Raw genomic sequence first — 144,179 nt, 5'->3', positions numbered from 1 at the left:
TTCTTCTGCATACTGTTCATACAGATCAGAGCATTATACAGTGTGTTGAGGTAAAACTAGAGTCATGGAAAAGTACAGAAACAGTCCCCTCAGCCCATCTAGTCTCTGCTGAACCACTTAAACTTCCTATTCCCATCAACCTGTTCCGGGACAATAGCCCTCCATACCCCTTCCCATCCATGTACTGTACCTATCCAGACTTCTTTTAAATGTTGAAATTGAGCTTGCATCCACCACTTGTGCCTGCAGCTCCTTCAACACTTTCACGACCCTCAGAGTGAATAAGTTTCCCCTCATGTTTCCCTTAAACTTTTCACCTTTCACACTTAACCTATGACCTCTGGTTGTTGTCCCACCCGACCTCAGTGGGGGAAAAAAAACTGCTTGCATTTACCCCAGCTGTACCCCTCATAATTTTGCATATCTCTTATCAAACCTCCTTTCAGTCTTCTATGTTCCAAGGAATAAAGTCCTAACCTATTCAATCTTTTCTTATAGCTCAGGTCCTCCAGACCCGGCAACATCCTTGTAAATTTTCGTTCTACTCCTTCAACCTTATTTTAGATTAGATTATGAAGACATGTAGTCCTCTTTTATTATCATTTAGTAATGCATGCATTAAGAAATGATACATTATTTCCTCCTGTGTGATATCACAAAAACACAGGACAAACCAAGGCTGAAAAAACTGACAAAACCACATAATTATAACATATAGTTACAACAGTGCAACAATACCATAACTTGATGAAGAAGTCCGTGAGCACAGTAAAGTTCAAGGTTCCTCAAATGTCCCACATCTCACGCAGTTGGGAGAGGGAAGAAAAACTCTCCCTGCCATACCCGACCACAATCCGACTCTGAGTCATCCGAAAACTTCAAGCTCTGATCAGCTCTCCAACACCGAGTACCGAGCGCCATCTCTGTCCGAGCGATTTGACCTCTTTCTCAGTCGCCAAAAGCAGGCAAGGCTGGGGATTTTGAGGCTTACCCTCCGAAAGATTCCTGACCACACAGTAACGACAGCAGCGAAGGGGCGTTTCAGAAATTTCTCCAGATGTTTCTCTGTGCTATCACGTCTGTCTCCATCAAATCAGAAATTGTCCACGGCCCCTATTTAATGGATACGACATCATTTTTCACTGGAGAGCTGCACGCTCATCTTTCACATCTTTCCTGTAGGTAGGTGACCAAAACTGCACACAATACCCCAAATTAGGGCTCACCAACATCTTATACAACTTCAACATAACATCCCATCTCCCATACTCAATACTTCAATCAATGAAGGTCAATGTGCAAAAGGCTTTCTTTTTGACACTATCTACCTGTGACGCCACTGTCAATGAATCATGGCCCTGTATCCCCAGATCCCTTTGTTCTACCACACTCCTCCGTGCCCTACTGCTCACTGTGTAAGACCTACTCTGGTCGGTCCTACCAAAGTGCAACACCTCACTCTTGCCTGAATTAAATTCCTTCTGCCATTTTGTCAGTTGATCCAGATTCCGCTACAAGCCATGATAGCCTTCCTTGCTGTCCGCTACACCTCCAATCCCAAGATTTGCTGATCCAGTTAACCACAGATAAAACAGTAATGATGCGGCATAAAACTGTAACTGTAACAGAGGAAGTGCAGAGTAATTAGACAAGTAGACAGGTGCAGGATCATAACAAGGTAGATCGTGAGGTTGACAGTTCATCTTATTGTACTAGGGAACCATTTCGTGCTCTTATAATAGTGAGGTAGAAGCTGTCTTTGAGCCTGCTGGTCTGTACTTTTGGGCTTTTGTATCTCCTGCTTGATGGGAGAGGGGAGAAGAGAGGATGTTTGGGGTGGGTGCGTTCTTTGGTTATGTTAGCTGCCTCCCCCAGGCAGTGCGAAGTGCAGACAGAGGCTGATTTCTGCAGTAGGCTGAGTCTTTCAGGAAGTGAACACACCAAACAGGGGCCGGTTTCAGGCTGGACGAGCCTTGTAGACTCTTGCCTGTCCCATCACGCCTGTGAAGGTGCGAGCCAAGACCGCAGGAGGGATAGAGCTACGTCCTCTTAACCTGCAGATTAATAAGGATAATGGCATGGATCTGTACGTGCATTTATCAAGCTCTTTCTGCAGTGCAACAGCAGTTAGAAAACCAGGAGATAATTTCCTCACCCTGCCACAGGATGACAAATGTGTGAGCACGTTCTATACCCACTACTCATTGACTAGTTAACTCAATTTCTGGAGAAATCTCCACCAAACTTTACAACCCCCTGCTGCGGCAGTGTTATTAATGGATTTTTGATCCAGCCACAAGAATTTATTCCACACTGCAGACAAAGAGGAATAACCCTGCCTTGTTGTCGATATCTGAGCCTGTCTGGACAATGAAGAAAAGCACTCGGTCAAAGAAAATGGTTCCAGTCATCACTAATCGCCCAGTCTCCCTCTGGCACCCCACAGACAGGGAGCAGTACAGGAACAGTCCCTTCAGCCCATCATTTCTGTGCTGACCCTGAGGCCAGGCTAAACTAATCCCTTCTGCCTGCACGTGATCTGTCTCCCTCCATTCCCTGCCTGTTCATATGCCTAACATACTATCATATTAGAAGATTGGCTGTTTATTTGTCAAATGTACTTTGAAACATACAGTGAAAAATCTGGGTCAATGTCCAGTGCAGTCCAAAAAGGTGCTGGGCACAGCCCGCAAGTGATGTCACGCTTTCTGTGCCAATATAGCATGCCCACAATTCACAAGCCCTAACCCCACATGACTTTGGAGTGTAGGAGGAAACTGGAGCACCTGGAGGAAACTCACGCGGTCACAGTTATGTAGACGGGTTTGTAAAGAGAGCTTTTGGCATATTGGCCTTCATAAATCAGAGTATTAAATCCTGAAGTAGGGATCTTATGGTGAAGCTGTATAAAACATTGGAGAGGCTAAACTTAGAGTATAGAAACATAGAAACATAGAAAACCTACAGCGCAATACTGGCCCTTCGGCCCACAAAGCTGTGCCGAACATGTCCTTACCTTAGAAATTACCTAGGGTTACCCATAGCCCTCTATTTTTCTGAGCTCCATGTACCTATCCAGGAGCCTCTTAAAAGACCCTATCATATCCGCCTCCACCACCGTCACCAGCAGCCCATTCCATGCACTCACCCCTCTCTGCGTAGAAAACTTACCCCTGACATCTCCTCCGTACCTACTTCCAAGCACCTTAAAACTGTGCCCTCTTGTGCTAGCCATTTCAGCCCTGGGAAAAAGCCTCTAACTATCCACATGATCAATGCCTCTCATCATCTTATACACCTCTATCAGGTCACCTCTCATCCTCCGTCACTCCAAGGAGAAAAGGCTGAGTTCACTTAACCTATTCTCATAAGAAATGCTCCCCAATCCAGGCAACATCCTTGTAAATCTCCTCTGCACCCTTTCTATAGTTTCCACATCCTTTCTGTAGTGAGGCACAGAACTGAGCACAGTACTCCAAGTGGGGTCTGACCAGGGTCCTACATAGCTGTAACATTACCTCTCGGCTCTTAAACTCAATCCCATGACTGATGAAGGCCAATGCATCATATGCCTTCTTAACCACAGAGTCAACCTGCACAGCAGCTTTGAGTGTCCTATGGACTTGGACACCAAGATCCTTCTGATCTTCCACACGGCCAAGAGTCTTACCATTAATACTATATTCTGCATTCATATTTGACCTACCAAAATGAACCACTTCACACTTATTGTGTGCACTACAGGAAAATTGTCAATAAGATTGAAAGAGTGCAGAGAAAACTTACAAGGATGTTGCATGGACTTGAGGACCTGAATTTTAGAGAAATGTTGAATATCTTTATTCCCTGGAGCACTGGAGAACGAGAAGAGATTTGATAGAGATATTCAAAATTATGAGGGGTATGGATAGGCTTCTTTTCCATTGAGGTTGGGTGAGACTAGAACTAGAGGTCATAGGTTAAGGATGAAAAGTGAAATATTTGAGGTGAACCTGAAGGATAATTTCTTTACTCTATTGCAAATGTGCAACGGGCTGTCAGTGAAAACGGTGGATGTGGGTTCGATTTCAAATTTTAAGAGGAGGTCAGATAGGTAAATGGATGGAAGGGGCATGAAGGGCTATGGTTCACTTGTAGGTTAATGGGACTTGACAGTATACCAGGTGGGAATAAACTAAATAGTTCAAAGGGCCTGTTTTGGTGCTGCAGTCTCTATGACCATGACTCAATAAAAGCATTTCTGACTAGTGAGAAACAAGACAGCTACAATGTGAAGAACAAACCCCTCAAAACAAGAATAACAGCAAGATGATATTTTATATTAATTATCTTCCTTTTTGTAGCCTTCCCTGCTAGTGTGCCACAGAGCTGCTGAGTAACAAAGCGCAAAAACAGGCTTCTCGGCCCAGCAAATCAATGCTGACCAAGTTGCCTGTTTGAGCTAGTCCCATTTGCCTGCATTTGGCCAATATCGCTCTAAACCCTGTAAATATCCAAGTACCTATCTCGAACGTTTCCTCCGGCAACGTTCCATACATTCACTACCTTTGTGTGTCCAGTTCTGATGAAGGGTCTTGGTCTGAAACGTTGACTGTTTATTCCCCTCCATAGACGCTGCCTGACCTGCTGAGTTTCTCCAGCATTTTGTATGTGTGAAAATATGCCCCTTTAAATATTTTCCCTCTCACCTTAAACCCATGTCCTCTAGTTTTGAACAACCCGGGGAAAAAGACCATTCACTTTATCTGCGCACTTCATGATTTTATAGATCTTTGTGAAGTCACCCTTCAGCACACCAAGGGAAATAGTCCCAGCCTATCCAGTCTCTCATAATTCAAGCCCTCTAGTCCTGGCAACATCCTTGTAAACCCTCACTGCATCCTCTCCGGCTTTATGACATCCTCCCAAGGTAGGCAACCACAATTCCACATGGTGGTCCAAGTGTGGTCCCACCTCAGGACTCCCTGAGAGAGTAGCAGGTCTTCAGTCTAATCCTTTATTGGGAAGACCCTTCACATTGCAGTGCTTCCTTGCCTAGAGTTTGAGGCCTGAGTTCCCAAGAGTCTGGAAGGCACGGAATCTCACAGCACAGGAAGAGGACATTTGGCCCATCAGGAACAGGACAGCCAAGAGTAAGATTTGAATGCATCTCCACCCCCCCCCCCCACCCCCAGGTCTTCATCTGTTCACCCCATCTCATTCAAATTTTGATCTCTGGTCCATGGTCACTGGAGCTTAGAAGAATAAAGTGGGGGGTTGGGGAGGGGGGGAATCTCATATACCAAATATTGAAAGGCCGAGATAGAGGGGATGTGGAGAGGATATTTCCAATATTGGGGGAGTCTTGAACCAGAAGATTCAGCCTCAGAATAGAGGGGCTTCTCTTTAGAAGAGAGTCGAGGAGGAATTTCTTAGCCAGAGGGTGGTGAATCTGTGGAATTCATTGCCACAGATGGTCGTGGATTCCAAGCCATTGGGTATGTTTAAAGCGGAGGTTGATGGGTTCTTGAGTAGTAAGGGTGTCAAAGATTATGGGGAGAAGGCAGGAGAATGGGGTTGAAAAGGATAATAAATCAGCCACGATAGAATGGCAAAGCAGACTTGCTGGGCTGGATGGCTTAGTTCTGCTCCTATGTCCTATGTAGGGAACATGTCTGGCAATTAACTGCAGAGAATCCCTGGGCACGGTTCCAATTATTTGCAGGGGAGTTCTCTCATGGAGCTTGTCCATATTTACCCCCTCAATCAACAACCCCCGACTCTCCCACCAAAGCAAGTTATTATCATTTTTCTTTTCCCTTTCCCAGTCCAAGAGCCACTTGGGACAGAGAGAGAGAACATTCTGGATGGAGTCCAAAGTCTAATGGCTGAAAGATTTAAAGCGCTTCCTTGTCGAACTAGCGATCCATTTAACTAGACACAGCTAGGAGGCGATTTAACTGTGTTTGAAATATTCTGTTGCTCTGACATGGGCAATAAAACACACCCCTGTGTGATCTGCCACGTGTCTGGCAACTTAGGTCAACGTTCCAATTGGGCATGTTTGCAGAGGAAACGACCGTAAAACATAGGAGAAGATTTAGGTCACTGGGCTCATTGAGTCTCCTCTACCATTCGATCATGGCTGATTTATTTTCCCTCTCAATGCCATTCTCCTGTCTTCTCCCTGTAACCTTTAAAGATTAAAGATCGCTTTATTTGTCCCGCGTAAATCAAAACATTAAAACAGTGCAGCGAAATGCATTGTTTGCGCCAACCAGCAACGCATTCCGGGGATTGTGCTGCGGAAAGCCTGCATGTGTCAGTACATTTCTGGCACCAACACAGCATGCCCAGAACTTGGTAACCTTAACTCGTATGTCTTTAGAATGTGACAGGAAACCGGAGCACCCGGAGAAAACCCACACGGTCATGGAAAAGAACATACAAACTCCTTACAGAGAATGGTGGGAGTTGAACCCTAATCTTCTGGTCACTGGCTCTGTAAAGCATTACGCTAACCACGCTTCTACCATACCACCCCCTTGTCCTCAATGGATTGCTTGCCCAGTGATGTAACCACCACTCTACCACATCCAAAGTAGACCCACTCAATCACAAAAGATTGAGGAGGAAGGAAGGTGAGCTTTGATTGTCTTCGAGAGTCTAAAAGATGCCTGCACCCGCCTTATCTGGGTTAAGTTTGGACATAAGGTCCTGACTAGGGCTGCATCAGAATCAGATTTATTACTACTGACATATGTTGTGAAATTTGTTGTTTTGTAGCAGCATTACAATGCAATGCATAAAAGTTACTATAATTTGCAATAAGAATTTATTAAAAAAATAAATAGTACAAATCGAGAGCAAAACAATCAGGTGGTGTTCATGGGTTCATGGACTGTTTGGAAATCTGATGGCAGAGGGTTAATGTTGAGTGTGTGTCTTCAGGCTCCTGTAGGTCCTCCCTGATGGTAGTAATGAGAAGAGAGCATTTCCCATATGATTAGATTATGAGAACACTCAGTGCTCATTTATTGTCATTTAGAAATGCATGCACGCATTAAGAAATGATATAATGTTCCTCCAGAGTGATATCACAGAAAAACAGGACAAACCAAAGACTAACACTGACAGAACCACATAATTATAACATATAGTTACAGCAGTGCAAAGCACTACCATAATTTGATGAAGAACAAACCATGGGCACGGTAAATAAAGTCTCAAAAGTCCCTGAATCGATCGACTTCCGAGTCCCTGATAGCAGGTGGCAAAGGGAGAAACTCCCTACCATAAACCTCCACAGGCACTGTCAACTTGCCGATGCCTTGGAAGCACCCGACAACAGCCAACACTGAGTCCGTCCGCCCGAAAACTTCGAGCCTCCGACCAGCCCCTCCGATACAGCCTCCCGAGCGCCATCCTCTGCCGAGCACCTTTGACCTTGCCCGGCCGCTGAAACAAGCAAAGCTGAGGATTCGGGGCCTTCTCCTCCGGAGATTCTGGTTACCACACAGTAGCAGCGGCAGCAAAGCGGGCATTTCAGAAGTTTTCCAGATGTTCCTCTGTACTCTCATGTCTGTCACCATCAAATCAGAATTGTGCACGGTCCCCTACTTGACAAATAACAGACATCACCACCGAAGTGGCCGCACGCACTGCGTCGCGCCGCCATCTTCTCCTCCTCCTCCCCTATGATGAGGGTCCTTCCTGAGGCATTGCCTTTTGAAGATGTCCTGGATGGTTGGGTGGGTTTTGCCCGTGATGGAGCTGGCTGACTCTACAACCCTCTGCAGCTTTTCTTGATCCTGTGCATTGACATCTTCATACCAGATGGTATACATCTCCATCAAATGACTCTTCCTTTCTGAACTCCTGTGTTACTTAGATTTTGTACGTTTATTTTGAAAATCATTTTGCTAGAGATCTTGTCACAGAGAGCAGAAAACAAAACAGGTTTCTATTCATACAGATTAGAAACTCAAATCTCTAAGTTAGCAGGAGTTGTAAAATTTAACTAATTTCAGCAGCTTCTAGCAATACGCAGTCTGCTGGAGGAATACAATGGGTTGAACAGTATCCATGCAGGGAAGGGAACTGTCGAAACCTTATGTTGGGACTGTGAGTAGAGAGGGGGGGATGGCCAGCATACAGAGAAAAAGGGGCATAGTGGGAAAGGGTTCTGAGGTGATGGGTAGACTGAGGAGAGGTGTAAGGCGACAGGCAGGTAATGCCTGCTGAGCTGGAATAGGGAAAGAGTGGCAGGTGAATGATGGATGGAAACAGAAACAGAGAGAAAGGAAAGGGGAAAAACAGGTGAAGAAAGGCCAGAATACAACAATTTCAGGTAACTATCCCTTCCTGTTTGGGTCAAAACTGGGAGGTACTGATTTAAGGTCATCTGCCTGTAACATTGACTGTGTTTTTCTCTCTCTACAGATGTTGACTGTTATTCTCTTTAATTTCAGGCTCCACCGGCTGCGATATTCTGCATGGCCCAGTTATGATTTTATCTTCACTTCCTGCTCAGCTGCCCTCTCCCATGTCTCTGTTTCTACAGATTGGCTGTACAAACAAACGTTCAATTCCCTCCGTAAGATAGGGAGGAGAGAGAGGAAGAAGATGGAAAAAGTAAAGGGGACAGAAATGAGGGGTGAGAGGCGAAGTATAGGTGAGTGAGGTGGAGTAGAGGAGAGAAAGTTGAGGCGAAGGTGAGAGAGGCAGAGGGGAGGAGATAGAGTGAAGTGGAGGAAAGAGTTAAAGAAGAGAGAGCTGGAGGGGAGGAGAGAGAGAGGTAGAAGGGAGGAGGGAGAATAGAGCGGAGGAAAGTGTTAAAGAGGAGAGAGAGGTGGAGGGGAGGAGAAAGAATGGAGTGGAGGAAAGTGTAAAAGAGGAGAGAGAGATGGAGGAGAGGAAAGAGAGTAGATGGGAGGAGTGAGTTAATGAGGAGTGACAGGTGGAGTGGAGGAGAGAGAGGTAGAGGAGAGGAGATAGTGGAGTGGTGGAAAGTGTTAAAGAGGAGAGAGGTGGAGGGGAGGAGAGAGAGTGGAGGGGAGGAGAAAGAATGAAGGAAAGAGTTGGGTTGGAGAGTGAGAGATGGGGTAGATGGAGAGATGGAACAAGAGTAGGGAGAGAGAGATAAAATTGATTTAGGGAAGAGGGAAATGGAGATGACACAAATGAGGGAGGAGAGAGGAGGAGCTGGGAGGGAGCTAGAGAGGAGATGGAGTTCTGGAGAGTCGAGTCCAGAGACAGCACAGGAGAACTCCACTGCTCTCCTTTATCTGAGATAATGACTAATTAACTAAATGACTTGGAAATATCTTGTTGTCCCTTTGTCATCATTGTGTTTAAATGTGGACTCCTTCACTAGAAGGACTGCAGTGGTTACAGAATAAAGTTCACCAACAACTTCTCGAGGGCGGTGAGGGATGGGTAACAACTGCTGGCATTATTGAAGATGCCCAGGTTCCGAAAAGTGGATTAAAAACCAAATAAGAGGAAGTGTCCCAGTGTGCACTGACTGCTGGTACTCACCTCTGTAAACTAGATTGAACGAGGGGCTGGTTACATTGAAACTGGAGAATAGGACATGACATGCTATTGTTCTCGGAAGACAGGAGGAAGGAAACATGGCAAAGGTTTGAAAGCAAGGATGAAGATACTTACATTAATTTTATCTTCACTTCCTGCTCAGCTGCCCTCTCCCATGTCTCTGTTTCTACAGATTGGCTGTACAAACACACATTCATTCCCCTCCGTAAGATAGGGAGGAGCAAGAGGCAGAATGTGGAGAAAGTAAAGGGGACAGAAATGGGTAGAGAAAGGGAGGGTATATAAGTGGAGGGAGTTGAGAAGGAGAGAGAGTAGAGTAGAGGGGAGAATTAAGGATGAGAGAGTTGAGGTGGAGAGAGGGGATGGGGAGGAGTGAGAAGTGGGGTAGAGGAGAGAGAGTTGGAATGGAGGAGAGAGAAAGGGAGTGGAGGAATGGAGAGTGGAGTGGAGAAATGCAGAGTGGAGTGGAGGAATGGAGAGTGGAGTGGAGAAAAGCAGAGTGGAGTGGAGGAATGGAGAGTGGAGTGCGTGTAGCATTCGGAATAAAGTGAATGAACTCATGGCACAATTACAGATTGGTCGGTATGACGTTGTGGGCATCACTGAGTCGTGGATGAAAGAAAGCCACAGATAGGAGTTTAACATCAAAGGATGTACTTTGTATCGAAAGAACAGGCAGGAAGGCATAGGTGGCGGTGTGGCTCTGTTGGTAAGAGATGGAATTACATCTTTAGAAAGAGGTGACATAAGGTTAGAGAATGTTGAAACTTTGTGGGTGGAGTTAAGAAATTACAAGAGTTAAAAAAAAACATTATGGCCTCCAAGCAGAAGCTAGATGTGGGGTTGAGATTGTAAAGGGAGCTGGAAAAGGCATGTAATAAGGACAATGACACAATTGTAATGGGGACTTCAACATGCAAGGAAATTGGGAAAATCATGTTGGTGCCAGATCACAAAAGAGAGAATTTGTTGAAAGCCTACAAGATGGCTTTTTAGAGCAGCTTGTGCTTGATCCTGCTCGGGGAAAGGCCATCTTACATTGGTTGTTGTGTAATAACCCAGATCTTATTAGGGAGTTAACGTAAAGGAACCGTTAGGAGGCAGTAATCATAATATGATTGAATTCACACTGCAACTTGAGAGGGAGAAGCATAAGTCACATGTATCAGCATTGCAATAGAATGAAGGGAATCATAGAGGCATGGGAGAGGAGTTTGCCCAGCTGGACTGGGGGAGGATACTGGGGGTGATGACGGCAGGACAGAGATAGTTGAAGTTTCTGGGAATAGCAGGGCATAGGGTAAATATCTCCCACAGAGGAAGAAGTTATCAAATGGCAGGGGTAGGCAACCGTGGTTGACAATGGGCTGCATAAAAGCCAAGGAAAGAGCATAAAGGGTAGCAATAGTGAGTGAGAAGTTAGATGACTGGGAAGCTTTTAAAATCCAACAAAAGACAACTAAAAATAGCTATAAGAAGGAAATAGATGAAACATGAGGACAAACTAGCCAATAATATAAAGCAGAATACCAGAAGTTTTTTTTTTCAGTTATATAAAGAGTAAAAGGGAGGTGAGAGTTGATATTAGACCACTGGAAAATGATGCTGGTGAGGTAGTAATGGGGGACAAAGAAATGGCAAATGAACTTAATAGGTACTTTGTATCTGTCATTACTGTGGAAGACGCTAGCAGTGTCAGGACTAACCGAAAGAAGAAATCTTTCAAATCTCTTACTAGCTCTTCTTTCAGTTAGTCCTGACGAAGGGTCTCAGCCCGAAACGTCGACTGTACCTCTTCCTAGAGATGCTGCCTGGCCTGCTGCGTTCACCAGCAACTTTGATGTGTGTGGAGATAATGCTGGGGCTTTACAAGACACTAATCAGGCCGCACTTGGAGTATTGTCAACAGTTTTGGGCCCCATATCTCAGAAAGGATGTGTTGCCATTAGAGAGAGTCCATAGGAGGTTCACGAGAATGATTCCAGGAATGAAGGGGTTAACATATGAGGAGCATTTCGCAGCTTTGGGCCTGTACTCACTGGAATTTAGAAGAATGTGGGGGGGATCTCATTGAAACCTACCGAATGTTTAAAGGATTAGATAAGGTGGATGAGGAGAGGATGTTTTCTATGGTGGGGGTATCCCAAACTTGAGGGCACAGCCTGAAAGTTGAGGGGTGACCCTTTAGAACAGAGATAAGGAGGGATTTTTTTAGACAGAGAGTAGTAAATCTGTGGAATTCTCTACCACAGACTGCAATGGAGGCCAAGTCCGTGCGTATATTTAAGGCAGAAGTTTCCTGATTGGTCAGGACATTTAAAAGACATGGCGAGAAGGCAGGTGTATGGAGTTGAGTGGGATCCGGGATCAGCCGTGATGGATTGGCAGAGCAGACTCAATGGGCTGAATGGCCTAATTCTGCTCCTATGTCTTATGTTGTTTTGGTCTTACATTGTGGCATTGGCTGGAACAGGAGCTGAAGTGGGTCACCAAAGATTGGGGAGGTGCTGAACGGGAGCTGCTGTGGGTCTGCGGAGATTCGACAGCAGTCAGGATTCATTCGAGATGCTTTCAGACAAGTGTAGGTTCCCATGCAACTCAGTGGTGGAGCGACTGCAGTGGAGGAGGCTCTGTGGTACAGGGAGAGGAATATTGTAGTAGCTTGTAACGATCCCATTGACCTTATCAGCTCCCCAGGGATCTGCCCCAGAGAGAAACATTTATTCTCAAAAGTAATGTTTAACCATCTCCTACTGTCAGCCCCGGTCGACATTGACACAGGAGCAGATAAACACAGATGGCAGCCATTCAACCCAATGAATCTATGCTGTCTCCTGGTGGAGTAGTCCCATCAGTCACTCTTTCCCCACTGCTCCACGAATCATCTCCAGGGCTGATCCAAATTCCCTTCCTTCAGGAACATAGAATATTAAACAGTACAGCACCTTACTGGCTCTTCAGCCCATGGTGTTGTGACAGTCCTTTAAACCATTCTAAGATCAAACCAACCCTTCTCTCCACGCAAACACGGGGAAATCTGCAGATGCTGGAATTTCAAGCAACACACATAAAAGTTGCTGGTGAACGCAGCAGGCCAGGCAGCATCTCTAGGAAGAGGTACAGTCGACGTTTCGGGCCGAGACCCTTCGTCAGGACTAACTGAAAGAAGAGCTAGTAAGAGATTTGAAAGTGGGAGGGGGAGGGGGAGGGGGAGATCCAAAATGATAGGAGAAGACAGGAGGGGTAGGGATGGAGCCAAGAGCTGGACAGGTGATTGGCAAAAGGGATATGAGAGGATCATGGGACAGGAGGTCCAGGGAGAAAGAAAGGGGGAGGGGGGGAAAACCCAGAGGATGGGCAAGGGGTATAGTCAGAGGGACAGAGGGAGAAAAAGGAGAGAGAGAGAAAGACTGTGTGAATATAAATAAATAAATAATGGATGGGGTACGAGGGGGAGGTGGGGCATTAGTGGAAGTTAGAGAAGTCAATGTTCATGCCATCAGGTTGGAGGCTACCCAGACAGAATATAAGGTATTGTTCCTCCAACCTGAGTGTGGCTTCATCTTGACAGTAGAGGAGGCCGTGGATAGACATATCAGAATGGGAATGGGACGTGGAATTAAAATGTGTGGCCACTGGGAGATCCTGCTTTCTCTGGCAGACAGAGCGTAGGTGTTCAGCGAATCGATCTCCCAATCTGCCTCAGGTCTCGCCAATATATAGAAGGCCGCATCGGGAGCACCGGACGCAGTATATCACCCCAGCCAACTCACAGGTGAAGTGTCGCCTCACCTGGAAGGACTGTCTGGGGCCCTGAATGGTGGTGAGAGAGGAAGTGTAAGGGCATGTGTAGCACTTGTTCCGCTTACAAGAATAAGTGCCAGGAGGGCCCGGTGGGGAGGGATGGGGGGGACAAATAGACAAGGGAGTCGCATAGGGAGCGATCCCTGCAGAAAGCAGAGGTGGGGGGAGGGAAAGATGTGCTTAGTGGTGGGATCCCGTTGGAGGTGGCGGAAGTTACGGAGAATTATATGTTGGACCCGGAGGCTGGTGGGGTGGTAGGTGAGGACAAGGGGAACCCTATTCCTAGTGGGGTGGCGGAAGGATGGGGTGAGAGCAGATGTGCGTGAAATGGGGGAGATGTGTTTGAGAGCAGAGTTGATGGTTCTCTCCACATTGTCTCCTCCAGTTTTCTTTCATCTGTCTGCCTATCTAAGAGTCTGTTAAATGTCCATAATGTATCTGTCCTCACCATCTCCCCTGGTGGTGCGTTCCTCACACCCACCACTCTCTGTGTGAACAAAATCTATCTCTGATATCCTCTCTATACTTTCCTCCAATCACCTTAACATTATGCTCTCTCATATAGCCGCTGCCGCCCTGGGAAAAAGGCATTGGCTGTCCAATGCTTCTTGATGAGAGGACTTGACAGACTCTTATTTACCCCTGTCTCCACACCAGCCCTGCCCTCTTTGTAAATCACTTCTCTTCACCTCATCCTACCTCCCCCGCTTCTGAATTTTGTGCCCATCACTTAATCTTCATGTCCCCTAGTCCTTGAACTTAAAGCCAATGTGATCTTTTCTGTCTCTGTCAAGCCTCCTCTTAGCCTTCTCTGGCTCAAGGGGACAAACTCCAACTTCTCCAGCCTTACGTCTCCAGAATGGTGGAACCCGTCACACTCCCTTCCCCGGTGGGTCTGAATGTTTCCCGGCAACTCAGGACAGGCAGAATGGAAATGGCCCAGCTCACCACGTTAGAGGCAGCATTTTACCTTCATTCTCCAGTTCCGCTTAGCAGGAGAAAGTCGGTTCTGCCCAATTGTATTGGATCCTCTGGAGGAAGTTGAGTGGAGGGGTGGGTGCGCGAGACTGCACCGAGGGTTGATGCTGGAGGAGCTTGGAGACTGGCCACTTTACAGGACTCACTGAGGCTCTCCCTTCTTTCCTGGAGATGATTGTCAACTCAGATAGAGGTATCGATAAGAACCTGGAAATCCTAAACTGGGTCTTTGGCTGCCAACCCTTCTTTAATGTCACTTGATAACCCACAGTAAAACATTTCTATAAGGATTTCAGTGTTCCAACCACTCTCTACTGCCAAGATCTGGAACTCAACATTGGTGGTCGATGACACTACAGGTACCTTGACGAAATTGGAGGAGTCAGTGGCTGCTGCTTGTCTGCTGACTGGATGGCCTTTCACCCTCTTCACTCCCTGGTGAAGTAGGGTACGTCTTACGACTGGGAGTTCTTTTTCCCCAGAGCGCTGTAGCCCAGGTGAGAGCTCTACCAGAGAGGAGAGAGATGACAAAGGCCACTTTGCAGCAGTCGCAGGAAAACTTGGTGGTTTGCAATTCAAAAGCCAGAGAACACTGGGCAAGAAACCCTCTACATTTCCCTGGATTGCCACCAAATCGCTGGGGCACCAGCAGGTTCAGGGTGAGAACCTTGGAGAACCAGACCAAGATAAACTGGTGTTGCCGGCTGGAGATTCGGGAGTTGGGGTGACATCAGGGGTTTGCTGGCTCAGTTGGATAGTTTCAAACTTCAGAGTGCTCAGGATCTGCCTGAGCATATGATCGTGTCTACCCACCAGGACTTGCTAGCTGGCCAGCACAGATCAGAAACGCCCATTCTCTGCTGGGTCCACGAATGGCTCAGTCTTGATGTAACAAAGCTGGCTGGCAGGCTAGGTCTGAACTGGGATTGTTATGGAGAAGTTCCATATCTTGAAAAAGTGGACTACCAGGAGAGATATAAACCAGGCGGATCCGAGTGCGAGAGAGACCAGATACAAGAATGAGATCGAACTTGCAGATTGGCTGTTAGAGAACACAGCCTAGGATTCAAGAATCACTACACACAAGGTGGGTAAACTGAAGACTGAGCAAAGTCAAACAAACTAGAGGGAACTTTAGTGGACAAACAAAACAAGGCACAGTTGCGCTGATAACTAAAACAAGACACAGTTCAAAACAATCAACCAATAATCAGGGGAGGAGTGTCAGCACCTCGAGGACTCTAGCACCCTAGGTGGTCAGACAGGGCAGCCGAGAGTGAACCAAGGGACAAGTGAAAGTGGGAAATTGGCCAACATCCGTCAGTTTGGTATCAAGCTGAGATTTATGTTGCAAGTTGCTTTTTGTAGCGCTGTGCTTTAATAACCAGATTCTTGATACACTGTTCCAGGTGCCAACAGGGAGGTTGTTCTGAATAATTGGGTTTTGTATTTGTTCTCTCTAACAACCATCAACAAATGCATCATGTCCCACACTGGCCTGATGTCGAAAGAGCGTAATGCTGTGATTCTTTCTTGCCTGACGAGTGAGAGTGCTTGGAAGCTGTGTGGGATATAATGGTTGGGAAGAGTCGATGGCAGAGAGAGTGTTGTGAGGCGTGAGAGGGGATTCATTGGGTGGGGGAGGTCTATAATGGGAGTAAGTTGATGATGCTTCACACCCATTAAGAGTCCGGTAAACTAGACCAGCAGATGGAATTCAACCCAGAAAAGTGTGAAATGATTACTTTGGAAGGTCAAGTTTGAAGGCAGAGTACAGGATTAATTGTAGGATTCTCAGCAGGGTGGAGGAGCAGAGGGATTTTGGGATCTCTCAAACGCAGTGCAAGTTGATATGGTGGTTGAGAAGGCACATGGTGTGTTGGCCTTCATTAGTCAAGGGACTGAGTTCAAGAGCAGCGAGGTCATGTTGCAGCTCTATAAAACTCTGGTGAGGCCACTCTTGAAGTATTGTGTGCAGTTCTGGTCACCTCATTATAGGAAGGATGTTGGAGAGAGAGGGCGTAGAGATTTACCAGGATGCTGGCCAGATGAGGAAAGGACGGGCAAGCTACAGCTTTTCTATTTGGATCAAAGGATGAGAGGTGACTTGATGGTGGTGTTGTAGATAGTGTAGAGGATTGTCAAAGATTGCAGAGAGACATTGATAGGATGCAGAAGTGGGCTGAGAAGTGGCAGATGGCGTTCAACCCAGAGAAGTGTGAGGTGGTACACTTTGGAAGGACAAACTCCAAGGCAGAGTACAAAGTAAATGGCAGGATACTTGGTAGTGTGGAGGAGCAGAGGGATCTCAGGGTACATGTCCACAGATCTCTGAAAGTTGCCTCACAGGTGGATAGGGTAGTTAAGAAAGCTTATGGGGTGTTAGCTTTCACAAGCCGAGGGATAGAGTTTAAGAGTCACGATGTAATGATGCAGCTCTATAAAACTCTGGTTAGGCCACACTTGGAGTACTGTGTCCAGTTCTGGTCACCTCACTATAGGAAAGATGTGGAAGCATTGGAAAGGGTACAGAGGAGATTTACCAGGATGCTGCCTGGTTTAGAAAGTATGCATTATGATCAGAGATTAAGGGAACTAGGGCTTTACTCTTTGGAGAGAAGGAGGATGAGAGGAGACATGATAGGGGTGTACAAGATATTAAGAGGAATAGATAGAGTGGATAGCCAGCGCCTCTTCCCCAGGGCACCACTGCTCAATACAAGAGGACATGGCTTTAAGGTAAGGGGTGGGAAGTTCAAGGGGGATATTAGAGGAAGGTTTTTTACTTAGAGAGTGGTTGGTGCATGGAATGCACTGCCTGAGTCAGTGGTGGAGGCAGATACACTAGTGAAGTTTAAGAGACTACTGGACAGGTATATGGAGGAATCTAAGGTGGGGGCTTATATGGGAGGCAGGGTTTGAGGGTCGGCACAACATTGTGGGCCGAAGGACCTGTACTGTGCTGTACTTTTCTATGTTCTATGTTCTATGATATATGTGTATAAGATGATAAGAGGCATAAATAGTGTGGATAACCAGAGACTTTTCTCCAGGTCAGAAGTGCCTAGTATGAGGGGCAATAATTTTAAGGTGGTTGTAGGAACGCATCGGGGGAATGTCAGAGGTAGTTAATTTTACACAGAAAGAGGTAACTGCATGGAATTTGCTGCCAGGGTGGTGGTTGAGGTAAATACGTACACTAGAGACATTTAAGAGGCTCTTAGATAGGCACAAGGATGATAGAAAAATGGAGGGTTATGAGTGAGTGAAGGATTAGATTGATCTTAGAGAAGGTGAAAAGGTTGGCACAAAATTGTGGGTTGTGCTGTTCTATGCTCTAAACTGCTCAGCTCAAGGACAGCATGATAGCGTAGTATTTAGCATAGTGCTTTACAACACCAGATGTCAGATTCAATTCTCACTGCTGTCCGTAAGGAGGTTTTACATTCTCCCCATAACCACATGGGTTTCTTCTGGATGCTCCGGTTTCCCCCAACACTCTGAAGATGTCCGGGTCAGGGTTGGTAAGCTGTGGGCACGCTATGTTGGTACCAGAAACATGACAACACTTGTGAGCTGCCCCCAGCACATTTCGGATCGTGTCGGCCGTTGACGCAAACGATGCATTTCACTGTATGTGTGACAAATAAAGCTGATCTTTAATTAGGGGTGACCTTATTTGGATAGTTAAGGCGGCACACTAATGCAGAGGTGCAGCTGCCCGCTATCCTCACTTGCTGGAGCTGCAGTGCCGGGTGCCCATAGCGCTGGGTTTATAATTGTGCACACCCATGTGTTGGCCACGATCCTATCGAGTGATAAGTCCCGCTCTTGGGGCTAAATGGCTTCACTTGACCATGTGCTCCTCGGCCATATTCCTCAGCAGACATCAAAGTCAAAATACAAGTTGAGGGTGAGCTTATTGCCATTTGCACAAATACATGTACTGTCAGGTGGGAGACATACTGAGGCATTACAGGTAAATAGCACCAGATAAGCAGCACCACAAGAAAAACATAAATTAAATTCGATTTCTAGGTGGACGTTCAACCCATGAACACTATCTCACTTTTTTCTGTATTTACACTATTTTTAATTTAACTATTTAATACACATATATATATATACTTACTGTAATAGATTTTATTTCTATATTTATCATGTATTGCATTGTCTGGCTGCCAGTAGGTTAACAAATTTTACATTATATGCCAATGATATTAAACACGATTCTGATACTGAAATATAAATTATAGATAATTTTTGCAAGAAAGAACATGGTCAATTTTGGTGCAAAATGATTGAGGGGTTTTTTTTGGAGGGAAGGGAAACAGTTGTTCTTGAACCTGGCTTCTGTACCTCCCACTGAATTTTAGCTGTGAGAAGATGGCTTGTCCTGGATGGTGGGGATCTGTGATGATGGATGTTGCCTTTGTGAGATAGCACCTCCTGCAGATACTACTGTTGGTGGGGAAGGATGTATTGGGCTGAGTCCACTACCCTCCACAGCTTCTCATGTTCCTGCACTTTCCAATTGCATATTGATGTAGTCACCGTACCAACCTATTTATGCATAGCAAACTCCCACTTAAGATCATCAGCAGGTCAAAATTGAAAAGGGTGAAGCATGCAGGACTGAAGGTGCTGTATTTAAACATGTGTAGCATTCGGGATAAGGTGGAAGAACCAGTGGCACAATTAGAAATTTGTCGCCATCACTGAGACATGGTTGAAAGAAAGCCATATTTGGGAGCTTAACATTAAAGGATATATGGTGGTAATGCACTATTAAGCTGGATGCCAACCGCCGTAAAACAAGATACAGACAGACAGACAAAGGATAGACTTTGTATTGAAAGGACAGGCAGGAAGGCATAGGCAGTGGTGTGGCTCTGTTGGTAAGAGATGGAATTACATCTTTAGATTGAGGTGACATAGGGTCAGAGAATATTGAATATTTATGGGTGGAGTTAAGAAACTGCAAGGGTAAAAAAAAGTATTATGGGAATCATTTAGAGGCCTCCAGATAGTAGCTAAGATGTAGGGAAAATGAATCTAATAAGGGTAATGTTACAATTGTAATGGGAGACTTCAATATGTAAGGGAATTGGGAAAATTAGTTTGGTGACATATCACAAGAGAGGGAATTCATTGAATGCCTATGAGATGGCTTTTCAGAGCAGTTTGTCCTGGAGCATACTTGGGGAAGGGCTATCTTAGATTGGGTGCTGCGTAATAGCCTAGATCTTATTAGGGAGCTTAACATAAAGGAACCCTTAGGAGGCAGTGATCATAATTGAATTCATACTGAAATGTGAGAGGGAGAAGCACAAGTCACATTTATCAGTATGGCAGTGGAATAAAGGGAAGTACAGAGGAGAGAGGAGCTTGCCCAAGTGGGTTGGAGGAGAATATTGGCAGGGATGACAGCAGAGCAGAGATAGCTGAAGTTTCTGGGAATAGTTCATAGGGTGCAGGATAGAAATGTCCAACAGAAGAAGTTCTCAAATGGCAGGCATGAGGAATTCTGCAGATGCTGGAAATTCAAGCAACACACATCAAAGTTGCTGGTGAATGCAGCAGGCCAGGCAGCATCTCTAGGAAGCGGTATAGTCGACGTTTCGGGCCGAGACCCTTCGCCAGGACTCAAGGTCCTTTGTCCTGCCGAAGGGTCTCGGGCCGAAACGTCGACTGTACCTCTTCCTAGAGATGCTGCCTGGCCTGCTGCGTTCACCAGCAACTTTGATGTGTGTTGCTCAAATGGCAAGGCTAAGCAACCGTGGCTGACAATGGAAGTTAAGGACCGCATAAAAGCCAAGGAAAGGGTATATAAGGTAGCAAAAGTGAGTGTGAATTTTGATGATTGGGAAGCTTTTAAAATCCAACAAAAGGCAACTAAAAAAGCTATAAGGAGGGAAAAGATGAAATATGAGGGAAAACTAGCCAATAAAATAAAGCAGGATATTAAAAGTTTTTCAGTTACATAGAGAATAAAAGGGATGTGAGAGTTGATATTGGACCATTGGAAAATAATGCTGGTGAGGTAGTAATGGGGAACAAAGAAATGGCACGTGAACAGCTTTCACTGTGGAAGACACTAGCAGTATGCCAGAGGTCCATACGTGTCAGGGAGCAGGAGTGAGTGCCATTGCTATTACCAAGGAAAAAGTGCTAGGCAAACTCAAAGGCCTTTAGGTGAATAAGTCACCTGGACTAGATGGACTACATCCCAGAGTCCTGAGAAAGGTTACTGAAGAGATAACAAATGCATTAGTCATGATATTTCAAGAATCACTTGATTCTGGCATGGTTCTGGAGGAGTGGAAAATTGTAAATGTCACTCCACTCTTTAAGACGGGATGAAGGCAAAAGACAGGAAATTATAAGCCAGTTAGCCTAACCTCAATGGTTGGGAAAGTGTTGGAGTCTATTATTAAGGATGAAGTTTTGGGGTACTTGGAGACCAACATAAGTCAAAGTCAGCATGGTTTATGTAAAGGGAAATCTTGCCTGACAAATCTGCTGGAGCTCTTTGAGGAAGTAACAAGCAGGGTGGACAAAGGAGAGGTAGTGGATGTCATTTTCTTGGATTTTCAGAAGGCATTTGATAAGGTGCCACACATGAGAAAGTGTAACTAGATAAAATCCAATGGCATTACAGGAAAGATACTGACATGGATAGAGGAATGGCTGACAGACAGGAAGCAGTGAGTGGGAATAAAAGGGGCATTTTCTGGTTGGCTGCCGGTAACTAGGGTGTTCCTCAGGGGTCATTACTGGGACTGCTATTTTTCACATTGTTTATCAATGATTTGGATAATGACTTTGTGCCAAAGTTTGTGGATGATACAAAGATAGCTGGCGGGGTAGGCAGTGCTGAGGAAGCTATGTGATTGCAGCAGGACTTAGACAAATTGGAAGAATGGGCAAAAAAGTGGCTGATGGAATACAGCATTGGGTAATGTATGATAATGCATTTTGGTAAAAGGAACAATAGTGCAGACTATTATCTAAATGAGGAGAAGGTTCAAACATCAGAGGTCAGCTTGAGTCTGTGGTAAAGAAGGCAAATGCAATGTTAGCATTTATTTCAAGGGGAATAGAATATAAAAGCAAGGAGATAATGCTGAGGCTTTATAAGACACTAGTCAGGCTACACCTAGAGTATTGTTTACAGTTTTGGGATCTATATCGTAAAAAGGATGTGTTGTCATTGGACAGAGTCCAAAGGAAGTTCTCAAGAATGGTTCCGGGAATGAAGGGGTTAACATATGAGCAGCGTTTGGCAGCTTTGGGCCTGTACTCACCGGAATTTAGAAGAATGCGGGGGGGGGGGGGGATCTCATTGAAACCTACCAAATGTTGAAAGAGCTAGATAAGGTGGATGTGGGGAGGATGTTTCCTATGTTGGGGGTATACAGAACTAGAGGGCACAGGCTCAAAATTGAGGGGTGAACTTTTAGAACAGGGGTAAGGAGGAATTCTTTTAGCCAGAGAGTAGTGAATCTGCGGAATGCTCTGCCACAGACTGCGGAGGAGGCCAAGTCTGTGGGTATATTTAAAGAGGAAGCTGATAGTTTCCTGATCCGTCAGGGCATCAGAGGATATGGCGAGAAGGCAGGTGTATGGGGTTGAGTGGGATCCGGGATCAGCCATGATGGAATGGCAGAGCAGACTCGATGGGCTGAATGGCCTAATTCTGCTCCTATGTCTTACGGTCATCTGTCTCTAGCCTGGACGGAGCATGTTGATCGCCATAGCCCAGCTAGGCTGAAAGGTCTGCTCCTGAGCTGTGTGAGTCGATGACTCTATGTCTGTGGGATTCACTTGTTCCCCCAGTGACGTTCCCCATCACTGACAGGTCCAGCAGGAAGAGTCACAGCTAACATCGGCGACCCAGTTCTTGTGTGGCTGGGGGAGGAGAGCAGTGCAGAACATCAGCGAAGCCGACTTGGAACCGAACCTGAGTGGCGTCCTTCCAAGAAATCCACCCAGAGCGGGACTTCTTCATCCAACAGCTGCCTCTGATTGACTAGGAATCTCTCACCTTCCGAGGCATTTTGAGTTTTGAAATACGCTGAAGGTGAAACTGGATAAGTGTGTAATTTAATTTGCCAAGAAAAATCCAAGTTGGTTAGAGATTATGCTTGGCTGGTCTCCCTGAATTGATGGGATTTACTTGAAGTTGGGGGGGGGGTGGTATGTGTGGGAGCTGAGGGCCGAGGCAGCTCCGCCTTTCATCATTATGTATGTTCTCACTGTTGCGGAGTGACAGCCTGCGAGCTCGACGGAGCACATTGTGCTTTGTTACTTCTCAATCCTTCTGGGAAAAAAATGAAAAAGTAGGAATGTCTAAGCCTATTGAGCGGAGTGAAGAAATATGGCTGGGCACTGGTGACTTTTACATAAAACACCTCCTCACATCCCAGTTCCTGATCCCTCCCTCTGGTCCCCTGCACCGACTGATCTCGCCACAGTTGCGTCTGGAGTCACAGCTCTGGAATGTTGTGATCCCTTCCCTCACTCTCTGCTGGAGACGCAACCTCACTCGTTGTGCTTCAGATCGCCAGGGTTGTGCCCCCTCCGGCAAGGCCGGGTGTCCGTCTTGATCAGATAACACGACTGTGAATCGCTCTGCTGTGTTACAGCGGTAGGAGCTGTCACTGGGTATGCTGTGCGACAAATTCCAGTGGTTTTCTGTCTGGAGGGGGTGCAGTCAGAATGAGCGGGACACTGCCCCTCGTCGAAGGTCGCCGTGTCATGGCTCCGGCTGTGGGAGCTGCGATACTGACCTGTGAGGTCTGAGGGAAGAACGTCCCACTGCGCCGAATTTAGGCTATGGACCGCCCGCCCCCATCACAGACTCTCCCCATCTACTGAACGCTTTCCCACAGCCAACGGATACTCTCCCCTATCACCAGCTCTCCCCTCACCCACTGAATACTCCCCGCAGTGCCAACAGACACTCTCCCCCCACCCGCTGAATACCCCCCCACACTACCCACAGACACTCTCCCCATCACCGACTCTCCCCACCCACCTAATTCCTTCCACAGCCCAGACAGCCTCCCCCATCACCAACTCTCCCCCCACCCTCTGAATACCCCGCACAGCCCACAGACACTCTCCCCCTTCACTGACTCTCCCTGCCCACCAAATTCCCTCCACAACCCATAGACAGCCTCCCCCATCACCAACTCTCCCCCCATCCTGTGAATACCCCCTCCCACAGCCCACAGACACTCTCCCCATCACTGACTCTCCCCACCCACTAAACTCCCTCCCACAGCCCACGGACGATAGGTGGGTGGGACGAGCTGGTGATTGGAGAGAGTGTTTATGGGCTGTGGGCGAGCATTCAGTGGGTGGGGGGAGAGTCAGTGATGGGGGAGAGTGTCCATAGGCTTTGGGAGGGATTCAGTTGGGTGGAGGGTGGGCCTGTTGACAGCAGTGAATGCCCCCACCCACTGAATCCCCTCTGGCAGTCCACGACAGTGTCCCTTATCACCAGCTCTCCCCACCCACAGAATCCCTCCCAAAACCTACGGACACTTCCCCACATCAGTGACCCTTCCTCCTCCCAATGAATACTCTCCCACTGCCCATCAACACTCTCTCCAATCACCAGCTCCCCAACCACTGAATCCCTCCCTCAGCCCATGATCATTGTCTCCCATGACCAGTTCTTCCCCCACCCGCTGTAAACCTTCTCAAAGCCCACAAACACTTGCCCGCATCACTGACGTTCCCCCAACCCAATGAATCCTCCATGGATACTCTGCCCATCGCAGAATCCCTCCATCCATTGATCGCCTCCCATAGTCATAGTCATAGTCATAGTCATACTTTATTGATCCCTGGGGAAATTGGTTTTCATTACAGTTGCTCCATAAATAATTAAATAGTAATATGTAAATTTATGCCAGGAAATAACTCCAGGACCAGCCTATTGGCTTAGGGTGTCTGACCCTCCAAGGGAGGAGTTGTAAAGTTTGATGGCCACAGGCAGGAATGAATTCCTATGACGCTCTGTGTTGCATCTCGGTGGAATAAGTCTTTGGCTGAATGTACTCCTGTGCCCAACCAGTACATTATGTAGTGGATGGGAGACATTGTCCAAGATGGCATGCAACTTGGACAGCATCCTCTCTTCAGACACCACCGTCAGAGAGTCCGGTTCCATCCCCACAACATCACTGGCCTTACGAATGAGTTTGTTGATTCTGTTGGTGTCTGCTACCCTCAGCCTGCTGCCCCAGCACACAACAGCAAACATGATAACACTGGCCACCACAGACTCATAGAACATCCTCAGCATCGTCCAGCAGATGTTAAAGGACCTCAGTCTCCTCAGGAAATAGAGACGGCTCTGACCCTTCTTGTAGACAGCCAATGTCCGTGACATAGTCCATGACACCCTCCTCCATGAGTGATTCCCCCCCACTCACAGTCCATGGATGCTCTCTCCCTTCACCGACTCTCCCTCATCCATCAAATCTGGTGGGAGATGGGGGATGAAGTATGTAGCTGGGAGGTGATAGGCAGGAGAGGTAAAGGGGTGAAGAAGTCGGAATGTGATAGGAAGATAGTGGATGATGGGAGAAAAGGAATGATGAGGGGAACCAGAGTGAGGCGATGGGTAGGTGAGGAGAAGAGCAGCAGTGAGAGGGAAACCAGAAGAGAAAAGGGTGAGGGGATAGAAATCACCAGAGGTTAGAGAAATTGATGTTCACACCATCATGTTGGAGGCTACCCAGACGGAATATGAGGTGTTTCTCCTCCAACCTGAACGTATGTCATAAAACTACCATCCAATTGTTTCACTGTTGCCATTAGTGTGAGTAATGTTTTCTTACAAATAACCATTTAAAAGGCAGTTAGAAAGAATATGGATAAGAAAGGTTTTATTCAGATTTGGACCAAACATTGGCAAATGTCTTCATCTAGCTTAGGTAGGTGTCCTGGTTGTCATGGTTACGGTGGGCCGAGGGGCCTGCTTCTATGCTGCGTAGCCCCATATAAATATGAATAAAGTTAATTTTGAAATAAACTCAAGAACAGAGGTGTGGGCAGATCGATGAAGGGTTCCGGCCCGAAACGTTGACTGATCGTTTCCACGGATGCTGCCTGACCTGCTGAGTTCCTCCGGCGTGTTGTCAGTGTTGCTTTGACCCCAGCATCTGTAGAGTATTTTGTGTGGGCAGATGTCTGGTCACCTTAGTGCAGCAGAATATCAGTTCTATTGAAGTAACAATTTCCCCCTCTATGTGAACAAACACTGTGAACAAATTTCAGGTCAGGCTGCGTTAAATAACTTCACTTCTTGACAACAAAGGAAAGTTTAACTGATAGTGCCTTTGTACAAATAATGATTTTTTTAAAGTCTCTATGAATAACTAACTAAGATCAATACTCACATATCTAGCCCAGCCATGAAGAGGAAAAAGAAACGCATTTTCTAATCCTAAAAGCATTTTGGCAAGATCACAATTCATGAATAATGACAAATTAGGCAGGGTATACAATTTCATATCTGCAATTAATCTTACAGAAAGCTCACTTCTCATCTACCTGCCTTCAGCAAGTCCCTTAACCCCACAAAGCAATCAGTCCCAGTTTTGAAATGTCAATAGGCTCAGCATAGACCATAGAACACAGCACAGCACAGGAACAGGCCCTTCAACTCATTGTGTCTGTGTTGACCATGAGGACAATTGAAATGCAAATCTGCTTGCACATGGTCCATAACTCTCCCTTCCGGAACTGTTCACATACCTTTCTAAATGCCCCTTAAATGTTCCTGTTGTATCTGCCCCCACTCTCATCCCTGACAGCACATTCCAGGCACCCACCTCCCTCGCTGTAATAAACTCAACCCGCTCATCTCTTTTGAACTTTCCCCCGCTCACCTTAAAGCACAAGGCATTTCCAACCAGGAAAAAGGCTGATTATCTATATCACTCATAACTTTATAAATTTCCTCTCAGACTCCGACATTCCAGGGAAACAGGTTTGTCCAACTTCTCTTTATAGCTAGGATGTCTTTCTGCTTTCTGCAGCTCTTCAAGGAGAGAGATTGAAAATTTGGCTGAGGGGTGTCATTACAACAACCTCCCGCTCAATGTCAATAAGACCAAGGAACCGATTGTAGACTTCAAGAAAGGGAGACCAGGTGTCCATGAGCCAGTTTGGAGGATCAGAGCTGGAGAGGGTCAGTAACTTTAAATTCCTGGGTGTCACTATCTCACAGCACCTGCCCTGGACACATCATATAAATGTAATTGTGAAGAAAGCACAACAACACCTCTACTTCCTCAGAAGTCTGCAGAGATTTGGCATGTCATCAAAAACCTTGGCAAACTTCAATAGTTGTGTGGTGGAAAGTGTGCTGACTGGCTGCATTATGACCTGGTATGGGAACGCCAATACCTTTTAGTGGAAAATCCTAGAAAAGGTCGTGGACTCGGCACAGTACAACGAGGGTAAAACCCTCCCAACCACTAAGCACATCTACATGAAATATTGTCGTAGAAAATTGGCATCCATCATCAAAGATCCTCACCACCCAAGCCATGCTCTTTTCTCACTGCTGCCATCAGGAAGAAGGTACAGGTGCTTCAGGACTCGCACCACCAGGTTAAAGAACAGTCACTACCCCTCAATCATCAGACTCTTGAAAAAAGAGGGTAGCTATACTCATTTAAGGAGATTTTTTAATCTTGTTATTTCATGCTCATTATTTATGAATATTTATTTATTATCTGCATTTGCACAGTTTGTTTACAGTTTACAGTTCATGATGTTTACAGTTTACAGATCCCATTTGCAGTTACTGCTCTATAGATGTGCCAAGTGTGCTCGCAGAGAAAGAATCTCAGGGTTGTACGTGGTGACGTGTATATGCTCTGATAATAAATTTTACTTTGAACTTTGAACTTTGAGAACAACACAGCAACAACAACAACAACAATAATAGCAAAACAAGCCCCATCCCTCCACCCCACTCTCATGATCGTAAAACAGATGTTTTCTCAGTACTTCGGTGCATGTGAAAAAAATAAGCCAATTACCAATGACAAGGGCCCGGGGCAGAATGACAGCGGGGTGTCATCTGACAAGGACTGGAAGTCACAGGGTATAAATTGAAGGGGAAGACAATTCAGATGTACAAGAGGAAATCCATTTGTGGGTGGTTGGATCTGCATTCAGTGGCCAGTTTATTAGGTACACCTCTACACCTGCTCGCTGAAGCAGATCTCTAATCAGCCAATCTTGTGACAGCAACTCAATGCATAAAAGCACGCAGGCATGGTCAAGAGGTTCAGTTGTTGTCAGACCAACCATCAGAATGAGGAAGAAATGTGATCTCAGTGACTTTGACTGAGGAATGATTGTTGGCGCCAGACAGGGGTTTTGAGAATCTCCTGGAATTTTCATGCACAACAAACTCTAGAATATGCAGAGAATGGTGCAAAAAACAATAAAGAACAGTCAGCTCTGTAGGTGAAATTGCCTTGTTAGTGAGAGAGGTCAGAGGAGAATAGTCAGACTGGTTCAAGCTGACAGGAAGGCGACAGACACAAAACACTGGAGGAACTCAGCAGGTCAGGCAACGTGTACAGTCAACGTTTTGGGTCGAGACCCTTTGGCAGGACTGGAGAAAAAAAGATGAGGTGTAGATTTAAAAGGTGGGGGAGGGAAGAGATAAAACACCAGATGATAGGTGAAACTGGGAGGGAGAGGGGTGGTAAAGAGCTGGGAAGTTGATTGGTGAAAGAGATAAAGGGCTGGAGAAGGGGGAATCTAATAGGAGGGGTCAGAAGGCCATAGAAGAAAGAAAAGGGGGGAGGAGCACCGGAGGGAGGCGATGGGCAGGCAAGGAGATAAGGTGAGAGAGGGAATAGGGGATGGGGAATGGTGAAGAAGAGGGGGGTCATTACCGGAAGTTCGAGAAGTCGATGTTCATGCCATTGGGTTGGAGGCTACTCAGATGGAATATAAAGTGTTGCTTCTCCAACCTGAGTGTGGCCTCATCGTGACAGCTGAGAAGGCCATGGATTGACATATCGGAATGGGAATGGGAAGTGGAATTAAAATGGGTGGCCACTGGGAGATCCTGCTTCTTCTGGCGGACGGAGCGTAGGTGCTCGGCGAAGCGGTCCCCCAATCGGTGTCGGGTCTCACCGATATACGGGAGGCCATACTGAGAGCACTGGACACAGTATATGACCCCAGCAGACTCACAAGTAAAGTATCGCCTCACCTGGAAGGACAGTTTGGGGCCCTGAATGGTAGTGAGGGAGGAGGTGTAAGGGCAGGGGTAGCACTTGTTCCGCCTCCAAGGATAGGTGCCAGGAGGGAGATCAGTGGGGAGGAACAAGTGGACAAGGGAGTCGCGTAACTCAAATAACCACTCGTTGCAACAGCGCTGTGCGGAACAGCATCTCTGAATGCAGAACCTGTTCAACCTTGAAGCGGATGGGCTACAACAGCAGAAGAATGCATACACTCAGTAGCCACTCTATAAGGTACAGGAGGTACTTGGTGAAGTGGCCACTGAACCAGTCTGCAGGAGTGGCCCATGCAGTTTCCATGATAAATATACAATGGTTTATAAGGCTGCCGAAAATGGGCAGGGGGATAGAATCAGCAAGCTGTACTAGTTAAAAACCAGCATGAACACATCATTGGCAATCTGTCCCTTTAAGTGCCTGCAGCTTCAATGAAAAGTCTGGCTACCGCACATTACAAGTTACGCTGGAACAGAGCCAATGGTTTCCGGTGAAGAAGCAGTTCCTCACTCTGTGACCCAGGAAAATGGCTCAGAGCCCCCTTCTGGAGTCTGATGTCAAGCACTGATAATTTTATTAAAATTCCAGTTACTTGTGATGTGACCCCAGCCACTTGATTAGAGGGTCAAATATCTCATCAGGAGATTCAATTTATATCTATATCATCACTTCCATCTTTAATAAATTACTTACCCGGCAATTCAATACCGGGGCCAAAATTATTGAGATCATTCTCTAGATAAAGTGTTCCACTTTCTTTGCTCCTTGTCCAACAATCAGAATTCACAAGTCCATGATAGAACATAGAACATAGGCATAGAACATAGGACATAGGACATAGGACGCACAACATAAGACATATAACATAGAACACAGAATATTACAGCACATTGCAAGCTCTTCAGTCCACAATGTTGTGCTGACCATTTAGAATTTAGAATTTATTTAAATCTTACATCCATCCCCCAATGTGAGGGAGTAAAAATCTTTGTGTTATGACTGTTGCAATGTACAGACATGTGAATTTATAAACCTAATGGCTTGTAGAAAGAAGCTGTCCCCTAGCCTGTTGGTCCTGGCTTTAATGCTGTGGTACCATTTGCCAGACAGAAGCAGCTGAGACAGTTTATGGTTGGGGTGACTGGTGTCCCCAATGATCTTCCAGGCCCTCTGTCTGCACCTCGATGGACACTTACCTACTCTAAAGATCAGTTTAACCTTTCCCTCCTACATAGCCCTCCATTTTTCTTTCATCCACACGCCTATCTGAATTATCTTAAATGCCCCTAATGGTCAAAGTTCAAAGTAATTATCAAAGTGTGCCCAGTACACCATACACAACCTTGAGATTCATTTTCTTGCAGGCAGCCACAAGACAAAGAAACATGATAGAATCCACTAGAAGACCCACTCCACAAACCGTCAAACATCCAATGCGTGAAACAAGAACAAGTTATAGAAACAATGAAATGCACAAAGCATGAAGCAGAGGATCTCTGAGAGTGAGTCCACAGCCTTGGCGTCAGTACAGCGCTAATGCGAGAGACGGTGGTTGCACAGTCAGTTCAGCACTGAGGCAAAGTAAAGCCTCTTGGAGTAGTCAGCTGACCACCGGTTTGTCCTTCGCCCTTGGCCTCGATGTTTTAATCTTTTTAATCCAGCACAGGGCTTAAATCGGCTGAGTTGGTTAATTTTTCACTCGGGCTCAGGTCTCACTGCTTCAAACTGGTCCACAGTTTTAACTCGGCCTGAAGTCTGCTCCAGTAATGGCTGCCGCGGTTGTTCCTGCGTTATCGAGACTCCAGTTCACCAAATCCTTCCGGACACCACAAGAATGCCAGGTTGTACAGACGATTGAAAGTCATAGCTATCAAAGGGAGATTATAGGCTGTAGATTGCAGTGATTGTAGCCCAGCAAAGTTTATTTAGTAAAATAGTTAGTAGTTTTGTTAGCTACCTGCAAAATGTCACCATGTCTCACTAGTGTCATTTTGGCCATCTGACACCACTACCAATCCTAGCAGCTCATTCCAGTCACCTAGCACTCTCTGTGTAAAAATATACCTCTAATATCCCCCCATATACATTCCTCTAATCACCTTAAAATTATGCTCTCTCTTATTAGCCATTGCCTCCTTGGGCAAAAGTCTCTGGTTATCCACCTGATCTATGCCTTACATCTTGTACACCCCTATCAAGTTACCTCTCATCCTTCTTGGCTCCAAAGAGAAGGAGGATCAGAGGTGACTAGGTAGAGATGATCCCTTCACAGATTGAGATTCCTCAATCACTTCTTTTGGCTGGGGAGTTCTAACTGAGATATTTGCATGATTGTTAGGTGCACGTGAGGTGCCAGTACACTGGATGTGGCAAATGTACCTTTGTTTAAAAGGCAGCAAAGAAAAACCTAGGAACCATCCGCCTGTAAGTCTTACACGTGTAGTATGTAAGTTACTGGAGATGAGTCTGAGGGATAAGACATTCGTGCATCTGGAAAGATAAGGATTGATTGGGAGTCAATGCAGAGATTCTGCAGATGCTTGAAATCTGAGCAACACACACAAAATTTCTGGAGGAACTCATCTACAGAAGGGAATAGACAGATGATGTTTCAGGTCAAGACTCTTCATCAGGACTGGAAAGGAAAGGAGCCGAAGCCAGAGTAAGAAAGTAGGGGGAGGGGAAAGAGTACAATCTGGCAGGTGACAGGTGAGACCAGGTGAGGGGGAAGAGGACTGGAAAATTGCAAAGGTTACTCCACTCTTTAACAAAGGAGGAAGGCAGCAGAAAGGAAATTATAGACCAGTTAGCCTGATCTCAGTGGCTGGGAAGATGTTAAGGATGAGATGATGGAGTACTTTATGACACAGGACAAGATAGTACAAAGTCAGCATGGTTTCCTTCTGGGAAAATCCTGCCTGACAAACTTGATGGAATTCTTTGAGGAGATTAGATAAAGGGGATTGTATATTTGGTTTTCATAAGACCTTTGACAAGGTGCCACACATGAGGCTGCTTACCAAGTTAAGACCCCATGGTTTTACAGGAAAGTTACTAACATGGTTAGAGTATTGGCAGATTGGCAGGAGGAAGGGAATGGGAATAAAAGAATCCTTTTCTGTTTGTCTGCCTGCGACTAATGGTGTTCTGCAGGGGTCGGTGTTGGGACAGCTTCTTTTCATGCTGTATATAAATGATTTAGATGATGGAATAGAAGGCTTTGGTGCCTAGTTTGAAGATGATACAAAGATTGGTGGAGGGGCAGGTAGTGTTGGGGAAACAGGTAGGATGCAGAAGGACTTAAACAGATTTGGAGAATGGGCAAGAAAGTGGCAAATGAAATAAAATGTTGGAAAATGCATGATCATGCACTTTGGTAGTAGAGATAAACATGCGGACTATTTTCCAAATGGGGAGAAAATCCAGGAATCTGTGATTCAGAGAGACTTAGAAGTCCTTGTGCAGAACACCCTGAAGGTTAACTTGCAGGCTGAGTCAGTGGTGAGGAAAGCAAATGCCATGTTAGTATTCATTTCAAGAGGTCTAGAATACAAGAGCAAGGATGTCATGCTGAGGTTTTGTAAGGCACTAGTGAGGCCTCACCTTGAGTATTGTGAATGGTTTTGGGCCCCTCATCTTAGAAAAGATGTGCTGGTATTGGAGAAGGTTCAGAGGAGGTTCACAAGGATGATTCCAGGAATGAAAGGGTTATCATACGAGGAACGTTTGATGGCTCTGGTCTGTATGCACTGGATTTTAGAAGGATGAGGGGGGAGGGATCTCATTGAAACCTTTCAAATGTTGAAAGTCCTAAACACAGTAGATGTGGTAAGGATGTTTCCCATGGTGGGAGAGTCTAGGACAAGAGGGCACAGCCTCAGGATAGAGGGACACCCTTTCAAAACAGAGATGTGGAGAAATTTCTTTAGCCAATGGGTGTGAATTTGTGGGATTTGTTGCCACATGCAGCTGTGGAGGCCAGGTCATTGGGTGTATTTAAGGCAGAGATTGATAGGTTCTTGAGGAGGAGATAGAAAAAAGGATCAGCCATGATTGAATGGCGGAGCAGACTTGATGGGCCAAATAGCCTAATCCTGCTCGTGTGTCTTACTGTCTTATGGAAGAAGGTGTGATGAAATAAGGATCTGGAAGGGGGTAGGTGGAAGAGATAAAGGACTGAAGAAGAAGGAATCTGATAGGAAAGGAGAGTAGACCATGGGGGAAAGGGAAGGAGGAGGAGAGGCACCAGAGGGAGATGGTGGGCAAGTAAGGAGAAGAGAAGGGGTGAGAGGGAAGCCAGAATCTAAGTGAAGAAGGTCCTTCAGATGTTCTGCGTGACTCGGTGTGTGTGTGTGTGTGTGTGTGTGTGTGTGTGTGTGTGTGTGTGTGTGTGCTTGTGTGTGTGTTCGTGTATGTGTGTGTGTTTGTGTGTGTTAGTCTGTGTGTATGTGTGTGTGTGAGTGTGTGTTCGCCTGTGTGTGTGTGTGTTTGTGTCCATGTATGTGAGTGTGTGTGTGAGTGTGTGTGTGTGTGTGTGTGTGTGTGTGTGTGTGTGTGTGTGTGTCTGTGTTTGCTTTTACACTGAGACTCTCCTGGACCGTAGACTCTGGTAGTACACCTGCTTCTCAGATAATGCAAGTACTTCACAATCATTCAGGCTTGTATCAAAAGCTTAGAGTCTCAACATACAAAAAATGTGCTATTGTGTAAACGACCCCCACCTCCACTGGACATAAGTCTGCTGGGGTTTAATACACTGAGCGTGTTTCAGTTCTAAACAAGCCCCCACCTCCACTGGACATAAATCTGCTGGAGTTTAATACACTGAGCGTGTTTCAGTTCTAAACAAGCCCCCACCTCCACTGGACATAAATCTGCTGGGGTTTAATACACTGAGCCTGTTCCAGTTCTAAACAAGCCCCCACCTCCACTGGACATAAATCTGCTGGGGTTTAATACACTGAGCGTGTTTCAGTTCTAAACAAGCCCCCCACCTCCACTGGACATAAATCTGCTGGGGTTTAATACACTGAGCGTGTTTCAGTTCTCTGGGTGGTGTGGCACAGTCAGGTGTGGGAAGGATTAAAGGCTACTTACAGTGTGGTCAGTTGGCTCATGTTGATGAAGGACGTATTGGTCAAGGAGCTGATGCGATTGTTGCTCATGTCTCTGGTGATGGAAGAACAAGACGATCAGTGTTTGCTGAGGGAATCTATGAGAGTGTGAAAGATGGCAGGGACAGATCTCTCATTCCCAAACACACCCCAGACCACAGTGATTCAGCTGCCACCTTAAAGATCCCTTGAAGATGAATCCATTCAGAAATCTGATGGCAGAGGGGAAGAGGTTGTTCCTAAAACATTGAGTGTGTGTCTTCAGGCTCCCGTACCTTCTCCCCAATGATAGAAGTGAGAGGAGGGCATGTTCAGGGTGATGGGGGTCCTTAATGATGGATGCTATCTCTCTGAGGCACCACTCTTTGAAGATGTCCTCAACTATGGGGAGGGTTGTCCCCATGATGGAGCTGGCTGTGTTTACAATCCTCTGCAGCCTCTTGTGATCCTGTGCATTGGCCCTTCCATATCAGGCAATGATACAACCAGTCAGAATGTTCTCCACTGTACATCTATAGAGATTTGTAAGACTCTCTTCTGACAAAACGAATCTCCTCAAACTTTTAAAGAACTAGAGCCACTGGAGTACCTTCTTTGTGCTTGCATTAATGTGCAAGATAAGATATCAGCAAGCAAAATTAAAACTGCAATGTTTGTGGTGATCCAATAGTTTCATGGTCAACATTACTGAGAACAGGTTTTCCTTTACACTCCCAGTTTGTATTCCCAGATGTGATGGTAGGATTCAAACTCACATCTCTGGATTCATGGGTCAGAACTCTGAGTGCTAATCCAATCATGTAATCTCTGTGCTACCCTACCCCTGGTAAACCAGAGGTATTTGGGGAAATGGGGAAAAAATGAACGAGTCAGGGTCAGGGAAAGCCACAGATTAGCCATAGCATTGAATGATGGAATATGTCTGAGGGGCTGAATGGCCTCCTGCTTTCCAGTGGGCACTTCCCTCAGGATTACTGACGTGTGTCTTTCTTTTATTCAGGAGGGGAAGACTCCAATTGACTTGGTGCAGCTGTGGCAAATGGAAACTAAAGGCGCCCTTGCTCAGGCCAACTGAGTTTTATTAGTGAGATGTCCTTGGAACAGTTTAACCAGGAAACTTGGGCTGTGACCTGAATCGCATTTCCACCAATGATCACAGCTCGCACATGACATTATATTTGTTTGTTTATTTATTTTATGGATTGAGATACTGTGCAGAATAGGTCCTTCTGGCCCTTTAAGCCCCACCACCCAGCAATCTCCCAGTTTAATCCCAGCCTAATCATGGGACAATGTACAATGACCAATTGGTACGCCTTTGAACCGTGGGAGGAAATTCGAGCACCTGGAGGAAACTCATGTGATCACGAGGAGAAAGTACAAACTCCTTACAGGCAGTGAAGGGAATTGAACCTGGGTCACCTGTACTGTAAAGCACTGTGGTAATCACTATGCTAGCGTGCTGCCCCAAGCTCTGCCAAACACAGAACCCATTGACAAAATGTTTAGTCATTGCTTGTCTGAGTTTGTGGTGTTGGCAGAAGGCATTAAGCTGTAGGATTAACAAAACTCAGAAAAAAATAATGCTTTTAAGGATAATTAAGAAGTTTGCGTGGTGGTGCAGCAGGAAGAGCCATTGCCTCACCTTCCAGAGATCCAGGTCTGATCCTGACCTCCAGTAATGTCTGTGTGGAGTTTGCTTGTTCTCACACATAACGTGCAAATTCCACATAGTTTCTGCTACTAATCTGAAATGGATTAAATTGTGAAGAGATGGTGTGTAAATTTGGTACAAGATTCCTTGAAGACCACACAAGGAGTTGACTAACACACACAAAACACTGGAAGAACTCAGCAAGTCAGGCAGCATCTATGGAGGGGAATAAACAGTTGATGTCTGGCCAAGACCTTTCATCAGAGCTGGGAAGGAAGGGGTCAGAAGGCAGAATATGAAGTTTGGGAGAAGGAGGGGAGTATATGCTGGAAGGTGATAGGTGAGATCAGGTGAGGAGGAAGGTGGTTGGATGGAGGGGGTGGGGACGAAGTGAGAAGCTGGAAGGTGATACGTGGAAGAGCTAAAAGAATCTGATAGGAGCGAGGACAATAGACCATTCAATAAAGAGAAGGAGGAGGGTCACCAGAGGGAGATGATGGACAGGTGAGGAGACAAGAAGAATGAGAAGGTAACCCAAATGGGGAATGGTAAAAGAGAGGAAGATGGAGAGGAGAGAAGCTGAAAGAAAATACGTTCATACCATCAGGTTGGAAGCTACTCAGATTGAAAATTAGGGTTACGAGTAGTCAGTGTGGTTTTGTGCATGAAAGATCACGTATTATGGACTTGATTCAATTTTTTGATGGGTTGACCAAGAAAGCTGATGAGGGCAGGGCAGTAGATGTGGTTTACATGGACCTCAATAAGGGGTTTGATAGGGTTCCACGTGGCAGATTTTTCTGGAAGGTTAATTTGCAGGTGATTCAGGGAGAGCTGGCTAATTGGATACACAACTGGCTTGATGCTAGAAAGCAGAAGTTAAAGGTTATTTCTTGGATTGGAAGCCCATAACTAGTGCTTTATCACAGTGGTCATTGCTGGGTGCATATCTAATTGCCATCTATCCCAACGATTTGGATAGGAATATACAGGATATGTTTAATAAGTTTGTAGAACACTGAAATACGTGGTGTGGTTGACAATGAATTATTACAAGTTACAGGTGGTCAGGGTAAGTGGGTGGGGGAATGGCAAATGGAGTTTAATTCAGGTAGGTGCGAGGCATTACATTTTGGACAGTCAGATCTGGGTAGGATTTTCATGGTGTAGAACAGAAGGACCTTGGAGCACAAGTGCATGGTGGCAAGAAGGTTTTTGTCACTCTGGCCATCACTCAGGGCTCTGAGCATAAAAGTTAGGAGATCATGTTGTAGTTGTACAGGATGCTGGTGAGGCTGTTCTCGGAGTATTGCGTTCAGTATTGGTCACTCTGCTATAGGAATGATGCATTTAAACGGGAAAGAGCGCAGAGGGTTTATAAGGATGCTGCCAGGGTTTGAGAGGCTGATTTATAGGGAGAGGCTGGACTGAATGGGAGTTTATACCTCAGAATGTAAGAGACTGATGATCTTAAAAATGATGGGGGGTGTAGTTAGCATGAATACTCTCAGCCTTTTCCCCAGAGTTGGGTATCAAGAATTAGAGACCATAGGTTTAAAGTAGCAAGGAAAAGAACTAAGAGGAATTTGAGGGGCAATCTTTTTTACACACAAGGTGGTATCTACGTGGAATCAGTTGCCAGTGGACATGGTTGAGGCAGGAACAATACAATTCTCAGAAGGTATTTGGATTTGGTGTGGAAATGCTTAAAAGATCACGGCCATCTTTGATGACATCTTCCTGATGGGCTGAAGGGCTATTCTCCGTGCTGTATGACTCTGTGACTATGAGTCCTTTGGTTGTTACTGAAACAAAAATGATCCTTGAGACGCTCCAGTAGTCTGGGATATCGCAGCAATGCAGCAGGTGGCTGGCTAGGTCACACTTGGAATAGTGTGTGCTCTCTGGTTGTCCCATTACAGGAAGCATATGGAGGTTTTGGAGAGGGTGCAGAAGAGGTTCACCAAGATGCTGCCTGGATTAAAGAGCATGTGTTATAGGCAGAGTCTGGACAAACTTGGGTTGCTTTCTCTGGAGGTGGAAGCTGTGGGGAGATCAGATAGAAGTTTATAAAATGATGAGAGTCAGAATCTTTATCCCCAAGCTAGAAACGTCAAGTAGCTGAGATGTGCGGGGCAAGTATTTACACAGAGAGTGGTGGGTGCTGGGGACACGCTGCCTGGGGTGATGGAGGAAGCAGATGGAGGTGTTTAAGAGGCTGCTAGACACATGAAGATGCAGAGCATAGAGGGACATGAATTATGTGAAGGCAGAAGTTCAATTTGATGTTGTATTTGGTGTAGACTTGGTGGGCTAAAGAGTCTGTTTCTGTACAATACTGCTCTGTGTGTGTGTGTGTGTGTGTGTGTGTGTGTGTGTGTGTGTGTGCTCCTGAACATTATCGTGTTTGTTTGGATGCATCAGCCAACGTCTGGTTTGCATGAATCTCATAAAACAGCTTGGCTGACATCACCGAGGATCAGGCTTAAAGTGGGGCTGCCTGTGGGAGGTCACAGGTCCCATTGTGATTGGCTCCCAGCACCCAGTTCAGGAGGGTGGGAAGGTGGGGGTGGGGGATATCTCTGCTTGTTTAATCACTGAGTTTGGATAGACTTATGATTTTACAACACAATATGCCAGGTGAGATTGCTGAATGGGTCAGAAGTCCACGCCATGGACGGTTCTGGACAAATATTTGCCCAGTCACAAACACTGACAAGAGGGCTTAAGGGCTTAGAGTATTTGACTATCACACCAGCCAGCACACATTACAAAGGGAGATTCAATCCAAGACCATTTGATTTTTACAGAGGTGAGCTTTGGCCTGCCTGGTTCTGCAGTTGCATTTGGGTCTGGGAGAAGATACAGGGGTTTGAAAGGCTGGACATCCAGACTCAAGAACTGTCATGAAATTTGTTGTTTTGTGGCCACGATACAGCGCGAGGCATAAAATATACTATAAGTTACAACAATACGTAACAAGTAAATATATAAACAAATAAACAAACAAATAAATAAAAGAGACAAATAAATAAATAGTTGAATAAATTGTGCAAAGGAAGAACAGTGAGATAATGTTCATGGGCCGGTCAAAGACGCTGTTCTTGAAACATTGAGTGTAGGTCTTCAAGCTCCTGTACCTCCTCCCTGATGGTAGTAACAAGAAGAGGGCATGCAACTCAAACAAAATGCTGGAGGAACGCAGGAGGCCAGGCAATATCCATGGAAGAATGTACAGTTGACATTTTGGACCAAGACCCTTCGGCGAGACTGGGCTGCCTGGCCTGCTACGGTCCTCTAACATATTGTGCTTGTTGCTTGGATTTCCAGCGTCTGCAGATTTTCTCTTGTTTGTGAAGCAGATGGCATATCCCAGATGGTGCAGGTCCTTAATGATGAATGCTCCCTTTTTAAGGCATCACCCGTCGAAGATGTCCTCGATGGTGGGGAAGGTTGTGGCCGCGATGGAGCTGACTGAGTCTGCAGCTTTCTGCAGCCGCTTTCAATCCTGCGCATTGGAACTTATCCAAACAGGAACAACAGACACCTCTCCGCACGATATTGTTCCATGGTTCAATTGCACAAAAGTGGATTGTTTTTGTTCTAATTGTATTCCTTCTTGTAAAAATTGTGCATGACTTATGTTCGTATTTCTCTTGTGAATGCTGTTTATCTGATGTTGCGCCCGTGATGCTGCTGCGAGTGAGTTTTTCATTGAACCCATACATGTGACAATAAACTCAACTTTATCTTTGAAGAGAACCAAGCCAAGCCTGGTTACTCACACAAATGAGGGTGTGAGTATTCAGCCTGGATGTGAACTGTCAGGACAAACTAGCTAAAGATAAGCTGTTCCTTTAGAACATTGGACATAGAACAGTACATCACAGGAACAGGCCATTAAACCCACCTTACTCTGACTCCTCATCTTTTCGGCCGGTCCTGCTGAAGGGTCTCAGCCTGAAACGTCGTCCGTACTCTTTTCCATGGATACTGCCAGACCTGCTGAGTTCCTCCAGCATTTTGTGTGTGTTGCTTGGGTTTCCAGCATCTGCAGATTTTCTCTTGTCATTGATTAAGGTTGTGCTGGTGGGTCCAAGAACCAAATGGTCGAAGGGAAGTAACTGTTGATGTGATGTGAGACGTCAGGCTTCTGTGCCTCCTGCGTGATGGCAGCTGTGAGGAGATGGCATGGTCTGGGTGCTGGGGATCTTTGATGATGGATTTTGCCTTCAAGAGGCAGTGTCCCCCGTAGTTACTACCAATCACTATAGTGCTACTACAGTGCCCCCCGTAGTTACTGCCGATCACTATAGTACTACTACAGTGCCTCCTGTAGTTACTACCGATCACTACAGTACTACTACAGTGTCTCATGTAGTTACTACCGATCACTATAGTACTACTACAGTGCCCCCGTAGTTACTGCCGATCACTACAGTACTACTACAGTGCCCCCCGTAGTTACTGCCGATCACTATAGTGCTACTACAGTGCCCCCCGTAGTTACTGCCGATCACTACAGTACTACTACAGTGCCCCCCGTAGTTACTGCCGATCACTATAGTGCTACTACAGTGTCCCCCGTAGTTACTGCCGATCACTATAGTTCTACTACAGTGCCCCCCCGTAGTTACTACCGATCACTATAGTGCTACTACAGTGCCCCCCGTAGTTACTGCCGATCACTATAGTGCTACTACAGTGCCCCCCCCGTAGTTACTACCGATCACTATAGTGCTACTACAGTGCCCCCCGTAGTTACTGCCGATCACTATAGTGCTACACAGTGTCTCGTGTAGTTACTGCCGATCACTATAGTGCTACACAGTGTCTCGTGTAGTTACTGCCGATCACTGTAGTGCTACTACAGTGTCTCTTGTAGTTACTACCGATCACTACAGTGCTACTACAGTGTCTCGTGTAGATACTACCGATGGTGGGGAGATATCTGGCAGATTCCACTACTCTCTGCTGATTCTACACTCCTGTGCATTTAAATTTCCATACCAGACCATGATGCAACCAAAGAGGATCCTGTCACAGTAAATCTGTTTAGTTTGCTCATGTTGGGTGACAAGCTGCAGCTCTTTAACAGAGTGCAGGACCATGGTTCTGATTACTGCCTATTCCCACTTCCTTCCAGTGTCCAGATGTTACTGGAGAGTCATCTGTATTGCAGGGGGATCTCAATCAGAAAGGTGGCAGCTAACTCTTGAAAAATTGACTTTACAAGAATTAGAATGTGCTAAGAGCCCTAGATCGAGTGGACAGTCAGAGATTTTATCCCAGGGCAGAAATAGCTAATACAAGATGGCATAACTTTGTCGTTTGGAGCAAAGTACAGGGGGATGTCAGAAGTAGGATTTTTACACGGAGAATGGTGGATGCATGGAACATTAGGGTTCTTCTCCCGCGGGTTGTGGGGGGGAGGTGTATACCCCTCAACAATGGTGTGGAAAGATGAAACAACAGAGTGCCAAGTGGGTGGCTAAAAGTGTGGAAATGTAAAGCCCGTAATGGAAACATCTGTAAAGGATTGAGAGTCATTGAATGGTTTATTGTACATAATTTTATTTTTGAATAAAGTATATTTTGATTTTTAGAAAATTGGTAGCATCAGATACTTTAGGGACTGTTTAAGAGAAGGTAAGCATTGCAGTTGTGTACATCACTCTGAGTCTTCTGAGGCTGTGTGGTTAAAATGGGAAGAGGTGCTGTTCAGGTAAAGGTCTGTAGGTCATCAACGTCCTCGTGCATACACCAACTTCCCTCAACAATGCGGGAGCTTCAGTCCTCTCAGAATGAAATCCTGACCTGTAGAGTTGGAACAGCAAGGAACAAATTAACGAATTGCTTGTAAAATGTTGAGGGACATGCTCAGCGTTTGGGGAATTATTCAAATATATGTAGAATAACAGTTGACCGAAGTGGGTTATGGGCCAGAATACAATTGAGGAGTTTGAGAGTTTGGATTAGATTAGATTTATTTACTAATCACAATTTTTACAATAAAGAACACAGAACAAAGGTGTCCGTTTTAATGCAAAGTGATCAAAGTGGTTAAAGTTGCTGAACTCTAGTGATGAGGGTTGTCCTGGTTGGTTCAACAACAGAACGGTTGAAAGAAAGTAGCTGCTCTTGAACTTGGTGATGTGGGACTTCTGTACACGAGAAGTTCATTGATAAGTCAGAATGGTGACTTGCCTCAGATGTCTTTGAATTGGTAGGTTGTAGGTTTAAGCTCCAGTTCTATCATTAGGCCATACCCTCAGCTGACTTCACAGGTTTCTGAGGTGGAGAATTTCATAGGTTTTCCACCCTCTGACTGCAGAAAATTCTCTTCATCTCAAGCCTAGATGTCTACCCCATATCCTGAAAGTGTGTCGGTTGGTTTCAGAATGCCCCTCTGCCAGGCGAAACATCCTCCCGGCATTCAGCCTTTCAACACCTTTCAGAGTATAGTTACACACCCTCTCATTCTTTTAAACCCCACTGAATGTAGGCTTGGAGGTCTAATTCACGTTAGCATACCAGTTAGTGTGACACCATGACAGCTCAGGGTGTTGGATTTCGGAGTTTAGTTCTGGCATCCTCCGCAAAGAGTTTGTATGTCCCTCCATGAACATATGGGTTTCCTTGGGGTTGTCCGGTTTCCTCTCTCAATCTAAAGACATACCAGTTAGTAGCTTCACTCACAACACGCTGGAGGAATTCAGCAGGTCGGGCAGCATCCGGGGAAAAGATCGGTCGACGTTTCGGGCCGGCCTGCCGAGTTCCTCCAGCGTGTTGTGAGTATTGCTTTGACCCCAGCATCTGCAGATTATTTTGTGTTTCCAGTTAGTAGCTTAATTGGTCATTGTAAATTGTCCTGTGATTAGCTTAAGGTTAAATGTGTAGATAGTAGGTGGTGTGGCTCCTTGGGTCAGAAAGGCCTGTTCTAAATAAATAAATAAATAAATAAAAATCTCTCTCCCCCCCCCCCCCACCCTCAAGTGACAGCCCTGCAAACAAGCAGTCAATTGACAGTGTGGTGAGCCACCAACAAGAGAAAATCTGCAGATGCTGGAAGTCAAAGTAACACACACAAAATGCAGGAGGAACTCGGCAGCCCAGGCTGCACTTAAAGAAAAGAGTAAACAGTTAATGTTTTGGGCCAAGACCCTTCATCAGGACTCCCTCAGTGTAACAGTGAACCCTCAGATCAGATTTTGTACTTTAATTTATAGGGTGGGCTCAAACACAGACTATGTTGAACACAAGACAGAAAGCTAGAAACAAGAGTGTCTGCAAATGCTGGAAACCTCAAGCAGCCCACAGGAAATCAAATCAAATCAAGTTTAATTATCATTCAAACCATACATGGATACAGTTGAATGAGACAATGTTCCTCTGGGACCAAGGTGAACAATGTACTTTCAAAATAGTGAGAGGAAGAGAGGGAGAGAGAAACACACATCGTTACACAAGAAATCAGATATATAGTCTAACACTGTAAGCAACATGCAAATTGTTGGTACAGAAGATTTTAAGGCTAGCAGAAAGAAGCTTAAGAATTAAATTAGGAGAGCCAGAAGGGGCCATGAGAAGGCCTTGGCAGACAGAATTAAGGAAAACCCCAAAACATGCTACAAGTATATGAAGAGCAAGAGGATAAGATGTGAGAGAATAGGACCAATCAAGTGTGACAGTGGAAAAGTGTGTACAGAACCAGAGGAGATAGCAGAGGTACTTAATGAGTACTTTGTTTTGGCATTCACTACGGAAAAGGATCTCGGCGATTGTAGGGATGTCTTACAGCAGATTGAAAAGCTTGAGCATATAGACATTAAGAAAGAGGATGTGCTGGAGCTTTTGGAAAGCATCAAGTTGGATAAGTCTCTGGGACCGATGAGATGTACCCCAGGCTACTGTGGGAGGCAAGGGAAGAGATTGCTGAGCCTCTGGCGGTGATCTTTGCATCATCAATGGGGACGGGAAAGGTTCCGGAGGGTTGGAGGTTTGCAGATGTTGTTCCTTTATTCAAGAAAGGGAGTAGAGATAGGCCAGGAAATTATAGACCAGTGTGTCTTACTTCAGTGGCTGGTAAGTTGATGGAAAAGATCCTGAGAGGCAGGATTTATGAACATTTGCAAAGGCATAATATGATTAGGAATAGTCACCATGGCTTTGTCAAAGGCAGGTCATGCCTTACCAGCCTGATTGAATTTTTTGAGGATGTGATTAAACACATTGATGAAGGTAGAGCCGTAGATGTAGTGTATATGGATTTCAGCAAGGCATTTGATAAGGTACCCCATGCAAGGCTTAATGAGAAAGTAAGGAGACATGGGTCTGAGGGGACCTTGCTTTGTGGATCCAGAATTGCAAAGAGTGGCTGTAGATGGGTCATATTCTGCATGGAGGTCGGTGACCAGTGGTGTGCCTCAGGGATCTGTTCTGGGACCCTTACTCTTCGTGATTTTTATAAATGACCTGGATGAGGAAGTAGAGGGATAGGTTAGTAAATTTGCTGATGACACAAAGGTTGGGGGTGTTGTGGATAGCGTGGAGTGCTGTCAGAGGTTACAGTAGGACATCAATAGGATGCAAAACTGGGCTGAGAAGTGGCAGATGGAGTTAACAAAGTGACACACAGGCATTCTCCATTAAGGGAATCCACTCTGACACCCCAGATTAAATCCCGTGGTGTTTAATCTTCAGCAGGTGGCAAAGGGGGCAGGATTAGGCAATTCAAAGTATATTTTGTTATCAAAGTACATTTTTATCATCACATACAACCTTGAGATTCATTTTTTTATGTACATACTCAATAAATCTATAGAATTACAAAACATTGCCCAACTAGGACTTTCAACCAAAGTGCAGAAGACACAAACTGAGCAAGTACAAAAAGAAGAAATAATAAAAATACATTAATAAACAATAAATAAGCATCTTGAGTCCCAGTCAAGATGGCGCCTGCGTACAATTCTCTTTCAGTTGGCACCTTCTGGATAGATCATGAAACCATATATGTCACTTCTTTTATGTCTTTTACGTTTGTTTTCATCTTGAATGTGATTCTGGAACTGTTGGGGCCTGTTTGGAGATTGTTTTGTTATTCGGCAGTCTGCAGTCTCCGAGAGGATTCCAGGAGGCGGGGCAGCGTGCGGGAGCCTCATGGTGATCAGGTTGCGGAATGAGCGTGAGCTGATATTCGACTCCAATTTGCAAATTAAATCTTCCATTGTTCACTGATTAAAGCAACAAGGAGGACTGAAACTTCGAGGCAAATGTGAAGGGTGAGCACTGGCTACCTGCCTTTTGATTGCTCTATCGGAGAGGGGAGACTGCCTTTTGATCACTGGGGGATCCCTCCGCTTTTGGAGAGGGGCGAGGCTGCCAATGTGTCCAGAGAATGTTACCCAGGTTTTTTGCATTTCGGATATGGACTTGGACTTTTCAATCTTGTAGGTGTCATAAGGGGGACATTGGTAGCGGACCCAAATGCAAGACACAGACACTGAAGTACTAGGAACAGGACTAGGACTAGAGTTTGGGACGTGACTGGATGCAGACTCTAGACTTGACTAGGAAAGCGGGACCAGGACTAGGAACTGAGAACTAGAAGCCTGGGCTTGTACTCAGAGCCAGAGACTGGACAAGGACCCAGAACCTGGGTCTTGACTCAGCTCGGGCCCCGGAACTAGGTGAGGACATGACGTGACTACAGGACTGGACATGGCATGGGTTCTTCGAGGCTTTGGTATGGACTCCGAGCCGGACACTGGGATAGGACCCAGAACCTGGGTCTTGACTCGGGCTCGGACTCCAGAACTAGGCGAAGACATGATATGGCTACAGGACTGGACGAGACTTGGATTCTTCGAGGCTTTCCTGGGCAGGACGAGGTACTCCTGGGCTGGGCAAGGCACAAGGACAGGACGAGACCCTGAAGCCTTGCCTTGGTCTTGGGAGAACAGGAACGCAGAACACAGAGCCTTGGTAAGCTTGGGAGATAGGAACGCAAAACACAGAGCCTTGGTCTTGAGAGACAGGAACATGGAACACAGAGCCAGGACTGGACGTGGAACTCCTGCACAGAATGAGGCACATAGACAGGACGAGAACCCGAAGCCTTGACTTGGTCTTGGGAGAACAGGAAACACAACACAGAGCCTTGGTAATCTTGGGAGACAGGAACATGAAACACAGAGCTGGGACCCCTCTTTGGGAAGAGGACATAGGGCCGGGACTCATACACAGAACACAGAGCCAGGACCCCTCCTTGGAAACAGGACGTAGGGCCGAGACTCATACACAGAATGCTGAACACAACAAGACGGTTCTCAACACTTAGGTAGTGGCAAACGGCTGGACCTACTTGGCGAAGGCATGGACACAGAGACAGTTCCTTATCTAGACACAGCAAGGCTCCAGCCTTGCTCCAGCGTAGAACTTGACGGTGAGAATAGACGAGGACGCAAGTGAGGCTACAGCCAAAGGCTACAGAAGGAAGGGGAAGGGGAGGGAAGGGAACAGTCCAGCAAATGAAGCTGAACCCAGGAGCTGTTTATGTAGCCAGCCCAAAATGAGAATCATGTGCCTCAATTAAGGCACCAACAGAACAAGGGAAAACTGGAAAGCCTGGAATAAGGATTGATGGACCAGTCTGTGAATCGGAATGCGGACTTCACGGACTGAACCATGACAGTAGGTTTTTATATTGTGTTTTCTGCCCAATCTTTCTCATTTTTTGTGTGCTGGGGAGGAGGATTTGGGGGGGGGGCGGTACTGATGGTCGTGCTGCCTTTCTTTTCTTTCTTGGCTTCGTGTCCATCTGAAGAAGAAGAATTTCAGAGTTGTACATTTTGATAATAAATGAACCCTTGAACCTTTGATAAATATCGAGAACATGAGTTGAAGAGTCCTTGAAAGTGAGCCCATTGATTGTGAGAACACTTCAATGACGGGGCAAGTGAAGCTGAGCCCCTTTTGGTTCAGGAGCCTGATAGCTGAGAGGTAGTAACTGAATTGAATTGACTCTATTACTTACATTCTTCATATACATGGAGAAGTAAAAATCTTTATGTTACATCTCTGTTTACATGTGCAATTTATGGTAATTTATAATAAATAGTATTACAACAGGACAGTTAATATAACATAGTAATACAGTTGTGTCAGCATGAATTAAGCAGTCTGATGGCTTGGTGGAAGAAGCTGACCTGGAACCTGTAAGTCCTGGCTCTGCAATGGTACCAGGTTTTAAAGGTACATTTAACGTCAGAGAAATGTATACAATATACATCCAGAAATACTCTTTCTTTGCAACCATCCATGAAAACAGAGGAGTTCCCCAAAGAACGAATGATGGTTAAATGTTAGAACCCCCAAAGCCCTCCCCCCTCCCACGCATAAGCAGCAGCAAAGCAACGACCCCACCCCAACCCCACCAGCAAAAAATGCATCGGCACCCCCCCACAGAGCACTCAAGCATGCAGCAAAGCATCAATAAAGGCATAGCTTGCAGTACCCCAAAGGCTACTCGTTCACCCAGTATTCGACATACCACAGGCTCTCTCTCTCTCTCTCTCGTAAGGGAAAAAGAGGTGTCTCCATTTCACAGTGAGAGGGGAGACATAACAAACCACTCGCTGATTTACGATATTAAAAGTCCATTGCGTCACTTTTTCCGAGCTCTGTGCCCAAAGAATTCGGGTCTCTGGGCACACAGCCTGCAGCCAGCTCGCTGCTTTCGATCTTCCGTGTTCTCCCACGACACACCAGTTTCCTACGGCAGCACCGATCTCGAGTCTGCCCAGCTCCAGAGCCATGAAATCCTGCAACTCTGAAGGTGTGCTAGTCTTCTAGGCCACGTCCTTGGCATGTCGAATGGTGGCCAGTCTTGAGACCCTGAGAGCTGGTCCCATTCCAGCAAAGAACTGAAGTCAGCATGTAACTTCAGGTCAGGGTCTTCAAAAGAACTCTGAAAAGGGAAAATAGAGATATTAAGGACAGAAATAGAGCTGTTTCTGAAGTTCGAAGCAAAGAAGTCGCCGTTAGGCACCATCATCCTCCTAAGCTCCCGGATGGTAGCAGCTGGAAAAGTTTGTGGTTGGGGTGACTCAGGTCCCCAATGATCCTTCAGGCCCTTTCTACACACCTGTCTCTGTAAATATCCTGAATAGTGGGAAGTTCTCATCTACAGATGCGCTTGGCTGTCCACACCACTCTCTGCAGAGTCCTGTGATTGAGGGAAGTACAGTTCCCATACCAGGCAGTGATGCAGCCAGTCAGGATGCTCTCAATTGTGCCCCTGTAGAGATTTCTTAGGATTTAGGGGCCCACACCAAACTCCTTCAACACAGCCGGTACGTACAGACCACGTGAGATCCTCGATGACGTTTATGCTGAGGAACTTAAAAGTTGTTCACCCTCTCAACCCCAGATCCATTGATGTCTATAGGGGTAATTCTGTCTCCATTCCTCCTGTAGTCCACAACCAGCTCCTTTGTTTTTGTGACGTTGAGGGAGAGGTTGTTTTCTTGACACCACTGTGTCAGGGTGATGACTTCCTCTCTGTAGGCTGCCTCATTATGATTTGAGATTGGACCAATCAGAGTAGTGTCGTCAGCAAATTTGATTAGCAGATTGGAGCAGTGGGTGGCAACCCAGTCATGGGAATACAGAGAGTAAAGAAAGGGGCTTAGTACACAGCCTTGAGGTGCATCTGTGTTGAGGGTCAGAGGGGCAGAGGTGAGGGAGCCCACTCTTACCACCAGCTGGAGATCTGACAGGAAGTCCAGGATCCAGCTATACAAGGCAGGGTGAAGGCCGAGGTCTCTCAGCTTCTTGGCGAGCCTGGAGGGAATTATGGGGTTGAATGCTGAACTGTAGTCCAAGAATTGCATTCTCACATAAGCATCTCTCTTCTCCAGATGTGTAAGGACAGTGTGTAGAGCTTTTGTGTCTTCTGTCGATCAGTTGTGTCAGTAGGCGAATTATAGGGGGTCTAGTGTGGGTGGTAGCAAGCTGCAGATGTAGTCCTGGACCAGCCTCACAAAGCATTTGCTTATTATTGAGGTGAGTGTGACAGGCGCCAGTCGTTCAGGCGTGTTACCTTGGTCTTTTTAGTACAGGGACAATGGTGGGTGTTTTGAAGCAGGAGGGCACTCTACACTGGGAGAGGGAAGATTAAAAATGTCTGTAAACACAGCCGCCAGTTGTGCCGCGCACACTCTGAGTACCCGCCCTGGGATGCCGTCCGGTCCCGCAGCCTTGCGACTGTCCACTCGTTGCAATCACCCGCGTACTTCGGCCTCAGAGATGACCAAGGTGCAGGTCGCATCAGCTGTAGGTCTCCTCAGGGGCTCAGAGTTGGCAACATCGAATCAAGAGTAAAAAAGATTTAGCTCGTCTGGGAGAGAGGCAGCAATGTTGGAAACGCCACTGCGTTTGGCTTTGAAGTCTGCGATGGTGTGCAGATCTTGCGATAAGCTGCGCGTGTTGTTATGCCTGGATCTTGTCTGCGTATTTCGCTGCCTTGATGACTTTATACAGATTGTAACTGTATCTCCTGAGCTCCTGCTGGTTACCGGCAGCGTAAACGCTGCGTCGCGGGGCAAGTGCTGCTCGCACGGAACTGTTAATCCAGGGGTTCTGGTTTGGAAAGACCCTGACTGATTTCTGGGGGACAACATCCTCGATTCACTTCTGGATGAAACTTGTGACCCCTTCTGTGAACCCGGAGACATTCTCATCATGGAAGACATTCCAGTCAAGGGCATCAAAGCAGTACTGCAGCATGGAGGCCGATAAGGTCGGACCAACAGCGGACGGTTTTAACTCCGGCCGCCTCTTGTTTCATCTTTTGCGTTGCGGAAGCGAGAGTAGCGGTGGTCGAGTATGCTATCTTCCCCGTGTGCACAACTGGATATGTTGACAAAACTTCGGAGAGAGACTTAGTGACTGTTCCTGAACTTGGTGGTGTGAGTCCTGAGGCTCCTGTACCTTCTTCCTGATGGCAGCAGTGAGAAGAGAGCATGTCCTGAGAGAAGTGGGGGCAGCGGGGAGTCCCTGATACAGTAATGGATGCTGCTTTGCTGTGGCAGCATTTCATGTGGATGTGCACAATAGTTGGGAGGGCTTTATCCCTGATGGACAGGGCTGCACCCATTACTTTTTCTAGGATGTTCCATTCAAGGGCGTTGGCGTTTCCATACCAGACTGTGATACTCTCCACTACACACCTATAAAAGTTTATCAAAGTTTTAAAAGTCATGCCGAGTCTCCACAAACTCCTCTGGAAGAAGAGGCACTGCTGTGCTTTCTTCATTAATGCACATACATGCTGACCCGGGACAGGTCCTCTGAAATGATAACAGTGAAGAATTTAAAGTTTCTGACCCTCTCCAGCTCTGAGCCTTCAATGGGCACTGGCTCATGGGCCTCTGAGTTCCTTCTCCTGGAGTCAATAATCAGCTCCTTGGCCTTGCTGACATTGAGCAAGAGTATTTCACTGTGGCACCAGTCAGCCAGATTTTCAATCTCCCTCCTCTATGCTGATTTGTCACCACCTTTGATTCAGCCTATGACAGTAGTGTCATCAGCAAACTTAAATATGGCTTTGGAGCTAGGCTTAGCCTCACAATCATAAGTATAATGTGTGTGGAGCATGGGGGCTAAGCACACAGCTCTGTGGTGCACCATTGCTGATGGAGATGGTGGAGATGTTGTTTCCAATTCAAACTGACTGGAGTCTGCAAGTGAGAAAAAACAGGATCCAGTTGCACGAGAAGGTATTGAGGCCAAGGTCGTGGAGCCTATTGATTAGTCTTGAGGGGATGATGGTATTGAATGCTGAGCTGCGGTTGATAAACAGCATCCGGATGTGTGCATGCCAACTGTTCAGATGAAAAGCCAACGGGATGGCATCTGCTGTGGACCTGTTGCTTTGGGAGGCAAACTGAAGCAGATCTAAGTCTTTTCTCAGGCAGCTGTTGATACGTTACATCACCAACCTCTCAAAGCACTTCATCGCCGAGGACGTACAGTAAGTGCTATTGGGCCATAGTCATTGAGACAGGCCTGCATACTCTTCTTGAGCACCAGTACAACTGAAGCCTCTTAAATTAAAGCAGGTGGGTGCCACACATTGCCGAAGCAAGGGGTTAAAGATCTAGGCAAATACTCCAGCTGGTTGATCAGGTCTGTAGTACTTGGCCGGGTATCCCATCTGAGCCAGATGTCTTTCACGTGTTCACTCTCCTGAAGGCTGCTCGTACATTAACTTCAGAGACTGAAATCATAGAATCATCAGGGGGTATAGGAGCTCATGATGGTTCTTCCATAGAGGCCTCTCAGAAAATGTGGAAATCAGACTGGCTTCTGCATCCTCCCGAAGACCTACCAACAGATAATCCCGTAGGAGACCATTGTGCTCGACTTGACTGATCACACAGCGTGATAAGACATCTGGAATGGAATACTTTGATCCCAGTTCACTGCGGAGAGGATGTAAAGCCTGTGTTGTAACTACAAAACAGCGCTGTGCCTTACCCTTGGTGATTATCCAAGGATTAGGGAGTTTCTCACTGTCTGTGTTTAACAATTCTTTATCTAAATCCGGTCCTCTCCCACATTTGATCCGTGAATTCATAGGGAGCAAGATAGTGTTGATAAATGTGTTGTTAACAAGTGTTATCTTATCAGAGCTAGTCTGGGTTAGGTATTAACATGAATAATTGCCAGAACTGACCCTTGTTTTTTGTCAAGAGGCTCAGGGGGCCTTCGGAAGAGATAAGGCACATGCAGTAGATGACAGACTCTGGTCAGCGGCGATCTTCACAGGCTGGGGTCGGTGTTGGGGGCAGGGGTTGAACTAGGCAATCAACAACTCTTTGCTACCTGCCTACTGCCTCCATTGTTCCACGTACATTTGAAGATCTCCTGTGGCTTCGCTAGCTCACAGCAGCCCGGACTATCCACGTACATCAGCAGCGTGCCCTCACACTGAACGACAAGACATCACCAAACGTCAATCCTGCTCTCTGATCATCCAATACCCTTATTCTATTCCTTTAATTTTAATTGACTTGTTGATTTGGGGGTCTGAGAACTACCAGTATTTATTGCCCATCCCTAGCTGCCTCTGAGAAGATGGTGGTGAAGCACCTTTTGAACTCCTGCAGTCAGAGAACATATAGCTGAACACAGAACACAGAATATAGAATATTGGACACAGAATCAGAATCTGGTTTAATATCGCTAGCAATATGTTGTGAAATTTGTTGACTTTATGGCAACAATACAATGCAAGACATAATAATAGAAAAAACATGGATTACCATAAGTATATATATTAAATAGTTAAATTATTTAAGTTGTGTGAAACTAGAAATAAAAAAGTAGTGAGTAAGTGTTCATGGGTTCAATGTCCATTTGGAAATCAGATGGCAGAGGGGAAGAACGTAGACCATAGTTCATTTTACCTAGAACACAGAACACAGAACATAGATCATAGGACTTAGAACACAGATTATAGGACATAGAACCTGGAAGACAGAACATAGAACTGTACAGCACAGGAATCGGCCCTTCAGCCTATGATGTTGAACCACACTAATTAAACTGGTAATTAAATGCTGACTAAATATTCTCTTCTGCCTGCACAATGTTCATATCCCTCCATTTCCTGCACATTCATACGTCCATCTTAAACACCTCTGTTCATTCATTTCCATAAATGCTGCCTGACCTGCTGAGTTCCTCCAGCATTTTGTGTCCGTTCGTATCTCCCTTCTCTGTCATCCCAGAGAGTGTATTCCAAGCACCCACCACTTTCTGTGTAAAAATCTTGCCCCACACGTCCCCCTGTCACCTTAAATGCATGCCTTCTGGTATTAGATACTTTGTCAGCTGATGGAAGTGCTCCCACTGCCTTTGCTCGAGTGCAGAAAACACCTTCTGAAGATCAAGACGTCAGACCCAGCAGCGTTCATGGACATCCTACCCCTGTGACTACTTCGAGTCCAGACTGTCTGCAGCTCATTTTGGAAAGGTACACAAGATATTCCCAATCCACTGTCTGACATCATTGTCCTCTCCCAGGCTAATATCCCCAGCACCGAGGCCGTAATTATCCTCTGTCAGCTTCCTGTGACGGTGAAGATCACCTGCACTGCTCCAGGTCCCCAGTGCAGACCATCAGTCCAACCTCTGTCATGTAAGGAGGTCACCATATGGACAATAAAAAGGTAAATGCAAGAGATTCTACAGATGCTGGAGATCCAGAGCAACACACACACACACACACACACACACACACACATACACACACACACACACACACACACACACACACACACACACACACACACACACACACACACACACACACACACACACACACACCCCCCAAAGGAACCCAGCAGGTCAGGCAGCAACACACAAAATGTCCTGATGAAGGGTCTCAGCCCGAAAAGTCGATTGTTCATTCCTCTCTGTGGATGCCACCTAACCTGCCAAGTTCCTCCAGCATTTTGTGTGTGTTGGGCAAAAGTAATTCAAGGAGGGGCTTGGAGCCTCCTTGTAGAAATACACACAGAAGCCCTGTGCACCACGTCCCAGACTTGCCACGCACCCATCCTGTCTGCCCTATTTATATATAGGCATCCATTAGTCTCGTGAGACCATGGATTTGTGCCCTGGAAGGTTTCCAGGGCGCAGGCCTGGGCAAGGTTGTGTGGAAGACCAGCAGTTGTCCATGCTGCAAGTCTCCCCTCTCCACGCCATCGATGTTGTCCAAGGGAAGGGCATTAGGACCCATACAGCTTGGCATCGGTGTTGTCGCAGAGCAATGTGTGGTTAAGTGCCTTGCTCAAGGACACAACAGGCTGCCTCAGCCAAGGCTCGAATTAGCGACCTTCAGATCACTAGACGAACGCCTTAACCACTTGGCCACGGGCCAGCACCATAACACTATAATATATAGGAGCAAAATTAGGCCATTTGGCCCATCAAGTCTGCTTCTCCATTCCATCATGGCTGAATTATTATCCCTCTCAATCCTTCTCCTGCCATCTCCCCGTACCTTTGATGCTCTTACTAATCAAGAACCCATTAATCTTCGCTCTAAAAGCAGTGAAGGGAGGAGAAGATGGCGGTGCAACGCAGATCACAGCGGCCACTCTGGTGGTGATGTCTGTTATTTGTCAAGTAGGGTGCTGTGCACAATCCTGATTTGATGGAGATGGGCGTGACAGCATGGAGGAACATCTGGTGAAACTTCTGAAATGCCTGCTTCGCTGCTGCTACTACTGTGTGGTCCAGAATCTCCGGAGGGGAAGGCCCCGAGTCCTCGGCTTTGCTTGTTGCTCGGCGGCCGGGACGGGGTCGAAGCGCTCGGCAGAGGATGGTGCTCGGAGAGGCTGTGTCAGAGGGGCTGGTCGGAGGCTTGAAGTTTTCGGACGGACTCAGAGTCAGCTGTGGTCGGGTGCTTCCAATGGTGCTGCATTGGCGAGTTGGCGGTGCTTGGAGGTTCATGGCGGGGAGAGTTCCTCCCTTCTGCCGTCTGCGTGAGATGATGAGTCTATCGGGACTTTGAGACTTTTTTTTACCGTGCCCATGGTCTGCTCTTTATCAAATTATGGTATTGCTTTGCACTGTTGTAACTATAAATTATAATTATGTGGTTTTGTCAGTTTTAGTCTTGGTTTGTCTTGTGTTTTCTTGTGATATCATTCTGGAGGAACGCTGTATCATTTTTTAATGCATGCACTTCTAAATGACAATAAATGAGGACTGAGTGTCCTCATAATCTAATCTAATCATAATCTAATCTAAATATACCTGATGACTTGGCCTCCACAGGCGTCTGTACAATGGATTCCACAGATTCACTGCCCTCTGGTTAAAGAAATTCCTGTTCATCTCCGTTCTAAAGGTACGTCCTTGTATTCTGAGGCTGTGCTCTCTGGTTCTAGACTCTCTCACCACAGGAAACATCCTCTCCTCATCCACTCTATCTGGGCCTTTCAGTATTCAGGAGGTTTCAATGAGACACCCCCCCCCTCCCCATTGATCTGAACTCCAGAGAGTACAGGCCCAGAGGTATCAAATGCTCATCATATATTAACCCTTCTCTTCCTGTGTTCATTCTTGTTAACCTCCTCTAGACTCTCTCCAATACCAGCACATCCTTTCTTACATAAAGCCCAAAACTGCTCATAATATTCCAGATGCGGTCTGACCAATGCCCCCCTCCTGCTCCATCTGTGGAAGGGTCCCACAGGTCACTCTTTGTCCTCCTCCATCATCTCAGCACCCACTGAACTGGACCGGGTACAAGTCAGAGTCAATCCCGCAGAACTGTGCCAGGAAACATTCTCATGGTGGAATTGGACAGGGATCCCATGATTCAGACCCAGTGGGTAAATCAGGATAGTGGGTAATTCGGAGAGGGCGCATTTGCTGCATCCATTGCCCGATGTCAGCAACACACCAGGTCGTTAACTTCAGAAAGGAGGATGGTGCACCTCCCCATTTGCATCGATGATATTGAAGGTTGAGAGCTTCAAGTTCCTAGGAGTGGACAGCTCCAAAAGTGTGTTCTGGTCCAACCATGTTGATGCTATGGCCAAGAAAGCTTACCAGCGCCTCTACTTCCTCAGGAAGCTAAAGAGACTTGACATGTCCCATTGACCGTCACCAGTTTTTATTGATACACCACTGTAAGTATCCTATCCTGGTACACCACAACTTGGTACAGCATCTACTCTGCTGTTGACCTCACGAAACTGCAGAGAGTTGTAAACACAGCTCAGCAAATCATGGAAACCAGCCTTCCTGCTACAAACTTAGTCTACACTTCTCGCTGCCCCTATAAAGCAGATAACATAATCAAAGACCTCATCAACCTGGATATTGTCTCATCTCTCCCTCCCATCCGACTAAAGATAAAAAAAACCTGAAAGCACATACTACCGGGCTCAAAGTCAGTTCTATCCTGCTGTTGTAAGACTATTGAACAGTCCCCAGCTATGATAAGATAGGCTCTTAACCTCACAATCTACATCATTATGGCCCTACACGTTATTGAACCTTAGGGTCACATAGTAATGATTAGTTAACACTTTACAGCACCAGCAACTGGGATTCAATTCTCGCTGCAGCCTGTTAGGTGTTTGAACATTCTCCCTGAGACCCCATGGGTTCCCTCCCACAGTCCAAAGATGCACTGATTGCTAGGTTCATTGGGTATTGTAAACTGTCCCGTGATTAGGCTGGGATTAAATCCGGGATTACTGGTTGGCGTAGATCGAAGGTCTGGAAGTGCCTACTCCACACAGTATCTCAATAAACAACAAATAAAATGTTCTCTGTCTGCACCACCTCTTTTTCTGTAATACTTTATTCTGTTGCTGTTTTGCTTTGTAGAACATTGGTGCACTGGCGCGATGAAATGATCTGTATGGATGGCATGCAAAACAAAGCTTTTCACTGTACCTCAGTGTCTGGGTGAAGGGAAAATGGAGGTCTACGTGGGACGGAAATGTTAGATCGACCCTGGAGTAGGTTAAGTAGTTGGTACAACAGTGTGTGCCGAAGAGCTTGTCCTGTGCTGTAGTGCTCTGTGTTCTATGTGACAATAATAAACCAACTTACCAGTTTAGGCGTGTCCATCTTGGTAGTTGTCCCAGGGTTTGGGAGAAGCCTGGGTGAGTCACCACAGGATGGTGTGGAACGGAGCACACTGCAGTCACTGTGTGCCGGTGGTGGAGGGAAGGAGTTCTTAGGATGGCAGGTGAAGTATCAGGTCTCCTTTCAGCTTCCTCCTGGAAGTTCTCCCCTCCAGCTCAAGGACCTGGGATCCCAGCGGCACGTCCCATGAGCCCAGCATGGTGCAAAGCTTCCCGGCACCTTCTACAATCCGGACATTTCTGACAGCGTAGGGCATGCATATCTGATCCAAGTACCATGAGGTATCAGGGACCTCTCCTCCTTCTTCTTCCTCTTAGACAGTCCAGCAGGACCTACTTTCTCTCTGGTTCTGTGGGCTCTGAAGCGGCAGGTGAGACACCTGGGACAGGTGTGTAGATTGGGAGGTGATACAATACCTCCACCTTTTACACTGTGCTTCCAATACATCACATCAAGATTCTCAAATCTAGTCTCTATAAAACCCTGGTGAAACCACACTTGGAGTATCCTGTTTATTTCTGGTCACATTATAGGAAGGACATGGAAACTATAGAGAGGGTTCAGAGGAGATTTACCAGGATGCTTCCTGGACTAGAGGGCATGTCTTATGAGGATATGTTGAGTGAGATGGGTATTTCCCTTTGGAGTGAAAAAGGGTGAGAGGCAACTTGATAGATGTGAACAGGATGATAAGAGGCAAGGATCGAGTGGACAGCCAGACACTTTTCCCCCAGGACGGCACTGGCTAATACAAGAGAACATAAATTTAAGGTGATTGGAGGGAAGTATGGGGAGCATATAAGAAGGTGAATTTATTTTACACAAAGAGTGGTGGGTGCTTGGAACATGGTAGAGGCAGATACATTAGGGGCACTTAAGAAACTCTTACACAGGCATATGGATGGTAGACGTGGGAGGAAAGGGTCGGATTAATCTTGGGGTAGGTTAAAGGGTTAACCCAAGAGGGCCTGTAATGTGCTGTAACGATCTATGTTCTATGCGAACACAAACCAGTCCTCATAGAGGGATCAGAAGTGGAGGGAGTGAGCAATTTCAAGTTCCTGGGCGGCAATATCTCCAAGGACCTAACCTGGTCCCAACATATCGATGCAGTTATAAGGAAGGCAAGACAGGGGCTATATTTCATTAGGAGCCTGAGGAGATTTGGTTTGTCAACTGGAACACTTGAACACTTCTACAAGTGTACCATGGAGAGCATTCTGACTGACTGAATCACTGTCTGGAATTGGGGGTGGGGGAAGGGGGCTTCTGCACAAGATCTAAATAAATCGCAGAAACTTGTAAATTTAGTCAGCTCCATCATGGGTACTAGCCTCCATAGTATCCAAGACATCTTCAAGGAGCAGTGCCTGAGGAAGGCGGCATCCGTCATTAAGGATCCCCACCACCCAGGACATGCCCTCTTCACAGTATTACCATCGGGAGGTACAGAAGCCTGAAGGCACACACTCAGCGATTCAGGAATAGTTTCTTCCCCTCTGCGATCTGATTTCTAAATGAACATTGAACTCATGAACACTACCTCATTACTTCTTTATTTCTGTTTTTTAGCATTACTTATTTTAACTTCACTATTTACAAGTTAACTATATTAACTTACTATTTAATGTTACCTGGATTTCAGCACCTAAGTTACAGAGAAAGGTTGAACAAGTTGAGTCTTTATTCTTTGGAACGTAGAAGGTTGAGGGGGGACTTAATAGAGATATTTAAAATTATGAGGGGGATAGATAGAGTTGACATGGATAGGCTTTTTCCATTGAGAGTAGGGGAGATTCAAACAAGAGGACATGAGTTGAGAGTTAGGGGGCAAAAGTTTAGGGGTAACATGAGGGGGAGCTTCTTTACTCAGAGAGTGGCAGCTGTGTGGAATGAGCTTCCAGCAGAAGTGGTAGAGGCAGGTTCGATTTTGTTATTTAAAGTAAAATTGGACAAATATATGGACAGGAAAGGAATGGAGGGTTATGGGCTGAGTGCAGGTCGGTGGGACTAGGTGAGAGTAAGCATTTGGCATGGACTAGAAGGGCCGAGATGGCCTGTTTCCGTGCTGTAATTGTTATATGGTTACATGGTTTATATTTAATATACTGTATATAGTTACTGTAATTCAGTTTTTTCTCTACATTTATTTATCATGTATCTAATTGCACTGCTGCCATAAAGTTAACTAATTTCACAACATGTGCAGGTGATATTAAACCTGATTCTGATAAATAAGTGATACTGACTCTGAAGATCAGCTGCTCCCTGCAGGCTGCAGAGCTCCCTGGCCTGACAGCGCTGGGAGCTGGGAGGGAGCTGTGCATTTGCGAGGATGCTGAGATACAGATCTCCGGGCAGAAGGACTGGAGTAGTACCTTTATCTGACAGGGCACCAGAGGCCAGCCCTGATCAGCCGCACGGCTGATAGACTGACCCTTCTCCTGATAACCCACAGAGCAGAGAGAAATTTCATCCTTTGATGTGTTGGTTTCTGGAGTGAACATCAGAGTCAGAATCAGGTTTATTATCACTAGCATGAAACCTGTTGTCTTGTGGCAGCAGTACAGTGTAATACGTTTTTAAAAATCATTATAAAAGCCCATCAGAATACATGTATATAAAAAATCAGTATTGCAAAAAGAGAGCAGAAGTAGTGAAGTAGTGTTCATCAGTACATGGACTATTCATAAATCAATGGTGGAGGAGTAGAAGCTGTTAAAACATTGAGTGTGTCTCATCACCATCATCATCATCTTCATCATCATCATCATCACCATCACCATCATCATCATCATCATCATCATCATTATCATCACCATCATCATCATTATCATCACCATCATCATTATCATCACCATCATCATCATCATCATCATCATCATCATCATCAGGTGTGTGCCCAGTTTGACCTTTGACTGCCATGGCCCACACACTCCTGTTTCGGGACAAGTGGATCAATTCATTGGTATTCATTTCCAGTTCTCTGGCTGCTGTCTCCATCATCATTCGTCTTTGTCTTCCTCTTGCTTTATTGAGTGTGTGTAGGGATCAGAAGAAGCTTCAGAGGGCTGCAAGTTCAGCCAGCCCCATCACAGGAGCAGGTCTCCCCAGCATGGAGAACATCTTCAACGGGCAATGCCTTAGAAAGGTGGCATCCATCAGTAAGGGCCTTCACCATCCAGGCCAAACTCTCTTCTCCTTACTACCATCAGGCAGGAGATACAGAAGTCCCATACCACCAGGATCAGGAACAGCTACTTCCCTTCAGCCGTTCAGATCTTGTACCAGCTGGCACAACCCTAATCACTGCAGTTCAGCAACACCACTTGATCACTTTGCACTAAGGTGGACTTCGTATTTGTGTTCTAATTGTGTTCTTTTTTCTTGTAAACATTGTGCATAATTCACGTTTGTCTTGGGAATGCTGCTTATATGATGTTATTTGCCCGTGATGCTGCTTAGAGTGGGTTTGTCATTGATACCGTGAATACATGCACTTGTGCAAATGACAGTAAACTTGACTTTGACTTTGATATTATTGGGGGAGGGGAGGTAAGTCTGGGTGGGTGTAGCGACAGAGGGATTTGACAGCAGAAATACTCCGATCAATAATAGTTCGTCACAGATTAGTGAATCTGAGGCAGAAACCATACCAAGCACAAGAGTAGCAGGGTAGTGGAGAGCATAATGTTTTACGGTGATCAATGCCTGCCACTTGCTGTAAGGAGTTTGTACGTTCTCCTGCGTGGGTTTCCTCTGGGCGCACAGCTTTCCTCCCACATTCCAAAGGTGTACAGGTTAAGGTTAGGATGATGTGGACATGCTATGGTTGGCACTTGAAGCCAGCTACCCCAGCACATCCCCAGATGGGTCAGTCATTGACGCAAATGACATATTTCACTATATGTTTTGATGTTTCGATGTACACGTGACAAATAAAGCTGATCCAATCTTTAAAAAGAATGATGCTAAACCTTGACCAAGGTCAGACCACATTCGGAGTACTGCGTACACTCCTGGTCACTGTTACAAAAAGGATATAGAGGGATTGGAGAAGTATCAGACAGTCTTCACAAGGATAATCCAAAAAAGGCATGAGAGTAGATATCACGACAGGAGGAACAGACTGGCTCTCTTCTCCTGCAAGATGAAGGTTATGGGAAGACCCCAGTGGGATCTGGAAAATGCCAAAGGGTTGTGATGGAGCAGATGCAGAGAGAGCATTTCCAGTCATGGGGAAGACGGCAACCAGAGGTTGTCCATACCAGAGAATCAACATGAAATCTGACCGGAAATTCTGGAAAAACTCCTTTCCTAGAGAGCGGTGAGAACGTGAGCTCAATCCTATAGGGAAGGCTGGATTTGGATAGTGTGTATGTGATTGAGGGGAGGCTGGACACAGCTGAGAGATGGAGATGGAATGGAATGGGAGGAGGCTCCAGTTGAGCATGTGCACCAGGATCAATTGGTTGGACCGAATGTCCTCCTAATGATCCTATCAAGTTGTATGCAAACGTAAAATAGGTTGGTCATGAATGGAAATCCATCAGAACAGAGTACACCGGAAGTGTTCGGCTGGTTGGGCAGTGTTTGTGGGAAGAGAAATAGACCCAACATTTCAGGTCAATGATACTTTCCCAATTTCGGCGGAAGGTCCTGGATCTGAAACGCTCCACATCTGAAATGTTCCATAGCTGCTGAGAATTTTTGCCATGTTCTGATTTTATTTCAAGTTTCCAGCACCTGCAGTTTGATTCCTGATTTTCACAACCCCAGAAATTTGGACCGGTCAGCCAATAGGACAGCGGACTTCCTCTGAAGCCGACATTAACATCACTGTTTACCAGGCTGCAGTCATTTGCAGCGAAGTCTCTTGAAACCGACCAGCTGCAGTGAGTGCAATGAGGCAAGGCTTGGAGAGGTTAGAGAACACGTCAGACACACGCATCAGTAGAAATTGCATTAAACTCGATTGTCTCACTCTTGGTGGCCCCGTCTTCATTTCTCAGGATTGCCAGGAATTCTCTCATTAACCCAGCATCCATTCATCTGTCTGAGTGTCCGTCCTTCTGTCATTCTCTTTCTCTGTCTTTCTGCCCCCCCCCGTCTCACTCTCTCTGCCCGTCTCTCGATCTATCTCTTTCTCTCTCTGTCTTACTCTCTGTGTTATCTCTCTATCTCTGTCTCACACTCTCTGTCTGTCTCTCTCTCTCGTCTGTCTCTATCTATCTCTATCTCTCTCTGTTTCACTCTCTTTCTCTCTGTCCCTGTCTCTCTCTGCCTCACTCTCTCTGTCTGCCTCTGTCTCTTCCTCTCTTTCTGTCCCTGCCTGTCTCTCTCTCTCTCTCTCTCTCTCTCTCTCTCTCCTGATTCTCCATCTCTGTCTCATATTTTTTTTCCCTTTTTTCCCTCTTTTTCCTCATTACCTACTGTTCCACCCATGTTGGCTGGGTTTTTAACTGGCAACACCAAGAATCACCCTCAAACCTCTCTCTCTCCAGCTTTCTTTCACTCTCCCTCCCAGCTCTCTCTTCTCTCATCTCTCTCTGAATCATCTTTCCATCTCTCTCTCTCTCGCGCCCCCCCCACCCCCACGGCTCCTTTTAAACTTCTGACCTTGACCAAACCCTCAGGCACCTCATATCTTGCTCACTACCCCCTGATATCTCCCCAGATTCCCAACTGCCCAGGGAGGAAGTTGGACCATTCTGGTCAGGGTGGTGGTGGGGGGGAGGGTTGTTGCTTTTGAGAGGCAGGCCGTAGTTCTTCACAAAATCAGTAATGTGATTGGAATTTCATTAAGTTCCAATTGCCAGTGCCAAGTTTCATGACCTTTTGAAGATTTCTCCGCTGTGTCCCTGATCTCTGTGGGCCCTTAGTGTTCTGGAATTTTCCAGCAGTGAGTGACGGCGCAGGGATAAAATGTTTGACGGTAACTCTCTGGCAGACTGGGAGGGGAAACTGTATCTGTGAGGAAAGGTCAGATAGGCTGTGACTGTTCCCTCTGAAGGGAAGCCAAGGGAGACGGAGGGCTGTTGAGAAAGAAGGGCTGGAACAGAGTAAACGGGAACACGAGAGATTCTGCAAGTGTGGTGCCGGAAATCCAGAGCGACACACACAACACGCTGGAGGAACTCAGCAGGTCGGGCAGCATCTGTGGAAATGATCAGTCGACGTTTCGGGCCGGAACCCTTTGTCAGGACTGAAGAGGGAATGGGCAGAGGCCCTATAAAGAAGGTTGGGGGAGGGTGGGAAGGAGAAGGCTGGTAGGTTCCAGGTGAAAAACCAGTAAGGGGAAAGATAAAGGGGTGGGGGAGGGGAGGCAGGGAGGTGATAGGCAGGAAAGGTGAAGAAAGAATAGGGGAAAATACAATGGGTAGTAGGTTGGAGTTGGAGGCGAGTGAGTCTATGGCCCACCGGAGGCTGGTGCCCATGTCCAGGAGGCCGTGTCGGAGTCGGAGGCGAGTGAGTCTATGGTTAGAGGGGAGATGAGGGGAATGTTTTAGGGTCTAGACCTCACCGCTTGAAAGGGTGGGAGATGGAAAAGGCCTTCCCCATGAATCAGCAGTGCTGGGGTGTAGCTGCAGAACTCTGGGCCCAGTGCGGGTGGGTGGAGTTAGACTGAGGACCAGCACACACATCATGAGCTGAATGTCCTTCTCCTACTTTGTAAACTTTCTCTGACTGTAAGATGTGTCACATCATGAAGTACTCTCACTATCCAGGGCGTGCCTTTATCTCATTACTAACAAAAGGAGTCTGGTTATGCCTGGCAGACAATCTCTGAAGGGTAAACAACAGGAATTCTGCAGATGCTGGAAATTCAAGCAACATACATCAAAGTTGCTGGTGAACGCAGCAGGCCAAGCAGCATCTATAGGAAGAGGTACAGTCGACGTTTCAGGCCGAGACCCTTCGTCAGGACTAACTGAAGGAAGAGTGAGTAAGGGATTTGAAAGCTGGAGGGGGAGGGGGAGATGCAAAATGAAAGGAGAAGACAGGAGGGGGAGGGATAGAGCCGAGAGCTGGACAGGTGATAGGCAAAAGGGGATACGAGAGGATCATGGGACAGGAGGTCCGGGAAGAAAGACGGGGGGGGGTGACCCAGAGGATGGGCAAGAGGTATATTCAGAGGGACAGAGGGAGAAAAAGGAGAGTGAGAGAAAGAATGTGTGCATAAAAATGAGTAACAGCTGGGGTACGAGGGGGAGGTGGGGCCTAGCGGAAGTTAGAGAAGTCAATGTTCATGCCATCAGGTTGGAGGCTCTGAAGGGTATTGGTAATGGCTGGGGTCACCCATCTGCCCAGAAGAAGGCAAACTACTTCAGTAGGAAAATTTGCCAAGGACAATCACAGTCATGGAAAGACCATGATTGCCCACAGCGCACAATGAACAAACGAACATTCAAGGCTGCATGGGGGGTCCAGGGAGGGGTAGCACCTCTGGTAAAGGGGCTTGTCGTGTCCATCCTGGGGCAGCTCACTCACTCCTGGTCCCCACTGGACTCTCACCCGTGGCTCCAAGTAGCTGCTGCATGCGACTGGAGCCACACCCTGGTACAACACTTTGACAGGTGGGGGTAGCCGGCGGCCTTACACCCTGGCGGGATAGGGACTGTCAGAGCATGCAAACTCAGCTCTGGCGGACTGGACAAATGAGATCTACGGTGAGATCCAACGGTCAGAAAGGCAGTACTGCAACGTTCCGTGGAGAGCAAAGATGGTGACAAGGCACAGAAAACGTCATGGCCGTCCACTGCAAGGAAAGAAGGCCCCATTTTGTGACGCTTGTTCGAACCACTGGACCTGGACTTCTGAGGTCAAGAGAGTGGAACCACCCCAGTGCAGTGACTTTTCCACTTTAAAAGCTCTCCCACACAGGTTCCCCGTCATTAGCGGATATGATGAACAGCCACCATACCACCAGGGAGAAGGTACAGGAGCTTGAAGACTCACACTCAATATCCTAGGAACAGCTTCTTCCTCTCCACCATCAGATTTCCGAATGGACATTGAACCCATGAACACCAGCTCGTTATCTTCATATTTTTGCAATATTTATTTATTTTTGTAGATTATAGTAATTAAATGTCTTTGCACTGTAGCGCTGCTACAAAAGTTTCACATCATCAAAGTCAGTGACAGTAAACCTGATTCCCATTCCAGCATCTGCAGTCCCCTGTGTCTCTGCTTTACAAATAAATCATCTCCATTTGTATTCCTGGGTTTTAAACTTCTATTTCAGCCCTGCTGTGGAACTCACAGGGATACAGGAATGCCAAGGATGCATTGCTTTGCCAGCGACACTCTGTCTTAGAATCGACGGGAAGCCAGGCAATTTGCCCGCTGACGGAGATGCAGATTTCCCCCCTGCCTTCCCCAAGGCAGTATTGGAGAGAGAGCAGGAGGCATCGTCTGATCTCGGGGCCAACACTTGGCCCTCACCATCACCAAAACAAATTAGTGCTTGTATCCTTAAATCCTCCAAATACATGCTACATCTGAAACCAATGTTTAGGTCAAAAGAAGCACACGGGAAGGTTGCCAGAAAACTCCACTTGTCTTTAATCACAGAGGGCTGTTTGAACAGGGTGGGTGGAAAGGCGATTTTAATTGTGGCTGGTGAGAAAAGAAGTGGATGTGGTCTCCTCCCATGAGAGGATTTGCGGTCCATCCTTGTGAGCACGTCCCCAGAGAAAAGGCAGGAGTGAATCATTGCTGGTTAAGTGAACTTCAGCCCCCCACCCCACCCCTGACCGCGCCGTCAGGGAGGGCCCACTCACACACGTCAGTGGACTCCCTCTGAAATCCCTGCCCAGATGCGCACACACACACACACACACACACACACACACACACACATCCACTCCGCTCACCCCACCACTACTTTTCCCTTATCCCACCACCCACACAACCCATCTCCTTGTCCTCTCATACACTCTCCATCTACCCCTCACCCACACACTCCTCCCTCCGGTTTCTCTCACTCCCTCTATTCAACAATCCACCTTCCCCTTCTATCAGTTTCCATTTTTTTTTCAGCCCCTTGTCACTCCCACCTTTCACCTCCCAACTTCTCACATCGTTTCTGCTCTCCCTCTCACTCATCTGCCTTTGGATCTACCCATCACCCACCAGCTCCTGCCCACCCCTTTCTACTGGGTGTCTTTTGGGTCCTGGTGAAGAGGATGCAGAGGAGGTTCATGAGAATGATGCCAGGAATGAAAGGGTTAAACATCTGAGGAGTGTTTGATGGCTCTTGGCCTGTACTTGCTGGAGTTTAGAAAAACGAGGGGGGGACCTCATTGAAACCTATTGAATATTGAAAGGCCTAGACTGAGTGAACCTGGAGGTGCAGAATTGGTCCCTCAGCCCTTCAGGTACTCCACCCAGCAACCCCCATTTTAACCCTAAACTAATCATGGGTCAATTTACAATGACTGGGACATGTTTGGAGCGTGGGAGGACACTGGAGCACCCGGTGAAAATCCACGCGATCACAGGGAGAACGTACAGACTCCTTAGATGCTGGGATCGAACTCCGAGCTCCGACGCTCCCAGCTGTAATCCGGTCACGCCAACAGCTACGTTAGCGGAAGCGATGTATCTCACTGTGTGCTTCGATGTGCATGGCACAAATACATTTCATTACTTTGGTTGGCTAGGTACCAGGAAAGATCCCAGATCCACAAGAGAAGGAAAAAAAATCCAGGATGAATCCCGGTAAAGGCTAGTGGAGCCAGAATAGGCTGATGAGAGCATGATCAGATCGAAGTGGCAGAGTCTGGGGACCATAAGACATAAGAGCTGGATTTATGCCATTCGGCCCATCAAGTCTGCTCTGCCATTCAATCATGACTGATTTATTTTCCTGCTCAACCCCATTCCCCTGCCTTTTCCCTTTAACCTTTGACGCCCTGACTAATCATAGACCTACCATCCTCCACTTTAAATATACCCAATGACGGCCTCCACCCACAGGTTCCCCGCTTTATGATGAAGGAAATTGCTCCTCATCTCTGCTGTAGAGGGGCGTCCTTCTATTCTGAGGCGGTGCCCTCAGGTCCTTGACTCCCCCATTGTTGGAAACTTCCTCTCCACATCCACTCCCCACCCCCACCAGTCTTCTAAACACCAGTGAGTCATAAAACACTCCTCTTATGTTAACCCTTTCATTCCCACTGAGAGTGCTCCTCCAGCAAAGAGAATTACAAACACAAGAGGGATATGTATTCCACTATCCACAATCTGACTCCCTAACGTTCAAAGTGACACTTTCATCATGACCTGCACCCACTCTATCCACCCATCATCCTCACAGACCTTCCACTGGGTCCCCTCTCCCCACTGTTCCCATCTGCCCTCCCCACCTCCTGGCCCCGATTCCATGCTCCACCTTCCTTTCCTATCAGGTCCCACCATCTCCTAAAGGGAAGGAAGTGTGGTGCGTGGCCAAGTGGTTAAGGCGTCGGTCTAGTGATCTGAAGGTCGCTAGTTCGAGCCTCAGGTGAGGCAACATGTTGTGTCCTTGAGCAAGGCACTTAACCACACATTGCTCTGCGACGACACCGGTGCCAAGCTGTATGGGTCCAAATGCCCTTCCCTTGGACAACATCGGTGGCGTGGAGAGGGGAGACTTGCAGCATGGGCAACTGCCAGTCTTCCATACAACCTTGCCCAGACCTCAGTCAACATCGAAAATCGATGGACAGCCAAAGAAGAAGAAGAAAGGGAAGGAATTGGGGAACCAGAGGGAGGTGATGGGCAGATGAGGGGAAGAGAAGGGGTAATCAGAATGGGAAATGGAAAAAAGAGAGAAGGAGGACAAAAGGGCAACGACAACGGGTGCCATGGTGGCATGGCAGTTAGCCCAACACTATTACACCTCAGGGCATTCCGGAGTTTGGAGTTAGATTCCAGCACTGTTCTGTAAGGAGTTTCTATGTGTCCACCCCCTGGAATTTGTGGGTTTCCCACGTGTGCTTCCGTTTCATCCCACAAGTCCAAATGTGTACCAGGTAGTTTAATTGGTTATTATAGAAGAGGAGATCTTATAGAAACATATAAAATTATGAAAGGGATAGATAAGATAGAGGCAGTAAACTTTGTTTCTACTGGTAAGTGAGACTAGAACTAGGGCACATAACCTCAAGATTCAGAGCAGTAGATTTAGGACGGAGATGAGGAGGAACTGCTTTTCCCAGAGGGTGGTGAATCTGTGGAATTCTCTGCTCAGTGAAGCAGTGGAGGCTACCTTAGTGAATATATTTAAGACAAGATTGGATAGGTTTTTGCACAGTAGGGGAATTAAGGGTTATGGGGGAAAGGCAGGTAGGTGGAGATGAGTCCATGGCCAGATCAGCCATGATCTTATTGAATGACGGAGCAGGCTCGACGGGCCAAATGGCCGACTCCTGCTCCTATTTCTTATGTTTTTATGTAATTTGTCCCATGATTAGGTCAGGGATATTTGGGGTTGTAGGGTTGCTGAGGCAGCATGGCTCAAAGGGCCGGAGGGTCTACTCTGCACTGCATTGCTAAATAAATAAAATGGAAAATCAGAGAAGGAGAGATGGGGGTGGAGGGGTGGGAAGGAAATATGTCTGTCTATGGTCTCCTGTATGGCCCCAATGTGGCCGAACTCAGGTTGGAGGAGCAACGCCTCATATTTCATCTGGATGGCCTCCAATCTGATGGCATGAACATTGATTTCACCAGACTCAAAATGCTGGAGGAACCCAGCAGGCTAGGCAGCACCTATGGGAAAGAGTAAATGGTCGACGTTTTGGGCTGAGGCCCTTCATCAGGACTGGGGAAAAAAAGATGAGAAGTTAGAGCAAGAAGGGATGAAGAAGTGCAAGGCTGTAGGTGATAGGTGAAATGGGGTGAGGGAGAGCGGTGAAACATAGAGCTGGGAAGTTGATTGGTGGAAGAGATAAAGGGCAAAAGAAGGTAGAAGACCATGGAAGAAAAGGACAGGGGACAATAGACAATAGACAATAGACAATAGGTGCAGGAGTAGGCCATTTGGCCCTTCGAGCCAGCACCGCCATTCACTGTGATCATGGCTGATCATCCACAATCAGTATCCAGTTCCTGCCTTATCCCAATAACCTTCATTTCCGCTATCTTTAAGAGCTCTATCCATCTCTTTCTTGAATGCATCCAGTGACTTGGCCTCTATTGCCTTCTGGGGCAGAGCATTCCACATATCCCCCACTCTCTGGGTGAAAAAGTTTTTCCTCAACTCCGTTCTAAATGGCCTACCCCTTATTTTTAAACTGTGGCCTCTGGTTCTGGACTCACCCATCAGCGGGAACATGCTTCCTGCCTCCAGCGTGTTCAATCCCTTAATAATCTTATATGTTTCAATCAGATCCCCCTTCATCCTTCTAAATTCCAGTGTATACAAGCCCAGTCGTTCCAATCTTTCAACATATGACAGTCCCACCATCCCGGGAATTAACCTTGTGAACCTACGCTGCGCTCCCTCAATAACAAGAATGTCCTTCCTCAAATTTGGAGACCAAAACTGCACACAGTACTCCAGGTGTGGTCTCACCAGGGCCCTGTACATCTGCAGAAGGACCTCTTTGCTCCGAAACTCAATTCCCCTTGTTATGAAGGCCAGCATGCCATTAGCTTTCTTCACTGCCTGCTGTACCTGCATGCTTGCTTTCAGTGACTGATGCACCATGAGCAGGTAAGGAGATAAGGTGAGAAAGGGAAACGGGAATGGGGGAATGGTGAAGGAGGTGGGGAGTAGGCAATTACTGGAAGTTTGAGAAATTGATGTTCATGCCATCAGGTTGGAGGCTCCCTAGACAGAACATAAGATGTTGCTCCTCCAACCTGAGTGTGGCCTCATCATGGCAGTAGAGGGGGCCGTGGACTGACAGGTCAGAATGGGAATGGGAAGTAGAAGTGAAGTGGGTGGCCACCAGGAGATCCCACTTTACCTGGCGGACAGAGCATAGGTGCCCAGCAAAGCGATCTCCCAATCTGCGTCAGATGTCACCGATATACAGGTAGCCATACTGGGAACACCGCATACAGTAGATGACTCCATCACACCCTGAATGGTCGTGAGGGAGGAGGTGTAGGGGCAGGTGTGGCACTTGTTCTGCTAGCAGGGATAAGTACCAGGAGGGAGATCAGTGGGATGGGACAAATGGACAAGGGAGTTGCATAAGAAGCGATCCCTGTGGAAAGGGGAAAGTTGGGGGAAGGAAAGATGTGCTTGATGGTGGAACCCGTTGGAGAAGGCAGAAGTTATGGAGAATTATGAACTGGACATGGAGGCTAGTGGGTAGTAGGTGAGGACAAGAGGAACCCTATCCCTGGTGTGGTGGCGGGAGGATGGGGTGAGGGCAGAAGTGTGCAAAATGGAAGAGATGCGATTGAGGGCAGGAGGAAGAAAAGCCCCTTTATTTGAAGAAGGAGGACATCTCATTAGTTCCGGAATGAAAAGCCTCATCCTGAGAGCAGATGCGGTGGAGACGGAGGAACTGAGAGAAGGGGATGGCAGTTTTGCAAGTGACAAGGTGGGAGGAGGTATAGTCCAGGTAGCTGTAAGAATCAGTTATAGAAGATATCAGTAGATAAACTGTCTCCAGAGATAGAGACAGAGAAATTGATAAAGGGGAGGGAGGCGTCAGAGATTTGAGGGCAGGTGGGAGTTAGAAGCAAATATGATGAAGTCAATGAGCTCAGCATGGGTGCAGGAAGCAGCACCAATGCAGTCGTCGATGTACTTCTCTCCTCTGGTGCTCCTCCCCCTTCCCTTTCTTCCATGGTCTTCTACCCTCTCCTATCAGATTCCCCCTTCTCCAGTTCTTCATTTCTTATAATCAACTTCCCAGCTCTTTACTTCACCCCTCCTTCTCTTCCAGCTTCACCTATCACCTACCACCTTGTACTTCTTCGTCCCCTTCGCCCACCTTCTCACTCCAGCGGCATTTTTCCCCCCCAGTCCTGATGAAGAGTCTTGGCCCAAAACGTTGACTGTTTATCCTTTTCCATTGGTACTGCCTGGTCTGCTGAGTTCCTCCAGCATTTTGTGTGTGTTGCTTTGCATTTCCAGCATCTGCAGAACTGATTTCACTGATTTCTGGTAACAGCTGCTCTCTTTTTTCCAGCACCCACCCTTAGTTTTGCCTGCGTACTCCTCTCCATGTTGCAGATGGTGCCTGGCCTGCTGAGGTCCTCCAGCATTTTGTGTGTGTGTTAAGCAAGAACGCAAAAGTGGAAGGAGATTGCCCAGAGTGAAGATCGCTGAGAGAGCCCCAGTGATCTGGAGCTCTGGCACCAGACTTGCAGCTTGCAGAGGCTTGAGATCCGTTCAACGATCTCATATTCAGCCCCTGGAAGCCAAGGAAAATTCCACTTGGAGCTAGGACTGGTTTCAATGAGCAGACTCTGAGATCATTTTCGTTTACTTCAAAGACAAGGGCAGGCCATTACACTGCTGGAACTGACAGAGAAGGATGTAGAAAGGCTGCAGACTGTACTATAGGTATTTGAAACATTCTGTTATTGAATGTCCCCTCACCATCCACCTCTGCCATTGCGGGTGTAGACCCTGGCCTTTACAATTCCCATTCCCATCTGCTGCGTTCTCATCTTTCTTGCTTTAAACAACATTCACTTGAGGATACATATCCGTAATTTCCTGAAAGAGTGTCACAGGTAGACAGGGTCATAAAGTGAGCTTTTGGCTTATTGGTCTTCATAAATCCGAGAACTGGGTAAAGGAGCTGTGAAGTTGGACACGACATTGGTGAGACCTAATTCGAGTATTGTGTGTAGTTCTGGTCACCTACCTACAGGAAAGATATCAATAAGATTGAAGGCATACTGAGAAACTTTACAAGAATTTTGCCGGTACTTGAAGACCTGAGTTATAGGGAAAGGTTGAATAGTCTTTATTCCCCGATATTTACGAGAATGAGAGGAGATTTGATAGAGGTATACTGTATGTGTTATTGTGTGTGTGTACATAATAAAGAACACAGTTCACCCGGAGCTGAAGTGATGTTGGTGAATCACACACACACACACACACACACACACACACACACACACACACACACACACACACTTACTTCTTGGCGGTCTACAGGGTCTCAAGAAAAATATGGTCAAGTTGAAGCCGTCGTGACCGTCTCCTGTCAATAAATGTGCTAGTGTTGAAAACCCCATGCAAATCTGTCTTTGTTAAAGAACAACATAACAGTGCACAAAATGATGAGGGGTAAAGTTCAGGTAAATGCAGGCCAGCCTTTTCCACTGCGGTTGGGTGAGACTAGAACAAAAGGTTTTCGGTTAAGGGAGGAATGTGAAATATTTAAGGGGAAACCAGAAGGGGAACTTCACTCAGAATGTGGTGCAAGTATAGTATGAGCTGCTGGTAGACGTGGTGGATGCAGGTTTAATTGTAATGTGCAAGAGAAGTTTGGATAAGTTGAAGGACGGGGGGGGGGGCATTGAGGCCTATGGCTCGGATGCAGGCCAATGGAACCAGGCAGAATAACAGTTCAGGGTAGACAGAGTGGATAGGCTGAAGAGCCTGTCCCTGTGCTGTAATGGGCAAGACTCTGACTCTATACGATAGTGAGGATTGTTAGGACTTAAAAACAGAACATTTTAGCATCAAGACTGTCCAAACCAGGAGCAAGTGTGTCAGCAAGCAGAGAGCACAGCTCAGCATGAGTAGACACGAGTTCAGACGCAGGGCAGCAGCTTTCTGGAGAATTACCAGGTTTCTGACTGCAATGAAGATTTTCAGTTACGAGGATTCAGATTCAGATTCAGACCTATTTATCACACATACATTGAAACACACAGTGAGATGCATCATTTGTGTTAACGACCAACACACTCGCGGAAGTGCTGGGGGCAGCCAATAAGTGTCACCACACGTTCCTGGCAGCAACGTAGCATGTCCACAATGTCCACATACACACACACACACACACATACACACACACACACACACACACACACACACACACAGAAACACACACACACATGTCTCTGACCCCAGGACAGGCCACCTCCAGTCCTTGGCCCCAGACTTTCAGACTTGCAGACGTTGGGCCTCCATCCTCCAGTCTGTGGCCCTCAGCAGACTGCAGATCTCATGGTTCATCCAGGGCTTCAGTTTGGGAAAGACACTGAGTGACTTTGTAGGGACACAGTTGTCTATGACTGTTTCTTGTGGACATATTCAACCCTTATTCCTCTCATCAGGTCACCCCTCAAGTCCTCTGCTCCAAGGAAAGCAAACCCCGACTGTCCAGTCACTGCGGCTGGAGATCACTGTGAGCTCGAAAGTCAAGACCAGCACTTGCAGACTCACACACATCAGGGCTCTGATCTCTGGAGAAACCAGTTCTTAAAGCCTCTACCTCCAGATTCACTGGCTTCGGACTTCGACCTTTGAGCTTCTACCTCTGGATTCGCTGACCTCTGGTCTTCGACCTTTGGCTTTTCCCTCTGGATTTGACCAACCTCAGGGGATCAACCCCAGGGCCCGCCGATCATGGGTTTGAGCTTACTGACTCACACAGACCTCCAACCCTGGCGAATGGATCGTCTGGGCTTGCTTTCCTTGGAGCAGAGAAGGTTGAGTGGCAAGCCGATGGAGGGGTCCAAAATGGTTGAGTATGTCTGCAAGAAACAGTCATAGATGAGTGTGTACCCAACCAGAAGCCCTGGATGAACCATGAGATCCGCAGTCTGCTGTGGGCCAGATCAGAGGCATTACAGTCTGGTGATCAAGAACGTTACAAGAGGTTCAGGTATGATCTCCAGATAGCCACCTCACTGGCAAAGTGGCAATTCAGCACTAAACTTGAATCCATAAAGGATACTGGAAAGCTGTGGCATGTCTTGAATGTGACATAGGTGACAACAGGGCTTCACTTCCAGATAAACACAATGCCTTCTGTACTCACTTTGACCATCAAAACATGAAGGAGTTGTCTTGCGGACACATTGTGGAGATCTCTTCCATGGAGGGTTATGCTCTTCCATTGGTTGACTTCTTCTTCTACAGTGTATAATGATAATTCCTTCATTTTTCTGGGCTATGCTTTCATTTAAGTTTAATAGTGTGTACTTTATATCAGTATTGCATCTGCTCGCATGGAGTGCTGAAACCTGTTTTTTCATCAATACTGTATCCTTAAAAGTTTTATCTGGCTGTTGTGTAACTTTTTTATGGCTGTTATTCCTCGTCCTCCTTTGTCCTAGGTAGTGTTAATCTAAGTGTACTGAATGTTTTCTAAAAGTTGTCATTTCCATTCTTATTTTTCTTTATAAGTTTTCCAAATCTGTTTTGGACCAAGATGTTATTCCGAAAGAATAACTTAGTATGCATACAGCAAAAGTGTTTATTGCCTTTGTTATATTTCTACTGTGGAGCTCTGCTTGGTAGACTTTCTTAAGCCTTGAAGTAAATTCTGATCAAAGTTTCCTCTTTATCACGCTATGATCTTTTCAAAGTTCCAAGTACAATTTATTATCAAAGTCACCACATACAACCCTGAGGTTTAGTTTCCCGCAGGCGTACTTAGCAAATCAATAGAATAGTAACTGTAAACAGGATCAATGAACAACAAACTGTGCAAACGCAGATATAAATAAATAGCAATAAATAACAAGCATGAAATAACAGGATAAAGAGTCCTTAAAGTAAAACCATCGGTTGTGGGAACAGCAGAAATAGAAAGAGTGTAGCTATCCTCTTTTGTTCAAGAGCCTGATGGTTGAGGGGTAGTAACTGTTCATGAACCTGGTGATGTGAGTCCTGAGGCTCCTGTACCTCCTACCGATGGCAGCAGCGAGGAAAGAGCATGGCCTGGGTGGTGAGGATCTTTGAGGATCTTTCTTTGCTTGTTGATATCCCAATTACCTATATGTTTCATATTCATCCATCGGTTGTATTGTATTCTGCTGCTCTATTTTATATTCTACTAGCTCTATTGCAACTTTCTTTATGTTTAATGTTCTGTGCTATCTAGTCCAAAGTTCATGTTTATATCTTTAGATAACGTTTAATCTATTTGAATTAGCTGCTTTAACTTTATGGTATTAAGTTGTGGGGGTGTATGGGGTGTCAGGGAGGGGTAGCATCTCTGGTGGGGGAACATGTCGTGTCCTTTTCAGGGCGGTTAGTCCACCTTTGGTCCCCACCTGGCACTCAGCTCTCACCTGTGTTTGCATGCGACAGCGGCCACACCGCGGGCAACGGCTTCGACAAGCCGGCTAAACCAGGTGAGGGTAGCCGACGGGTCTCAAACCCTCAATGAGATAGGGAGTTGTCTATCCCAGCATGTGAAGACAGACTCCAGCAGATTGAGCGGACGAGACCAATGGAAGGTCCAACGGTCAAGAAGGCGGTCTCTGCAAGCGTCATGGAACGTGTAGAGCAGGACAAGACACAGAAGACGTCCTGGCCATCCACTGTGCCTAGTCCCATCTCCAGCCGTCTCGACTCTGTCTTGCCACTGGATCCAGATGGGAATTGGGAAGAGAGAGTGAGGCTGACGCTGCGCAACTCTCCCTCACTTAAATCCAAATCACGCACTAGTCTCCACACCATCATAATGGTGTCAAGGTCCTCATCGACGTTGATGGTGGACGAACACACACCATTCAGTTGTGAGATACATGATGTTGTAATTTTATATATCGTTTGTAAACAAGTAATAGGAATATATTTTGATGGGTCAATTGTGATTTTTCCTTTAGATAAGAGATATGTTTTACTTCCTGTCAAAAATTGTTGTTATTGTTATTATTATTGTTCCTTTTTGCATTTGCACAATTTGTTGACTTTTGCACACTGGTTGTCCATCTTGCTGGCGTGCTCTTTCATTGACTCCATTGTTGTTATTGGATTTATTGCATATGTACTTTGATCATAAACTTACTTTGAATTTTGAGATACTATACTTGTTACGCATGGCACAGGTGCTTAATACCAGAGGGCTTATGTTGAACGTCAGGAGTAAGAGGGAATCTGAGATGGAAGTTATTCACCCAGAGGGTGGTTGGAATTTAGAATATGCTGTCACCAGGGGTGGTGGACACCTTAATAATTTATTTAGGAGGAGAATTATCCTTTATAATTTATAATGTTAGAAATAAATCAGAATCTGAATCTAAACCAAATGTCCTGACTTACGGGGAAAAGTTGAATAGGTTAGGATTATTCCCTGAGCTTTGGAGAATCAAGATAGGGAGATTTAGGGTTAAGTTCAAGCAGGCATTGTCCACTGAGGTTGGGTGAGACTAGAATTATTTGTGCATGAATCACTAAAAGGTTGGTTTGCAAGTGCAACAGGCTACCAAAAAGGCAAATGAGATGTTGGCGTTCATTGCTAGAGGGATTGAGTTTAAGAGCAGGGAGGTTACGCTGCAAATGTACAGGGTACTGGTGAGGCTGCACCTGGAGTACTGTGTGCAGTTCTAGTCTCCTTACTTGAGGAAGGATATACTGGCTTTGGAGGCGGTTCACCAGGTTGATACTAGAGATGAGGGGGTTAGACTATGAGGAGGGATCGAATTGCCTGGGACTGTACTCACCGGAATTCAGAAGAATGAGAGGAGATCCTATAGAAACATATAAAATTATGATACCGATAGATAAGAAAAAGGCAGGACAGTTGTTTCCACTGATAGGTGAGACTAGAGCTAGGGGATATCGCCTCAAGATTCGTGGGAGCAAATTTAGGATGGAGATGAGGAGGAACTGCTTTTCCCAGAGGGTGGTGAATCTGTGGAATTCTTAGCCCAATGAAACAGCTGGAGGCTGTTAATATACTTAAGACAAGGTTGGACAGATTTTTCAATGGTAGGAGAAACAAGGGTTATGAGAAAAAAGCGGCTAGGTGGAAATGAACCCATGGCCAGATCAGCCATGATCTTATTAAATGGTGGAGCAGGCTCGATAGGCCAGATGGCCTACTCCTGCTCCTATTTCCTATGTTCTTAGAGTTCGAGGATGAAAGGTGAAATATTTAAGGGGAACCTGTGGGGAACTTTTTCACTCAGAGGGTGGTGCGAATGTGGAATGAGCTGCTAGCAGAAGTGGTGGATGTTGGTTCAATCGTAATATTTAAAAGAAGTTTGGATAAATACAGGGATGGGAGGGGTACAAAGAACTATGGTCTAAGTGAAGGTCGATGGGACAAGGTAGAATAACCATTTAGCATGGACTAGATGGGCCAAAGGGCCTGTTTCTGTGTTTTAGTGCTCAATGATTCTATTACCTTAGTCTCGCTGCTGATGGGGACCATCTCAAGAGCCTCAAAAATCTTCTTCAAGCTACCAAGGAAAATCAAAACGAATTCTGAACAAATTCAAGACCCACCTCTAGGCAAAGGATCATTACCCAAAACACCAACTGCCCTTTGCATGTTGCTCTAGATTTCCAACATCTGCAGTCTCTTGAGTCTCCATTAGTGCAGATGTGTATTTGATGGTTGCTATGGATACGTCAGGATGAAGGCCTGCCTCTACATGATTTGATGACTCCTTAATTGATGCTCCATGTGTGCCCTCTGTGGGAGAACTCTCTCCAGCTCTTCCCAGCTGTAAGGAAAAATAGTTTTTACTCAGATGGGCTGTGAAAGATCTTGGTTTGAATCTGAAGGTTAAGATCCCACAGTCCACAGTCTCCCTTCCAACTGTCCACCATTGTCTCGAACACCTCAGTCTTCAGATAAAGACCTGGAGGAATGTTTATGTTAGGTAGAGCACAGTTGTGTAGCAGTTAGTGCAATGGTTTGTAGCGCGAGTGATCAGGCTTCAAATTCGACTCACCTGACTGTAAAGAGTTTGTACATTCTCCCTGTGACTGGGTGGTCCGGTTTCCTCCCACATTCCAAAGACACACCAGTTAGGGTTAGTAAGTTGTGGGCATGTGATGCTGTCACCAATAGTGTGGGGCTGCCCTCAGCACATCCTCAGACTGTGTTGGTCGTTGACACAAATGACGCATTTCACAGTGTGTTTCATGGGTGATCTCAAAGGAGTTCATGAAATCATAAGGCCATAGGACATAGGAGCAGAATTAGGCCAATTAGCCCATCGTGTCTTTTCCGTATTCCATCATGGCTGATCCTGGAGCCCACTCAACCCCATACATCCAAGCAAATACAATACGTAAGCGTGATCTTCCTACCCGACTGTTGCCTTGAACACCTCAGCATGTAGGGTAGATGAAGGCCTGGAAGAAACCTACCCAAGCTGATACAACCTGTGTTCCTCTATCTTAGGGAAAAAGAGTTGAGTCACTGCTGGGCATCATCCAGAAAGTGAGTGCTTTGAGCAAAGAGATTGACTAAGGAAGGCGAACACACTGAAACAGCCTGCAGAGCCACTGCCTCACAACCCCAGTGACCCAGCTTGGCCCTGGCCCTGGGCACTGTCTCTGTGGCATTTGCATGTTGTCCCTGAGATGGCATGGGGTTCCTCTGGGTGCTCCAGGTTCCCCCACAACATCTCAAAGACAATCCCTCTGTCCCTCTGAATATACCTCTTGCCCATCCTCTGGGTCCCCCTCCCTCCTTGTCTTTCTTCCCGGACCTCCTGTCCCATGATCCTCTCGTATCCCCTTCTGCCTATCACCTGTCCAGCTCTTGGCTCTATCCCTCCACCTCCTGTCTTCTCCTATCATTTTGGATCTCCCCCTCCCCCTCCAACTTTCAAATCCCTTACTCACTCTTCCTTCAGTTAGTCCTAACGAAGGGTCTCGGCCTGAAACGTCGATTGCACCTCTTCCTAGAGATGCTGCCCGGTCTGCTGTGTTCACCAGCAACTTTGATGTGTGTTGAGTGGATTAATTGTCCCCTTGCACGGGGGTGAGGAGTAGAATGTGGGGGAGATGATAGGAATTGTGACGAATTTTGGACCCTGTATCTAAGGAAGGATCAGACCATAAGACCATAGGACATAGGAGCAGAATTAGGCCATTCAGCCCATCGAGTCTGTTCTGCCATTTTATCATGGCAGATCCTGGATCCCACTCAACACCATACACCTGCCTTCTCGCCATATCCTTTGATGCCCTGACCGATCAGGAAACTATTAACTTCCACTTTAAATATACCCATGGACTTGGCTTCCACTGCCACCTATGGCAGAGCATTCCACAGATTCACCACTCTCTCACTAAAATATTCCCCTTTACTACCTATCTAAAAGGTTGTCTCTCAATTTTCAAGCTGGACTTCTAGTTCTGGATACCCCCACCATAGGAAACATCCTCTCCACATCCACCCTATCTAGTCCTTTCAACATTGGGAAGGTTTCAATGAGATTCCACCATATTCTTCTAAATTCCAGTGAGTACAGGTCCAAAGCTGCCGAACGTGCCTCATACGTTAACCCCTTCATTCCCAGAATCATCCTTGTGAACCTCCTCTGAATTCTCCTCCAAGGGCAACACATCCTTTCTGAGATATGGGGCTCAAAACTGCTGACAATACTCCAAGTGCGGCCTGACCTGGAGAAGGTCCAGCCGAGGTTCACAAGGACAATCCTGGAGTACGAAGGGCTGTTGGAAACACAGCTTACTCTTTCAAAACATACTTTGAAATCTTTGAGATCTTTGACCTACTACCGTCAGGAAGGAGGTGACGGGAGCATCAACACTAGGGCTGCCAGACTGTGTAACGGATCCTTCCCTCGATCTGTGAGACTAATGCATACCCTGCCACCACTGAGCTGTTTACTGTTTACCTGTGCTGCACACTACATGCATTTTGAATTATATGTCGTTAACTTATTTATGGTAATATTTTATTTTATGTGCTGTGTGTGATATATGTTTTCCGGGTGCGCCATGGTCCGGAGGAGCAATATGCCGTTGGCTTGTTTGCATGGAGTCAGAGGACAATAAATTTGAACTTGAACTTGAGGTCAGCTGGAAATTTAAACAACTAGCAAGGGGAACAGAGAGTTGAGTCGATTCCTCCTCTGAGCCAGCGAGCTGTTGTGGTCTGGAGCAGGACAACAAAAGCGGCTTCAGGATGAATTAATTCAATGTGTGTGGGGAGGGTGGAAAGACGGGCATTGACTTCCCTGTGTCCGGTCCACCGGCAGATGGATTGGGAACTGGTGATGGGGATTCCAGATCCTGCTGGGCTCTGCACACCCAGATTCGGAGAGAGGCAAAGGCTGAAGGAGAACTAAGTTACAGACCCGTTAGCTAAAGGAAAATAATTCTCACCCGAGTAAGACATAGGAGCAGAATTAGGCCATTCAGCCCATCAGGTCAGCTCTGCCATTTCTTCATGGCAGATTTATTACCCTCTTAACCCCATTTTCCTGCCTTCTCTCCATAACCTTTGGTGCTGTTACTAATCTGCTTTAAATATACCAATGACTTGGCCTCCACAGCTGTCTGTGGCAATGAATTCCACAGATTCACCACGTTCTGGCTGATGAGATTCCACCTCATCTCCGTTCTAAAGGAACGTCCTTCTATTCTGAGGCTGTGTCCTCAAGTCTCAGACCCCCTCACTATTGGAAACATTCTCTCAATGTCCACTCTGTCTGGGACTTCAATATCCGATACTAATTCATTTAATTGTATTAGATAATAGGATTGTGAATGCTAAATGTTATCTGTTTTCTCAGTCTATCGATGAATAGAAATGGATGAAGTAACAAATGCAAATGGGCTACACTGTACGAAAGAGGTGGAGCAGATCAGATGGGCCGAATGGCCTAATTCTGCCTCTATCTCTTATCGTCTTAGCAGGATCATTCAATTGAAAGCTAGTTTATTATTATTGGCCAAACATGAAAATGAATGCAATGGTGTGAACATTTGCCTTTGCAACGGCAACACAGTACTACACAGACATAAATGAAGCACAAATTATGCATAATGTAGTCACATATTTGATGGGCCGAATGGCTTCCTTCATTGATGTGAGATGAACTCTTTGTGTCACTGCGCAGCTGAATTTCTTTCAAACTACCGCCATCTAAGTGTGGCTGTGAATAAAACAGTTTTGTCTGTGGCTGTCCCTGGGGGGAGGGAGAGAGAGTGTGTGTGTGAGAGAGAGAGAGAGAGAGAGAAAGGGGGGGGAGAGGGAGAGAGGCAGAGGGAGAGAGGGAGAGGGAGAGATAGAAGGAGAGAGAGAGAGAGAGAGAGAGATAGAGGGAGAGAGAGAGAGGAGAGAGAGTGGGAGGGAGAGAGAGGAGAGAGAGTGGGAGGGAGAGAGAGAGGGAGAGGAGAGAGAGTGGGAGGGAGAGAGAGAGGGGAGGAGAGTGAGTGGGAGGGAGAAAGAGAGGGGACGGGGGGGCAGTGGGGAGAGGTAGAGATAGAGGGAGAGAGAGAGAGGGAGAGAGGGAGAGGAGAAAGAGTGGGAGGGAGAGAGAGTGAGAGAGGGGGAGAGAGCAGAGAGAGAGAGATAGAAAGAGAAAGAGTGAGAGGGGGAGAGAAAGAGGAGAGATAGAGAGAGAGAGGATAGAAGAGAGAGAGAAAAGGAGGGTGATGGAGAGAGAGGGAGAGAAAGGGATGGGGAAAAGGGGGAGAGAGAGTAGAAAGCAACAGAGTGGATAGGTAGAGAAGGTGTGAGTAGGAGAGAGAGACCTTGGAGAGAGGAAGCAAGGGGTTGAGAGAAAAGAGATAGAGATGTTGGGGAAGAGAGAGAGAGAGAAAAAGGCAGTTGGGGAGTAGGGAGAGAGGAGAGAGACAGATGTGGATGGAGGTAGAGAGTAAGAGTATCTTGGATCTGGCACAAACAGGGGCACTTATTAAACTCTCCTGCTGGTTCCTGACTGTTTCCAGCTCTGGGGTCTGCACTCGGGGAAAGATGTCAGCACCCTTGGTGGGAATGCTGAGCACACTTAGCAGGAGTGTAGCAGCTCCGGGGTGCAGAGGGGCTGAAGAGCTGTTGAAAACAAGAGAGCAGAGAGTTAAGCTGAGGAAAGAGTTGTAAAGGGGACCTCAGGGGTGAGCAATTTACACAGAGTGGTTGATATCTGGGGTTTGCTGTCAGTCAGATAGAATGGCTCAATTAAGAGTCATTTAGATAACGCTTACATAGGCAAGGCATAGAACAGCAAAATATCAGAATGAGGTTTACTATAACCGACATAAAATATGTTGTGAAATATGTTGTTTTGTGGCAGATGTATAGTGCAATACTATCAAAATTATGATGAATTACGAAACAAACAGTGCAAAAGAAGAGAGCATAATATTGAGTTAGTGTCTGTGAGTTCGCAGAGGTAAATGGAGGATTAGCTGTGTGACTCTGGCCATCTCGTGTACTTCTCCTTGGACAGTCACTGCTCTAATTCCTTTGAAGTTTGGGTATAAATGGGACAATATGAAAAACATTGGTCAAAAAAGGCGGATCTTCAGGAGTGTCATCAAGGAGAGAGGTAGAAATTTGGTTTCAGAGCTCAGTGTCCAGGCAATCAGAACTGGAGTCACACAGCACAGAAACAGGCCATTCAGCCCACTGTGTCCGTGCTGGCTCTCCAGCACCTATCTATGCCAATCATAATTAGCAGCACCTGGTCCATAGACCATACCTCAGTCTCCTTAGACAGCTCTTAAATGTTGTGAGCGTCTCTACCTCCAGTATGTAGCAGGTTTCAGCCACCATCGAGGTGAAAAAACCTCTGATCCACTGAAAGCCTCTCCCCTCTTACCCTAGTCCTGGACCCTCCGGTTCCAAGCACCCATGCTCTGCGGAAGAGCCAGAACTCTGCCCTTATCGAGCAGAGCACAGCTGGATTCGGAACAGGAAAGGCAGACTGATGTTGGGGCAGATGTTGAAGGGACGCACAGCTGCTAGTGTCCGAACGACATCGGAGAACCTGGGGACAATGGTCGCTGCTGACCTGGCACTTAGGACTGGGCTCGCTGTAGGAAGGGGGAAATGGTGGGGGGGGGGGCCACCGTAATGTAGCGGATATCATAAGACTATTTCAGGCTCAATCTCACTGCTGTCTGTAAGGAGTCTGCAAACTCCTTCCCGCGCACCCCCCCCCCCCATAACTCTGTGCGTTTTGTCCAGGTGCTCCTGCTTCCTCCCACATCCCAAAGATGTTCAGGTCACGGTTCGTGCGTTGCGGGCACACGGCCTTGGTGCTGGAAGCACGCGGCACTTGCGGGCTGCCCCCAGCACATTCTCAGACTGTGTTGGTCATTGACGCAAACGAAGCATTTCACTGTATGTATCGATGTTTCGCTGTACCGGTGACAAAGGAAGAATTGAACCCCCGTCTTCAATCTCCCGTGTCAGTTTTGCATCAGAATTGGGTTTATTATATATATTTTTTGTTCTGTGGCGCAGTGCAGTGCAATACACTAACAGAGTTTCTGTAAGTTACAATCGTGTGAAAGAGGAATAAAATAGTGGGTGAGTGTTCAGGGGTTTATTGACCATTCAGAAATCTGCTGGTGGGCGGGAAGAAGCTGTTTTGAAGATGTTGAGTGGGCATCTTTAGCCACCAGTACCTCCTCCCTGATGGTAGTAGTGAGAAGAAGGCATGTCCTGGGTGGTGAGGATCCTTAATGATGGGTTCTAACTTGAGCCATTTCCTTTTGAAGGTGTCCTCAACGGAGAGGAGGGTTGTGCCCATGATGGAGCTGGGCCTGGCTGAGTTTACAACCCCCTACAGTTTATGTCCAACACACAGAACGTGATGGAAGAATTCAGCAGGCCGGGCAGTAGAAAAAGAGGGGAATTGTTTGGGTCGAGTCTCTTCAATCAGGATAGAAGCTGCATGAGTTGCTGAGTTCCTCCAGCACTTTGTGTGTGCTGCTCGAGGTTTCCAGCATCTGCAGAATCTCTTGTGTTTTCACAGTTTATGCCCAATGCCCCATGTAAGTTATGGGTAATTTATGTTAGTTTAAGTTTACGTTAACTTCTGCTTGTCCTCGTCTTGTAATATACTGAACTGCTGCGGAAGCTCAACTCCAGACGAGATTTAAAGATTAGCCTTACTTATCACTTGTACACAGCAAATTCCAAGTATACAGTGAAGGGCATTGCTTGTGCCAACGACCAACACACTCTGACAATGTGCCAGGGGTGTCACCAAGCTTCCAGTGCCAACGTTGCGTACCCAAAGCTCACTAGCCCTAACCCAAGTGTCTCTGGAATGTGGGAGGACGCCCGAGCACCCGGAGGAAACCCACACGGTCACAGGGAGAACATACAAACCCTTACAGACAGCGGTGGGAATCGAGCCTCAATCGCCAGCGCTCCAAAGCGTTACACTAACCGTTACGCCAGCGTGCCACCCCCTCCCATCATCAGTTTTCCAACTGCTACCTGCTCGGTGAGCTCCTTCCTCGGCAGAAGCAGATCCAGAGGCAGAAGGGCCTCGTATCCCAGAGTACGTACAACCTGGAAGCAGAGGAGGCCACTTCGTCATTGTGCCTGCTCCACCATTCAGTAAGATCGCGACTGATGTCTGAACTCATCGGCACTTTCATAGAAGACAGCACAGATCAGTACAGCACAGGAACAGGCCCTTTGGCCCACGATGTCTGTACTGAACACAATGTTAAATTAATCTCAATCTCTTCTGTCACATCGCTCCATTCCCCTGTCTGCTCAGGAGTCCATCTATCTAACAGAGTCTTGAACATCTCTGTCACATCTACTTCTACCACCAGTCCTAGCAGCCCATTCTAGACACCCACCACTCGCTCTGTAAAAAAAAAATACCCTGCACATCTCCTTTAATAACACAAAAGATAGAACAGTACAGCACAGGACAGGCTTTTTGGCCCATGATGTTGTGCTCACTACTGTATATAAACCTACTCCACGATCAATCTAACCCTTCCCTCCTACACAGCCCATAACCCTTCATTTCTCGTACGTCCATGTGGCTATCTAAGGGTTTTCTACATGTCCTGAATGTATCGGGCTCAACTCCTACCCCTGGCAGTGTGTTCCACACACCCACCACTCTCTAGGTAAAAGAGAACCTCTCTTTCATCCAATCACCTTAAACAGATGTTCTCTGGTATTGACAAACAGCCCTCTCACCTTAAAGCTATATCCTCTGGGATATGAAAATTCCAACACTAATTTCACTAACACTAACTCAATCCCCTCAATAGCCAAAACCGATCGATCTGTCTCAAACACACTCAGTGACCGAGCCTCTGCAGCTCCTTGGGAAGAGCGAGTTCCAAAATCACCGCCACCCCCTGGGGAAAGACATTTCTTCTCAACTTCTCTCGGAGTGTCACCTTCTTTATTCTGAGGATGTGACCCTGGCTCTCGATAGCCCAGATAGGGAAACGGTGTCTCTGTATCTGTCCCACCTCTTCCTCTAGGGCTTCCCCACTGTCCACCCCTGCAGAGGTCTGGCACTGAAGATCAGTGTGGCCTGGTGCATGGCGTGGAGCCAATGGGAAGAATGAAAAGCCGAGGAGGAGGAAGGGGGGAGTGAGGAGAGAGAGACAGACAGACAGACAAGGAGAGAGAATGACAGAGAGATGAAGAGAGAGAAAATAACAGTAACAGAAAGAGAGAGGAAGAGGGAAAGGAAGAAAGAAAGAAAGAGAGACAGACAGACAGAGAGAGAGAAAGAGAGAGAACGACAGAGAGAGACAGAGAGAGAGAGGAAAGAGAACGACAGAGAGATAGAGAAAAAGACACACAGAGAGGAAGATAGCAGATGGGAAAGGAAGTTAGGAAGAGGGAGAGGAAAAAGAAGAGTGGGGAGAGTAAGAGAGATGGAGGGGAAAGGGAAAACCAGATACAGTGAAAAATATCCATTTACATGCGCACACAGAGACAAACACAAAGCCATTCACACACAGACAGAGCACAAATCAACACACACACCCCTAAACTGCCGTGGCCTGAGCTACAGAGGGAGACCACACACAGAAGAGAAGCAGGAACATACAACAGAGCGATGGACAAAGGGAGAACCAGCAAGGACAAAGGCTGTGTGAGTGAATAACTCTGTGAAGGAAGTGAGGAACGAAAGTGTAAGGAGAGCAGAGCAGAGAGGACCGGGGAGAGAATGTGAGAGACCGGAGAAAGAAAGATGGTGGGGAGAGGGGGTGGGGGGGGTCACTGGAAAGTTATAGGGAGAAAAGGGGAGCGAATGGGAAGGAATAGAGAAGAAAAGCAGAGTGTGGAAAAAGACAGAAAAAGGAGGGAGTGAAGAGAGAAAGGAGAGGAACAGAGAGCAAGGTGACAGTCTGGAGAGAGGTGGAAAGGGGGGAGAGGGAGAGTAAAATGAGGGTGAGAGAATGAGAAATGTGAAAAGGGAAGGGAGAGATTTAGAAAAGAGTCAAAAGGAGAAAGCGAGAGAAAGGAGGTGTGAAAGAGGGTGAGAGGAGAGAGAGTTATAGAGGAGAGAGAGAGAGGACAGAAAGAGAGGGAAGTGAGAATTAGAGAGGAGAGAGGGAGAGGACAGAAAGAGAGGGAAGTGAGAATTAGAGAGGACAGAGGGTGAGTTAGAGAGGAGCGAGGGAGAGGGGGAGAGATATAACCAGAGAGGTGGGGAGGAAGGGAGAGAGGAAATTGAGAGAGAGAGAGAGAGAGTGGAGAAAGGGAGAGAGGGAGCTGTCTTTGACAAGTAGTGTGTCAGTGTGGGACAGACTCTATCTGCTGCAGCTGATTGACGGGGCAAAGCACGCAGCCAGATTAGCAGCAGCCGACCGCTCACGAGCTGATTGGTCGCTGTGAAATCCTCCTGGCTTTGTGGGGAAGGCCGTGGGGCTGGACTCCGTCTGCAGAGAGAGCGAGGAGGGAGGGAGCAGCTAAATACTGGCACCTTCTGCTCAGCCTGCCAGAGCTACCTTGGCCGTGTGTATGAGTGGGAGTGTGCACGAGTGTGTGAGTGTGAGTGCATTCTAGTGTGTGTGTGTGTGTGTGTGTGTGTGTGTGTGCGTGTGTGTGTGTATGTATGTGCATGCACTACTGTGTGCTGTGTATGCACTAGTGTGTGTATGTGTGAACGAGCACGTGTGTGGATGGGTGTGTGAGCGTGAGTGCATGTGTGTGCGTCTATGTGTGTGCACGTGTGCCCCTGGCGTGTGTCACACCTCGTGCACTCTGCCCAGCTCGAGACCCGGCACGGAGTGAGCCAACAGGACAGCGCCCCTCGGGCAGGCTGAGGGACCGCGTGGAGGTGAGGGGCGTGCCTCGGAGCGGCGGCACTCCAGAAACCGCAGGACCCCCCCGGACCCCCAGCACCGGAGGGAGATCGCCAGGAGTCAGTGCGCTGCAGGGCCGGCAGCAAGGACAAACCCTCTGCTCCCCGTGGCTCGGGGCACGAGCCGGTGCAATGCGAAGCCTCCTGACTGCAGCCTCGCTGCTGCTCGTGGTAGGGACCACCTCGGCGAGCAGCGCGGAGGAGTACGAGTACTACGGCTGGCAATCGGAACACCTCCCAGCTGGCCGGCTCTACACCAAACAGCCGCAGTGTGTGGACATCCCCGCCGACCTCCGCCTCTGCCACAATATCGGGTACCACAAGATGAGGGTGCCTAACCTCCTGGAGCATGACACCCTCCCCGAGATCAAGCATCAGGCCAGCAGCTGGGTGCCACTCCTGGCCAAGCAGTGTCACCCCGACACCCAGATCTTCCTCTGCTCCCTCTTCGCCCCCATCTGCCTGGACCGGCCCATCTACCCCTGCCGCTCCCTCTGCCAGGCCGTCAGGGACGGCTGCTCGCCTGTCATGGGCTCCTTCGGCTTCCCCTGGCCTGAAATGCTGAGGTGTGACCGCTTCCCTCTCGACAACGACCTCTGCGTCTCGATGCAGTCTCCGGCCAACCCCGCCACTCTGCCGCCAGGTAAGGCTCTGCAGTGGGGAGGAGGGATGTCGCGGGTGGTCGGCAGGGGCAGGAGGCCTTGCACCTGTCGGGGGGAAGGCCGAGGCTCGCTATCCTTAGTTACCAGGCTAATGGACCGTGATTGGGGAGCGTCTGGAGTCAGTGGGGGTGTGGAGGTTACAGAGGGATGGGGTCATAGAATCTGGAATGACAGATAAAGGGAGGAAAGGGGGAAGAGAGAAGGGCAGAGAGGGGAGAGAATGGGAGAGGGGGAGAGAGAATCGAGAGTTTAGGGAAGAGACAGTAGAGATGAGGAGAGGGTGGGAGAGATGGAGCGATTGGGAGAGAGGGGAGAGAATGAGGGAGAGACTTCAAGGGATTAGGGAGGACAGAAGGAAGAGTGTGAGAGAATGGAGGGAAAGATGGAGAAACTGAAAGGGAGAGAGAGATTAGGAAGGAGAAAGGGGAGGGGGGAGAGACAGATGGAGAGTTTATGAGAGTGGTAAGAGAGGGCAGAGAGAATATGGGAGGAGGGATTGGAAGGGAGAGAATGAGAAATGGAGAAAAAGAAAAGAGGAGAGAGGGAGAGAGTGTGTGAGAGTGAGGGAGGAATAGAGGGTGGAAGGGAGACATTGGCTGTGAGGGAGAGAGAAGGAGAGATTGCAGTGTAAAGGAAAGGAATATCTGAGAGCAAGAGAGAGAGCAGTGAGTGGGAAAGAGGGTGTGGGAGAGTGGAAATAACTTTTTGGGAGAATGAAAGGGGGAGAGAGCGTGCGAAAGAGATTGAAGAAGGAGCGATGAACAGACAGTGTGAATGAGAAAGAGACAGAGAAATGAAAGAGTTAATAACAGAGAGAAACAGAATGTGTCTGTGGAAGAGCAAAGGGGAGAGACAGAACAAACCAGTGAGAGAGAAGAACGAAATAGTGGAAAGAATAAAAAATGAATGTGAGAAACTAACAGTTAAGGTATGAGAGCGTGGGAGAAATGAGAGAGAGAGAGAGAGAGAGAGCCTGAGACCAACAGAGAAAAGAGAAATAGAGAAAGAAATAATAAGTGAAAAAAGAGAATGGGTAGAGAGATCAAGAGGAGAGAGAGATGAGGGAAACAGAAAAAAAATAAAAAGCTCTGTGAGAAAGAGAAAGATTAAAACACGTGGACAGCGAGAGACAAGTGAACGGTTTCACAGGGAAAGGGACAAATGAGGTAACAAAAATAGTTAAAGGTGCAGCGAGAGAAAGAGACGGTGTGAGAGAGAATGGGGGAGTGAGAGAGAGACAGCGAGAAGGAGAGACGGTGTGAGAGAGAGAGAGAGACAGAAAGAAAGAGAGAGAGATGGAGAGAAAGAGAAAGAGAGAAGAAAGTTGGTGAAAGTCAGAGAGAGAGAGGTGGGGGAAGCCAAAACAGAGACATTACAAAGTAATGTTGCCTTTCCTGATCCTGGGTCACACAGCAAAGTATGGCTACTGTCGGCAGCAGGGAGGTGGGAGCAGAGGAGGGGGAACAGCATGGGAACGAGGGAGGTGGGGAGTGACGGTAGGGGGCAGGAGAGAGACAGGGAGAGGGGTGAGAGGAAGGTGTAGGCACTGAGGGTGACATGTAGATGAAGAGAAGATGAATCAAGAAAGAGAGGCTGACAGGCAGGTACACAGTTAGAACAGAGAGATAGACAAAGGGCGAGATAAAAAGAAAGAATAAGACAGGAGAGAGACAGGGGCAGAGACTGAGAGACTGATACAGACAGACAGACAGAGAGAGTGACAGATAAAGATAGAAAAAAAGGCAAAGAGAGAGCGAGAGAGACTGCGAAAAAGAGAGACAGATAACAGAGATAGAGAGAGACAGCTATATGGAAAGAGGGAAGGATAGTGAAGGACAGGAGGGCTAATTCAGGAGAGCAGGTCAATGCCACTTTGGGACAGAGCTTTGCTGGAGTATTGCTGAGGTAACAGAAACTGTAGGTATGGCTATGAAAACATTTCAGGCATGATTTGTTTTGCTTTGGTCTCTGGTTCCTTTCTTTATATTATGTATGAATAAGTAATTTGCCAGGAATTCTCACCCTTCATTGAGAATTCTTGCTTCAATTCTCCGTGCGCTTTGAGTGCTTGGCTGCTACCGTAAATCCTCTGGTATAAGGTACACCTACAGAGTTGGAAGTGTCAGCTTCAGGCTCGCTGGTGCCTTGAGGCTACACCAAGCCCTCTCCCTGCCCTGTTCCATCAACTATCCTCAACAGTCACCCCAACCTCCCATGCCCCCATGACCCCAGCAATCAATGACACGGAGGCAGTGGCAACAGCCACCACTTAGTTAAAGAACAGCGCAGGAAGATCCAAAAGTCTGGGGAATGAAGAACAAAAAGTAGGAAGAAGAGGTAATAAACATGAGAGACTCTGCAGATGTTAGAAATTTTGAGCAACATGGACAAAATGCTGGGGGCATGTCAAGCGGCTTTAATGGAGGGGAATAAATAGTTGACGTTTCAGGCTGAAACCCTGATGAAGGGTTACCTGACCTACTGAGTTTCTCCTGCAGTTTGTGTGTATTGCGTGAGAAGGAGAGAGAGTTATACTCAGATTTATTGTCATGTGTATGCCTTTAGGATGAGTGGAGCACCCAGAGGTAAACCATGTGGCTGCAGGGAGAGTGTACAAACTCCTTACAGACAGCGATGGGATTGAACCTCAGGAGATAAACGCTATGTGTCCTGTACACAGGGACCGCACTTCAAATGAAAAACATCTAAGTACGAAGTAATATACTTGCCTTGGCAGATTTGAATATAGTTAAGATAACCATACCTTAATATTTGCAGTAAGGTCAATTTAATTTCTGTAAGTTCCCCCAATATAATCTTTCCAGGGATTTATAGGCTTTAAGAGTTCATTTCTGAAACTCCTGTTCAATCTGAGACCAGATTTATCTGCCCGTCTTTGGATTCTGTCTCATCATTGGCAGTCGAAGAACCGTTGGATTTACGGTGCTTTGGGCAGGAGCAGAGAGAGGGGTGTAGGAAGAGAGGGAGGCAGAGTTGAAGCAGAGGAAGATGGGGAGGGGTAGTCTTCATTAGGTTGGCAGAACATGTAAGAGTCACCAAAGACCCTTACAAATTTCTATGGAGGGTGGAGAGCATTCTGCCTGGCTACATGGCCCCCTGGTATGGAGGTTCTAATGCACAGGACCACGGGTGTCTGCAAGGGGCTGCAGACTCGGCTGGCTTATTCATGGTCACAATCTTCCTCACCATCAAGGATCCAAAATTGAGGAGGGGAGAGTGGGAATAGTAACAGAGGCCGTGAGGTGGTGGGTGGATCCATGTGAGGGGGGATTATGGGCAGATGGAGGAGTGGAGAGTGGGAATAGTGACAGAGGCTGGGAGGTGATGGGTGGATCCAGGTCAGGAGGGATGATGGGTAGATGGAGGAGTGGAGAGTGGGAATAGTGACAGAGGCTGGGAGGTGATGGGTGGATCCAGGTGACAAGGGATGATGGGCAGATGGAGGAGGGGAGAGTGGGAACAGTGACAGAGGCTGGGAGGTGATGGGTGGATCCAGGTGAGGAGGGATGATGGGCAGATGGAGGAGGGGAGAGTGGGAACAGTGACAGAGGATGGGAAGTGATGGGTGGATCCAGGTGAGGAGGGATGATGGGAAGATGGAGGAGTGAAGAGTGGGAATAGTGACAGAGGATGGGAAGTGATGGGTGGATCCAGGTGAGGAGGGATGATGGGAAGATGGAGGAGTGAAGAGTGGGAATAGTGACAGAGGATGGGAGGTGATGGGTGGATCCAGGTGAGGAGGGATGATGGACAGATGGAGGAGTGGAGAGTGGGAATAGTGACAGAGGATGGGAGGTGATGGGTGGATCCAGGTGAGGAGGGATGATGGACAGATGGAGGAGTGGAGAGTGGGAATAGTGACAGAGGATGGGAGGTGATGGGTGGATCCAGGTGAGGAGGGATGATGGGCAGATGGAGGAGTGGAGAGTGGGAATAGTGACAGAGGCTGGGAGGTGATGGGTGGATCCAGGTGAGGGGGGATGATGGGCAGATGGAGGAGTGAAGAGTGGGAACAGTGACAGAGGATGGGAGGTGATGGGTGGATCCAGGTGATGAGGGGCGATGGGTGGATGGAGGAGGGGAGAATGGGTGTAGTGACAGAGGATGGGAGATGATGGGTGGATCCAGGTGAGGGGGGACGATGGGCAGATGGAGGAGGGGACAACAGAAGTAAGGTGGGAGGCGATAGGTGGAGGTGGCACGGCACTGCATATGGTGAGTCTGATAGGAGTGGAAGGAGGAACATGGAATAGAGGGAGGTGAAGAGGTGAACCAGTGAGAGGACAATGGAGGTGTAGAGTGAGAGTAGTGACCAGGGTGGAGAGGTGATAGGTGGAGGGGATAAAGGCTGCAGATTGGGGAATCGGATGAGATTATTAGGATAATTAGACAAATGAGATTTAGTTTTCCACTACAAACTGTCACCCAAACTGGCAAACTGTGTATTTGAGCTTTAAGCAAATGGACCATTTGATGGATATTATTTTTTCATTGGTGTATATCATAAATCTTGCTGAATCTGATAGGAGAGGGAGGGGGAGCATGGAACCAAATAAGGGAGGTGGGATGACAGGTGGGAACAGTGGAGCAAGGGGCTGAGTGGGAGTTGTGTGTGGGTGATGGACAGATGGAGGGGGTGGGGGGAAAGACAGAGTGGTGGGGGCTGAGAAGGGTTAGGAAGGACTGGGTAGATCAGAGTTCTCGTCCTGATATTTAAACCTCTTGCCTGCCCCTCCCAACTTCTTCAAATACTTCCAGCCCCACTTGTCTCTGCCTGCACCATGCCAGAGAAACCTGGCCGGGTCATGTCTGTGGATCCGAAATGCTACTGAAAACATGAGCTGTAAAGAGTCCTTGAAAGTGAGTCTGTAGTTTGTAGAACCTGTTCAGAGGTGAGGTGAGTAAAGCTATCCACACTAGTTTAGGAGCTTGATGGTTGTAAAGTAATAACTGTTCCTGAACCTGGTGGTGTGGGATCAAAGACTTCTCTACTTCCTGTACAATGGTAGTAGCAAGAAGAGAGCATGGCCTGGATGGGGGTCGTCTTCGATGATGGATGCTGCTTTCTTGTGGCCGCTTTCCTTGTAGATGTGCTCAATGGTGGGGAAGACTTTGCCTGTGATGGACTGGGACGTATTCAGCACTTTCTGCAGTCTTTTCCATTCCTGGGAATTGGTGTTTCCATACTAGTCCATGATGCAACCAGTTCTGATACTCTCCACTTCACATCTATAGAAGTTTGTCAAATGTTTTTGGTAACAAGCTGAATCTACATAAACTTCTAAGGAAGCAGAGGTGCCTTCTTTGTGATGGTACCATATGCTGGTCCCAGGACAGATCCTCTGGTATGATAATGCCAAGGAATTTAAAGCTACTGACCCTCTGTACCTTCAAGTGCGCAATGAGGACTGGATCATAGACCTCTGGCTTTTTGTCATGTAATCAATAATCAATTCTTTAGTTTTGCTGACATTGAGTGAGAGGTTTTCGTTGTGGCACCACTCACCCAGATTGACTGATCTGAGTACAAGAACCTCAAGAATTCCATGTCCATCCCATTCTGGTTTCTCGCTCATCCCGTATCAGCATCTTCTTATGAGGAAAGGTTGAGAGAGCTGGGGAGTTAGGAAGATGAGAAGCAACGTGATAGAGGTGTAAGATAATGAGGGGTACAGATAGAACGAGCATTTGTGCTTTTTATCCAGAGTGGCAATGGCCAGTACTGATGGGCAGCTGTTAAAGGTGAGTGGAGGTGTCAGAGGGAGGTTTATTACACAGAGAATGGTGGGTGCGTGGAATGTACTGCCAGTGGTGTGGTACACCAGGGACATTTAAGGGACTCTTAGATAAGCAACAGTTGAAAGAAACATGGAGGGTTATGGGCTGTAGAGAAGGGAAAGGTTCGCTTGATTGTGGAGTAGGTTTATATAGGTCAGCCCAGCATTGTGGGCCGAAGGGCTGTACTGTGCTGTACTGTTCCACGTTCTATGATCATTTCCCCATTAGCAGCTCTGCACCCAGTTCCCCTGCTCTCAGCCTTGGATACCCCACCTCAGAACCTTTCTGTCTCCCCTTGGCCCGCACCACTCACCCATCATTAAGGTCACCACAGTCTATACCTCCAACATCCTCTTTAATTTTCCATCCTTTCTCATCTGGTTATAACCCCTCTCAAAGTAGATTGGTTTATTATTGTACCAAGGTAGAGTGAAAAACTTGTCTACGTACTCTCCACACAGATCAATTACATAGTAATTGAGGTAGAGCAAGGTAACCAGTAACAGAATGCAGAGTAAAGTGTAACAGTTACAGAGAAAGTGCAGTATAGGTAGTCATAGGAACTCAGAGCGTCATAGGAAGTCATTCCTGCCTGTGGCCATCAAACTTTACAACTCCTCCCTTGGAGGGTCAGACACCCTGAGCCAACAGGCTGGTCCTGGACTTATTACCTGGCATAATTTACATATTACTATTTAACTATTTATGGTTTTATTACTATTTAATTATTTATGGTGCAACTGTAATGAAAACCAATTTCCCCCGGGATCAATAAAGTATGACTATGACTATGACTGTGACTAATAAGTCACAAGGTCATAATGAGGTAGATTGTGAGGTCAAGAACATATCTTATCACAGTAGGGATAATATAATGAAGCCCAAAGTGCCAATTTATTTCTTTCTATAGATGTTGCCTGACCTGCAGAGTTCTTCCTGCATTCTATGCAGATGCAATTTAATGTGGATAAATGTGAAGTTATCCACTTTGGTGGCAAAGATAGGAAAACAGATTATTATCTGAATGGTGGCCGATTAGGAAAAGGGGAGGTGCAACGAGACCTGGGTGTCATTATACACCAGTCATTGAAAGTGGGCATGCAGGTACAGCAGGTGGTGAAAAAGGCGAATGGTATGCTGGCATTTATAGCGAGAGGATTCGAGTACAGGAGCAGGGAGATACTACTGCAGTTGTACAAGGCCTTGGTGAGACCACACCTGGAGTATTGTGTGCAGTTTTGGTCCCCTAATCTGAGGAAAGACATCCTTGCCATAGAGGGAGTACAAAGAAGGTTCACCATATTGATTCCTGGGATGGCAGGACTTTCATATGAAGAAAGACTGGATGAACTGGGCTTGTACTCGTTGGAATTTAGAAGATTGAGGGGGGATCTGATTGAAACGTATAAGATCCTAAAGGGATTGGACAGGCTAGATGCAGGAAGATTGTTCCCGATGTTGGGGAAGTCCAGAACGAGGGGTCACAGTTTGAGGATAAAGGGGAAGCCTTTTAGGACCGAGATTAGGAAAAACTTCTTCACACAGAGAGTGGTGAATCTGTGGAATTCTCTGCCACAGGAAACAGTTGAGGCCAGTTCATTGGCTATATTTAAGAGGGAGTTAGATATGGCCCTTGTGGCTACGGGGATCAGGGGGTATGGAGGGAAGGCAGGTACAGGGTTCTGAGTTGGATGATCAGCCATGATCATAATAAATGGCGGTGCAGGCTCGAAGGGCCGAATGGCCTACTCCTGCACCTATTTTCTATGTTTCTATGTTTCTATGTGTGTTACCCCAGATATCCAGCAACTGCAGTTGCTTGTATTTATACTAGGGAACCATTTCATTTACAAAATGCTCCTTTTGTGGACAAGATGTTCAGCAGGTTCAGTCAAGAGCCACTTGCCTGAAAGGATTTTGTTGAAAGTGGTTCATTTTGCTGGTCACATTTGAAGACAGAATATAATGTTAATGGTAAGACTCTTGGCAGTGTGGAGGATAAGAGAGAACTTGGTGACCGTGTCAACAGAACACTCTAAGCTACTGTGCAGGTTGACAGGGTTGTTAAGAAGGCCTGTGGTACGTTAGCATTCATCAACCGTGGGATTGAGTTTAAGAGCCGTGAGGTAATGTTACAGCTATATAAGATCTTGGTCAAACTCCACTTGGAATGCTGTGTTCAGTTCTGGTCACCTCACTACAGGAAGGATATGGATACTATAGAAAGAGTGCAGAGGAGATTTACAAGGATGTTGCCTGGATTGGAGAGCATGCCTTATGAGAATAGGTTGAGTGAACTTGGCCTTTTCTCCTTGGAGCGACGGAGGATGAGAGGTGTATAGGATGATGGGAAGCATTGATTGTGCGGATAGGCAGAGGCTTTTTCCCAGGGCTGAAACGACTAACATGAGGGGGCACAGTTTTAAGGTGCTTGGAAGTAGGTACAAGGGGGATGTCAGAGGTAAGTTTTTCATACAGAGAGTGGTGGGTGCGTGGAATGCACTGCCAGCGACGGTGGTGGAAGCGGATACAATAGGGTCTTTTAAGAGACTCTTAGATAGGTACATGGAGCTTAAAAAAATAGAGGGCTATGCAGTAGGGAAATTCTAGGCAGCTTCTAGAGTAGGTTACATGGTTGGCACAACATTGTGGGCCAAAGGGCCTGTAATGTGCTGTAGATTTCTATGCTCTGTGTTCTATGAAAGTTTATTGATAGCAGAAGTGTGGTTGAGAAAGTGAGATCATTAAAGGGTCTGCAAAGGGTAGCTGAGGTGGCAAGAACATGGCGGATGGAATGTAGAAAGAGATTGTGCACCTTCATGGGAATAATTGTGTCTGATTACTGTGAGGACATTACATGTAAACAGGATTTGTGCAAGGACTAGTTCTCTTTTGAACTTAATATTATTTATGGGAGCTTGTTCATATATATGGGGTCCATAAGTTGGACATTCTCAAACCAGTAAGATCTCAAGTTTATTGTCATCTGCACAAGTACACGTACACAGGTACAATGAAAAATTTATTTTCAGCAACATCACAGGCACATAATATCACATGATCAGCATTCACAGGGAGAAACATTAGCGTAATTAATCAGGCAGTCCTGATGAAGTGTCTTGACCCGAAATGTCACCTGTTTATTTCCCTCCATAGATGCTGCCTGAACTGCTGAGCTCTCCCAGCATTTTGAATGTGTTGCTCGGAACATAAATAATGTTTTAGAAAAGACACAGCATAGTAACATAGCCGTTAACATGATCCTACCACAGCACCAGCAGCCTGCATGGTTATGTATCTTTACACTGTACACTGCCGGCTGTGAGATCAGGGTTCAATTCCTGCCACTGTCTGTTAGGGGTTTGTCCCGTCTCCCCGTTACCACATGGGTTTCCTCCGGGTGTTCCGGTTTCCTCCCCCATTCCAAAGACAATGAGTTAGAGTTAGCAAGTTCTAGGCATGCAATATTGGCACCGGAAGTATCGTGACAATTGAGGGCTGCCCCCAGCACGTCATGGACTGCATTGGAACTTGACACTAAACAACGCCTTTCACTGTACAGTTCGATGTTTCAATGTACATGTGACAAATAAAGCTAATCTTTATTATTAAAAGTTCTGCCGCCGTCTGTAAGAATTTTGAATGTTCTCCCTGTGACCATGCAGGTTTCCTCTGGGTGCTCCAGTTTCTTCCCACATTGCAAAGACTTCAGGGTTAGTGTGTTAATTGATCACATGGGTAGATGGGTGTAATTGGGTGACATGGGTTCATTAGACTGGAAGGGCATGATACCATGCTGTATGTCTAATAATAAAATAATAATAAACACAATTAGCCCAAAAAAAAATGAACATTTTAGATCAAGGTGGTCCTAGTGTTGCTAAGCCGTAGTGATTAGGATTGTGCAGTTTGGTTCATGAAACAAATGGTTAGGGGGATGTCACTGGTACTGAACCTGGTGGTGGGCGACTTCTTGCTTCTGTACCTCCTGCCTGAAGGTACCTGCAAGAAGATGACATGACCTGGATGGTTGGGATCTTGATGATGGATCTTGCCGTCTTGAGGCAATGCCTTTTGTAGATAGAGCCAATAGTACCAAGGAAAGATCTCTATGTATGGGCATTCACAACAAAGTAATGATGTCTTACTGAGGTTGCAGGCTGCCCTGGCCACACATGGAGATCTATATCCAGGTAGCAGAGGGAGACTGTGACCTTGGACTCAGCTCATCGTAGATAGATAAGATCAATTCCTACAATGAGGACATTGACCAATGAAGGAAGGCCATACTTGAGGTTAGAAGAATGACAGGTGACATTAGTGAGGTAGGTACCATTCTCAGAGAGTAGATATCAGGAGGAGGCTTTCTCTTGGTGTATTGTCTTGGGACAGTCAATTAGGACTGAGTTCAGGAGTAATATCATTGTTTAGATGTGCTTGGATTTCTCAACTCAGGGACCATAACTCATAAGTCTCTGTATATAGCTAACGTCAATTGTTTCTTGGACATTAGGATATATGGATCCTTGATTCCTTGAAAGTTGTGTCACAGGTAGATAGGGTCATAAAGACAGCTTTTGACCTATCAAAGTACTGAGTACAGGAGTTGGGATATTGTATTGTGAAAGTTGTATAAGAATTTATTGAGGCCAGATTTGGAGCATTGTGTCACCTACTTGCAGGAAAGGTATCAGAGGAAATTTGCAAGGATGTTGCCAGACTTGAGGACCTGATTTCCAGGGAAAGTTTGAATAAGTTACGACCTTATTCTCTGGAGCATAAGAGAATGGATGGAGATTTGATAGAGGTATACAAAATGATGAATGGTATAGGCAGTGTAAATAGAAGCAGGCTTTTTCCACTAAGGTTGACTGAAACTAGAACCAGAGGGCATAGGTTAAGAAAGGTGAAAGGTGAAAGGTGAAATATTTAAGGGGAACCTGAGGGGGAAATCTCTCCATTCAGAGAGTAGTGTGAGTGTGGAACGAACTGCAAATGGAAGTGGTGAATGTGGGTTTGTTTGTAACATTTAGATTGGATTATGAGGACACTGAGTCCTCGTTTATTGTCATTTAGAAATGTATGTATTAAAAAATGATACAATGTTCCTCCAGAATGATATCACAAAAAAAACAGGACAAACCAAGACTAAAACTGACAAAACCACATAATTATAACATATAGTTACAACAACGCAAAGCAATACCGTAATTTGTTAAAGAGCAGACCATGGGCACGGTAAAAAAAAAAGTCTCAAGTCCCGATTGACTCATCATCTCACGCAGACGGTAGAAGGGAGAATCTCTTCCTGCCATGAACCTCCAAGCACCGCAAACTTGCCGATGCATTGGAAGCACCCGACCGCAGCCGACTCTGAGTCCGTCTGAAAACTTCGAGCCTCTGACCAGCCCCTCCAATACAGCCTCTCCGAGCACCATCCTCTGCCGAGCACTTCAACCCCGCCCTGGCCGCCGAGCAACAAGCAAAGCTGAGGACTCGGGGCCTTCCCCTCCGGAGATTCTGGATCTCACAGTAGCAGCAGCAGTGAAGCAGGCATTTCAGAAGTTTCACCAGATGTTCCTCCGTGCTGTCAAGTCCGTCTCCAGCAAATCAGGATTGTGCACGGCACCCTACTTGACAGATAACAGACATCACCACCGGAGTGGCCGCTGCGAGCTGCGTCACGCTGCCATCTTCTCCTCTCCTTTAAGAGAACTTTGGATAAGTACGTGGAAGGGATGGGTATGGAGAGCTATCATTCAGGTGTGGGTCAATGGGACTGGGCAGAATAATAGTTCAGAAAGGGCTAGATGGGCTGAAGGGTCTGTTGTTGAGGTGCAGGGATGACTCTATAACTCGATGGTGTAGATGGGAAAACGAGCTTGAGGGAATAGGACCAGTCTTGATGTTATTGAATGCCAGAACAGGGTTCAGCATCCCAGTGGGTGACTCCTGTTCTTATTTCTTGTTTCTGTTAACAGTGCAAAAAACTAAACTGCTTTATCCTTCTCCCCCTTGTATGCACCTCTCCCCATTCTGCAGTCTCAAAGGTCTGCCCACCGTGTGACAACGAGATGAAGGTGGACATCATTCTTGAGCACTACTGCGCCAGCGAGTTTGGTGAGTCTTCGTTCTGCTCAAGTGCTTTCTGCGTCGGTGGGGTGGGGGGGCCATCTGGAGGTTGAATAGTTGGTTGAGAGTCAGCTGGTGTAAGAATGGCAGATCGTAGGTGATCTAACTTCTCGACAGCGTTTTCCCACACAATCCTCCTTTCTCCAGATATTCAGAAGTCCATCCCTTTTCCACACTGACTGAGCCCATCCACAATGAGGTTTGCAGGGAGAGTGTTGGAAGGATGAACGTGTAGACAGTATACACTGTCACTAGGGTAAATTGAATTGGTAATTCAATAAATTGGTTTATTATTGTCTCATGTTGCAAAATACAGTGGAAAACTAGCTAGTGCCTTCCATACGGATCATTTCGTGACACAGTGCATTGAGACAGCACACGGAAAGCAAGGAGAGACTGCAGAATAAAGTGTTACACTTACAGAGAAAGCGTAGTGCAGGCAGACTATAAAGTACAAGGTAGACTGGGTGATCAAGGGAACATCTTATCATACTAGGGGACTGTTCATTAGTTTTATAGAAGTGGAAGAGACGCTGTCTTGTGCTACATGTTTTCAGGTGTTTGTCACTCCCGCCCAGTGAGAGGGGTGAGGAGAGAGAACGTCCGGGGTGGGTGGTGTCTGGCATTATGTTGGCTGCAGTACTGCGCCAGCGAGAAGTGCAAGCAGAATCCACGGAGCGGACGCTGGTCTCTGCGACATGCTGAGCTGTGTCCACGACTCTGTGGTTTCTTGTGAAGCTCATCACGAGGCTGTTTTATCCTGGATATGAGCTTCTTCAGAGTCACTGGAGCCACACTCATCAGGCAAGTAGACAGTATTCCATCACACTCCTGATGTGTCCCCGTTAGATGGAGGAAAGGCTTTAGGGTGCTAGGAGGTGAGATCCCCGGCCAGATTGGCCTGCGCTTGTGACCACAATATTTATGAAGTTGGAACGGTTGGGTTTCAGGCCGATGCAGACAGCCAGGATGCTGATGGGGGGTGATTTGGTGATAATGTTGGTGACGGATTGGAGAGATTAAATTTTCTTGTTGAATCAGTGGTATTTTCACATCCATCTGGGGGAACTGAATCAACTTTATTATCAGTGACATACTGTATATCGTGAAATTTATTATTTTGCGGCAGCAGTATAATGCAATAACAATAAGAATATATATTAAAAAATAAATAGTGCAAAAATAAGTAAAAAGACTAAAGGACAGAGCCTCGCGAGGCCAGTCATATGTACATAGATTCAGAACCAAGCTACGGCTCGGTGAAATAAGTATCTCCATGGCATATGGATGGTCCGTCCTACCCCTTCCAATGGCTGAGGGTGGTGTGGTGTAGGGAGGCATCTAACACAATGCTTTACAGCGCCAACAGTTGAGGCTCACGTCCCGCCACTGACTGTAGGGCGTCTGTAAGTTGTCATGGTGACTGCATGCATTTCCTCCAGATGCTCCAGTTTCCTCCCACATTGCAAAGACCTACAAGTTAGGATCAGCAAATTGTGAGCATGCTATGTTGGCGCTGGAAGATTGGATCAAACGCCCTCAGACTGTTTTGGTCGTTAACACAAACGGCGCATATCACTGTATGTGTCAGTGTTTCGATGTACGTGACAATTCAAACTACTCTTTAATCTGTAGAATTACTTTTAAGCAGTCAGTCTTTTTCACTAGACACTACTTGGCTATGTTAATGTTTATCACCTCCCAGTCACCCTGTTCTGGTCAGATTCGCATCTCTCTCTTTGTTTGCCCTGTCCTGTTAATCTTGTTTGACCACACAACTTCATAAACACAGGACGTTCTGCAAATTCTGGATATCTTGAGCAAAACACACAAAATATTGGAGGAACTCAGACACCTTCTCTTCTCCTCCACTGCCCATCACCTCCCTCTGTATCCTCTCCTCCTTCCCCTTGCTCTACTATCTCTTCTTACCAGATTCCTTCTTCCTCAGCTCTTTATCTCTTCCACCTATCACCTCCCAGCTTCTCACATCCTCTCCACCCACCTTTCCTTCACCTGGTCTCACCTATCATCTGCCAGCTCCTCCCCATCCCCTACTTTCTTATTGCAGCTTCTCCCCCACCCCATCCTTTCCAATGCTGGTGAAGTGTCTCAGCCCAAAATGTCAACAGTTTATTCCCCTCAATAAATGCGCCTGGAACGGCTGATTTCCTTCAATATTTTGTGTGTGTTGATCAGACGCCTTGACTGGGGTCAACTCTCCACTGACACTCAACAAAACACCCAACAGACGCGCAAGGAAGATTATAATAGAAGAACGAGTAACATGTTTAACCCCTTGTTCCTGCTCCCCCATTCGATGCAACCTCAGCACCATTTTCCAGCACTAACCCCAAATCCCTTGATTTCATCAGACCATAAGACATAGGAGCAAGATCAGACCCTTCAGCTCAATGAGTCTGCTCCATCGTCAATCAACCCTCTCAACCCCATTTTTCTGCCTTCTCCTGTAACCGTTGACAGCCTTACTTCTAAAGAACCTATCAAGTTCTGCTTTAAATACAATGGCTTCTGGTTAATTGGGCCATCAGTTAATTGAGACAGCCACTTATCTGGGACAATTCTTGCAAAGCAACAAATCATAAACACAGGAAATTCTGCAGATGCTGGAAATCTAGAGCAACACACACAAAATGGGGGAGGAGTTCAGCAGGCCAGGAAGCATCCAGAGAATTGAACAAACCCGTAGATGTTTCAGACCCAGATCCTTCTTCAGGACTGGAGAGGAAAGGAGAAGATGCCAGAATATAAGTATGGGGGAAGGGGAGGGAAGAGGGATAGCTAGAGGGTGATAGGCGAAGCCAGATGGGTGGGAATGGTAAAGGGCTGGAGATGAAGGTATCTGATACGAGAGGAGAGTTGACTACAGGAGAAATGGAGGGAGGAGGGGCACCAGGAGGAGGTGAGATGAGATAAAAGGCCAAAGTGGGGAACAGAAGAAGAGGGGAGGGGAAATTTTTTACCAGAAGGAGAAATCGATATTCATGCCATCAGGTTGGAGGCTACCAAACCTAATCAAGAAAATAGCTGAGATTCCTTTTGTTTATTTTGGACACTATGCCGCTTAATTAGGACAGGAGACCATTGCCAAGCAGTTTCTTATTCACATTAGTTGTGTGCATTTGTGTACAAAATGCAATGATTTTTACCACTGATAATTGACAAGAAATAAGCAGAAAGACAATTCCAACCACTTTGTTCACTGCACCTTCAAGCATTGAGGGTTGGAGTTGCCAGAAACAGCTGAGTGTGAAAATAAAACCATTTCACTACTTCAACATGTTACCAACAACAAAGAATTTGAAGGTATCGACAATCATCTTGAATGATGTAATGAATATGAAGATTTGGAGGGTGCAATCGTCGACAACATCCTATGAATGATGTCCATTATCTGCACAAGGTGTCTGCGCTGAATTTGTTCACTTCTAGTCAAAAGAACACAGCGGTGTACACTGGATAAATGCCTCTGTTGATAACTATTAGAAACTAATACACAGTTTTATAGTACTGTATACTAGTAGTGTTCTAATTTGTTCTGAATTTCATTAAAGTTCAAAGTAAATTTATTATCAAAGTACATATATGTCACCATATACAACCCTGAGTTTCATTTTCTTGTGGGCAAACTCAAATACATAATTTGTTACTCGGTTGTCTTTTTTTAACAGCTTTTTAACTATTTCCATTAAACTTTGGCTAATTGAGGCAGCTGCTTAATTGGGCCAAAAAGTATTGACCTTAATGTGTCCCAATTAAGTAGACTCTACTGTGTACCCAATGACTTGGCCACCACACCTATCTGTGGCAATGAATTCCACAGATTCACCACCTAAGCAGCATCCATGGAAATGAATAAACAGTCGATATTTCAGGCCAAGACCCTTCTCTAGTTGTTGATTTCCATAGATGCTGTCTGGCCTGCTGAGTTCCTCCAGCACTTTGTGTGTGTCGCTTTGGATTTCCAGCATCTGCAGACCTTCCTGTGTTTATAATTTGTAGAGCACTTTTCAGTCACAGGCAGTTGAAGGGTGGAGTGATGCTTTTAGCCAGCCTGGGATACCAAAGACCATAAATAGCAATGGAGAGGTATGGATTAATGATGGCTTAGAGGTGAATTGGAAACCTTTGATTATCCACAGACATTAGTGCCAACATAAAGTGTTGTACACTCAGAGGCCACTTCAGTAGGTACACCTGTACATCTGCTCGTTAATGTAAATATCTACTCAGCCAATCATGTGGCAGCAGCTCAAAGCATAAAGGTACGCAGACATGCTGTGGGTAAGGGCTGCAGTTGTTTTTCAGACTAACCATCAGAAGGGGGGAAGAAATGTGAACCAAGTTGCTTTGACCATGGAATGATCGTTGGTGCCAGATGGGGTGGTTTGAGTGTTTCAGAAGCAGCTGAGTTCCTGGGATTTTCACACACAACGGTCTCTAGAGTCGACAGAGAACGGTGTGAAAAACAATGAGTAGCAGTTCTGTTGGCGAAAACAGCTCGTTAAGGAGAGAGGTCAGAGAAGAATGGCCAGACGGGTTCGAGCGAGCTGACAGGAAAACGACAGTAACTCAAATAGCCACGTGTTACACTGGCGCAGTGGTGTGCAGAAGACAATCTCTGAGCTCACAACACGTCAAACCTTGAAGTGGGTGGGCTACAACAGCAGAAGACAAGGAACACACACCCAGAGGCACTTTATTGGGTACAGGAGGCACCTAATAAAATGGCCACTGAGTGTAGTGTTGTACAGCATAAAAATGGGCCCTTCAGCCCAGCAGGTTTATGCTGACCCTTTTCCCTGTCTACACTAATCCCATATGCCTACAGTAGGTCCATATTCTTCTATGCCTTGCCTAATTAACTGACTGGCTGAATGTCTCAGAAAGATAATGAATTTAACTGGTTCCACCATCCCCTCTGGCAGCACATTTCCTAATGGACAAGGTGCTGATTCTCAGGGAGACGTAAGAGACTGCAGGTGCTGGAATCTGGAGCAATGCATTATCTGTACAGAGTTGGGTATTGGAATTGTCAATTTTTTTCGGTTTGAAACCCTGCATCAGGACTGAGATTGGAGAGGGGAGATGATCGGTATGAAGAAGAGGTGGTGTCAGTTGGTGATAGGTGGACCGAGGAGGGGGCAACAGATGACAGGCAGATGGAGCCAGAAGGGGATGGCGAGGTGGAGATGGGGGACGGGAAAAAAATAAAATACCTTTGATGAAGTTTATATTTTGCTTCGAGGCTCTTCACCTGGACCGAAAGATACAGGAGAGATAGTCAGAGGAAAGAAGGGAGGGAAGGGTAAGGAATGGATCTGGTGGGTGATAGGTGGATCTAGCTGAGGAGGAATGATGGACAGATGGAGGAGTGGAGAGTGGGAATAGTGACACAGGCTGGGAGGTGATGGGTGGATCCAGGTGAGGAGGGATGATGGGCAGATGGAGGAGGGGAGAGTGGGAATAACGGCAGAGGCTGGCAGATGATGGGTGGAGGTGACAAAGATCTGCAGGTGATGGAACTCGAAAGGAGAGGAAGGTGGATCATGGAACCAAATAAGGGGGGTGGGGAGAGCTGATGGAAACAGAGGGAGGCGTGTGTGGGTGAAGGGGAGATGGAGTGGAGGGGAGAAAGAGATAGGATGGAGGTTGGCGGATCCAAGAACATAGAGCATGAAACAGTCAGCCCTTTCAGCTTGTAATGTTATGCTGACCTTTAGCCTATTGCAAGATCAATCTACCAACATCCTCCCACATAGCTCTTAATTTCACTTTGATTTTTGTGCATATTAAATGTCCCTGATTAATCTGCTTCTACAACTGCCCCTTGCGGAGTGTTCCACACACCCACCACTCTGTGCCTAAAAAAACATACCACTGACATCCCTCCTATACTTTCTTCCAATCACCTTAAAATTATCCCATCTTGTATTCGCCAGTTCCGCTCTGAGGAAAAAGTTGCTGGCTGTCCGCCCTATCAATGCCTCTTATCATCTTATACACCTCTGGCAAGTCACCTCTCATTCTCCTTTGCTCCAAAGAGAAAATCCCCAGCTCACTCAATCTATCCTCTTAAAACATGCTCTCTCTAATCCAGGCAGCACTCTGGAAAATCTCCTGTGCACCCTCTCCAAAGCTTCTACGTCGTCCCTATAATGAGGCCACCAGAACTGAACACAATACTCCGAGCTGGACATAATTCTTCTCAGGAGGAGAAAGCAGTTGAGAGACAGAGGGTGTGGTTACCAGAAGTTTGAGAATTCAGTGTTCAGGTTGGAGACAGCCCAGATTGAAAATGGTCCTCTAGTTTCTACAGCTTCAATTTGGCAGTGGAGGAGGCCAAGGACAGCCAGCCAGTGTGGGAATGGGAAGTAGAATTAAAATGACTGCCTCCTGGGATATCCCACCTTTATTTCTAATGTCTACCCATGTCCTCAAGGACAAGTACTCCCATCATGTTCTAACCTAATCATCAATGTGGTTCCCTCTTCTCACTTGCATTCCCTTCAGTCATGTCCCCTGGACCTTGCCCTTCCCTCAACCATGTTTCCATGGTTGCAGCAACAGCGTTATTCCAACTGCTAATCCTTGCTCTTATTTTATCAATAAAGTGTCGGACTTTATTGAACCAGATGGGTTTTTATGAGTTTTGTGGTCACCACCACCAAGACCTTCTTTCCAAACCAGATTTATTTGCTTATAGGTATTTCAGTTCCCTGAATTTCAGGGTTACTGTCACCTCTGAGGTAAAAGGTCCTGGGTTCAAGCTTCACTCTAGAGCCCTGAGCACAAAAATGCAAGAATCCAGGCTACTTCTGTTGTGCGGTGCTGGGGGGGGGGGGGGGAGGCATTAAAACAATAAAGCATTATTTGCCTTTTCAGGTACGGTAGATTCTTGGCTCTTTGGTGGTAGGATTGGGAATCTGACCACGCAGGGTCTGCTGGAGGAACAGTCATCATCTTTGTCTCCTCTTTGTCGAGAGTGGGTGGAGAAGAAGGCTGCTCTGCCCCTCAAGTTGTTCTGCCATTCCATTAGATCACAGTTGAACCATTTGCTATCATTTAGAATCAGGATCAGAATCATGAATTTTACGCACGTCCCCTTATTTGGAGGTGATTAGACTAGTTGTGTGGGCACGTGGCCAAGTGGTTAAGGCATTGGACTAGCGACCTGAAGGTCATGAGTTCGAGCCCCAGCCAAGGGAACGTGTTGTGTCCTTGATCAAGGCACTTAATCACACATTGCTCTGCGACGACACTGGTGCCAAGCTGTATGGGTCCTAATGCCCTTCCCTTGGACAACATTGGTGTCGTGGAGAGGGGAGACTTGCAGCATGGGCAACTGCTGGTCTTCCGTACAACCTTGCCCAGGCCTGTGCCCTGGAGAGTGAAGACTTTCCAGGCGCAGATCCATGGTCTCGCAAGACTAACAGATGCCTTTAAAGGACTAGTTTGGTGAGAATAGCCAACAGGAATTCTTGTTTGTTGTGGCACAGACCATACAAGTTTTGACACGTTGTAAGCAGTTTATTTTAGTCATAGAGCAATGCAGATCAGTTGGAACATGGTGTAGGCAGAAGGGATCAGTTTAGTAGGGCATTGAATACTAATTTAATTAGGTTGGCATAATATCACGGGCCAAAGGGCCTCTTCCTGTGTTGTACTTTTCCATGTTCTCTGGTCCCAGTCACGCATGTTTGGCCTATAACCCTCCAAGCCCCTTCTCTCCACGTACCTATCCAAATGCCTCTTAGGTGCTAAAGTTGTACCGACCTTGACCACTTCCTCTGGTAGCTCATTCCAGGTGCACACTGCCCTCTATGTAATAAAGTTACCCCTCATGTCTCTTTAAAATTTCTCTCCTCTTATCTTGTTGTAGTGTTTGATTCCCCAACCATGAGGAAAAGACCATGACTGTTCAACCTTACCCGTGCATAACATGCTTAACAAGATAAAATCCTATGGCGTTACAGGAAAGATACTAGCATAGATAGAGGAATGGCTGACAGGCAGGAGGCAGCAAGTGGGAATAAAATGGGCCTTTTCTCGTTGGCTGCCAGTGACTAGTGGTGTTCCTCAGGGTTCGGTATTGGGACTGCTACTTTTCACATTGTTTGTCATTGATCTAGACAAATGGAATAAAGGCTTTATGGGAATGTTTTCAGATGATACGAAGATAGGTGGAGGGGTAGGTAGTGCTGAGGAAGCAAAGTGATTGCAGCAGGAGTTAGACAAATTGGAAGGATGGGGATAAAAAATGGCAGATGGAATACAGCTTTGGGTAATATATGAAAATTCATTTTGATAACAGGAACAATAGTGCAGATGGGGAGAAGGTTCAAACATCAGAGGTGCAGAAGGACTTAGGAGTCCTCGTGCAAGACTCCTAGAAGGTTAATTCACAGGTTGAGTCTGTGGTAAAGGAGGCAAAGGCAATGTTGGCATTTATTTCAAGGGGAATAGAATATAAAAGCAAGGAGATAAATGTTGTGCTTTTATAAAACACTAGTCAGGGCACACTTGGAGTATTGTCAAAAGTTCTGGGCCCCTTATCTCAGAAAGGACGTGTTGTCAATGGAGAGAATCCAGAGGAGGTTCACAAGGATGACTCCAGGAATGAAAGGGTTAATATATGAGAGCGTTTGGCACTGAATGTTGAGCGGACTAGATAAGGTGGATGTGGAGAGAATGTTTCCCACGGTGGGGGTGCCCAGAGCTAGAGGCACACCCTCAAAATGGAGGGGCAACCCTTTAGAACGGAGGTAGGGAGGTATTTTTTTGGCCAGAGGGTGGTGATTCTGTGGAATGCTCTGCCACAGACTGTAGTGGAGGCTAAGTCCATGGGATATTTAAGGCGAAAGTTGATAATTTCCTGGTTGGTCAGGTCATCAGAGGATATGGCGAGAAGGCAGATGCATGGGGTTGAGTGGGATCCAGGATCAGCCATGATGGAATGGCAGAATGGCCGAATTTTGCTCCTATGTTGTATGGTCTTATGGTCTTACGATTTTATGAACTTCTGTGAGATCTCCTACGCTCCAGGGAATAAAGATCCAGTGTGGCCAACATCTCAGTGTAACTCAGAACCTCCAGGCCAGGTAGCATCCTCGTAGATCTCTTCAGCACACCGTCCAGCTTCACAAAGCCTTTCTATAACAGGGTGATCAGAATGCACACTATACTCCAAATGCACCCGCAACAGCAACTTAGATAACTGCATTAACATGCTCCTACCCGTAAACTTAACGCCAAGACCAATGAAGGTTGGCATGGTAAACTTCTATGTACAAGTTGGCAGGAACCTGATTTCTGGAATTCCCACCCTAAAATCTCTCCCTATGTCACCTGTGCAATGATGCTCCTTGATCTCTAACTCTTCCTTTGTAGTTTGAGTCGCTTGCCCTGATCTTCTTCTGATTCTCAATAGAGTCTTAGATCTCTGCAGCACAGAAAAAGGCCCTTCAGCCCATCTAGTCTGTACTGAGCTCTCACTCTGTCTCATGCCCTCAACCTACACCTGGACAATAACCTCCATACCCCTCCCATCCGGGTACTTATCTAAACTTCTCTTAGAAGTTGTGATCAAACCTGCATCCACCACTTCAGCCGGCAGCTCATTCCATACTCGCACAGCCACCGGTGTCAATTTTTACCCCCTTTGGGGTGTCTTTGGTGCTCTTTACTGTGGCTTGTATAGATGGATTGTAGTTGTTACATGGTTCTGTAGAGGTGCATAGTCTAAGGTGCTCCTGCAGTAAGAGCAATTGGCAGAAAATGTGGAGATCAGATGTGTACTTCATTGGAAAGTGACGTGGGCTTCAACACTAAAGGGCTCCATATGTGAATGTGTTGGAAATTAGTCTGGGCAAGCACAAACCACATCCGAATTAACGATCAAATTCTCCAAAGGAAGAATGATATCCCACAAATCAGGCCGACTCACCACCACATTCCTTCAGCCACTGGAACAATAGTTATTATTATCTTTTGTTTTGCTGAATATTGTCAGCACTTTTCCATCAAGTGTTCGAGTCTCTGCAGTGCCTGGGCTGACAACACCTCTCATTGTTTTCCCAGTGTACACACAACACAGAACAGAGAACACTGCAGCACAGTACAGGTCCTTCGGCCCACAGTGTTGTGCCAAACTTTTAACTTCCTCCAAGATCAATCTAACACTTCCCTCCCAGATAGCTCTCCACCTTTCTAGCATCCATGTGCCCATGAAGCTCTTAAATACCCCCGATGTATCTGCCCCATCACACCCTCAGCAGTGCATTCCACACACTAATGATTCTCTGTGTAACAGAAAACTACCTTTGACATCCTTCCTATATTTTCCTCCAATCGCCTTAACAATATGCCCTTTCATATTAGCCACTGCCTCTCTGGTGAATAGGATCTGGTTATCCACCCTACTTATTCCTCTTACCATCTTGTACACCTCTATCAAGTCACCTCTCATCCAGCTTTGCTCTGGAGAGAAAAGGCCCAGCTCGCTCAGCCTAACCCCATAAAACATGTTGCCTAATCCAGGCAGCATCGTGATGAATCTCCACTGTACCCTCGAAGAAGCTTCATCACCCTTCCTACAATAAACAACTAAAACTGAAAACAATGCTCCGTGTGTGGTCTAACTAGAGTTTTATAGAGCTGCAATATCATCATAAGACTATAAGACCATAAGGCATAGGAGTAGAACCAGGCTATTTGGCCCATCATGTCTGTTCCAACATTCCATCATTTATGGCTCATTTATTATCCCTCTCAGCCCCATTCTCCTGCCTTCTCCTGTTCCCCTTTGATGCCCTGACTAATCAAGAGCCTATTGACCTCTGTTTTAAGCATACCCATTGACTTGACCTTCCACAGCTGTCTATGGCAATGAATTCCACAGGTTCATCACCCTCCACCTAAAGAAATTGCTCTTTCCCTCTGCTCCAAAGGGATATCTTTCTATATTCTGAGGCTGACTCCCCCACTACAGGGAACATTCTTTCCATGTACAGTACACTATAACCTTTCCCCGGGGCAGAAATGGCTGTTAACTTGTGGCTCTTGAACTCACAATGCACACTATGCATCTTTTTAAATACTATCAACTTGAACACATAATGATATAGAACATAGAACATAGAAGAGTACAGCACAGTACAGGCCCCTCGGCCCACAATGTTGTGCTCACCCTCAAACCCTGCCTCCCATATAAGCCCCCACCTTAAATTCCTCCATATACCTGTCTAGTAATCTCTTAAACTTCACTAGTGCATCCGCCTCCACCACTGACTCAGGCAGTGCATTCCACACACCAACCACTCTCTGAGTAAAAAACCTTCCTCTAATATCCCCCTTGAACTTCCCACCCCTTACCTTAAAGCCATGTCCTCTTGTATTGAGCAGTGGTGCCCTGGGGAAGAGGCGCTGGCTATCCACTCAATCTATTCCCCTTATTATCTTGTACACCTCTATCATGTCGCCTCTCATCAGTAAAGCCGTAGCTCCCTTAATCTCTGATCACAATGCATACTTTCTAAACCAGGCAGCATCCTGGTAAATCTCCTCTGTACCTTTTCCAATGCTTCCACATTCTTCCTATAGTGAGGTGACCAGAACTGGACACAGTACTCCAAGTGTGGCCTAACCAGAATTTTATTGAGCTGCATCATTACATCGCGACTCTTCAACTCTATCCCTCGACTTATGAAAGCTAACACCCCATAAGCTTTCTTAACTACCCTATCCACCTGTGAGGCAACTTTCAGGGATCTGTGGACATGTACCCTGAGATCCCTCTGCTCCTCCACACTACCAAGTATCCTGCCATCTACTTTGTACTCTGCCTTGGAGTTTGTCCTTCTAAAGTGCACCACCTCACACTTCTCCGGGTTGAACTCCATCTGCCACTTCTCAGCCCACTTCTGCATCCTATCAATGTCTCTCTGCAATTTTCGACAATCCTCTACACTATCTACAACACCACCAACCTTTGTGTCGTCTGCAAACTTGCCAACCCACCCTTCTACCCCCACATCCAGGTCGTTAATAAAAATCACAAAAAGTAGAGGTCCCAGAACAGATCCTTGTGGGGCACCACTAGTCACGATCCTCCAATCTGAATGTACTCCCTCCACCACGACCCTTTGCCTTCTGCAGGCAAGCCAATTCTGAACCCACCTGGCCAAACTTCCCTGGATCCCATGCCTTCTAACTTTCTGAATAAGTCTACCGTGTGGAACCTTGTCAAATGATGATGATGATGGTGATGTCAACTCAGGCCTGAGAGGCCAGCGTCGGGCATTTTCATGCCGTATAAGGCGCGGATCGGAAGGCTGCGTGGGGAGCCACTCCTCGCGCAGACATTTCGCAGTATTTTTCTTTATTTTACGAGGTCGAGTTGTGAGCTCAACACTCAACCTGGCACGGATGGAAAGCGTACTCGCGAGCGGCCCCGACTGGATTCGAACCCAGGAACCTCCATTCCGGAGTCCAGCGCTGATTTCACTGCGCCACCAGCTGACTTGCACAACAACTTTGAGGGATTTATGGACTTGGGCCCCAAGATCCCTCTGCTCTTGTGGAGAATAAGTTTGCTTCCCACATTTCCAACCACCACACTCCACCTCCGGTGGTAATTCCAAGATGATCCTACTCCTTCATCCACTGATGCATTCTCCAAATTAACCTTTGTTTCCTCCCTTCTCCCAGCTCCTCCCTCTCCTTCATGACATGTCATTTCCTGGAGCGAAGGAAGCTGAGTGGTATATAAAATTATAACAGACTAAAGACCCAGTGATTATCCTATGGTAAGGATGTCTATGGTCAGAGGGCATAGGTTTAAGACAAAAGGGAGAAGGTTTAAAGATGAGCTGAGGTAAACTTTTCACAAGCTGAGTAGATGGTATCTGGAATGAGTTGCCAGAGGAGTTAGAGGCAGGAGCAGTAACAACATCTCAGAGGGATCTGAACAGGTCGTGCCCTCTTCTCACTACTACCATTGGACAAGAGGTACAGGAGCCTTGGGTGCTGCACTACCAGGTTCAGGAAGAATTATTACCCTACAACCATCAGGCTCCTGAACCAGTGTGGATAACTTCACTCACCTCAACTCCGAACTGATTCCACAACCTATGGACTCACTTTCAAGGACTCTTTACAACTCCTGTTTTTAATATTAGTTTTTATTTGCACAGCTTGTCTTCCTTTGCACATTAGTTATTTGTCAATCTTTGTATAGTTATTCATAAATTCTATTGTGTCTCATTTTCCTATAAATATCTGCAAGAAAATGAATCGCAGGGTAGTTATATGGTGACATATACTTGCTTTGATTACAAATTTACTTTGAACATTGACAGGTATTTGAATGATCCAAAATTCTCTCTTCTGATACAGTCTAGACTTACTTTTCCTCAGCATTTAATTCCTACAAAATGTGAAACTCATAAATACAGGGCTTTGTTCTGAAATCTTTCATAATTAGCCTTTTCTCTTCAACCTGTTCTGGGCTTCCAACTTGTCCAGGTTTCTCGATTTTCACCAAATGGTAAACAAACAGTCCAGGTTTGGGAAAAAAAAGCATGTCCTGTAGCCATGGGATCATATCCTAGCAACTCCATCCCAACTATCTGGTACCTAGCTAGACCAACCCCATTCACCTGCATGGATTCAGTAGGTCGAAGGTGATTTATAGATAATTTTTGTCTTATTTCCTTGTGATTTTTACAATTTTTCAGTCTTATTGAAGAAAGAACTTTTTTTTTACTTATATAATCTTTTTTTGGAATTTGGGCATGCCTGTCATCTTATTGCCAGAGCCCTAGAAGATCTGACCTCTCATTGCCCTTCAATGCCCCCCAGTTTGGAGTCAAAGAGTCATTTGTTACAGAAACAGGCCCTTCAGCTCAGCTGGTCCTTGCCGACCAAGATGCCTTCTAGTCCCATTTGCCTGCAGTGACCCAAATCCTTCTAAATTCTTCCTACCCACGAACCAAGAATCTACAATTTTGTGACAATATACGTTTTTCTTGATTGCAGGTAGGATTGTGATGGGCTGAAGGATCTGTCTGTAAAGTGTGGATCACCTGTGTTAGTACTGTCAATAAGCGTTGAATGATATTATGTTTCCTGGAGGACTTTTGCTCCCAAGGGAGACAATAACACCCCAGTTTAGCATCTCACTGGAAAGGCAGTGCCTCTGACAAAATAGTGCTCTTCAACATATATTGGTTTATTATAGTCATATGTACTGAGGTACAGTGAAAAACTTGTCTTGCTTACAGATCAATTGATTACAACAGCATACTGAGGCAAGGCAAAACAATAACAGAATGCAGGATAAAGTGTAACAGTTACAGAGAAAGTGCAGTGCGGGTAGTCAATTGGGTACAACACCATTATGAGGTAGGTTGTGATGTCAGGTCTTCATCTTATCATGCTAAAGGGCTGTTCTTTACTCTTGTAACGGTGGGCTAGAAGCTGTTCTTGAACCTTGTGGAACATGTTTTCAGGTTTTTGTAACTTCTGAGGGTACAGACAGGGCAAAGAGAGTCTATCTGGAGTGGGTGGGGTCTTTGATTATGCTGGCTGCTTTACCGAGGCAGTGAAGTATAGACAGTGTTCATAGAGGACAGGCTGGTTTCTCTGATGTGCTGAGATGTGTCCTCAACTCTCCACAGTTCCTTGCAGCCCCAGGCAGACCAGTTGATAAACCAAGCTGTGATGCTGTCGGAGAGGATGCTTTCTGTGGTACACTGGTAAAAATTGGTTGGGCGGGGGGGTGGTGGTTTCGACAGAAACATGCCAAATTTCTTTAGCCTCTTCTTGCTGTCTGAAGTCTCTGATGGGAGTGACAGCTGGTGGGGCCAAAGACATAAGATGTCGAGAGACAGATCCTACCACACACCAGTGGCACAGCACTGGGCTCACCAAGAGGAAAAGTCGAGCCGTCAGGTTGTCCGACTGTGGCGCCCCACTTCCTGTCGCGGGAAACCAAAGTTCCTTGGCTCCATATTCCTCACCCTGTCTCCTGTGGTTAAACTTAAAACTCTTGCCACCGCAGTTTGTGAAAGGCGCATTTTCTACATTAGACTGAACAACTGGAAAAATGTGCCTGACAAAAACTCGCGCTCAGATGGAGCATCAGCTAGGAATATTCTAAAAAAATGCCCAGTGAGCAATACTGTTGGGATGAGAAGCCCCAACCACACCACAGGACAGACCTCAGCAGGGAGATTGCCAGATGTGGAACGTGACACACTGAATTGTTGGCTCTATGTTCAGTCCAAATAATGGACCTAGACACCAGATAAGCTTCAGTTACTCAGATTTCATTTTAATGAATGTATCGTGCAGCTGTTAAAGGAAAAAAAAAACATGATTATTAGATTTCCCTCATAAGGAAAAAGTGAACGATGGCTATCAAACATGTTAGGACTTCTGACCAGAAGCTTGGGTAAAGAGGGAGTGTTTGAGAGATAGATGGTGAGAGGGACAGAGAGATGGAGGTGGGGAGAGGGAGGTGGAGAAAGAGTTAGTGAGAGCTAGAGAGAGACAGAGAGAGAACTGCAGAGTGAACTGGATAGAGAGAGAGGGTGGAGAGAGTGACAGAGGAGAGAGCAGGAGACAGAGACAGATAGACAGATGGAGAGACAGAGAGAGAGAAAAACAGAGACAGAAGAGAAAGAGATAGACAGACAGACAAGGAGGGAGATCCTGCAGATGCTGGAACTGCAGAGGAACACAATACAAATGCTGGAGGAATTCAACAGATCAAGCAGCATCTATAGGGGAGAATAAAGAGTCTGCATTTCAGGCCAAGACCCTTCTTTAGGACTGGAAAGGAAGAGGGCCTCCATAGATTCTGCCCAACCTGCTAAGTTGATCCAGCACTTATTGTGTGTTGCTTTTGTGCTCTCTCTAGAGCACTGTGCTGGAACCTAGTCTGACCCATTAAACTTCCCTCTGGCCCTTGCCCTGTGAATTAATCACTGGTTACAAGATCTCTACAAGGGCCAACAAGGAGGATTTAAAGCTAAAACTGATCTTTTAGAATCAAATATGCTAATAGGAATGTATAAAATCGTTTGAATTTTGAAAAGCTTTAAAAAAATTTTTGGAAAGCTGACTAGCACCTTAAGGAATAAGTTTCAATGTTCAAAGTTCAAATTTTATTAACGAAGTATATGTGCCATATACAACTTCGAGATTCACCTTCTTGCAGGCAGCCTCAAACAAAGAAACACAATAGAATCCACAAAAAGCCACACACAACAAAGACCACTGCAAAAGAGGACAAACTGCACAAATAGTAAATAAAAAGTAAATAGATAGCACACAAATCATGAACTGAAGAGTGCCCAAAAATGTCCATAGGCTCTGCAGCCTTTCCAGCATTGCAGCAAGTGAAGTCAGTCCAGAAGCCTGGAGCCCACGGGGCTACAGCTGTTCCTGAACCCAGCAACGGGGGACCCAAGTCTCCTACACCTCAACCCCGGCTGTACCTGCATTCCTGAGATTCTAGTTCACCAAAGCCCCCAGCAGATCACAAAAACACCAGTTCATCCAGACAGTTCAAAAATACATCCCTTAAAGGGAATTTGCAGACTGCTGGACAGCAGTGGTCGCAGTTCAGAAATACATCTAGTAACCTTGTGAACTGCCCACAAAACATTGCTGTAGGTTACCAGCGCCATCTTGGATTTCAGAAAATTACTTGAGAATCTTTTTCAGCCATTTACAATGCCGTTAGCCAAAGCAAATGTTCTACTACTGGATTTGAGGGTTCTTTTTTGCATCGTAAAGTTATTTCCAGTCATATTAATCACATAAGCACAAATGCATCTTGAAATTTATTTTAAAATTGAAGTCCTGAACTCAGAAAATAAACCCTGAGATATAAGAGCAGAATTAGGCCATTCGACCCATTGAGTCTGCTCCACCTTGAACCACAGGCGATTTCTTTCACCAACACCTGTCAAACACTGCCTTAAATACACCCAATAACTTTGTCTCCACAGCTGTCTGTGGCAAGAAATAACAAGTGAAGTGCAGGTCAGACAGTAACTCTGAAGGTACAGGGTTAGCTGAATAAGGGTCTGAACAGTCAACTCTGCTAATCTCTCCATAGAAGTTGCCTGGCTTGCTGGGTACTCTCATGCTTTCATTTTTCATTATTTCTCTTTTAGCAAAGGATCACAAACCAACAAAGGTAGAACAGTAAAGCACAGCACAGGCTGACGATGTTGTGCCAACTGTTTAACCTAAGTTTAATCTCACCCTTCACTCACCTATAACCCTCCATTTTTCTGTCATCCATGTGTCTCTTAAATGTCCCTAATGTATCTGCCTCTATCACCACCCCGGCAGAGCGTTCCACACACTCACCAGTCTCTGCGTAAAAACCATACATCTCATATCCCCCTATACTTTCTGATTACCTTAAAAACATGCCCTCCAGTATTAGTCATCACTGCCCTGGGTGAAAAAGGTGTTGGTTATCCACTTAATCTATGCCTCTTATAATCTTATACACTTCTATCATGTCACCAACCATCCTCCTTTGCTCCAAGAAGAAAACACCAAGCTTGCTCAACCTTCCCTCACAAAACATGCTCTCTAATCCAGGTCAGAATTCTGCTATATCTCCTCTGCTCCCTTTCTAAAGCTTCTGCATCCTTCCTGTAATGAGGTGACCAGATCTGAATACAATATTCCAAATGTGGTCTAACCAGGGTTTTATAGAGTTGTAACATTTCCTCATGGCTCCTGAACTCAATACCCCAACTAATGAGGGCCAACACACCATACACTGTCTTAACAACCCCATCAACTTGAACAGCAACTTTGAGGGATCTATGGATGTACATCCAAAATCCCTCCGGTCCTCCTCACTACAAAGAATCCTGCTATTAACCCTGTTTTCTGCCTTCAAATTCGACCTTCCAAAGTGTGAATCTCTGCACACTTTTCCGGATCGAACTCTATCTGCCGCTTCTCAGCCCAGCTCTGCATCCTGCCAATGTCCTGTTGTAACCTACTACAACCCACTACACTCCCTATTAATCCCTCAACCGTCCTTTTATCTGCAAACTTAATAATCCACCTTTCAACTTCCTCAGCCAGGTCTGTTGAAAATATTACACAGAGCAGGAGTCCCAGAACAGATCCCTGTGGAACATCACGGGTCACCGTCCTCCAGGCAGAATATGGTCCATTGACAACCACCCTCTGCCTTCAATGCGGGGCTAATTCTGAATCCACACAGCCAAGTTTTCCCAGATCTCATGCCCCCTGACTTTCTGAATGGGAAACTTTATCAAACGCCTTACTAAAAATCCATACACTACTCTACCTTCATTAATGTAGACGCCATAGATTTGGTGTCAAGAGGAAGAGACCCAGAGCAGATCTGAGGGGGTGGTCTCTCACCCAGAGAGGGGTGAGTACCTGGAACACCCCGTCAGAGACGGTGGTAGAAGCAGAGTCCCTGACAGCATTTAAGAAGTATCTAGGTGAGCACTTGAGTCTCACAAACATTTGAGTTAATGAACCAAGTGCTGGAAAATTGGATAAGATTAGATTAAAGGTTAGCTTTATTTCTCAAGTGTACATTGAATCATACAGTTAGTGTGTTGTTTAAGTTAACGACCTACACAGCCTAACGGTGTGCTGGGGGGCAGGCCACAATTGTCACCACGCTTCCAGCTGCAACACAGCATGCCCACAATTTACTAGCCCTAATCCATAGATTTTCGGACTGCGGTAGGAAATGGAGCACCTGGAGAAAACCATGCAGTCACGAGGAGAACATATACACTCCTTAGAGACATTAGCGGGAATTGAACCCAGATTGCTGATGTTGTAGAGTGTTAGATAGTGCACAGAATATAGAACATTATAGCACAGTACAGGCCCTAGGCCCAAGATGTTGTGCCAAGCTTTTAACCTACTCTAAGATCAATCTAATCCTTCCCTCCTACACAGTCCTCCAATTTTCTATCACCTACTGTATGCACCTATCTAAGATTTTCTTAAGTGCTCTTAATGTGTCTGCCTTTACCACCAACCCTGCAGGGCATTATGCTACCATTCCATATTAATATGAATGTTTGCGTACTGGTCAGAATGCAGGAGATGGGCCGAACGGTCTATTTCCATGCTGTGTGACTCTAAGACTCCAAACAAGTGCAATGTTGGGTGCAAAGGCACTGTTCGTTCCCAAAGAAGAAACTCAGTTTGTCGCCAGCTGACTCTCTTGCAAACTGCAGACCCCATGACAGTCCCTTGCTCCAACCTCGGAGACTGAGCTGGCAAGTAACCAGGAGAACCCCTCGGGGTAGCGTGAGTGCGCAGGATATGCTGACGGTGTGTCCCAGCAGACCGGAGCTCCTTGAGATCAGAATAATTAAAACAAGGGTTCGGAATCTCCTTGGGGCTCGAGGAATGTGGTTGTGGTTGGGTCACTACAGAGTGCTATTTGAGTGTTTCAAAGGCAGCCTGGGATGGTGAGACATCTCGGATCCTAACCATGCAATGTTGGATTTCATTGATGGAAAATTGGAGTCACACTCTCCAAATTTGTTGAAGCTTATTTCTCTGAATTCCTGGCTTCAAAAGTTCAGGCAACAGTAATGGGAAAGATAATAAAACCATCAGACATAGGAGCAGAATTAGGCCATTCAGCCCATCGAGTCTGTTCCACCATTCAATCGTGGCTAATTTATTATCCCTCTCAACCCCATTCTCCTACCTTCTCCCCGTAACCTTTGACGCCCAAACCAATCAAGAACTTATCAACCTCTGCTTTAAAAATGCCCAATTGCTTGGCATCCACAACTGTGGACAGACTCACCACCCTCTAGCTAAAGAAATTCCTCCTCAGCTCCGTTCTACAGAGACATCCTTCTACTCTTATTCTGAGGCTGTGCCCCGTTCCTGGACTACTAGGACCACTACAAGAAACATCCACTCTGTCCAGGCCTTTCAATATTTGATAGATTTCAATAAAATCCCTCCTTTTTCTTATAGACTTCAGCAAGTACAGACCCAGAGCCACTAAACGTTCCGCATACGTTAACACATTCATTAAAGGGTTAAGGGAAGAGAAAGGTTTCGTTTTATACATCCCTGTCCTCTACAGGATGGCAGGGTGGAGATGTGCCTCTAGCAAAGTATTTGTAAGGTGCTCCTTCCCTCCGCTAGCCTACAGGTCAGCCCTGGGCAAGGTGTGACACCTGCTTAGCGCCCTGATCAGGGTCACGGGAAGCCATGGGAGCAGGTGGTGGGTGGGCATATGCGCAGCTGGTGTAAATCACGGTTATGTGAACACAGATGCCAGGCAGTCATTCTCTGAAGGGTGTTGATACTGGCTGGGGTCACCCATCTTGTAAAGATACCCTGCCCACTTCTGCAGTAAAATTTGCCCAAGAACAATCATGGTGATGGAAGGGACCATGATCGCCTTGGTCATACGACATGGCACAGAACGAGTAAATGATCCTCCACAACTTTGTGCCTTTGTAGTGCAGTTTTACAAGTGGCACGCTGCGCTCAAGGACCTGTCCACCTTGTTCGGTACTGTACGCAGGTACAGTGCAAAGTCCCATCACCACTCCTCCAGCAACTGCAGACTGGGACTCTCCCCAGTGGAATAACATTCATTCCCTTATCAAAGCTGATGACCCGAGCATTTGCACATTGCTGCTTGTGGGAGCTTGCCGTGCCACACGTCCTGTATTACCACAACCATCCTTTGCTTGAGGATGTTACCAGGGTCTTTAACTCATTAAAACTTTTCATTTTTGCTCCTTAAAGCAACCCTAAACGTAACACAACACTGGTCTCACCTACCTCCTAGAATCAATTTAACCCACCAGACTCCCTGTCTTTGGGATGTAAGAGGAAACTGGAGCACCTCGCCAAAACCCACACTGTCATAGGGGGAACGTGCAAACTCCACACAGACAGTGCCCAAGGTGGAATTGAACGCTGTGACCGTGTGGTTTTTCACCAGGTGCTCTGCTTTCCTCCCTCGTACCAAAGACAGGGAGGTAAGTGGGTTAAGTTGCTCCCTAGGTTGTAGATGAAGGGGTAGAATTTTATTTATTTATTCATTTACGGGAAGTGGGCATTGCCAGCGCAGCCAGCATTTATTGCCCATCCCGAGTTGCCCTTGAGAAGGTGGTGATGAGTTGCCTTCTTGAACCACTGCAGTCCCTGAGGTGTAGGTACACCCACAGTGCTGTTAGGGAGGGAATCGCATGACCTTGACCCAGCGACAACGAAGGAACAGCAATGTGTTTCCAAGTCAGGATGGTGAGTGACTTGGAGGGGGATTTCCACATGGTGTTCCCAGGTATTTGCTGTTCTAGATGGTAGTGGTTGTGGGTCTAGAACCTGGGGCAAGATGATGGGACTGTAGGGAGAATAAAAATGCCATTAATGTCAGATGAGTGTAAATTGCTGGTTGTATCTAGTATGGACTAGAGGACCGAATGGCCTGCTTCCTTGCAGTTTTTCCCTATATCTCCATGAGTTAGACCCAGGGATAGTGAGGGAATAGTTGATATATTTCCATTCAGGGATTTGGTATGGAGGATAGATCAGGACTGAAATTGGTGAACGGTGAAACAGGCTGACAGTCCACAAAAAGAAGACAAGTAATGCAAATGAAATAAATGAACAAACAAATAAACAACTACGCAATACTGAGAACAGGGGTTGTAGAGTCCTTGAAAGTGAGTCCGTAGGTTGTGGAATCAGAACAGCGTTGGGGTGAGTGAAGTTATCCACGCTGGTTCGGGAGCCTGATGGTTGCAGGGTAATATCTGTTCCTGACCCTGATGGGGTGGGACCTGTGACTTCCTTTCTGATGGTACTAGCGAGAAGAAAGCATTGCCGTGATGGCGGGTTTCCTTAACAATGGATGCTGCTCACTTGTGGCAATGCTCCTTGTAGATGTGATCCACAGTGGGGAGGGTTTTGCCTGCGATGAACTGAGTTGCATCCACCACTTTCTGTAGACCTTGCCATTCATGCACTTTGCTGTCTCCATAACAGGCCGTATGTAAGAATGTGCTGGAATTTCAGTGTATGAAAGGAGGTGTATGAGAACGATCCTGGAAATGAAAGGGTTAACACATGAAAAGCATTTGATGGCTCAGAGCCTGTACTCACTGGAGTTTAGAAGAATGAGAGGGGATCTCATTGAATACTGAATGATAGACTGGGTGGGCAGGGGAGGTCTCAAACACTGGGAAACCCCAGGTCCGGGGAACAGAGATGGCGAAGGATTTCTTTAGCCAGAGGGTGGTAAATCTGTGGAATTCGTTGCCACAGAATGCTGAAGTGGTCATTGTGTATATTTAAAGCAGAGGTTGATGGGTTCTTGATTAGTAAAGGGAGTCAAAGGTTATGGAAAGAAAGCAAGAGAGTGGGGTTGAGAGGGAAACTGAATGAGCCATGAATGGCTGGCATGATACATGCAGTGGCCTAATTCTACTCCTATGTTTTATGGTCTAAATTCCTCAAGGAAGACTATTTCAGTCCTTTGGACCGGTCTCAGCGTAGAAAGATAAACCGCTTCAATCCAGGATATTTCTTTTGACCTACCAAGCCATTCCTTCAGTTCCTTTGCTCTAATTGTGTGGTCACGCAACTTTTCCTGTTGGTCTCTTGATTTAAGTCTCTTTTGTGGTATCTTTTTCAAACTCCGTATAAACCACATCCACTGTTTCTCTCTGATCCAAGTACCTTATTTCTTCAAAGGATTCTACAAGCTTGGTCAAGCATGTCCATCCGTCCCTGCTGAACTTGTTGTTTCCACGCGCCGCCCCCCCCCCACCCCCACACACTTCACTTCATCCAGGGTGACTGGCTGAGGAGAAGGGAAAATCAAAACTTAACCGCGGATGCTGGAAAGCTGAAATAAAAAGAGAAGATGCTGGAAACACTCGGCACGTCAGACAGCATCTGTGGGGAGAGGAACAGTCAGGGTGAAGTATTGTGTGCAGTTCTGGTCACCCCGTTACAGAAAGGATGGGAAGGCTCTGGAGAGGGTGCAGAAGGCTGTCACTGGGATGCTGCCTGGATTAGAGAGCATGTGCTATTAGGAGAGTTTCAACAAACTTGGATTGTTCGCTCTGGAATGTTGGAGGCTGAGGAGAGAACTTATAACAGTGTATAAAATTATGAGAGGCGTAGATAAGGTAGACAGTCTTTTCCCAGGGTTAAAATGACAAACGCCGGAGGGGTAGCTTAAAAATGAAAGGGGGAGAGTTTAAAGGAGATACACGGAGTGAGTTTTATAGAGTGGTGAGTGCCCGGTACACACTGCCTGCGGCGGTGGTGGAGCCAGGTATGATAGTGCCACCGAATAGGCACATGGATGTACAGGGAACGGAGAGATGTGGATCACGTGCAGGCAGCAGCACCACTTTCAGCACAGACTTAATGGGCCGAATGGCCCGTTCCTGCACTTTACTATTCCAGTTTTCATCAGATGATGGGTGCTTGACTGAATTATTAACTGTTTCCATTTCCACGTTAACGCTGTGGGACCGGGATCAAACCATTGTCTCCAGGGCTGTAAGGACAGGCAGATTGATGATGGGGCAAAATGTTGAAGTTTAACATGGAAGCAAAATGGAAAAGGGTGATGAATACAGGACTGAAGGTGTTATGTTTGAATGTATGCAGCATACAGAGTAAGGAAGATGATTATAGTGCAATTAGAGATCGGCAGGTACGATGTTATGGGCATCACTGAGTTGTGGCTGAAAGAAGATTGTAGTTAGGAGCTTAATATCTAAGGAAACACCATGTATCGAAAGGATAGGTGTAAAAGGCAGAGGGGTGGTGTGGCTCTGTTGGTAAAAAAGTTAAATCAAATCTTTAGGAAAGGATGACATAGGATAGAGCCATAGAGTCATAGAAAAGTACAGCACGGAAAGAGGCCCTTCAGCCCATCTAGGCTATGCTGAGCCATTTAAACTGCCTACTCCTATCAACCTGCACTGGGACCATCACCCTCCATATCCCTACTATCCATGTACCTATCCAAACTTTGCTTAAGTATTGAAATCAAGCTCATGATCACCACTTGCACTGGCAACTTATTCCACACTGTCACCACCCTCTGAGCGAAGAAATTTCCTCTTATCTTCCCCTCAAACTTTTTACCTTTCACCTTTAACCCATGACCTCTATTTGGAGTCCACTTAACCTCAGTAGGAAAAGCCTGCTTGCATTTACACTATCTATAGCCTTCATAACTTTGTATACTATCAAATTTCCCCTCATTCTTTTACGTTCTAAGGAATCAAGTCCTAACTTATTCTTTCCTTATAACTCAGGTCCTCCAGACCCAACAACTACCTTGTACATTTTCTCCGTACTCTTTCAATCTTACAACTTTCCTGTAGGTAGGTGACCAAAACTGCACACAATACTCCAAATTAGGCCTCAGCAATATCTTATACAACTTCAACATGACATCCCATCTCCTATAGTCAGTACTTTGATTTATGAAGACCGATATGCCAAAAGCTTTCTTTATGACCCTATCTACTTGTGATGTGATTTTCAATGAATTATGATCCCTTTGTTCTACCGTTCATCGTATAAGACCTACTCTGCTTGGTCCTACCAAAGTGCAACACCTCCCACTCGTCTGCATTAAGTTTCACCTGCCATTTTTCCATCTGGTCTAGATCCCATTGCACACTCTGATAGTCTTCCTCACTGTCCACCACACCCCCAATCTTGGCGTCATCCCAAAATTTACCGATCCAGTTAACCATATTTTCATCCAGATCATTGATATGGATGACAAACAACAATGGATTCAGGAACAGTCCCTGCGGCACTCCACAAGTCACAGGCCTCCACTCAGAAAGAAAACCGTCTGCTACCACTCTCTGCCTTGTCCCACAAAGATGTGGAATCCTTCTGGGAAGAGTTAAGAAACTGTAAGGCTAAAAAAGACCCTGATGGGCCTCCAATTAGTAGCCAAGATGTGGGGTACAAATTACAATGGGAGATAGATAAGGCATGTAAAAAGGGCACTGTTACAATAGTAGTGGGAGATTTCAATATCCAGGTAGGTTGGAAATAACCATTCATTCTGGATTCCACAAGAGGGAACTTGTAAAATGCCTATGAGATTGGCTCTTTAAAGCAGCTTACGGTGGAGCCTACTAGGGGAAAGGCAATTTTGGATAAAGTGCTGTGTAATGAACTTGGATTTTCAGAGGGCCTTTGACAAGGTGCCGCCCATGAGGCTGCTTTACAAGGTAGCAGCCCGTGGTATTACAGGAAAGGTACTCGCATAGAGGAAAGACTGGCTGACTGGCAGGAGGCAAAGAGTGGGTATAAAGGGGACCTTTTCCGGTTGGCTGCTGGTAACCAGTGGTGTTCCACAGGGTTCAGTGTTAGGACCACTACTTTTCACGTTATATATGAATTATTTGGATGATGGAATTGATGGCCTTATGGCCAAGTTTGCGGGCAATACGAAGTAATATTAAGGAAGCAAGGAGTAAGCAGAAGGACTTAGACAGATTGGGGGACTTGGCAAAGAAGTACCGGATAGAATACAGTGCAGGGAACTCTTTCATCAAGCATTTTGGCAAAAGGAATAAAGGCATAGACTTTTTACTAAATGTGGAGAAAATTCAAAGATCAGAGGCACAAAGAGACTTGGGAGTCCTTGTGCAGGATTCCTTAAGGGCTAACTTGCAGGTTGAGCCAATGGTAAGGACTAGAATTCATTTCCGGAGGACTGAAATATAAAAGCAAGGATGTAATGCTGAGGCTTTATAAGACTTTGGTCAGACCACACTTGGAGTATTGTGAGCAGGTTTGATTCCTTTATCTGAGAAAAGATTGCTGACATTGGAGAGGGTCCAGAGGAAGTTCACAAGAGTAATTCCAGATTAACGTATGAGGAGCATTTGATGCCTCTGGACCTGTACTCGCTGGAGTTTAGAAGAAAGAAGGAAGGATCTCATTGAAATCTATTGATTACTGAAAGGGCCAGATAGAGTTGGATGTGGAGAGGATGTTTCCTATTGTGGGTGAGTCTAGGACCAGAGGGCACAGCCTCAGACTAGAGGAACGTCCATTTAGAATGGAGATAAGGAGGGATTTCTTTAGCCAGGGTGCAGTGAATCTGTGGAATGCATTGCCACAGATGGCTGTGGAGTATATTTAAAGCAGAGGTGATAGGTTCTTGGTTAGTCAAGAGCATCAAAGGTTACGAGAAGAAGGCAAGAGAGCGGGGTCGTGAAGGATAATAAATCAGCCATCATGGAATGGCGGAGCAGTCTCCATGAGTTAAACGACCTTATTTTGCTCCTGGGTCTTATAGTCGTACTAACTGCACCACTGTACCACACTTGATGGACTGAATGGCCTTCTCAGTTGTAATGAAGTATGAGTCTGTTATTAAAACCCATCAGCGAGGGCCACCCACCTTCCTTACCCACCCCAAACTCTAAATAATTCCAGACCATTGATGTGTTTAGTAGCTAACTGGGTCATCCAATGTTGAGAGTGTTCAAAAAGGCCAGCATTTCCGGCAATATCCACGTACTCAGAATAAATAACAGAAGGGACTTTCTTGGACCCACCTGTGCTGGGAAAATCAGCCAAGATAGGTTAAATGAAAATATCTGCACAATTTGATGCTGGAATTGCATTGCAACAGGCAGCCAGGATATTTTTCTATCCGTAAGAAGATTTGTCCCGGATGAAGAACATGCCAGTCAGCACAAAATTCCCATCCAGCATTGGATTCCCATGGGCCAGCCCCACAAGACACAACGGAGCCCTCAGCCAGGCAGAATATGCAGTTTAACATTTCATCCCGAGCCAGACTGTCCCTGAAGTTCGTGCTGTTCACAGCTCGTTCTGGAGAGCTTGCAAAACGACCACACAGTTCGGAAGCATGTTCCCCTTTCATCCTCCTTTGTTACTGCTTCAGTGAGCCGCAGTGTGTTACATCCAGGCAGAGGCCAGACTTCAGTGTTTGTCCATTGACAAGTGTCCTCATCATCTATCTGCACTTGAAGATTAGATTCCAGTCTGTGTCTCACTGCCAGGGACAAGTTATTCTGTACATAATCACTCTCCCTCCCCCAGACAAGCCCTTCCATTAGATTCCACTCTGTAGCTCCTGGCCAGGGACATGTTACTCGATACACACCCAGCCTCTCGCCAAACCAACCCCTCAATTAGATTCTAGTCTGTAGCTCACTCCCAGGGAACTGCAGCATTATTCTAAATATCACCCCCCTCCCTATACCACTCAATTCGACTCAATGTAACTTGGTCCTCTAGATTTGCTTTTCTAGATAACAAACCTCTTGAATGGATGCCAGCCCCACTCTCAGGTCCCTGTTATTCTAGATACGACCCTCCCCCCAGCTTCGGGATCAGATCCCAGCCTGTAACCCACTTCCAGATACCCGGTATTCTCCACAAAACCACCCCGCAACCCCAGGTTAGATTCCATCCTGTAAGTGACTGCCAGGGACATGTTACTCTCCCATCACCAGATAAATGCCTCATTTAGATTCCAGCCTGTAACTCAATGCCAGAGATAAGCTTTATTAGGAAACTGTTATTCGATATAAAACTCCTCCGAATCCCTGGATTAGATCCCAGTATGTATTCTTAAGAAGTTCAACTTCAAGGGGAAATGTTAGCCTGTATGTAAACACCCAAATCCTTGGAATAGATCCCAGTCTGTAACCCACTCCTGGGGATCAGTTATTCTGCATACTGTAAAAAACTCCACAAAACCCCTGGATTAGATCGTAGCCTGTAACCCAATCCTGGGGATCTGTCATTTAATCTATAAACCCCACAAACCTCTGGATTAGATCCCAGCCTGTAACCCATGCTCAGGTATGTACTTCTGTTATATATAAACCCACCAAACTTCAGATCAGATTCCAATTAGTATCCAGTTCCTTCTGCTGGAAATGAATGAAACATGAGCTCAGCCACAATGACTGCCTTTGTGGTCAGGGCGGAATGGGTCACCAGGAGAGAGGGTATGGAGGAATTCAGCCAGGGAATGAGCAGGGCTGATTGATTGTTGTTTGGAATGGATGGTTGTGCTGGGGTTAGTCTCTTTGGACCAAAGGAACTGAGGGTAGATTAATCAGGAGCCAGACAGAGTGAAAAAGAGCAACTAATCTTTTAAAAGCATCAGTATTATAGTGGAGTTAAAGGAATTACAGAGGCAAGAGAGGAGTTGGCCAAATTTGGTTGGAAGGGGACACAAGCAGGGATGACAACAGAGTAGCAATGGCTGGAGTTTCTGGGAGTAATTCAGAAGACACAGGGTATATACATCTCAAAGAGGAAGAAGTATTCCAAAGGCAGGAAGGCACAACAATTGCTGACAAGGGAAGTCAAAGCCAACATAAAGCAAAAGAATGGCATATAATAGAGCAAAGATTACTGGGAAGTTAGAGGATTGGGAAGCTTTTAAAAACCAACAGAAGGCAACTAAACACCATAAGGAAGGAAATGGGGAATATGAAGGTAAGTTAGCCAATAATATCAGAGAGGATACCAAGATATTTGTGAAGATATGTAAAGAGTAACAGTAAGACTGGAAAATGAACAGGAGAGGTAGTAATGGGGGTCAAGAAAATGGCAGATGAACTGATTAAGTATTTTGCATCAGTCTTCACTGTGGAAGACACTACCAGTATGCCGGAAATTCAAGAGTATCAGAGGGCAGAGGTAAGTGTAGTTACTATTACTGGGAGTGGGTGCTTGGGAAGCTGAAAGATCTGAAGATAGATAAGTCACCTGGGCCAGATGGACTACACCCCAGGGTTCTGAAAGAGGTGGTTAGAAACATAGAAACATAGAAAACCTACAGCACAATATGTTGTTCATCCATCGTTGACGTCGTTGACATTATGATGGTGTCGAGACTAGCGCTTGATTTGGATTTAAGTGAGGGAGAGTTACACAGCGTCAGCCTCACTCTCTCTTCCCAATTCCCATCCGGATCCAGTGGCAAGACAGAGTCGAGACGGCTGGAGATGGGACTAGGCACAGTGGATGGCCAGGACGTCTTCTGTGTCTTGTCCTGCTCTACACGTTCCACGACGCGTGCGGAGACCGCCTTCTTGACCGTTGGACCTTCCATTGGTCTCGTCCGCTCAATCCGCCGGAGTCTGTCTTCACATGCTGGGATAGACAACTGCCTATCTCACCGAGGGTTTGAGACCCGTCAGCTGCCCTCACCTGGTTTAGCCGGCTTGTCGAAGCCGTTGCCCGGGGTGTGGCCGCTGTCACATGCAAACAGCTACGGGGAACCACAGGTGAGAGCTGAGTGCCAAAGGTGGGGACCAAAGGTGGACTAACCGCCTTGAAAAGGACGTGACATGTTCCCCACCGGAGGTGCTACCCCTCCCTGACACCCCATACACCCCAGCACAATACAGGCCCTTCAGCCCACAAAGTTATGCCGAACATGTCGCTACCTCTATTTTTCTAAGCTCCATGTACCTATCCAAAAGTCTCTTAAAAGACCCTATTGTATCCGCCTCCACCACCGTGGCTGGCAGCCCATTCCACGCACTCACCACTCTCTGCGTAAAAAACTTACCCCTGACATCACCTTTGTACCTGCTCCCAAGCACCTTAAACCTGTGCCCTCTTGTGGCAGCCATTTCAGCCCTGGGAAAAGGCCTCTGACTATCCACACTCTCATCATTTTATACACCTCTATCAAGTCACCTCTCATCCTCCGTCGCTCCAAGGAAAAAAGGCCGAGTTCACTCAACCTGTTTTCATAAGGCATGCTCCCCAGTCCAGGCAACTTCCTTGTAAATCTCCTCTTCACCCTTTCTATGGTTTCCACATCCTTCCTATAGTGAGGCGACCAGAACTGAGCACAGTACTCCAAGTGGGGTTTGACCAGGGTCCTATATAGCTGCAACATTACTGCTCGGCTCCTAAGTTCAATTCCACGATTGATGAAGGCCAATACACCGTATGCCCTCTTAACCACAGAGTCAACCTGCACAGCTGCTTTGAGCATCCTATGGACTTGGACCCCAAGATCCCTCTGATCCTCCACACTGTCAAGAGTCTTCCCATTAATACTATATTCTGTCATCATCACCAAAATGAACCACTTCACACTTATCTGGATTGAACTCCATCTGCCACTTCTCAGCCCAGTTTTGCATCCTATCAATGTCCTGCTGTAACCTCTGACAGCCCTCCACACTATCCACAACACCCCCAACCTTAGTGTCATCAGCAAACTTACTAACCCATCCCTCCACTTCCTCATCCAGGTCATTTATAAAAATCACGAAGAGTAAGGGTCTCAGAACAGATCCCTGAGGCACACCGCTGGTCACTGACCTCCATGCAGAATATGACCACTCTTTGCCTTCTGTGGGCAAGCCAGTTCTGGATCCACAAAGCAATGTCCCCTTAGATCCCATGTCTCCTTACTTTCTCAATAAGCCTCGAAAGAGGTACCTTATCAAATGCCTTGCTGAAATCCATATACGCTACATCTACTGCTCTTCCTTCATCAATGTGTTTAGTCACATCCTCAAAAAATTCAATCAGGCTCGTATGGTATGACCTGCCCTTGACAAAGCCATGCTGACTATTCCTAATCATATTATACCTCTCCAAATGTTCCTGAGAGGATCTTCTCCATCAACTGAAGTAAGACTCACTGGTCTATAATTTCCTGGGCTATCTCTACTCCCTTTCTTGAATAAGGGAACAACATCTGCAACCCTCCAATCCTCCGGAACCTCTCCTGTCCCCATTGATGATGCAAAGATCATCGCCAGAGGCTCAGCAATCTCCTCCCTCGTCTCCCACTGTAGCTTGGAGTACATCTTGTCCAGTCCCGTCGACTTATCCAACTTGATGCTTTCCAAAAGCTCCAGCACATCCTCTTTCTTAATATCTACATGCTCAAGCTTTTCAGTCCACTACAAGTCATCACTACAATCACCAAAATCCTTTTCCATGGTGAATACTGAAGTTAAGTATTCATTAAGAACCTCTGCTATTTTCTCTGGTTCCATACACAATTTCCCACTGTCATATTTGATAGGTCCTATTCTTTCACGTCTTATCCTCTTGCTCTTCACATACTTATAGAATGCTTTGGGGTTTTCCTTAATCCTTCCTGCCAAGGCCTTCTCATGGCCCCTTCTGGCTCTCCTAATTTCCTTCTTAAGCTCCCTCCTGTTAGCCTTATAATCTTCTAGATCTCTAACATTACCTAGCTCTCTCAACCTTCTGTAAGCTTTTCTCTTCTTCTTGACAAGATTTACTACAGCCCTTGTACACCACAGTTCCTGTACCCTACCATAACTTCCCTGTCTCATTGGAACGTACCTACGCAGAACTCCACACAAATATCCCCTGAACATTTGCCACTTTCTTCCATACCTTTCCCTGAGAACATCTGTTCCCAATTTAAGCTTCCAAGTTCCTGCCTGATAGCCTCATAATTCCCCTTACTCCAAGTAAACGCTTTTCTACCTTGTCTGTTCCTATCTCTCTTCACTGCTATTGTAAAGGAGATAGAATTATGATCACTATCTCTAAAATGCTCTCCCACTGAGAGATCTGACACCTAACCATGTTCATTTCCCAATACCAAATCAAGTACAGTCTCTTCCTCTTGCAGGCTTATCTACATATTGTGTCAAGAAACCTTCCTGAACACACCTAACAAACTCCACCCTACCTAAACCCCTCGCTCTACCAAGATGCCAATCGGTATTTGGGAAATTAAAATCTCCCACCATGACAACTCTGTTATTATTACACCTTTCCAGGATCTGTTTCCCTATCTGCTCCTCAATATCCCTGTTACTACTGGGCGGTCTATAAAAAACACCTAGTAAAGTAATTGATCCCTTCCTGTTCCTAACCTCCACCCAAAGAGACTCGTTAGACAATCTCTCCATGACGTCCACCTTTTCTGCAGCTGTGACACTATCTCTGATCAAAAGTACCATGCCCCCACCTCTTTTACCCTCCTCCCTGTCCTTTCTGAATCATCTAAAACCCGGCACTTGAAGTAACCATTCCTGTCCCTGAGCCATCCAAGTCTCTGTAATGGCCACCACATCATAGCTACAAGCACTGATCCACGCTCTAAGCTCATCCGCTTTGTTCACAATACATCTCAAACCATCGATTTGAGCGTGTCCCTTCTCTATCACCTGCTTATCCTCCCTCACACACTGTCTCCAAGCTTTCTCTATTTGTGAGCCAACCGCCTCTTCCTCCATCTCTTCAGTTCGATTCCCACCCCCCAACAATTCTAGTTTAAACTCTCCCCAGTAGCCTTAGCAAACCCTCCTGCCAGGATATTGGTCCCCCTGGGATTCAAGTGCAACCTGTCCTTTTTGTACAGGTCACACCTGCCCCAAAAGAGGTCCCAATGATCCAGAAATCTGAATCCCTGCCCCCAATCCAATCCCTCAGCCACACATTTATCCTCCACCTCATTTTATTCCTATACTCACTGTTATGTGGCACAGGCAGTAAGCCCGAGATTACTACCTTGGCGGTCCTGCTTCTCAACTTCCTTCCTAACTCCCTAGTAGTCTGTTTTCAGGGCCTCTTCCCTTTTCCTACCTATGTCATTGGTACCAATACGTACCACGACCTCTGGCTGTTCTCCCTCCCACTGCAGGATATCGTGGACCTGACCTGAAACATCCTGGACCCTGGCGCCTGGGAGGCAAACTACCATCCAAGTTTCTTTCCTGCGTCCACAGAATCACCTGTCTGACCCCCTAACTATCGAGTCCCCTATCACTACTGCCTTTCTCTTCCCTTCCCTACCCATCTGAGCCACAGGGCTGGAGTCTGGTTGAAGAGATTGTGGCGGCATTAGTAATAATCTTTCAAGAATCACTAGATTTTGGAATTGTCTCAGAGGACTGGGAAATTGCAAATGTCATTCCACTCTTCAAGAAGGGAGGGAGGCAGAAGAAAAGAAATTATAGACCAGTTGGTCCAAAGATGTTGGAGTGGTTGGGAAGATGTTGGAGTCAATTGTTAAGGATGTGGTTCCAGGGTACTTGGAGGCACATGATAAACAGCCCATAATCAGCATGAATCCCTTAAGGGAAAATCTTGCCTGTCAAATTTGTTGGCATTCTCTGAGGAAATAACAAGCAGGATAGACAAAGGAGAATTAGTGAATGTTGTGTACTTGGATTTTCAGAAGACCTTTGACAAGGTGCTCTTAACTTGCCTGCTTATCAAGTTAAGAGCCCATGGTATTACAGAAACGTATTAGCTTGATAGAGCATTAGCTGATTGATAAGAGGCAAAGGGAGCCTTTTCTGATTGGCTGCTGTTAAGTAGTGGTATTCCATAGGGGTTGGTGTTGGGACTGCTTCTTTTCACACTGTATGTCAATGATGATGGAATTGATGTCTTTGTTGCAAAGTTTGAGGACAGTACGAAGATAGATGGAGGGGCAAGTAGTGTTGAGAAAACAGAGAGGCTACAGAAGGTCTTAAACAGATTAAGGGAATGGGCAAAGAAGTGGCAGATGGAATATAATGAGGTAAAGTATATCAAAGTTAAAAGTAAATTTATTATCAGAGTACATACATGTCACCACAAATGTCACTCCACTCTTCAAGATTCTTTTTCTGTGGTCGCACTTAACAAATGTATAGAACTATAACTGTAAACTATTAACATCAGGAACTGTGAGCTATAAATAAACTGTACAAGTGCAGATATAAATAAATAGCAGTAAAGAACAAGCATGAAATAACAACATAACACATTCTTTAAATGAATGCAGTTATCCCCTATTGTTCAAGAGCCTAATGTTTGAGGGGTAGTATCTGTTCTTGAAACTGGTGGTGCGAGTCCTGAAACTCCTGATGGCAGCGGTGAGGAAAAAGCGTGGCCTGGGCAGTGGGGATCTTTGATGATGGATGCTGTTTCTCTACGGCAAAGTTTCATGTAGATGTACTCAATGGTTGGGAGGGTTTTGCCCGTGATGTTCTGGGCCGAATCCCCTATCTTCTGTGGGATTTTCCACTCAAAGGCATTGGTGTTCCCACACCAGGCTGTAATGCAGCCAGTCAGCACACTTTCCACCACACATCTGTCGATGTTTGCTAAGGTTTTTGATGACACGTTGAACCTCCGCAAACTCCTGAGGGAGTAGAGGCACTGTCGTGCTTTCTTCGCAGTTATATATATATGATGATGGGTCCAAGACAGGTCTCTGCACCTTGGTAGAAGCTTTGTTAGAGGTAGGTCATGACCTTTGATAGAAGAAATAAATTTTCTAAATGGGAAGAAAATTCAAAATTCAGAGGTGCAAAGAGACTTGGGAATCTTTGTGCAGGGTTCCCTAAAGGTTAACTTGCAGGTTGAATTGGTGATGAGGAAGGCAAATACATTGTCAGCGTTCATTTTGAGAGGATTAGAATATAAAAGGGAGGAAAGGCCTGGCAATCTACTTGCCATGAAAATCCTATGGACAACTAACTATCCATAAAGTCGTCTACAGCTCAACAACAGAATGGAAAAGCAAGGATGTAATGCTGAGGCTGGATAAGACACTGGTGAGGCCTCACTTGGAGTACTGTGAGCACTTTTTGGCCTCTTATCTAAGAAAGAATGTGCTGACATTGGAGAGGGTTCAAAGGAGGTTCATGAAAATGATTCTGGAATGAAAGGCTTATCATATGAGGTGAGCTTATTCGATATCTTAGCATATGAAGAGAGATTGTTTGATGGCTTTAGGCCTGGCATTTAGAAGAATGAAGGGAAACCTCATTGAACCCTATCAGATGTTAAATGGCCTAGATAGAGTGAATGTGGAGAGTATGCTTCCTATAGTGGGGGAGTTTCAGACCAGAGGGCACAACCTTAGAATAGAGGGCTGCCCATTTAGAATGGAGATGAAGAGGTATTTCATTAACCAGAGGGTGGTGAATCTGTGAAATTTGGTGCAATAGGCAGCTGTGGTGGCCTATTGGGTGTATTTAAGGTGAATATTGATAGATTCTTGATAAGTCTGGGCAAAGGTTACGGGGAGAAAGGCAGGAGAATGGGGCTGAGAGGAAAATGGATCAGCCATGATCAAATGTCAAAGCAGCCTCGATGGGCCAAATAGCCTAATTCTGCTCTTATGTGTGTTATATGGTCTTATTAGGCCATGAGAGTTAGCACCAGTGATTGTCCTTTTATGGGATTATACAGGGTAGAAACAGGCTGTTCAGCCAGACCAGTCCATAATGGTGTATGTGCTCCCCCACATCTCCATCTCTCAGCTTTGTTCTCTCCGCTGTTGTAAGGCTTCCCTTATGCACATCTTTCCTCTCCAACCTCACTTCTCCTTGTTGGATTGAATTCCACAATCTCACTATTCTCTCAGAGTTTCTCCAGAATTTCCTGTTGGATTTGTTGTTAACTCTCTGATACAGATGACCTCTGGTTCCCCTCTTCCCCTACAAGCGGCAACACTTTCTCTGAATCGGCTCTCCCAAAACCTGGAGCAGCAGGGTTCTAAGGAATGTGTACGTTCTCCCCATGACTGGGTGTGTTTCCTCCAGGTGCTCTGGTTTCCTCCCGCATTCCAAATACGTACAGTACCATGCGCTATCTCTAAATGAAAGCCCCTCAGCATTTTACAGATCTCCATATTGGATGTCTCTTCTCCCTTCTTCTCCCAGGAGGAAAGAGACCCGGTCTGTTCATCCTCACTCAATATCTGGTCATTTCAGGGGTCATTCTCGTAAAACCTTCTCTGTATACTCTCCAGTGTCACTACATCACTCATATTGTACGCAATGCTCCACCTGTGGTCCGACCAGGGTACAAGGCAGCGTTAACACAACCTCTCTACGTCCAATCTTCCTGAAATCAACCTTCAGTCTCATTTCTTTGTGTTGGCCTTGATGACCTGTAGGCTAATGGGCAGAACCACCCATAGTTCACAGCTACTGACTTTGATTTGGGGCTCACTTTGAGAGACTGGTCTGCCATGATGATGTAATGGCATGATTTTTTTTTTACCATGCTTTATGTTCTGTGTTTGTTTGTCAATAAAGGGAATGTTGAGGTTTTTCTTACACTTAAACGCCTCTGCCTTTTTATTTACGAAAACCTGAAGGGAAACAATCAGATTTGACTGAATTATGCACAGACATGCGCGCACGCACACATACACACACACACACACACACACACACACACACAGTATGAAGCAGAAATACCACTCATGTCCAAACACTCAGTCACACTCACATACAGGACACCGCCTCACCCCTCCTACAGGGTCTGCCTTCCCTCCTTTTCTGCCTCAGATTCCTGTGTGTCACAACAACCTCCACCCCCCCTCACCTCCTCCTGGGACCTTCTGCCTCCCTCCCTTCTTGAAGAGTGGAGTGACGTTTGCAATTTCCCAGCCCTCTGAAACAATTCCAAAATCTAATGATTCTTGAAAGATCATTACTAATGCCTCCGCAATCTCTTCACCCAGAGGCAGGATTCACACACACAGGGTCTGATTGTTCGCAAGACAGCTGTAAGTGGAAGAACATAAACCACAAGTGTCAGTGTTGAGAGAGAGAAAATCCAGTAGTTGCCTCGTTGAGTCATAGAGGTCACACAGCACAGAAACTGAGCCTTCTGTGCTCACCAAACTGCCTATCTAACCAAATCCCAATTATCTGCATCATGTTAGGTTGCTTTCTAACATGCATCAATTAAAAATTGGTGAGGGTCAACAGGAATCTGGCAAATGTCTTTAGTCTCCTAAGGCAGTCGAGGCATTGGTGAGTTTTCTAGGCTGTGGTATCACTGTGGTCGAACCAGGGCAGGCTATCCGTGATGGTCACTCTGAGGAACACCATTATTTGTAGTAAATGAGAGGTAGAATGGGGAGGGGGTTGCCTTGATGGGAATTCAGGGGAATAGCATGGGATTAGTGTAAATGGGTGATTGGTAGATCGTACAGAGTAGATGGGCTGAAGGGTCTGTTGCTATGACTCTGTAATGATGATTTGGATCGGTGGATGAAAGGGATGGTTAATGATTTCTGGTATCTTGTCTTTACAGCACTCAGAATGAAAATCAAGGAGGTGAAGAGGGAGAAGGGAGATCGCAAAATTATCTCCCAGAGGAGAAAGAAGGTGCTGAAGATGGGACCTTTGAGGAAGAAGGACCTGAAAAAGTTAGTTCTGTATATAAAGAATGGAGCGAGCTGTCCCTGCAACCAGCTGGACAACCCCAACAGCAGCTTCCTCATCATGGGACGCAAGTGGGACAACCAGTTTCTCCTCACCGTCATCCACAGATGGGACAAGAAGAACAAGGATTTGAAGCACGCACTGAAACTGATGAAAACCTACCAGTGTCCGACATATCACCACATCTTCCAGTGACTCCTCTTGCGGAACCCAGTCGCTTGGGACAAAGTCTTATGCAAAATCACAAAAATTGCTTTTATAGCGCCTTTAAGAAAAAAAACACACTTGATTCTGCAAGCCTTACCAAATGATCTTGTCCATATATAGCAATTCCTTTATAGTCTTTCTTGTGCCAATAACCAGAAAGAAAGTGAAAGTCTGCTCCAAGTGGATGCGAACAATGAATGGACGATTTAAGTTCCAGATCTGAGGGGTTAAAAATAAGTCCAATTTTCTCTCTTTCTCTATAGATATCTCTCTTCCCTCTCCAGAGATAATATGGCCTTGATATCTTGGCAGCAGGAATATCCTTTGACGTAACGTGTTGGAATAAATCAGCGTCTTGGAATGTATGACATGATTCAGATCAAGTACTCCTGAGAAGAGCAGGCTCCGTGGATCTGCTGCAGCATAAACTTGCTATAGTCAAGAGATGACTCTCCGGGGTGGGGTTGGGGTTGGAGGGGGGGCAGTCACAGACTCCTTGGGTGAGGGGTGACATGGGTTAAAGATACACAGCCCATGCTTGGGATTGTGAATGACAACAATTGACAGAAATGCATAGCTGTTGGGTACAGAAAGAGATGGGACACCCAAAATGATCTTAAGGGTATAGTTATTTTGTCATATAGTGTCATGCCACATAACAAGAATTGTTGATTATGCTTTATTTGGGAATGGGGATAATCACCCTGGTCATCTACTGTGGATTAAGTGTTTGTACGTATTAGAACCACTAATGTGAAAAGATGTGACTCTGCTCCTGAGGCACAGTGACTAGGGAGTCTATACTTATATGTCATATTGTATTTTAAAGCTACCTATCAACAGTGATTATTTTGTTCTTTTTATCTAAATATTATTTTGGTTTGCCATCTTTTTAAAAATTTTTTAAATGCCTATCAATATTGCCACAGTCGAGAACCTACTCACATTAAATAAAAGGAAGATAACAGAATTAGCATGATGGTATATTATAAATATCTGCTTTGTCTTTCCTGTTGTAATTGCTCCTGTTTGTTTGGTGAACTGCAGCACAATGCTGGTGGGGCAGTGTGACAGAGAAAGGCAGGGGTTCCTGACAACACAAAACCAAGAGCACTAGCTTCGTTCAGACAACAGGTGTTAATTGCTTATGAGGTTAAACTCTTAACAGTTTAATTCCTGAAAATACTGTGTACTGTTTTTGATCTATAAGACCACAGAGGAGCAGAATTTTCAACCCACCAAGTCTGGTCCGTCATTCAGTCAGGGCTGATCCCTCTCAACACCATTTTTCTGCCTTTCCCTCGTAACCTCTGATGCCCTGACTAATCAAGAACCTGCCTCTGCTTTAAATATACCCAATGACTTGGCCTCCACAGCTGTCTGTGGCAATGAATTCAACAGATTCACCAGCCTCTGACTAAAGAAATTTCTCATCTTAGTTCTAAATGGACAGTGTATTCTGAGGCTCTCCCACTATTGGAAACATCCTCTCCACATCCACTCAATCTAGGCCTTTTAATATTCAATGGGATTCTCCATCATTAGAACATAAGACCGTAAGACATAGGAGCAGAATTAGGCCAGTTGGCCCATCTGCTCTGCCATTCAATCATGGCTGATCCTTTTCCCCCACTCAGCCCCACTCCCTGGCCTTCTTCCCGTAATCTTTGATGCCTGGCCATTCAAGAACCTATCAATCTCAGCCCTAAATACACCCAACGACCTGGCCTCCACAGCTGCCTGTGGTAACAAATTCCACAAATTCACCACCCTCTGGTTAAAGAAATTTCTTGGCATCTCTGTTTTAAATGGATGCCCCTCTATCCTGAGACCGTGCCCTCTTGTCGTAGATTCCCCCACCATGGGAAACATTCTTTCCACATCTACTCTGTCTAGGCCTTTCAACATTCAAAAGATTTCAATGAGATCCCCCTCGTCCTTCTAAATTCCAGTGCTTACAGGCCCAGAGTCATCAAACATTCCTCATATGATAAACCTTTCATTCCCAGATTCATCCTTGTGAGTCTCTTCTGAACCCTTTCCAATGCCAGCACCTTTTTTTAGATAAGGAATTCAAAACTGTTCACAATAATCAAGGTGAGGCCTCACCAGTGCCTTAAAAAACCTCAGCATCAATCCCTGCTCTTGTATTCTAGACCTCTTGAAATGAATGTTAACATTGCATTTGCCTTCCTCACCACCGACTCACTCAACCTGCAAGTTAACCTTCAGGGTGTTCTGCACAAGGACTCCCAAGTCCCTTTGCATCTCAGATTTTTGGATTTTCTCACCATTTAGAAAATAGTCTGCACATTAATATCTTCTACCAAAGTGCATGACCAAGCATTTTCCAACATTGTATTTCAGTTGTCCCTTTCTTGCCCATTCTCCTAATCTATCTGTCCTCTGTAGCCTCCTGTTTCCTCAACACTACCTGCCCCTCCACCAATCTTCCTATCATCTGCAAACTTGACAACAAAGCTATCTATTTCATCATCTAAATCATTGATATACAGCATAAAAAGAAGCGGTTGCAACACTAAGTCCTGCGGAACACCACTGGTCACTGGCAGCCAACCAGAAAAGGATCCTTTTATTCCCACTCACTGCTTCCTACCAATCAGCCAAGGTTCTAACCATACTGGTAACTTCCCTGTAATACCATGGACTCTTAGCTTGATAAGCAGCCTCACGTGTGGCACCTTGTCAAAGGACGTCTGAAAATCCAAATATACTACATCCACTACATCCCCTTTATCTAGCCTACTTGTAATTTCCTCAAAGAATTCCAACAGGTTCGTCAGGTAAGATTTTCCCTTCAGGATACTATGCTGACTTCGTCCTATCTTATCTGGTCTCATCAAGTACATCCTTAATTGACTCCAACATCTTCACAGACACTGTCATGATAACTGGTCTATAATTTCCTTTCTGCTGCCTTGCTCCTTTCTTAAAGAGTGGAACAACATTTGCAATTTTTTAGTACTCTAGAACCATGCCAGAGTCCAATAATTCTTGAAAGATAATTACTAATGCCTCCACAACTTTATTGCTACCTCTTTCAGAACCCTAGGGTGCAGTTCATCAGGTCTGGGTGACTTATGTACCCTTAGATCTTTCAGCTTTTTGAGCACCTTCTCCCCTGTAACAATAACTGTAACAAAAATTCTACAGTGCAGACTAATGAAAAATACTCATTTCATTCAGCTGCCATCTACTTGTCCCTCATTATTATTTCTCTGGCCTCATTTTCTAGCAGTCCTATATCCACTCTCATCTCTCTTTTTTTATATACACCTGAAAAAGCTTTTTCTACCACCTCGATATTGTTTGCTTTCATATTTCATCTTTTCCTTCCTAATGATTCTCTTAGTTGCTTTCTGTAGGTTTTTAAAAGCTTCCCAGTCCTCTATCTTCCCACTAATTTTTGCTCTGTTGTATGTCCTCTCTTTTGCTTTTACATTAGCTTTGACCTCCCTTATCAGCCACAGTTGTACTATTTTGGCATTTGAGTATTTCTTCATTTTTGGAATACAAATTATTTTGCACTTTGCTCATTTTTCCCAGAAACTCATGCCATTGCTGCTCTGCTGTCATCCCTGCCAGCATCTCCTTCCAATTTACTTTGGCCAACTCCTCTCTCACACCACTGTAATTGCCCTTACTTCACTGAAATACTGCTATGTCTTACTTTACTTTCTCCCTATCAAATTTCAAGTTAAACTCTGTCATATTGTGATCACTGCCTCCTAAAGGTTCCTTTCCCTTAAGCTTCCTAATCACCTCCGGTTCATTACATATCACCCAATCCAGTATAGTTGATCCCTAGTAGGCTCAACAACAAACTGCTCTAAAAAGCCATCTCATAGGCATTCAACAAATTCACTCTCTTGAGATCCATTATCAACCTGATTTTCCCAATCTACCTGCATGTTACAATCTCCCTTGACTATCGTAACATTGCCCTTATGACACACCTTTTCTATTTCTTGTTGTAGTCTGTAGTCCACATCCCAGCTACTGTTTGCTTCGAAACTCCAGTGAGTACAGGACCAGGGCCATAAAATGCTTTTAATTCGTTAACTTTTTCATTCCTGGGATCATTCTCATAAACTTCTTCTGGACCCTCTCCAATCTCAACACATCCTTTCTTAGATAAAGGGCCCAACCCTGCGCACAAAGCTCCACATAGACTCGCTGGAGTTTAGAAGAAAGATGGGAAATCTCACTGAATATTGAAAGATCTAGATAGAGTGGATGTGGAGAGGATATTTCCAATAATAGGGGAGCTTCAGAATAAAAACACGTCCCTTTAGAACAGAGATGAGGAGGAATTACTTTTGCCTGTAGGTGGTAAGCCTGTAGAATTCATTGCTACAGATGGCTGTGGAGTGGTCGAACCATTGCCTTACAAAGCCTTAGAATAAAATCCTTAATTTTATATTCTCGTCCTCTTGAAATGAATGCTCTTTACCCTCTTTACCAACAATTCAGCCTGGGGAGTCTTGCAGGAAAGATATCATTAAAATGGAAAGAGTTCAGGGAGGATTAATGAGGACACTGCCAGGATACAAGAGCCTGAGATACAGGGAGCGGTTGGGCAGGCTAGGACCTTGCTCCTGACATATGATCATATGGGGCTTTGATAGGTGAACGCACAGTCTATTTCCCAGGGAAGGGGGACTTAAAACTAAAGGGCTTAGGTTTAAGATGAGAGGTGAACGATTTAGAAGGGAAGGGGAAGGGTGCTGTGTACTTGAGACGGATGCGTAGAACATAGAACATGTAATACTACAGCATAGTACAGGCCCTTTGGCCCATGATGTTGTGCCAATTTTTTAACCTGCTCCAAGATCAATCTAACCCTTCGCCCACCCATAACCCTCCATTTTACTTTCATCCATGTGCCTATCTAAGAGTTTCTTAAATATCTCGAATGAATCTGCTCCACTACTGCACCTGCCAGCACCCATCACTCTCTGTGTAAAAGTCCTGCATCTGACATCACCCCCTGAACTTCCCTCCAATTAAAATTATGCCCTCTCATATTAGCCATTTCCTCTCTGAGAAAAAGTCTCTGGCTGTCTATTCTATCCATTCCTCTTTTCATCTTGTATACCTCTACCAATAGCAACATTCAAAGGATTTTGGATAGGAGAGGTTTGGAGGGATATGGGCCAAATGTGGGCAAATGGGATTACTTTGGTGGACATTGTGGTCAGCATGGATAAGATGGGTCAAAGGGCCTGTTTCCCAGCTGTATGACTGTGTGACTCTATGAGGCCAAAGGTATTCCCAAAGCGATTTGCTCAGAGAGACAGCTTTCCGATGTAGTAAAGGCAGGCCTAGCAGTCCCCTGCTATTCCAGTGTATTCGCAACAGACTCCACACCCCTGAATTCATCCACAGCGGAGAGCTACCTCCAATTTGGAAAATCAGTCAAATTCCCAGAATTTTACATATGCCAGATACCTCAAATCGGAATCAGATTTATTATCACTTTCTTAGATGATCGTAATTCCCATTCCAGTTCATCCGTTCATCCCATTCCTGTTCCAACATGTTGGTCTCCCATTCCCATTCCAACATGTCAGTCTCCTATTCCCATTACAACATGTCGGTCCATGGCCTCCTCTTGCGCCACGATGATGGAGGAGACTGAGGGTGGAGGAGAGGCATCTTATATTCCATCTGAGTAGCCTCCAACCTAATGGCATGAAAATCGATTTCTCCTTCTGGTAAAAAAAAATCCCTCCACCTCCTTCTTCTTCTCTTCCCCTCTCTGGCCTCTTCTCACATGCCCATCACCCCACTGGGTCCCATCCTCCTTCCCCTCCCAACACCTTTTTATTTTGGTATCTTCCCCCTTCCTTTCCAGTCCCAAATCAGAGTCTCAGTCTGAAATGTTGACTGTTTATTCTTTTTCATAGATGCAGCCTGACCTGCTGAGTTCCTCCAGCAGTTTGTACATGTTGCTCTGGATTTCCAGTGGCTACAGAATTTCATTGGTTTATGATGCAAAATTTACTGTCTTGCAACAGCGAGAGAGTGCATAGGTATAAGATGACTATAAATTAGGGAATAACTAAAGAGTGCAGAAAGGGATTGTTGAGATAGTGTTTATAGATTCATGGACCATTCAGAAATCTGGTGGAGGAGGAGAAGAAGCTGTTTCTGAATGTATGAGTGTGGGTCTTCAGACTCCTGTACCTCCTCCCTGATGGCTGTGTTGAGAAGATGGTGAGGATCCTGCCCACTTCTCATTACACCATCAAGCAAGAGATACTCAAGATAAAACCACAAGTCCGTAAGGCAGAGGAACAGAACTAGGCCATGTTGCCCATCAAGTCTGCTCCGCCATTCCATCATGGCTGATATATTATCCCTCTCAAACCTATTCTTCGGCCTTCTCCTCGTAACCTCTAATGCCCTTACTAATCGAGAACCTGCCTCTGCTTTAAATATACCCAATGACAATATACCAGACATAGCAGTCTGTGGCAATGAATTTCACAGATTCACCACCCTCTGGTTGAAGAAATTCCTCCTTATCTCTGTTCTAAATGGCCATCTCTCTATTCAGAGTCTGTTCCCTCTGGTCCTAGACTCACCCATGGTAGGAAACATCCTCTCCACATCCACTCTGTCTAGGCTTTTCAACATTTGATAGGTTTCAGTGAGATCCTCCCTCATTCTTCTGAACTCCCTCAAGTACAGGCCCAAAGACTCAAACACTCCTCGTACATTATCTCTTTTATTCCTGGAATCATCCTCGTGAACCTCCTCTGGACCCTTTCCAAAGCCAACCCATCCTTTCTTGGATAAGGTGCCTAAAACTTCCGAACTCACATCACTTCAAAGTGTGGTTGGTCTGACCAATGCCTTATAAAGCCTCAGCATTCTATTCTTGCTTTTGTATCCTAGTCCCCTCGAACTGAATGCTCACATTGCATTTGCCTTCTTCTTCACTGACCCTACCTGCAAGTTGACCTTTAGGGAATCCTGCATAAGCACCTCCAAGTCCCCTTTCACCTTTGATTTTTGAATTTTCTCCCCACTTAGAAAGTAGTTCACAACTTTATTCCTTCCACAAAGTGCATGATCATCGAACACAGAAGCACAGCAAATCAAGCCACAACTTCATAGCTCCAGTGACTCAGATTCAATCTTGCCCTTGGACACTGTCCATGTGGAGTTTGCCGGCTCCTCCCCTGACCACGTGAGTTTCTCCAGCTTGTTTCAGTTTGCTCCCACATCCCAAAGTGCGCAAGCTGGTAGGTTAATATTCGTGGCTGTAAATTATCCTGAGTGTATGGGTGAGGGGTAGAATCTGTGGGTAGGACGGGGTGGTAGATCGAAATAGAGAGAAGGAGGTGTATTGGAGGGGTCGTGACTGTCACGTGACAGCACTGCCCATTACCTTGTCGAAAGACACGCCACCTGCCAATCAAGGCTTGACCCCTCTCCTTGCCCATCAATGCAGACCTAACCATTGGCCCCTTTAATTAGCCTTGTACTTGGCCTCGGGCAATTGGTCTTTATAATCAACTTAACTCGGCTGGCACTGAGCCATTGCCCTCCCCGCCCCCCCCCCGGTGAATTACCTCCAGCCCTGCTGCACTATAAAGAGGTGCCATGTGTGCTGGACCCTTTCTCTCTTTGCCATCCGAGGGACCACCCTGCTTCACTCCAGGCTGAGAACCGTGGAACAGCGCTGGAGAAATTATTGGTGAGTTGTGCATTGAATAGGGTTGGCAGCGTTGGTTATTGTCCCTAAAAGCAGAGAGCCGTGTCTGCACAGAGTCAAGGGGTGGCGGGTATCGTATTGACTTTTCCCTTGGTTGTATGTATGTGTGCACGTGCGT

At 46.2% G+C, this 144,179-nt stretch overlaps 1 protein-coding gene across 1 annotated transcript; it reads left to right on the top strand.

Moving 5' to 3' along the window:
- Window positions 1–85,638: 85,638 nt before the first annotated feature.
- sfrp5 (secreted frizzled-related protein 5) lies at window positions 85,639–137,290 on the top strand. Its single transcript, XM_063071125.1, has 3 exons — window positions 85,639–86,883; window positions 98,744–98,821; window positions 135,977–137,290. The coding sequence occupies exons 1-3, from the start codon at window positions 86,373–86,375 to the stop codon at window positions 136,300–136,302; spliced, it is 915 nt and encodes a 304-aa protein (XP_062927195.1). The 5' UTR covers window positions 85,639–86,372; the 3' UTR covers window positions 136,303–137,290.
- The last annotated feature ends 6,889 nt before the right edge of the window (window positions 137,291–144,179 follow it).

Source organism: Mobula hypostoma, chromosome 19 (genome assembly GCF_963921235.1).
Source record: "Mobula hypostoma chromosome 19, sMobHyp1.1, whole genome shotgun sequence".
NCBI lineage: Eukaryota > Metazoa > Chordata > Chondrichthyes > Myliobatiformes > Myliobatidae > Mobula > Mobula hypostoma.
Note: the sequence above shows the minus strand (reverse complement) of the source record. Positions and strands in the feature narration are given on the sequence as shown.

What these genes read in the sequence shown, in the direction of transcription:
- sfrp5 (XM_063071125.1), top strand. Translation starts at nt 86,373, where the DNA reads ATGCGAAGCCTCCTGACTGCAGCCTCGCTGCTGCTCGTGGTAGGGACC. An exon ending in CCCCGCCACTCTGCCGCCAG is followed by an intron (nt 86,884 to 98,743) that starts GTAAGGCTCTGC and finishes CCCATTCTGCAG; the next exon opens with TCTCAAAGGTCTGCCCACCG. An exon ending in CTACTGCGCCAGCGAGTTTG is followed by an intron (nt 98,822 to 135,976) that starts GTGAGTCTTCGT and finishes TTGTCTTTACAG; the next exon opens with CACTCAGAATGAAAATCAAG.